This window comes from Panicum hallii, chromosome 3, assembly GCF_002211085.1.
Source record: "Panicum hallii strain FIL2 chromosome 3, PHallii_v3.1, whole genome shotgun sequence".
In the NCBI taxonomy this organism is placed as follows: Eukaryota; Viridiplantae; Streptophyta; class Magnoliopsida; order Poales; family Poaceae; genus Panicum; species Panicum hallii.
This window is the reverse complement of record NC_038044.1, coordinates 19,582,639-19,718,801: the sequence shown is the minus strand read 5'-3', so window position 1 is coordinate 19,718,801 and position 136,163 is coordinate 19,582,639. Positions and strand designations below refer to the sequence as shown.

General features: G+C 49.1%; 15 protein-coding genes across 22 annotated transcripts; 7 read left to right on the top strand and 8 right to left on the bottom strand.

The window, feature by feature from the left end:
• Window positions 1-2,272: 2,272 nt before the first annotated feature.
• LOC112885321 (glutathione S-transferase T3-like) lies at window positions 2,273-3,486 on the bottom strand. Its single transcript, XM_025950964.1, has 2 exons — window positions 2,998-3,486; window positions 2,273-2,896 (listed from the first exon to the last, which is right to left on the bottom strand). Exons 1-2 carry the CDS (start codon window positions 3,484-3,486, stop codon window positions 2,273-2,275), a joined length of 1,113 nt encoding a protein of 370 aa, XP_025806749.1.
• A 6,367-nt stretch (window positions 3,487-9,853) lies between these two features.
• Window positions 9,854-14,268, top strand: LOC112883958. The gene is made up of 3 exons (XM_025949234.1): window positions 9,854-10,104; window positions 10,340-12,518; window positions 13,654-14,268. Exons 1-3 carry the CDS (start codon window positions 9,878-9,880, stop codon window positions 14,080-14,082), a joined length of 2,835 nt encoding a protein of 944 aa, XP_025805019.1. The 5' UTR covers window positions 9,854-9,877; the 3' UTR covers window positions 14,083-14,268.
• A 20,577-nt stretch (window positions 14,269-34,845) lies between these two features.
• Window positions 34,846-37,996, bottom strand: LOC112888081. Its single transcript, XM_025954433.1, has one exon. It carries the CDS (start codon window positions 37,028-37,030, stop codon window positions 35,246-35,248), a length of 1,785 nt encoding a protein of 594 aa, XP_025810218.1. The 5' UTR covers window positions 37,031-37,996; the 3' UTR covers window positions 34,846-35,245.
• Window positions 37,997-41,441: 3,445 nt separating this feature from the next.
• LOC112885682 lies at window positions 41,442-44,269 on the bottom strand. Its single transcript, XM_025951257.1, has 2 exons — window positions 43,948-44,269; window positions 41,442-41,968 (listed from the first exon to the last, which is right to left on the bottom strand). Exons 1-2 carry the CDS (start codon window positions 44,065-44,067, stop codon window positions 41,633-41,635), a joined length of 456 nt encoding a protein of 151 aa, XP_025807042.1. The 5' UTR covers window positions 44,068-44,269; the 3' UTR covers window positions 41,442-41,632.
• Window positions 44,270-46,591: 2,322 nt separating this feature from the next.
• LOC112885680 (probable E3 ubiquitin-protein ligase LUL4) lies at window positions 46,592-50,820 on the bottom strand. Of its 4 annotated transcripts, XR_003227231.1 has the most exons (6): window positions 49,903-50,820; window positions 48,343-48,835; window positions 48,122-48,249; window positions 47,524-47,567; window positions 46,772-46,791; window positions 46,592-46,731 (listed from the first exon to the last, which is right to left on the bottom strand). XR_003227231.1 is itself a non-coding variant. In XM_025951252.1 (4 exons), the coding sequence occupies exons 1-3, from the start codon at window positions 50,334-50,336 to the stop codon at window positions 48,136-48,138; spliced, it is 1,041 nt and encodes a 346-aa protein (XP_025807037.1). In that variant the 5' UTR covers window positions 50,337-50,820; the 3' UTR covers window positions 46,592-46,791; window positions 48,122-48,135. The 4 variants fall into 4 exon arrangements, 2 of the variants coding, with proteins under 2 accessions (XP_025807037.1, XP_025807038.1); XR_003227230.1 differs by having other exon boundaries at window positions 46,592-46,791; XM_025951252.1 differs by lacking the exon at window positions 47,524-47,567 and having other exon boundaries at window positions 46,592-46,791.
• A 372-nt stretch (window positions 50,821-51,192) lies between these two features.
• Window positions 51,193-57,454, bottom strand: LOC112885679 (preprotein translocase subunit SCY2, chloroplastic). The gene is made up of 13 exons (XM_025951251.1): window positions 56,892-57,454; window positions 56,706-56,794; window positions 55,956-56,035; window positions 55,757-55,846; window positions 55,324-55,415; window positions 54,296-54,379; window positions 53,877-54,018; window positions 53,533-53,652; window positions 53,336-53,465; window positions 52,496-52,619; window positions 52,277-52,383; window positions 51,654-51,796; window positions 51,193-51,580 (listed from the first exon to the last, which is right to left on the bottom strand). The coding sequence occupies exons 1-12, from the start codon at window positions 57,355-57,357 to the stop codon at window positions 51,707-51,709; spliced, it is 1,614 nt and encodes a 537-aa protein (XP_025807036.1). The 5' UTR covers window positions 57,358-57,454; the 3' UTR covers window positions 51,193-51,580; window positions 51,654-51,706.
• A 1,748-nt stretch (window positions 57,455-59,202) lies between these two features.
• Window positions 59,203-63,031, top strand: LOC112885681. 2 transcript variants are annotated; one of them, XM_025951256.1, is made up of 7 exons: window positions 59,203-59,545; window positions 60,025-60,105; window positions 60,413-60,447; window positions 61,260-61,339; window positions 61,812-61,895; window positions 62,066-62,229; window positions 62,350-62,585. In XM_025951256.1, exons 1-7 carry the CDS (start codon window positions 59,315-59,317, stop codon window positions 62,350-62,352), a joined length of 678 nt encoding a protein of 225 aa, XP_025807041.1. In that variant the 5' UTR covers window positions 59,203-59,314; the 3' UTR covers window positions 62,353-62,585. The 2 variants fall into 2 exon arrangements, with proteins under 2 accessions (XP_025807041.1, XP_025807040.1); XM_025951255.1 differs by lacking the exon at window positions 62,350-62,585 and adding an exon at window positions 62,613-63,031 and having other exon boundaries at window positions 59,208-59,545; window positions 62,066-62,174.
• Window positions 63,032-66,663: 3,632 nt separating this feature from the next.
• Window positions 66,664-71,282, top strand: LOC112885769 (kinesin-like protein KIN-14J). Its single transcript, XM_025951409.1, has 13 exons — window positions 66,664-66,903; window positions 67,003-67,131; window positions 67,219-67,322; window positions 67,547-67,640; window positions 67,736-68,065; window positions 68,265-68,541; window positions 68,638-68,799; window positions 68,983-69,198; window positions 69,276-69,313; window positions 69,597-69,760; window positions 69,845-69,958; window positions 70,052-70,093; window positions 70,191-71,282. The coding sequence occupies exons 1-13, from the start codon at window positions 66,825-66,827 to the stop codon at window positions 70,980-70,982; spliced, it is 2,541 nt and encodes an 846-aa protein (XP_025807194.1). The 5' UTR covers window positions 66,664-66,824; the 3' UTR covers window positions 70,983-71,282.
• A 164-nt stretch (window positions 71,283-71,446) lies between these two features.
• On the bottom strand, window positions 71,447-73,964 carry LOC112885770 (cyclin-P3-1-like). The gene is made up of 3 exons (XM_025951410.1): window positions 73,745-73,964; window positions 72,467-72,891; window positions 71,447-71,949 (listed from the first exon to the last, which is right to left on the bottom strand). The coding sequence occupies exons 2-3, from the start codon at window positions 72,868-72,870 to the stop codon at window positions 71,646-71,648; spliced, it is 708 nt and encodes a 235-aa protein (XP_025807195.1). The 5' UTR covers window positions 72,871-72,891; window positions 73,745-73,964; the 3' UTR covers window positions 71,447-71,645.
• Window positions 73,965-75,094: 1,130 nt separating this feature from the next.
• Window positions 75,095-85,356, bottom strand: LOC112885727 (ARM REPEAT PROTEIN INTERACTING WITH ABF2). Of its 2 annotated transcripts, none has more exons than XM_025951357.1 (19): window positions 84,942-85,356; window positions 84,686-84,849; window positions 84,049-84,221; window positions 83,848-83,968; window positions 83,663-83,737; window positions 81,823-81,917; window positions 81,269-81,344; window positions 80,731-80,838; window positions 79,685-79,813; window positions 79,511-79,579; window positions 77,561-77,620; window positions 77,350-77,473; window positions 77,119-77,258; window positions 76,530-76,593; window positions 76,354-76,433; window positions 76,132-76,196; window positions 75,918-76,035; window positions 75,709-75,833; window positions 75,095-75,629 (listed from the first exon to the last, which is right to left on the bottom strand). In XM_025951357.1, the coding sequence occupies exons 1-19, from the start codon at window positions 85,276-85,278 to the stop codon at window positions 75,530-75,532; spliced, it is 2,223 nt and encodes a 740-aa protein (XP_025807142.1). In that variant the 5' UTR covers window positions 85,279-85,356; the 3' UTR covers window positions 75,095-75,529. The 2 variants fall into 2 exon arrangements, with proteins under 2 accessions (XP_025807142.1, XP_025807140.1); XM_025951355.1 differs by having other exon boundaries at window positions 84,680-84,849; window positions 84,942-85,355.
• A 6,616-nt stretch (window positions 85,357-91,972) lies between these two features.
• On the top strand, window positions 91,973-95,974 carry LOC112886391 (probable serine/threonine-protein kinase PBL7). Its single transcript, XM_025952286.1, has 5 exons — window positions 91,973-92,429; window positions 92,538-92,785; window positions 94,807-95,337; window positions 95,418-95,507; window positions 95,620-95,974. Exons 1-5 carry the CDS (start codon window positions 92,093-92,095, stop codon window positions 95,812-95,814), a joined length of 1,401 nt encoding a protein of 466 aa, XP_025808071.1. The 5' UTR covers window positions 91,973-92,092; the 3' UTR covers window positions 95,815-95,974.
• Window positions 95,975-98,530: 2,556 nt separating this feature from the next.
• LOC112887833 (endo-1,3;1,4-beta-D-glucanase-like) lies at window positions 98,531-101,744 on the top strand. The gene is made up of 7 exons (XM_025954102.1): window positions 98,531-98,962; window positions 99,059-99,080; window positions 99,849-99,975; window positions 100,689-100,779; window positions 100,875-100,964; window positions 101,057-101,157; window positions 101,420-101,744. The coding sequence occupies exons 1-7, from the start codon at window positions 98,812-98,814 to the stop codon at window positions 101,558-101,560; spliced, it is 723 nt and encodes a 240-aa protein (XP_025809887.1). The 5' UTR covers window positions 98,531-98,811; the 3' UTR covers window positions 101,561-101,744.
• Window positions 101,745-102,146: 402 nt separating this feature from the next.
• Window positions 102,147-105,218, top strand: LOC112888133 (endo-1,3;1,4-beta-D-glucanase-like). Its single transcript, XM_025954487.1, has 7 exons — window positions 102,147-102,459; window positions 102,609-102,630; window positions 103,271-103,397; window positions 104,058-104,148; window positions 104,231-104,320; window positions 104,425-104,525; window positions 104,734-105,218. The coding sequence occupies exons 1-7, from the start codon at window positions 102,309-102,311 to the stop codon at window positions 104,872-104,874; spliced, it is 723 nt and encodes a 240-aa protein (XP_025810272.1). The 5' UTR covers window positions 102,147-102,308; the 3' UTR covers window positions 104,875-105,218.
• A 15,482-nt stretch (window positions 105,219-120,700) lies between these two features.
• Window positions 120,701-122,412, top strand: LOC112886553 (endo-1,3;1,4-beta-D-glucanase-like). Of its 3 annotated transcripts, none has more exons than XM_025952494.1 (7): window positions 120,703-120,909; window positions 120,996-121,017; window positions 121,128-121,248; window positions 121,413-121,503; window positions 121,602-121,691; window positions 121,797-121,894; window positions 122,016-122,412. In XM_025952494.1, exons 1-7 carry the CDS (start codon window positions 120,759-120,761, stop codon window positions 122,154-122,156), a joined length of 714 nt encoding a protein of 237 aa, XP_025808279.1. In that variant the 5' UTR covers window positions 120,703-120,758; the 3' UTR covers window positions 122,157-122,412. The 3 variants fall into 3 exon arrangements, with proteins under 3 accessions (XP_025808276.1, XP_025808279.1, XP_025808278.1); XM_025952493.1 differs by having other exon boundaries at window positions 120,706-120,909; window positions 121,794-121,894; XM_025952491.1 differs by having other exon boundaries at window positions 120,701-120,909; window positions 121,602-121,894.
• An 880-nt stretch (window positions 122,413-123,292) lies between these two features.
• LOC112887900 (chitinase 2-like) lies at window positions 123,293-124,695 on the bottom strand. The gene is made up of 2 exons (XM_025954187.1): window positions 124,037-124,695; window positions 123,293-123,915 (listed from the first exon to the last, which is right to left on the bottom strand). The coding sequence occupies exons 1-2, from the start codon at window positions 124,648-124,650 to the stop codon at window positions 123,513-123,515; spliced, it is 1,017 nt and encodes a 338-aa protein (XP_025809972.1). The 5' UTR covers window positions 124,651-124,695; the 3' UTR covers window positions 123,293-123,512.
• Window positions 124,696-136,163: the final 11,468 nt, after the last annotated feature.

Below are 136,163 nucleotides of genomic sequence, written 5' to 3'. Positions count from 1 at the left end.
CTAGCCTAGTCAGCAAGATTCTTTACTCTACTCCAACTTTTCTCGCACTCCTATTCCTGTAAATGTTTCCTCCATATCCAACTACCAATTATTCTATTCATTTCCTATCAACTACCTTCATCCACTTAAAAAATAATATATGTACCCAGCATGCATGGAATCTGCATGCAGTTCGCCCGTGGGTGTGCAAAGGCTGTTGCATGGCTTCATCGTTTGGATGTCTCGTACTCCAGCATTTCGCCCGTGCCCAAAGGCCTGCATATCGGCTTGCATATCCTGTCACTTTTGGCACGTCGGCGGGAATATATTCTCTACGTGCTGCTCGTGCAATTGTGCTCCAGTACGAAGCGAATATATTCTCTGTAGGCTACTCGCGAAGTATATATTGTGCGCCAACCTCTCTTGCATGTATGCTTGTTCATAACCACAATATATCCAATGGCTGCGTACCCTGGCTCAAGCTCGTTGGCAAAGTATTGGAGGATGGAGGAGGAAGAGGAGGACGACTTCACCGCCATGGTTGATGATGACGACGAGCTTGTGCTTGAGTTGGTCTCCATAGAGGAGGCCGAAGGATCTCGTCGTAGGAATAACAGGCCCCCCAAAGAAATCCGGCCACGAGACCATGGTTCCGGGGATATGAGGATCCGCCTGGACTACTTCTGCGAGAAGCCTGTGTACAACGATTTTCAGTTTCATAGAAGGTATGGACAAAATACCAAACTTATCATTCTATATGATTCGTGAACATATGAAGATATTTTGATTTGCAGGTTCCGGATGCGACGACATGTGGTGGAGCGCCTAGTCGAAGCCGTCACGGCCGTCTACCCATACTTCATGTACAAATACAACGCACTACATCAGACACCCTTGACGGGTCTTCAGAAGGTCGTTGCATCCCTACGAATTCTTGCTTATGGCTTGCCGTCTGACGCAGTAGATGAGTATGTGCGTATTGGTGAGTCCACAGCTCGTCAAGCTCTACAGCACTTCTGTGCGGCTGTCATCAAAGTATTTGGGGATTACTACCTACGTGCTCCAAATACAAATGATGTTGCTAGGCTACTGCAGATTGGCGAGGACCGTGGGTTTCCAGGGATGTTAGGTAGCATCGATTGCATGCATTGGGAGTGGAAGAACTGCCCAATTGGATGGAGAGGGATGTTTACGGGTCGCGGTAAACATCCAACCATGATCCTAGAGGCAGTTGCTTCTAAGGATCTTCACATCTGGCATGCTTACTTTGGTATGCCAGGTAGTTGCAACGATATTAATGTGCTTCATAGGTCTCCCGTGTTCTCATCGTACGTCCAAGGCCAGGCGACTCCGGTTTCATTTGCTGTTAACGGGAACACATATAATATGGGGTACTACCTTGCCGATGGGATTTACCCAGAATGGCCAACTTTTGTTAAGACCGTTCGCCACCCTATGGAGACAAAGACCAAACACTTTGCTAAGTGCCAAGAAGGAGCCCGAAAGGACATTGAACGGGCGTTTGGTGTCCTCCAAGCAAGGTGGGGTGTGTTGCGTGGGCCAGCATACGGTTGGGATCGTGCTAATCTTAGTGACATCATGCAGGCATGTATAATAATGCACAACATGATTGTCGAAGATGAAGGGCCAGGTGCACGAAACACAAGCTTCGATCGAGTAGGACAGCTTGCCGTCCCATACCGCAACACTCAAGAAAGGAACGAGTTCATTCAGGCACAGCACAGGCTCCGGAACAGGACTGCACACCACCAACTGCAGTACGATCTCATTGAGCACCAGTGGGCAAGGTTGGGAGTCAATGCAGAGTAGCATGCGTATGCTTATTTGTATGTGTAATGAATATTTGTATTCTAAGGATGTGTACTCTCTAGCGATCATTATATGTTCGTATGTCAAGTTTGTAAGGGTTAGTTTGTATGTCCAGTTTGTAAGGTCAGTTTGTATGTCCAGTTTGTAAGGTCAGCTTGTATGGCAATTAAATAAAAATGTGTATTATCTTGTATTGCACTCACAAGAGGGCACACCAGATAAATCTCACTGTTCAAATCTAAAATAAACTGATCAAGACTTACAACAAATAAATAGTTCAAAACTTACAACAAATAAATAATTCAAGACTTACAACACACAAATAAATAAATGATAGTTCAAGACTTACAACACACAAATAAATAAATGATAGTTCAAGACTTACAAGAAATAAATAGTTCAAGACTTACAACACACAAATAAATAAATGATAGTTCAAGACTTACAACAAATAAATGATAGTTCACACTTGGCGGCTCCTCTGCCTTCTTGCTGACACCTTGTGCAGTATCTCCTCACGAAGCGCCTCGTAATACATGCGAAGCTCAGGTGCGCAAGAATCAAGGTCCACCTTAAGAATCCTCTCATCTTCTTGCTTCTCTCTTTCAAGTCTCTCCCTCTCCTTCTCTTGCATCTGCATATTGAGTTTGTCGCGCATGATCTTTATCTTCTCCTCCTCAAGCTGTAGGATGGACTTGTTGTGTTCACGCATCTCATCGAACCTCTTTTCTTCAATACTTGCAAGATGGTCAAAGCGGTTTACTTTCTTTGAATTTTCTTCTTGCCACATTGTCATCTTTTGCAATGAGAGGTCTTGCAGATTGGAAGCGTATTCCGAAGATGATGTCGATCCAGATGGACACTTCTTCTTGCAAGCTTTTGCTGCATCCCTACCAATTGGCCTCTTGCCGGTGCCTGCTGGTGATGCCTCATCCCCATCCAAGTCAATAGTGTTAGAACCAACTGTTTTCGAACTTCTCTGCTTTACGTCTTGCCATTTGGGCTCATCCTTCATCAGGTCCCAGCAATGCATGAACTGAAAATTGTATCCCTCAATAGCAGCAAAGTCGGATGCTGCTAAGGTTGTCTGCAAGTGGACATAGGAGTCACAGAACATTAACAATAAATAGAACTGAAATTACATCAACAATCGAGCACCGATCGCAGCAATCACAAACAATGGCGTACCTTATCAGCGTCCGATGTCCCACTAGCGTCATCCCGAATAGCCTTTGCCACGTACCCAGTGAACTTCGTTGCTTCTTGTTTGATCTTATCCCAGCGAGACTGGACAGACCTCAACGTCCTTTTTGGGAATGAACCCCGCCTCCCATTGTATTGTTTCATAACACGATCCCAGAAGTTGTCTCTCTTCTGGCCAGTGTTCACAATTGGGTCACAACTTATCTCTAGCCATGACCTCACAATGTTGACATCTTCCTCTACTGCAAAGTTGGCCAATTTGGTATTACTGCCCCCTCTTTTCCTACCTCCATTTGATGGACCACCAACAATTGCTACCTCCTCTACCTCGTCATCCGTTGGATTGTGCATTTCATCTACATTTGCTGAAGGCTGCAATTGTGGTGACATGTGTGGATGCATACCTCCAGCATTGGGTGGAGGCATACCTGCTGCAGTCATGGGAAACATACCTGCTGCAGTCATGGGAGGCATTCCCGGATGCATGACCTGATTGGGGTTCCAAGCACTTGGGCCGGTCTGGTACATAAACACGTACGGGTTCAAGCCGCCTTGGTACGGAGGATTGCCACCATGCCTATTTCTATCAGGCTGCTGGAATTGGGTTGGGTCCATCCTGAAAATGTGGGAACAAATCCAACTTCAAGCCTATTCAAAGAAACCTACAATCGTCCATTCATTTTCTACAGATTCGTCTTCAACTCGCAGAACTGCAATCCCGACGCCGCCTTCAACTCGTCCAAGTTACCATGCCGCCCTTCCTCCTCAGTTCCTCCTCCCCCTTCGTGTTCTTCTTCCCGGTTGCCGCCAGATCGCCGCCCCCCGCCCCGGCGTGTCGCCCCACCCCCCCCCCCGGCCCACCCCGAGCGCACGGCGCCCCCGCAGCCCGCCCCTGCCCTGCCGCCGCCCCAGGTCGCCGCCCCCCGCCCCAGGTCGCCGCCCCCGCCCCGGCGCGCCGCCCTAGGTCGCCGCCCCCGCCCCAGGTGCGCCGCCCCACCCCAGGTCGCCGCCCGCCCCAGCGCGCCGCCCCACCCCCCGCCCCGGCGCGCCGCCCCACCCCCCCCCCCCCCGCCGGCCCAAGTCGCCGCCCCCCGCCCCGGCGCCGCCCCAGGTCGCCGCCCCACCCCCCGCGCGCGGCGCCCCCGCAGCCCGCCCCTGCCCCGCCGCCGGCGCGCCGCCACCCGCCACACCTCATTTTTTGGCCATCCTCCGCCACTGGTTCCATGTCCTACCAGATCGGCATGCAACCAAATACAACGAACACACAGAGAAGGAAAAACGCACCTGCGGCTTCGTCGCCCCCGCTCTGAATGGCCGGTGGAGCTCTCGTCCGACGAGGTACGGGATCCGCCTGGATCTGGCCGCTGCCGCTTCCCAGCCTGCACGGACGGCACCGGCAACTTCTTCTCAGGCGAGCTCTCCTCTCTCGCCTTCCCTTCGTAGGCCGGGAAAGCCCCGCTCCCTCCTCCGCCGCCGCACTCCTCAGATCTACGAAGAGGACATGGCTCCTCCAGGCTTGCAGCGCCTCCCGCTGCCGTCGCCTTGCACGCCGTCTTCCTCTCCAGGGCGCCCAACCGGAGAGTCGCCAAGATTGGACCTCCTCGCCCGCGCTCCGCCTCCGCCTTCGCCCTTCCAGCCGAGCGCGCGAGATACTTGGCTGGGGGAGAGAGATGACATCGCAACAGGGGATGGACCGATGGAGGAACGAAAGGATTCCGCTGTATTTGCCGGAACCGGGAGTCTACTCCAGCGTAGTGGAGACCGTGGCGGAACCGGCTGCGTACTTTTTTTCGCTAAATCGTTCCGCCAAAGGATACCGAAACGAGATACAGGGATGGGCTGCAGATGGTCTTAGCTGGCCACGCAAATTGCAGGGGGCAGCTAAATGTTGAAATGCATAGCCAATTTGCCTGCCCGTTGTTGGAGGCAGTCTTATCGTAGCCTATTTCATTGCCTCGTAAGACTGTCTCTACACACCTTGCGCTTTGCTAAATGGGGCATCAACACATCAATCATCACCTATTTGACTGTTCTGGCTGCTGCCAGCTGCTTTACCACCTGTATCTCTCAAACTGTGATCCAGAATCGAATGGGGCACAAAAAGTAGATGCAGCGAACTCAAAACTCCATTTTTGCCTGTACGGAAGACTTGAGGTTGTTCGCCTGCCAGAACTGGAGCATCTCGAGGGGGATACTTCGGCCCCATCCCCCCCCCCCCTAATTTGGTGTCAATCCATCCCTGAAGGAATTATACCTCATATTCCTTGCCCAAGAGGATCATCATTCATCAAAGATGTGTGTCAAGTGAAGTTCTGAGTGATACTGCAAGCATACATACTGTGAAATTAGATTTCCAAGGAGAAAAGGTTAGTCCATGTACATTTTTTATGGACTGCTATCGTTATCATTTCAAGGTTCACTGTTTTTTAATTTAAATGATTTAGAACAAAGATCTATGTTTAATGTACCCAAGAGTAACTTCATCAAAATTCAGTAGATATACCATCCTTGGTCTAGCTTTTGCCTACTTTGTTTCTTCCCTAATGCTTGTTGTTTTTGCTTATTGTATCAATCACTATTTTGCATTTATAATTGCTAGGTGACCTCTGATTAATAAAAATGAACTAATGTGGTGAGTAGTGAGCATGGTTTATCGGTGTTTATGTATGACCCACAGGTATGTAGAGAGGGACTGAACAGCAAAATGATAATTGAAATGAGCTTTAGAACATTAGGTTTTTTATAATAGAATAATGGTTGTGTTGGTGTTTGTTCGTTGGGCTGTAAATTTAGCGGCAAATGCGCTAAGTAGGTCCAGTGTAAGTGGTGTTCTTGGTATTCCTCGTATCAGAATACTGGGTGCTAGCTCCTAGCGGTGGGAGTGAGCTCCGCCTTATGCCCGTGGGCTAGTCTATAATGCGTGAGAAAGAGGTGCTCGCCTCCCGAGGTCGACATCCCGGGAGAGAGATCGGCGTTGCTACACTTATCTTGTCCCGGGCCCTTCTGTCGGTCGTGCCTCGCTGTGTCCCGATGCCGGGTCCTGCTCACCAATCCCGCGACGCCGCCTGGCAAGGCTCCGGTCTTTGTCCGCCATCCCTGTGGCAGGGAGTGGCGCCGTCGTGCTTTGCGGCTCGCCCCTGTTGCGCCGGGGGCGGCCCTCCTGTCGGCGGTGAGGGCCCGGACCTCCCTTCTGAGGTCGAGGCGCCCTGCTGATCGTTACCCTACGCCTGGTAGAGGAGGGCGGCCGGTACGACCTGTCTTGCGTGATAAGCTTGGATGCTGCGACCGGCGCGGACACCGGTCCCGGCGTCATGATGGTCTAGCTGATAGGGGCGTCTCCTATGATCCTTCGGTCCGTAGGCTATCATGCGAGGGGGCGCACGCATGATTGCTTGGGGAGGGGAGAACGAACCCAGACGGAGGAGAAGAGGTTTTTTTTTGAAAAATACTAGGGGTGTTTTTATAAAATATCGGATCGCGATTCCTGTCGATGATCCGGATAAAGCAAGCGCATCCTTGATTTTTTCCTGCCTTCAGAGTTCTAGAAACGACGACGATCGAAAAGCTTAACCCAGAGACGTGAACGAGCACTAGCCATCTAGCTAGCCATACAGCAGCAGCACCACCGTGCAAAAGATCGTGAGACCGAGACTGAGAGCAGCGTCAACAACGTGCTCGCACGCGCTCGCGCTCGCTTGGAATTAACGGGAAGTAAGTAGCAGCGTTCTCGGATCGATTCGCTCTGAAGGCTGCGTGGAGAGGCTGCCGCCGGAGCCAGAGAGGTAAATTCCACGAACGCCGACGCCGGGCGCTCCGATCGGCGACCGCGAGGGGAATCAGGGAGCCGCCGCCGCCGCCGCCGCAGACTCTTACTAGTAAACCGGCTGGAGTAGACTGGATCCCGAACCGGACGAACAGAACGCCGGCCGTCACAGTCGCTTCGAGCCCGATGTGGATGTCGTAGTCCCTAGTACGCGGCTGTGACCAGCGTTGTCCCAGTAACCGACCAACAACCCTCACTGCCACGGTCACACGCACGCATGACGCACGCACGCCTAGTGCGTGCTCGCTCACCAGGGCTGGGAGCTCGGGCGCCGCGCGTCGACACGGCCGCACGGGCACGCCACCGCCGGAGCTCGTTGTGGTCGGGATCGGATCGGCACGGCCCGGGTCTGGTTGGTAAGCGCACTAGGCCACTAGCTAGTAGCGCCCTGAGCGCGGCGGGCCGCGGCACCCCACCGACCAGCAGCAGCGCCCGGCGCCGCCACTCGTTTCGTTCGTAGCTGGGCCCCGGGGGCACGCGGCGGCACCAGTGCGACGCGGCGCCCACCGGCCCGGCCGGTTTCGCGCCGCGCCGCGCCCGTGCCCGCGCCGGCCGCCACAGTGCGCTGCGCCTGCGCGCCACTCCTTTCCTATCCCCTGACGCGGCCGGCCCGTGCCTTTACGTGGCCACTGGCCACACGTCCGGCAGCGAGGGAGGGAGCGCGATGCGAGTGCCCCGCCCGCTCACGCGCGCGGGGGCTCCACCGACCACTCCCCCACGCTGCTAGCTCTCGAGTGAGCTCGCTCTGTTGGGCGCGGCGGGACCTCGCTAGGCAGAGCAGAGTTGCAGACAGCGCGCGGGCACCTTGTGTGGCGCTCGCCCACGGCGGCCCCGGCCGGCAATCCGGCACGCATATGGTTCCAGCCTTCCATGGCTACTTTCGACGACGCTGGCTATCCGCCAGGTTGCTAAAATGGTGTAGGCCTCCGGCATAGATGCAAGCTCCCTGCACCATGTGTCCGTCCATGTCCCCCCACTACTGCCAATTGCCAAAGTCAGAGTGTGGCTGCCCTCCTCATGCCCGCACATGGTCCAGGCACACGTTTCTGTCCAAGCAGCAAGCAACAGTTTCGGTTCAGGGAGGTGCCATAGACTTTTGTCCACTTTTTACATAGATTCGACGATTGAAAGTATGCAGATTTTCTATGATCGGAGCGTGCCTATGCACGTACCACCAGTGCCAATTCAAGGTAGTTTGGTGGCGCGACAAAGGAAAGAAAAAAAATCGGGTACCAATGGCGCCATTTCAGGTTCCATGAGTTGTGCTAATAAATGGGTTAACAAACATGTTGTGGTCAGCATTGAGTTCATCACCAGTCTGTTCTTTCTGCTATTCCAATAAGATTTGAGAGGAAGGTTGAGGTAGAATCAAGTTAGCATAAATTATTGGGAGCTCATGGATCTTTTTCTTCTCCATTTTCTATTGCTTTAATCTATTTACCCTCAGATTTGGGCAATGGAATCGGGCTCATGATTCTTTCAGATTCCAAATGTTCATCGACACTTTTACTTTTGTTCGACCAATAGAACACACATGAAACATTAATACATTATTTGATTGACGTAAGTGTAAGTGTGTAAGGCTGTGAAAATTTTCTGGCTAATCTGAATTAATCGTGGCACGGGTTATTTATAGGAGGGAAAACAGAGTTTAAGAGTTAGTACTATTGGCTCATTGATATACAGTGGTAAGCCTGGTTCAGCCTACATCAGTTGTGCCTGCAGCTTTCCACACTGATAGCAGCAGCATTGACTAATTTTAGATTTGATTTGGTTAGTCTATTCTCTTCTGGACTTGATGAATGCTGGTATTTTCGCTAATTCAAGGTGGGTTGTGATTGATCCAGGAAGTGTATCAGTGATGGGCTAAATTAATGTCCCTTTTGACCAAACTGTACAACTGATAAATACTAAGACCTTAGCTAAGCTATCTCTATATAATGCGGTTTATTTTTTGGTGTTTTCTCATTCATTAAGTTCAACTTCTTTATTGTTGTATATACCAAGATGAATGTCATACATGAGCTCCAAGACGTCTGTTCTAAGAGATTTACATGCGAATACCATATGCGGACCATTGACAAAAGGAACTCCAAAATCAATTCTGTCCGGATATTCTAAATTTTATTATGCCTATTTAGAATAAAATTGATGTACCACACAAGTATCTTTATGAGATATTGCTATGTTGATACATCAATCTATTGCTAAGCTGTAACTCTCTTCCTCAGCTAAAGAAGCCCGAGATACCAAGTTCAGATATGTCTACCTCTGCGATAATAATGTTTCTTGATTGCCTAGAGGAGTTTGAGTACCTGGACATGTCGGGTTATGAGACATCCGCAATCTCCAGCATTATTCTTGAAAAAGCTTCACAGCTCTTAAGGTCTTTCTCTGGAACTCCAAGTTTGAGCTCGGAGAGGTCGTGGACTGCTCTAACCCCGGAGAGCCTTGTTAGTGCATGATGGATCACAAGGTGATGGACTGGCTGGTTGGACCTGCATAGACTTTCTGAACCAAGAGCGTCTATGTGTTTTTTGTTGTTGTTAAATTATGATATTTTTCTGCTTGTAAAATATCAACCGTTTCTCATCTCTAAACAAGGTGATTCTTAGAAAATTGTACCCGAAGTTTAAGATATTTGGCATATTGGATACACTTTCTTTCCATCATCATTAATATGTATTTTGCTACTAAAATTTATGACTTAGACAAATATATCTATTATCTTCTTACCATATTTATTTAAAATTATTTTATTTTGTTCAAAAATTGTGTGCCCGCACCGCACGGGCTTTTACCTAGTTTGTAATATAATTTCGTAGGGTTGGTGGAGTGGAGTAGGCTTTTCTAAAGTGGCCTTAAGTTTAAGCCGGCCGGACGACTTGAGCCGTTGGCTGAATCCACTTAATTATTGCGTAGCAGGAGTGGTCGCATCGAATCGTCGCGACTCCTGGGTGCGAGCTGCACTTTAAGCCTCTCCCGGCCCGCGCGCCAAGCTAGCCATGGCTCCAGAGCACCGTAGGGGAGCACCACGTCGGCATGTCGGCTCACGGCGGCGGGCAGGCGGGCACGGGAGACACGCCGCCGGAGAAGCAGCTGAACGGCTTTGTCCGCGCGGTCGCGCTGATCGAGCGGCTGGGCAACGCCTTCGGCACGCTCGCCTTCACCTGGGCTACCGTCGTCCTGCTGGGGGGCTATCCCACGGTGCTCCGCCAAGACTGCGACTTTTGGTTCGCAACCACCATAGTTTTCCTAGAAGCAGCAAGGTAAGCAAATCGATCATCATGCACTACGATAGATTTCGACGATATACAAATTATACTGCTTGTAATCCTGTTGCAGATCGATCGATATAGTTATGCATGTCGTCACACCAAGTTTCTCGAAAATAATAATATGATTTACGAGCCTTTAATTTTTTATCTATATTTTTCTGCGGGTAATTTTTATCTGTATACATATACGTAGCTTCCTTCTTTAATGGCACCATATGTACTGCAGGATGTTTAGCCGCAATAACAAATTGGATTACCAATTGTTCTTTCACACAAGAGGTGCTTTAAAACCTCTTGGATGGAATGGGCTGACTGTGGTTGCAATTTTTACCGGCGTTTTCGTATTATTGGTCTCCTTGAATCTGCCAGCATGGCCTGCACTGGTGTTGCTGGTTACACCTGCAGTAGTCCGGTTGTTCCCAGAACCTGCAACGTCGTCAGTCAGAGGCGATCTGCTACGCCGTGCCATATCGTTATTGGGCCCCTTCGTTCCAATTTTATTTCTCGGCCTCATTCTGTTCCGTGCAATAACTAAGGAAGGAATTGACACCAGTCGAATGGCCGAATTGGTAGCGTCCGTACTACTATTTCTGGTTCTGCTCCTTTTGACGATCAGCAGGCTGCGGTTTCCATGCATAATCAAACTAGTTGATCATGCTCTGGGCAGCAAACAAGAGTTTTGGCATGGAATCATTTTGAATTCGTGCATGCTTACTACAGGAGTGCTGTTGCCTTTTGCTTCTCAAGACGATTTTCCTTTGGGCATTATCACAATTGAATTAATTGCTGCAGCGATAGTGTCATTGGGCAATTTACAGATTCCAGCAGCAATTGTGCGCGTGGTGCTCGCACTAATACGTCTTGTATCACAAGACTACTACGGTGATAATGTCAAGAAGATTGACAATAGTGACCCTGGGGATGGGGCCAAGATAAACCTTGCACCATCCCTAAATATATTCTACGGGATGGTGCTTGGTCAAGGAACACTATACAGTGTGGCCTGCATACTCGAGCTATTTTCTTTCATCCCTCGAAGATCCCTTGCTCGTCGTGGTGGCTTCGGAGGTCAGTGGGGACTGGAGTCTGTCAATCTTTACTATGCATATGCCTTTGAGAAATACATGCAGGGGGATGTGCTTGCTCCAAAGGAGATCAACCTCAACAACTTTGTTGTCGATTCTGTAAACTCAGAAACGCCTAAGATGCAGCGCCATGGGATTCGGATGATGCACTGTCTTCTGCAGAAGCAGCCAGCTAGGAGATGGTTCATTTTGAAACTCAACGGGTCTATGGAAACGATGGCCAGGTTAGTCAACATGCTGGACTGGAGAAGCCCACAGGATACAACTGTTAGATTGTTTGCTGCAAAAGTCACCGTTGAGCTCGCAACAAGCATCCGAGCTGTAACTGTACCTGGGATTATTCAGGTTGTATCTGCGCTTCTGGAATGCGGCAACCAACAGAAAAGAGGAAACCCACTATTGGACACCAAAGTTGGACATGAGAAAATACTTGATTCAGTTCTGAATGCCGACGATAACCAAGAGGAAAGGCTTGATGCGGCTCCAGACACTGCCATCCTAATGGAAACACAAGACCGCTCAACCCAGCAAGTTGGAACTGCCGAACAGAAGTCCAGGATATTCAGATGTTGTCAAGGGATCTCCAAGTTCTGGTCAATTCCTCAGGAGGAACCATTGACAGAGCAAGATCTTCTACCTGCACTGGCCATGTTAATTCTCGATGACCTTGCTAGCTGTGATCAAGGAAATTGTATGGAAATCAGCAGGGCAAGTGGTCTCATCCCCAAGATCATAGCATTCACAAGCTGCAGAAGAAGTGGCACCACATATACCGACGCACAACGGAAGGTCCTAGTGAAGTCATCAGCGAAGTTGTTGCACAGGCTCACCAGTGTTGAAGGGGAAATTGGCATAACGTTGCGGCATATGGTATTTAAATATCCCTTTCTCCTGAGAAACCTTGCGGAGATCCTGGGAGACGGTACGAGCAGCCAAGAAGTAAGAACGTTGGTGGAAGGAATCATCAGAAACCTTGCCATTGATGAGAACGCAAGGAAAGCGATTGGGCGCATCCAAGTGATAATTACCTTGTTGATGCAGGCATTTCTCAAACCAGACAGACCCTCCAGTACGGAGGCTGATAAGTTGCTACGGGAGGTGGCCGGGCAGGCACTGGCAATGTTGGCAATGGACAGTGTCAACAACTGTGTGGCCATGTTAGGGGAAACAGGGCATGAGTTCATTGGGGTACTCACAAGTATGATCCATATTGACAGGTACAGATGCGTGGCAGCAAGTCTGTTGCGGAATATTTGCCACCACGCTCGACCTGAGCTTAAAGAGCCGGACCTGATGGAACTATCTTACTGCTTGAGACAGGTGACTTCTACTAATCAAAGCTAAGTGGTGCAATTTACCATTAGCCTATATGTGCTCTTTTAACTCTTTTTCTTTACGTTTGTTAGCTGTGATTTTTCTTCAACTGATACTTATTAATTTTATTTGGGTGGCCTATAGTGGTGCTTGTGAATTGTGTCTATCAGTCTGGCTGAGAAAAGCTGATAAAAATATGGAAAAATTCTGATTTACACCGTCAAACTACCATAAAAGTTCAATTTTCAACATTCAAATACAAAACCGGACAACATAGGCCATCCAACTGTCGAAACCAGAAGAATTTGGCCCTTTGGATGGTTTCAAAGATAGTTTTCCATTTTATGAAAATAAAAAATATTCAAATTTAAATTAAAAATTTTTTATAAGTAATTCATCTTAAATAAAAAAATATGAAATAGGTATCAAAAGTTTTCTAAAATATAACCTATCTATTGGCACTATTCTTATCAGTTATTCGGATTCAATTTTTTCATATTCATAGTATTTGGTTGCTTATAGTTATGTCTATTATTTTTAAATAAGTAAGATTCAAATAGAGCTATGATAGATAGGTTACATTTTTAGAAAAAATTTGGTACTAGTTTCATATTTTTCTGATTTAAGATGAATTAGTTTTTATTTTTTACATCTAATTAGATTTTTATTTATTTTTTAAAAAAATCAAAATCACCTTCGAAACCACTCTAAGGGTCAAATTTGTCCGTTTCGGCAGTTGGATGGCTTATGGTATCCAGTTTTATAGTTGAAAGTTGAAAATTGAACTTTTACGATAGTTCGAGGGTGCAAACCGGACTTTACCCTAAAAATATAAACAAGTTTCTACATTAGGTGGTTATTAGTATTTAGGAAAGAGTTTAGGAAAGCATAGAGTTAGCCTTTTGTTTTTCTTTAAAGCATAGAGTTAGCTCTCAAGGGTACCATAATGATGCTGACTCATATCAAAGTTTGTAGTTGCAATACTGAGCAAATGCATGTGAAAATTTTACATTAGCAGTTAAGTGGACAGGTATAACTATAGCCTTTCAAATATGTTCGGTTGAAATTCTTAGCTAGGGGCAGATGTTTAATGATCATGAGTTAATCAAAATACGTTGCATTGATGTTCCCTTCCTTGCAGGCATTGGAAATAATATTGGTTGCAGACGAGGAGGCAGAACTAGAGATTTTCATTGGCCTTAGTTCACAGATATGCAAAGTCATTCCACGAGACTTCGCCCGGGAACTAGAAGACGGCCATCTCAAGGATATATTCGTGAAGCGGCTCGTAGACGCCCTGAACGCAAACATGGAACCCAGCACTCACTGCCCCGGGATCAGGAGGGTGATACTCGAGCAAGCCATAAACATGATGGAACATGACTCCTGCTATGCGAACTGCTTCATCGACCGCCGCATGGCGGAAGCACTGTCCATGGTGGAAGAGACAGCCTCGGAGGCCGAGAACTACAGCCTTTTCCTGGGCGATGTAGGGCTGATGGAGGCCCGCATGCCCTTGTCCTCCCTTGTGGCGACGGCCAAACAGCTGCTGGCCATCCGTCGAAGCTGACAAGCACCCCATCATCATCATGGATACAGATTGTATTGTAGTTGTGTTGTTGTGGTGTCCTTTTCTTTTACTTGAGTTGCTAGGTCCAGAGTTGTTGGAGTGAAAGCGAGTCCCGTATCCCAAATCCCATGTATTCTTATGCGCTGTGAAAGAGATTCTTATTGCTATTATAATTACTTTTGTGATTAATGGATTGTCAAATTTCCACTAGCTTGCTGTTGCATTTAGGCTGTTTGCATTTGTGCATCTGGTGGGGGCACCTGGATACTGAAAGACCTTATCGTTCCTGAGGACGATCTGGAAGAGCCGGCAGATCTTGGGAGATCATCACGCTGTTCACAGAGGGCGAGCCATTCCTGAGGAATATCGCGAGCGTGCTGGTATCTTCAGGATCTGAAGTTCCTCCCCGAATAATGGCATTGCCGAAGCTCAAGCAAAAGAAATACAGGGTGGATAGAGACCCAATCTTCACCTTACCGGATGAAGTCCTTGTACCCACTGCATTTTTGAGAGTATACATTGGCTCCAGCTATCCATGTCTGAATTGCCAGGGTGGTATCGTAACCATAGAACTTTTGAGATGGCTTCAGTTTTCCTTGTTTGAATGCCCGGTGAATGCAGCATCTCTTAGCAAACATTTTTATTCTTGGATGTCATCTTCCCTTCATTCAGATTCTGAACCTCAGATCGATGCATTACTTATACACATTCTGCATATGTTTCGTCAGATTTGGACAGACTCGAGAGTCAAACCTGTATAGTGTCGCCCCCCCTCCCACCGGCGTCGCTCCCGCGTGGGTGACCCGGGCGGGTGGAACACCGCCGCCGCCGCCCCTTCCTCCCTCCCTCCCTTTCGCCGCGCCGCCGCTCGAGCCAGCTGCCGGAAGTCCGTGCGGCTTGCAAGGACGGCGGCGGTGAGGGCCCCCTTCTCCCTCGCGTCAGGAGGGTGCGGCCACCTCGACCGACAGAGCGGGCAGCTCGTGGCGGCGCCGGCCTGGAAGGCTGGATCCAGCGCCGGCGTGCGCGGATCTGGTGTCCCCGTGGCTGGATCCACCGACGGGCGAGGCGGCTGGCTCCTCCCAGGAGCGGGGCGGGGTGCTTCACATGGACGAGGACGGTGACCTGCAGACTGTGGCCAGCAGGAGACGGGCTTGGGCGTGGTGACTCCATGAGCGCGCAGGCATGGGCGACGAGGTTGCGAGGCCCCAAGGCGTGCGTACACGGATGTGGAGGCGACCACGGTGGTGGTAGCCTGGGGCGGCGAGGCCGTCGGCCGGGGGGGCCCTGAAGACGTGCGTGGCCGCGGCAGCCGTGCCCAATGAGGCTCCTCTACTCAGCAGCTCCTCTTGAAGGCGGCGGCGTGGTGGTCCGGTTGGGGTGGCCTGTGCGAGGCGTGCCAGCGACGCCATAGTGGCGCAGCAGGGACGCCTTGCGCTGGGACACACTGGCAGCAACGAGGTGGTGGTGTGGGCGTCGTCGGGCCACCTTTCCTCGGCAAAGGAGTTGTGGAGGCGGTGGGAGGCGGCTGGGCGCCTGTGGAGGCCTGCGCGGCAAGGTGGAGGCCGTGCGATAGGGAGGAGGCTGCGCGCGTGGAAGGGGCCGGTGGTAGGTTGGTGGCAGGGGTGCTGGCAGGTTGGCGAGTCTTGTTGGTGGTAGCCATGGCGGGCATAGAGGCTTGTGGCTGCAGGTAGGGGGCGCTAGGCGAAAGCTCTGCTCGGTGCATCCGGTGGACAAGGGTGACATCTTTGGCGCCGTATTTCCTGCTGGGGACATTGCCTTGGCGCTCTCCTGGCTTCAGCACCTGGATCTTTAGTGAAAATATGGAGTATTTGGGTAATCACACATTGGATTGATCGATGGATGATTACAATCCTAAATAGCCAAGCCTCTGCCTGTTTATGGAAACAAGATGGGAGGGCGGCCGTGATTACAGGAGCCGAGAAATCCTCTGTCTAACATCCCCCGCAGTAGGAACGTCGGCGGAGCGAACGTTCATGCTGGACCGAAACTCCAAGAACACAGATGAAGGGAGGCCCTTGGTGAAGATGTCGGCGAACTGCGAGGTAGTCGGAACATGAAGAACACGCACAGCCCCAGCAGCGACACGTTCTCGGACGAAGTGAAGGTCGATCTCAACATGCTTGGTGCACTGATGTTGCACCGGGTTTGTCGAGAGGTAGACAGCACTCACATTATCACAGTAGATGACTGTAGCACGCTGTAGGGGCTGGTGGAGTTCCAGGAGGAGCTGACGGAGCCATGTCGCCTCGGCCACGCCATTGGCCATGGCGCGGTACTCGACCTCAGCATTGGAGCGAGGGATGGTATGCTGATGTTTGCTGGACCAGGAGACGAGGCAGTCACCGAGAAACACGGCATACCCCGAGGTGGAGCGACATGTGTGCGGACAGCCGGCCCAGTCAGCATCCGTGTAGACGGTCAGGGTGCTCGCGAGGGCGTACGGGCGATGAAGAGGCCAAGATCGACGGTGCCACGAAGGTAGCGCAGGATGCGCTTGACGGTGAGGAGGTGCGGTTCCCGTGGATCATGCATGTAGAGGCAGACCTGCTGCACCGCGTAGCTGATGTCGGGGCGAGTGAAGGTGAGGTACTGGAGAGCCCCAACCAAGCTGCGGTAGAACGTCGCATCCGGAACAGGAGAGCCCTCCGAGGAGAGCTTAGCCTGAGTGTCCACCGGAGTGCTGCATGATTTGCACTCAGTCATACCGGCACGCTCCAGGATGTCGAAGGTGTACTGGCGCTGCGAGAGGAGCATCCCGGCAGCAGAGCGAGTGACAGCGACCCCAAGAAAATGCTGGAGGGGGACCGAGGTCCTTCATCGGAAAGGACCCCTGGAGTGCGGCGATGAGCCGGTGAAGAAGAGCAGGTGTGGATGTAGTCAGGATGATGTCGTCGACGTACAGGAGCAGAAAGGCGGTGTCAGAACCCCGCTGAAGAATGAACAGGGAGGTGTCCGACTTGGCCTCCAGGTAGGGCTAGGCATTCGGGAGGAACCAAACCGATCGGTTCGGTTCCTCGGTTGCTACAGAACTTCGGTTCCCAGATAATTGGTACCGATCGATTATTTTTAGAGGCAGGAACCGACCAACTTCGGTTCCGGGTAGTTTGGTTCGGTTCCGGTACTTACCGAAGGAACCGAAGTTTCAAGATGCAATTGATGTAGCCGTTGTGGAGCTTGAAAAGTAGGAGGGAGCAGGCCGAGCAGGGGCGGCGCCGCGGCGGCGCGCGGGGGGACTAGGGCTGGGGGAGGTCGCGCGCGGGGGGGAGGGGGGAGGGAGACTGGGAGAGGGCCAGAGGCCAGAGGGCCAGAGGGGGCAGCGCGCGGGGGGGGGGAGGAGGGAGAGGGGGCGGCGTGCGGGGGCCCGGGGGGGGAGGGAGAGGGCCAGAGGCCAGAGGGGGCAGCGCGCGGGGGGGGGGAGGGAGAGGGGGTGGCGCGCGGGGCCGGGAGGGAGAGGGGGGCAGGGGGCGGCGCGCGGGCCGCGGGGAGGACCAGCCGGGGCGGAGGGAGAGGGCCAGGGGGCGGCGCGCCGGCGCGGGGGGACCGGGGGAGGGAGAGGGGGCGCCGGGGCGGCGGCGCGGCGCGCGTGGGGGGAGAGGGAGAGGGGGCTGGGGCTGGGGGGGGACTGGGGGTCTGGGCCTCTGGGGGAGGCCGGGAGGGAGAGGCCGAGAGCCCGAGAGGGGGCGGAACTTGGGCCGAACTTACATAAGTTACATTGGGTCTAAATGTCCAATGGGCTGAATTTCGGTACTTCGGGAGAACCGAGCCCAAGTACCGAATATCCCGAGAAACTTCGGTTTCTTAGAGCATGGAACCGAACAGGAACCGAACTTCTTCGGTTCCGGTTCCTTCGATACCGGTTCTCGGTAACTTTGGGTCGGTTCTCGGTTCTCGGGTTTTTTTGCCCAGCCCTACCTCCAGGAACCCCAGAGTCAGCAGGTGTGCGGCGAAGCAGCTGTACCAAGCACGGGGAGCCTGCTTCAGCCCGTACAATGATTTGTTGAGCCGGCAGACATGATCTGGGCGAGCCGGGTCAACAAAGCCGGAGGGCTGAGTGTAGTAGACTGTCTCGGAAAGAGTGCCATGCAGGAAGGCATTCTGGACGTCGAGCTGGTGAACTGGCCAGTCTCTGGAGAGAGCCAAGCTGAGGACGGTGCGGATGGTGGCGGGCTTCACAACTGGACTGAAAGTCTCATCGAAGTCAACACCAGGGTACTGGGTGAAGCCACGGAGAACCCAGCGCGCTTTGTACCGATCCAGGGTACCATCGGACCGCATCTTGTGCTTGAAGATCCACTTGCCGGTGACGACGTTGGCACGAGGCGGGCGAGGAACGAGAGTCCAAGTGTTGTTGTGGACGAGAGCTTGGAACTCATCGTTCATCGCCGCGCGCCAGTGTGGATCGTCCAGGGCCCGACGATAAGTCGTAGGTACTGGGGAGACGGTGGTGGCATGAAGTAGACGAGGCTGAACGAAGCAACTTTTAGCGCGAGTGCGCATTGGGTGGCTGTTGACGACAGGAGGTGCCGGGGCTGCACGTGCGGGAAGGTGCACCGGAGCGAGCGCCTGGCGCGGGACGCGCGCGGTGCGCTGACCAGCGGCCAGTGGATGGCCCCAGTGCCATGGCAGAGAGGCAGGGGAGCCAACCACGGGCGGCCCAGGCGGCGGAGGTGGCCCAGGCGGAGGCGGCCCACCAGACGACGAGGCCGGCCCAGCTAGCGTGGAAGGCCTGGTTGGCACAGGCGTGCGCCGATGAATGACCTGCATAGAGTCTGGACAGTGAAAGTCATCCAAAAAATCAAGGTCAGAGGGAGGGCGGGAGGCCGTCGGTGTTGTGTCAGCGAAGGGAAAGGAGGACTCATCAAAGATCACATGACGAGAGATGATGACACGGTTTATGGAGATGTCTAGACAGCGGTAGCCTTTTGTGATCTGATGAGTAACCAAGGAAGACACACAGGAAGGAGCGTGGGGCAAGTTTGTGGGGAGCGGTAGCAGAGGTATTGGGATAGCACTTGCAACCGAACACGCGGAGGTGGGAGTAGGATGGTGGATGCCCGTAGAGGACATGGTGGGGAGTGGAAAACTGATGTGTTTTCGAGGGGTGGCGATTGAAGAGGTAGGTGGCAGTGTGGAGGCCTTCCACCCAGTAGGGAGGGGGAAATGGGATTGGAAAAGGAGGGAGCGAATGATGTTGTTGATGGTGCGCAAAACACGCTCAGCTTTGCCATTTTGCTGCGAGGTATAGGGGCACGACATGCGGAGAACAACACCATGGGTTAGAAAGAATATGCGAGTGGAGGAGTTGTCAAACTCCTTCTAATACCCTCACAAGAGGAGTAAGTATAAAGTCCCCATACAACAACCAACAGATAGATAACACCCTCTAGGATTGCCCGGTGTCGAATATACGGAAATGCGCTCAGTGACAACATGCTGTGGGGTAATGCGTCAGCGGATGGTTGTTGGAACTGAAGATTCAATACACTAGGGTCAAGACATGGAGACCAGGAACAAACTGCAACTGCAACTGCAAATGAGCAAGTAAATTGTTACATGTCAGTTGTCTCATAGAATTTTTCATGATGTGAAGGAGAGAAAAGAGAGTACGAGATGGTTGCTTCGCGAAACAACCGCCTTATATGCTAAAATTAAAAATTATAAGACTCACCATTGTACGACTGGTTGTTATCATGCTACTTGTAATATTCGTTTTTCATTCCACAACTTAAGCAATATGGTACTGCTACAAGATAAAAAACGATAATCTATTGTAGAGATTGATTGTTCAACCATCTTATGATGACGTGTCATTAGATATGAGATTGTTTATTAGACAACTCCACTATAATTACCCTTGGAACAGGGCAACTGTCCATATATTCCGTCTGGATCGCTGTGTGGTCTTTGGGGGTTTGCTTGAACTTTCGATTGGGTAGGATATACAGTATGCAAGGATTAGGAAAACAGGAGATTGGCTGCCAAGAAATGAAACCTGCTACGACGATGACGTCAAGTTTCCTATCTTTGCTCCAACGACCGTCCGTGAAGCAAGTATATATGGAAACGAACTCGAGATGGAGGTGGCAGGTTCCGTTGCGCGGCCACCGAAAACCAACCAAGCAAAGCACGTTCCCAAACGCCGGGACGCAACGCGCTTTCCAAAAATATAGCATCGATCGATCTCCCGTCGCGTACATAAATCTACTACGACCGACGTCCGTGAGCAGTCGAGCCACCGTACCCCGGCAGACACGTCCGGCGCTCCGGCGTCGCGGCGATAGATGGCACTCCCGGAGCTGCGCGGCTGGTGCGGCCACTGCGGCGCGGTCCGGCGGCTCCGGGCGGAGGGCGAGCTCGCGTCCTGCAGCTCGTGCGGGAAGGTCCTCCTCGAGCTGCGCGGCGGTGGCGCGGCCGCGGCGGCTCCAAGGCGGCGGCGGAGGGCTGAAGGCGGCGCGGGGTGCCGGGGTCGCGGCAATGCGGGCGCAGGCGGCGGCACGGGAGGGGAAATATCAGACGCCGAGTCAGGCGTCGCTGGTGGCAGCCGACGATCGATCATCGATGGATTGGGAAGCAAGGGGATTAAGCATGCACAAGTATAGCAGATTCTGTTAATCGATAAGTTCATTGCTAATGCTATTATTATCATTATATGGGCGTAGGAAATCATCGACATAGAGACGACGTTCTAATGATTGTACACTTGTTGACGCGAGCTGCGTGCAATGAAGCAAATTAAAAGTCTGGGTGCGCGCGGCACCACGGATCTATTTCCCCCTTTTTACTCCGGTACTGCGCAGGCCTGCGCAGCATGAGTAGTCATGTGGCCGGCAGGTACGGATTTCCTTGATGCTTTTCAGGTTTGTGTTCTGGCTAGCTATGAGCGTTTAGACAGTCTTGTATATATTCAAGTAGCACCTACTGTATGCTAATGGCACTTGGTGTTTTAGTTATACAATTGGTTTCGTGTTACTGTGAAGCACGTACTGGTAATCTGGTACTGCATGTTTCCCGGTGTTTATGATGTGGTACTTTTTTGGTTTTCTGCCAGTGCCAATTTTTTTAGGGAAATCAACACTCTTTATTGATTGAAGACTCTAGGAACCGAGATACAAACGCCTTCAGCGGTGACAGCAACCACACCAATCTACCTAACTCACAATAAACTGAACTTGTAGCTAAGTTATGAGCATCAACATTAGACGCTCGATCTTCATGAACAAACTCTGCAGACACAAAGGCTCGTGCCCTGGCCCTGATCTCCTCAACAATGTGTGTATAGGCTCCCTTGCTCCCGCTCTTGATGTTCTTTACCACGCTAATGTTGTCAGAAGCGAGACTGAACTTCCTGACTGCAAGATCGCTTGCAAGATCAAGACCCTCTCTGCAAGCTAAGGCCTCCATCGATTCTGGGTCTGTCACACCCTGGATAATCAGTACTGAAGGCCCCAGGAAAAATTCCTGCTCCATCTCTCGCTATAGCTGCCGCAGCTGCTCTACCAGTGTTTTTGGAGATCGCCGCGTCAACGTTTATCTTCGTCACGCTCTCTGGTGGCGCGATCCATGCAGGTACATGCTGTTTGGGTCCTCTGGCTGCACCTTGTTCAGGTTGAATGAGGTCAAGATCAGCTATGTACCTTTCTATAAAACTGTGCGTGGACAGAGGACTCTGGAACAAATTCTCATGAAGCGTTTTCCTCTGCGCATACCGAATTGCCCATAAAGTAAACGCGCATACCGAATTGCCCATAAAGTGATAGCAACTCTGATCAGATCATTGCTCGGCAGTGTTGCCGTTGCTTCTGCCCACCAAGCACGAGCGTCCGACTCTTGGATGTTGTACAGATGCTCGACGAATTCTGCTTGCTCCAAAGCCCATACACATCTGGCAAGATTACACTCACTCAAAGAATGCTTCCAGGAATCCTGTACCCCACATATGTCGCAAGAGCTCTGCTGTGCCATGTTCCTGTGACAGAGGACATCCCCCGAAGGGAGACAGAGTGTTTTGCTAGTCTCCACAAGAAAATTCGGATTTTTGAAGGGATATTGAGCTTCCAGATTGCCGACCACTCCTTCTCTTCAGCTCGGACATCTGATCTGCCAGCTATGCTCTCCAGATATGCTGTTGCATGATGCTTATTAATCACCAGCATCCTATAAGCTGATCTAACTGAGAAAACACCAGTCTTCTCATAGTGCCACGCCCAGAAATCTTCTTGTCTTCTGGTACGCAGAGGAATGTTAAGAATTGTTTCCAGATCAGCTGGCGTAAAGTGAGTTTCTAACAACTGCATGTTCCACGTCGCCGTTGTAGAATCAATTAACTCGCTAACCAGTCTGGGGGCCGATGCAACTTGAGTACAGACTGGCCGTAGCGATCCTTCCCTTGGCAGCCAATTCATGTTCCAGATTTCTGTGGTCTCACCCGTCCCGATCCCGCGGATCAGCCCTTGTTGCAGCACCTCTCTCCCATCGAGTATTGATCGCCATATGCGAGATGGTCTTGACCCCAGCTGCGCGCTCAGAAAATCGCCTGCAGGGAAGTATGTAGCTTTCAGAATACGGGCACCCATAGAACTCCAATCCTGCTGAATTCTCCAAGCTTGTTTTGCCAAAAGAGCTAGATTAAACAGCTCGATATCCCTGAAACCAAGACCTCCGAAGAACTTTGGTTTAACCATATCATCCCAGGCAACCCAACAGGTTTTCCTCTTCCCCTCAGAGCTGCCCCACTAGAAATTCCGAAGCAAACTATTGATGTGAAGGCATAAACCTCTTGGTAATTTGAAACAAGACATCGAGTAAGTTGGAATGGCTTGAGCAACTGATTTTATTAGCACCTCCTTCCCTCCTGCCGAGAGACACTGCTCCATCCAACCCTGTACTCGCTTCCACACACGATCTTTGAGGTACTTGAAGGCACTATTCGTCGCACCCTGACATCCGAGGGCATGCCCAAATATTTCTCGCTCAAAGCTTCATTGTTAACATCCAGAATAGATTTAATTGCATCCCTTGTCACCTGTCAGCATCCTTTTGAGAAGTGAATTAAAGATTTCTCCAGGTTAATCTGTTGACCAGAAGCTCGACAATACATATGCATAACATCTTTTATCTCCATTGCATTCTCCATATTCGCTTTGAAAAGTAGCAGGCTGTCATCTGCGAAGAGAAGGTGACCGACCATCGGAGCCGTTGGCGCCACCTTAATTCCTTTAAGATCGGATGACTGAATTCTAGACTTCAATAGGCATGAGAGGCACTCTGCTGCCAAAACAAAGAGATAGGGAGAAACAGGATCACCCTGCCGGATGCCCCTGGAAGGATAAAAATTTTCAAGGCACTCACCATTGAACAGCACCGCAAAAGATACTGATGACACCAGTCGCATGATCATGTCCACCCATAGCTGATGGAAACCCAGCTTCAACATGATTACACGTAAATAACACCACTCAACTCGATCGTAGGCTTTCTTCATGTCCAATTTCAGTGTGCAGAAACGCTGGTCACTAGGCCGCTTCTGCTTCATAAAGTGCAGGCACTCGTAAGCAGCAATTATATTGTCTGTGATCAATCGCCCCGGACAAAAGCCGATTGTTCCTCAGACACAATCTCTAGCAGCAATAATTTCAGTCTGTTGGCAAGAACTTTTGATGCGATCTTGTATATAACGTTGCAAAGACTGATCGGTCTGAACTGGCCAAGCTCCACCGGATTTGTAACTTTTGGTATTAAGACAATGAAAGTGTTGTTAATACTTGCCGGATTGTCTTGGCCACGTAAAACCCTCATCACTACAGAGGTCACCTCTTCTCCACACAGATTCCAGTGCCTCTAGAAAAAATGTGCCGGGTATCCGTCTGGGCCCGGAGCTTTAGTTGGGAACATTTGAAATAAAGCATCCTTAATCTCAGACGTCTTAATCTCTGCCAACAGTTGATTGTTCATGTCCGCACTCACTTTGATTGGAACAGTACTGAGGACAGTTTCCATGTTCTCAGTTCCCTCAGACATATATAAGGTTCTGTAGAAGCTGGTCGCCAAACTTGCCATCTCCTGAGGATCTTCCGTAGTGTGTCCATCTGGCTTTCTCAGTGTGATCAGGTTTTTCCTTCTCCTCCTAGTCACTCGTAGATAAAAGAACCGCGTGTTTTTATCTCCAGCTCGTAGCCACTCGATTCTTGCCCTCTGTTTCCACATTATTTCTTCTCGATGGTGCAACTCCAACACCCTCTCTACAATCTTCAGTTCTGCATGTGAAGGGCCAGTGCGACCAGGTTCGTTCCTCAGCTTTTCTAACTCCTCTAGAGATTGAAGTTCACGTCTAACATGGCCAAAGGTGGACTTTTCCCAGCCTAGCAAGGAAGTTGACAGACGTTGCATCTTCTCCTGAAGTTCTCGCAGCGTCATCGCTTTCCCCTCACTTGTCCATGTTTGTGATAACATGTCCGAGAATTCTGCATGAGTCTCCCACATGACTTCATACCTGAACCGACCCTTCCTCCGTTGTCGTGCACGTTTCCGATGCCACTGCAACAGGATTGGTATATGGTCTGAAGCAACTGCCGATAGATGGTGCACCGACGCTGCCGGGAATCTAGCGCTCCAATCCGGTGATGCCAAAGCCCGATCAAGACGAACTCGGCAGTATGATCCACCAGCCACCCTCTTCTCAAAGGTCCAGCTGCGCCCCTCGAAGCCGAGGTCATGAAAGCCACACACATCAACCATCCCCTGAAAGCCTGCAATTTGTGAAAAACTTCTATCTTGCACTCCCACATGCTCCGATTGATGTAAAACTTCATTGAAATCATCGAGACACACCCATGGTAGATGGGACGATGTCTTGATAAATTTCAGCATATCCCATGTCTTGTGTCTTTCATTTGTCTATGCTTCACCGTACACACAGGTTAGTCTCCAGGGTCCATTAGTCCCTTCAGTAACAATGGCATCAATGTGGTATTGTGAATACGGTAACAAATCCACCTTTATATCATTGTTCCAAAAAATTCCTAGGCCGCCATTGCGACCGCTACTGCTTACAGCAAAAGAATTATCAAAACATAAACTCCGCTTCAAACCTTCCACTCGTGACTTGTGAACTTGGGTTTCAAGAACACACAACACTGATGGGGCAAACTTCTTCGCCAGCTCGCGAAGCTCTTTAACTGTCGCGGCATTGCCAAGCCCGCGACAGTTCCAACTTAGGCAACTCATTGTGCCTAGCGGCGCTCCTCCTCGGAGCCCGCCTCATTGTTCTCCGCTTGTTTTCCTTTGGCCTCCTTCCAGAAACGCTTTTGTTCCCTTGGTGAAATATACTTCGGCGGTTGCGGGGGCACACCATCGGGAGCTAGTTTCTCCTTGGGAGCCATGTCCAGTACAAGTTTCTTCTACGCTTCTGGCTTCTCTTTCCTTGCTTCAAAAGATTGCGCGGTGGGCTTGGCCGGACTAGTTGCAGTATCCCCCAGCTCATCCTCTCTCTCGGTTCCCAGCCCAGCTTCTTCGGAGTTTCTCTTGCGTGAATCCTAGCTGGTTGCCTCCTTCTCCTTCCACTGTGTGCCTCGGCCAGCATAGACATTAGGGAACCGAGAACAGCCCCTAGCGTACCGTCCAGTTGAGCGTCCACCACGCTCAAACGCCCCCTGGTCCCTTCCCCTGGGTACCTCACGATCAGCATTGGAGTATTTCTGACCCGAGGAGTTCCTGGACGCCATAATTCTTCGCCAGCTTTCATCCAGTCCCAAAACTGAAGCTCCTCCTCCAAAAATTCTCCACTGCCGCACTCAAGATGGTCGTGGCCCATCAAGCCACAATGTGCACAAAAACGAGCTATCTTCTCATACTTCACAGGGATCAATAAGCTCTCACATCCCTCTGGTGTAAGTGTTACAAATCTCACCAAAGGTCTCCCAGCCTCCAACTCCACCCTTGCTCGAAAAAAATCACCTCTATTTAAAACGGCTGCCCTCATCTCCACTGTTATCGGACCTCCCACTCTACCGGCCAATCGTTTGAGGATTGATTCAGATCGATATAGTAGCGGGACCTTGTGAAGCTGGATCCATGCAGGCACCTTGTGTGGCATCACCTTCGGCATCGTTGTCAACCCATCAAATTCCTCCAACATCAAGGCGCATCCACGCAAAAACCATGGGCCTTCCTCCATAATACGCTTCCAGTCTCCCAAACAAAAAGCATGAACAATAAACAGGTTCTTCCCTATTGAACGGAAAACCACTTCACGCGCCGCATTTCATGCCGACCGCATCGTAGATGCTAGCGAGGCTTCACTAAAATCCTTGATCGTCAACAGCTTTGCCGCCGCCATCCACTTGACTTTTGGAAAACCCTCCCTGTCTGCTTTTGCTAGGAAAACTCCCTCACGTTCTGCTTTAGTGAGCTGCAGCTTCCGGAGGAGATCATCCAAATCACCTTCATCCCTCCTTGCCTTCGAGTTTGACGATGTTGCCATCCCTGAACCCTAGATCAATCTCGACCACGTGCCCTACTGCACCGCGCCAAGGCCGGGTAACCGGGCAAAGCCAGTCCCTTTGTCAGCCCGAGCAGAGCAACAGTTAGAGGCTTAGAGCAGATCGCAACAAGATGACCAGAGGAGCCAAAGACCTTCGTCGGTGTCGATCGCCGCCGAAGTCGCCAAAGCCCTTCTGCCAATGCCAATTATTCGTCACTTGTTGCATTGTTCCTTTATCATGAGCCCATGAAGGTCCATGGTAGCGGCGGAGTCGTACGATATGGGCCGCCCAGCCGCTTCTGATCCAGCCCAGAGAAACACAGCCAAGCCCAGCGTGGGCCGCGGTTGGCCCATCCCGGCTGCTAACATGGCCTACATTCTACGGTCTGCTTTCTCACTTTTGGAGTACACCACAGGCATCCACGCGCCAAAAAAAAAAAGAATTCGATTCCACCCTTCCACGCCAGTACGCCACTGAATACCGGGCTGTGGCCTGACCTGAGGGTGCGCTGTCAGTGTCACCCCGGTACCCCAGCCCATGTACCCGTCGCCGAGACAGGCTGGGACGGAGGAGCGGAGCGCTGCGGATCAACCAAGACGGCTGCACACTCCGTGCGGCGGTGACTGGGACTCGGCTGCTCCTGCCCAGATTAATCTTGGGCTCTCGAGGTCGGTGCCATTGATGAATTCTCTCGCCGTCCGCGGATCATTAGAATATATCTGACCTTAGATCATCGCGGCACGCAGCTCGATTCGAATTTGGGAAACGAACAAAAGCATACAAGAATCCGCAGGCACACACATTGCCTGTCGATCTGGTCTTTTCACGCTCTCTCAAACGCATCACTTGGAAAAACAGAACGGAACGGGAGCGTGTGGAATAAGAAGACCTGACAAACTGGAATGTTACGCTTCACTAGTTCACTGCACAATCCGGCCTGCTGAACTTGCGTGCGCACTAAGCGTCTTCCTCGACTAGCCTTTGTTTCAGCAAAAGATTCCTGAGGTTGTTGTATTTTAGTACTTTTACAGCTTTCACTAGAGTGCATGTTGGCAACGGTTTTGAACTTGTGATCAGGAAAAAAAAACTGCATCCCACATTATAAGATCGCCACGACGGTACTAGCAGCAAAGTTTGGAAAATGCATAAGAGCTTTACGATCGTGTTTCTGATCGCGACTCGTGGCACTGGAAACCGCCTGTCCTTTTCTGCTCATTAGTTTACGATAATGATACCGGATTACAAGTGGCACGGAGCAAGATTCTGATCCAGAGAACTAGCGAACTCATGATGCAGGCGCAATGCCTCTCATGTCCCTCCGCACAAATCATGCTCGCCGACTGTAACATCTCGAATTTATTCCGGAATGTTCTAAGATACAAAAATTATGAATTTCAAAAACTTTTTATCTAAGTGTCAGAACCTAAGGATAATATAAGGATATATTTCTTGGATTTCAAATTCCTAGCAAAATAAAATCTAATATAAGTGAAGGACTAATCTGTTTGTATGAATTTATTTGGAGTTGTTGGGATTTAATTGAAGCTATCTTGTTTATTTGAATTTATTTTGAATGATTGAATTTGAGTGGAATGCAAACTCGAAGTGTACCCTTCGAATTTGAATTCAAAAGCTAACTACCCTAACTGAACCCGCTATCCTAACCCGATCCGCTGCTCAGCCCAACCCTAACCCAAGACCGAACCATGACCCTACCCTACCCTACCGAAAACCAGCCCAACCCAACTGGCCGGGTGGCTGCACGCCAAGTTTGGCCTGCTCACCGCCCGCGAAACCCGACCTGCCCGCACGGCCCACAGGCCGGCCCAGTCCCACGCCACTACCCTAGCTCAACATCAGCCGCCGCCTCCCACTCGCCCCCTTTACCCTCGGGTCACTGATAGGTGGACCCCACCTGTCAGCTTTCCTTTCTCCTACCTACAGCCGCGCCGCACCCCGCACCGGCGACGCCGCCGTGCTGGCACCCACCCCCCGTGCCTCGCCTGCTCCCGCACTAGCACCGCTCCTCGCTCGCTCACCCTGCCCTGTGCCGCTTCGCCTCCGCGTCGCGACACAGGAGCCCAACGGCCACGCCGCGCCCACCTATGTCACCCATGCGCTGCCTTGACCACCTGCACGCACGTGATCCGCGCCCGAACCATAGCCCGGGACCCCTCGGATCCACGCCACGCGTCCTCAGCTCGGACGCCGAGGATCCCCAACGTCCTCTCGCTCCCGACCGCGCCAACCCTAGCGAGCCATCCATAAAGACCCAAGGCCACCGCCCGCAAACCCTAGTACCCTCGGGGTTTCTTCCCTTTCCGTCACGCCATACCTAAGAAGAAGAGAGGGAGAAGGAAAGAGGGAAGAAGAAGAAAGGAGGGAAGAGGAGGAGTCGCCCGAGCCACCGCTGCCCCGAGTCGGTGCTGCTGCCAGTAAGCAAGACGAGGAAGAGCCCGGAGGGGAGGAGGATACCGACATCAAGGGACTTTACCACGCCATCACTTCGTGCGGCGACATCACCGTTGTCGCGCTGCCTGCATAGTCTCACCTCACCACGGCATCGCCTCATCCTTGCGCCGCCCCTTGGCTTCCCCGAGCCGCCGGTAAGCCAGCGCCGCTGCCATGCCTTAGACACCCATGCTGCCGACGAGCTCGCCGTCGTCGATGAGCCTTCCAATAGATGTTCCTAGAATCCCTTGTCCTATAACCTTCTCGTGCAGGAGCCCGACATGCCGCCATGTTTCCTGTAGACGCCGCCCCCCTCCCCCCCCCTCCCCCCCCCCCCGGCCGCTGCACCGTGCCATGGACCCGGAGCACCGGTGCCCCGCACTCGGCACAGCCACGCCGCAGTCCTAGGATACCAGGACCCGCGCGCATGCGTGTACACCCAAGCCGCTGGCCCCAAGGGCCAAGTCTTGCCCCTGCCTCGCTGTGCCACCGTCCCGCCTCAGCGCCGTGGCCCTGGAACACCAGGAGGCCGCGCGCCGCCGTGCACATCCGCCTAACTAGCCAAGGCCCCGCCTTGGGCTTTGTCGTGCCCGCCCTGCCACCATCCCCACCTCGCCGTCGTTGGCCCTGCCGTCGCGCTGCGACCCTGGGAGGCCAGGGACTCACGTGCGTACGAGATCACCGCAGCAAAGGCCGGCCTGTTTCCCATCGAGCCGTGCTTGCCTCGCCACGGCCTCGCCATGCGCGGTCACCACCTATGCGCGGCCGTGACATCGCGTTCGTGTCGCGACCAGGCCAGTGCGGCCTTTCGTCGAACACCCACGGGATGCTCCCGCACAGCCCGCACACCCGCCACACACACGCACTCACACACACGCGTAGCTACCGCACCAGATCCGGGCGCTGCAACATCGGATCCGGCGAGCCACTAACTAGTGGCCCTCGCCTGTCAGCGCGCGGCAAGAGCCGTTGCCCTACGGGCCCTTCCTATGAGAGAGAGGAGAGGAGTAAGGGAGAGAGCAGATCACGGCCTGATAGCCGAGCTGGCCCATTTGTTAGGGACATGGTGTGACTGAACAGCGGGACCCACTAACCCATGGACCCACCTGAATGTTGACCGTTGACTGTCCAATGTTGACCGGTCAACGCTGACATCAGCAGGACCCCCTGACCCATGGACCCACCTGACCGTTGACCGTTGACTGGCCAGCGTTGACCAGTCAACGCTGACGTCAGCAGGGCCCACTGCTGCCGTCAGCAAACCCGACCCACCTGCTGACGTCAGCATGCCACGGGGCACACCCTGGTGCTGACAGTGGTGCTGGCAATGTGTTTTCTTTTTTCAAAACCTTTTATTAATTTTAGAAAATGATTTAATCTTAGAAAATTCATAATTAATTAACCAGAACTTCCAAAAATTATGCAACCAGTTTCATAATTCTTCTAAAATCATGATCTGCCCGTTAAAGTAGGTTTTGTTGTGATTTGGATCTTATTTGAGTACTTTTATGCACTTTTGCACTTTGGCCCCTATACTTATACATAATTACGATTAGACCCCTGCGAGGAGGAGCTGATCGGCGTCCCGGATGACCAGAACACCACGACGATTTCCCGGATGACCAGGACTACAAGGAGGACCGAGAATACTACGAAGAGACGCTAGATTCACGCCCATCTACGATGTGAATACCTATTAGGCATTGCTTGCTAGATATGCTATGGTTTACTTTATGTTATGATGAGATGAATCTGCATAGCTTATTTTATTTACCTGAACTTCTTGCAATCCTATACACTTGCATGTGCAATGCTATACACATGAAAATTATATGAGATGCCTTGCTATGCCTTGCATGTGTAAGTGTGGGATTCCATGATAGTCTTGGCTTGAGTGGAGATACACTTTCTAGGAGTTGGTGAATAAGGGTTTTTAGCCAGAAGCGAGTGAACTTAACTCGATCTTTGGATCGAGAGCTTGGAGTGTGTATCTTGGCACACTCTACGGAGCACCTGTGGCGGGTGCACCTTTGTGAGGTTACTTATTGAGAAGTTGGTGGTACCCGTAATGGGTGCAGTTGTGGACCATTGCGGTGGATATGCATGTGAATATACTCGCTTCGGCATATGAGGTCCTGTTGGGAGTAACTATGATTAGTGGGACTTTGTTAAACGTGCACACCACTTACCCATTATAAGGGTGAGTCCGGTCTGGGACTAGCAAGTACGGTACCAAGCCGGTAAGAGGATCGAGTATCGGTGCAGGGGGAGGAGGTGCTGACCTCACGTTCTCCAAGACGCAAGGGAGGCTTCACAGTCCCGGAGCGACCTCTTGCGGGAGGATGCGCCCAAGATCTGGGAAAGCCGGATGGTACCCAGGCTACTAGTTTATATATCAGTAGACCGGTGTCTCGTCGTTAAGTTGGATCGCTCCTGGCTAGCTTCAATTCGAGTGAGCACAGGTGTACAACTCCTGCAGGGTGAAAACTATACGAATAGCCGCGTACTCGATCATGTACAACCCTACTCTTCTGTAACTCTTATTAATTAGTGTTACTCATACTTTCTACCTCCCTCTAGTGTTGACTTCCTGTTTGGGGCAGCTGAGGTGCGAGGAGTTTGAGTTCTCGCACCGACTCGGTGGTTTTGGAAGGTGTGTGTGAACCGGGAGTCCGGGATGGCAGAATGGCCTGATTTCGGAGTTTGGATGATGATATAACTTATGATGATGCTTATGCATAGGAAACTCCAGCTTTCCTCCTTGATTTTGATATACCTTTAGTATAGTCCACTTAAAGCTTGCATACGGATGGTGACGTGAACCTATTCCACACCTTGGGGATAGTTGGTAGATGCAGGATTTGACCCGAAGCGTAACACCGACTAAGAAGGATGATTCAAGGATAACTCGTGCCCCGCTCAAATTTGCCTGTGGAGGAGTGTTCTCCCAAGATGGAGGATGGCTTAGAAGGTTAGCTACCCTTTCCGTTTTCTGATTGTTTCACTCCATCCCAAGAGGCTTGTACTAGAAAACTCATAATATAATTTTTCAAATTATGTAATAATTAAATCCATATTTGAATCTATGCGATATATGACTATAATGAATCTATGCAATATATGACTATAATATCTGGCTGAGATGAGTTTTGTATGTGATAGCTACTATCACCACGATACCGAGAGTCGGGTTCTCATTTGAAAATCCGGTTCGTCACACGGACGACACGGCCCACCCCTGATGTCTGAACTTTGCACCCAACAACAGAACATCGGTTCATCTGGCCCTTCTCCAATCGTCACTGTTTCTTCACTCACGCACGAAGCACCAACTGTGGGCAAGTGTGCAAACGAAACACTTCAAGGCACTCCACCTCCAATGTGGTGTTTTTCTCCGTACTTGCTTGTTTGCAGCAGAAGCGAGACAACTGAACTCTGCAATTCCGTAGGGTGCAATCTGACCTGCTGAGGTTGTGTAGGATACAATCTAAGCAGCTGAATTTGCGTATGCATTGAGCCACTTCCTGAACCTTGTCTGAACAAAAGGTTCCCCAGCCTGGCTTGCTAGTACATTTTTTTTGGGAAGCTTGTGTTGCTATATACTGTAATTGCCAAGTACCTGATGCTATTAGCATGTTGCTAGGAGTTTCCAACTTGTGATAAGAAAAAGTCTACTTGCCAGATTAATAGACTGCAACTGCAGATTAGGGGTGGGAAGACACATAGCTGTACAATCACATTTCTGATCATCTCTCTTTGCACTCAAAGAAGCATCTGTAAAGCACCCGAACCAGTCTGCATTTATTTATAAAAGGAAAAACAGTTGGCATTTCTGACTTTCTGTACTAGCATATACCTGACAGCTGCAGACCAAACGATCACAAACAACAATGAACAGAAACCGAACGTTGCACAAGGTAGTAAAAGTAGCACCGCACAACATAACGCGGCCTACTGAATCTGTACAGGCGTACAGCATGAGCCATGAGGCCTCTTCGAACAGACGTACTGGATAGTTACATGAGCCTGATTTTCAGTCACAGGTGGCTCCGATCGAGTGATCGATCTTCCTTGCCTAGTGCCTACACGAGCAGCATCAGGCCACTAGCAAAGCTGAAAGATCAGATGTTTTGACCATATTGATGGCTGGCTTCGGCTTCAGCTAACCAACAACCCACCCCCCCCCCCCCCCTCGCTCTCTCGGAGTTGTGGGCGTCGCTGTCAAGAGTCACCCACCCCATGTTGCCTGTCGCTGTGACACATGGCTTGGTAAGCTGGGAAGAGCGCCTACCAGATTAGCAGGCTCTCGACGTCGGTGCCCCCTAGATTCTCTCCCTGACCCTGCTCATTAGTAATATATTTGATTAGATTACTAGTGACACAAAGCTCCAGGGATTTCTAGGAAACGAACAAACCGTAAAAGAATTCACGGGCACAACGCCTCTCTGGCGGTCTCCTGCTCATATTCAGGTTCACGACTGCACACAAAAACAAAACACCAACTCAGATCTTATTATTATTTTATTTTAGAGATTCTCGCTGTATTACTTTTTAGATACTAAACATCTATTGCTTTTAGCTTTGGAAGTTTTGTGAATTGTGGATCCTTTCCTCAACCCTTGCTTCACTTAAGGGAAGTGGAAAAAGGAAACGGGGCCCAAACGGGATTTGTTTTTAGGGACACCCGAAGCTAAAGCAACCACACCGGGCAGAACCTCTGTTCTTGCTTTGTTTGGAACTTGCTTGTCACACAACGAACAAATGAAACGAAGGGTGTGGATGTCACACTAGAATTCATCTGACCTGCTGAACATGGGCATCTATAGGTTAAATTGACCTACTCAGACTGCGTGTACATTAAGCCTCTGTGTCCTTGTTGGAGCAAAAGATTCCTGGACCTGTCTTGCTATATTTTTTTACAGCCATCCGAAGTTATAGCATGCCTGTTGCTAGAATGCTAAGAGGCTTGAACTTTCAGCGGGAAGGGAAATATTTGCTTTCTTCACATTATACGGTCGCCACTACGGCGCTACTGCAACATTTTCGAAATGCATAAAGCTTTACAATCACATTTCTGACGACAACTCATAGCACTCAAATTTGTTTCATCGCCTGCCCTTTTCTGCTTATCAGTTTATGAGACTAGACTCGTCTTCCACAAGAGAGAAAAGCCAGCCCTGAAGTCTGAACAGACTGAGCTGCACACAAGAAATAAAACACCACCACCAACAACAACAACTTAGCCTTTTGTCCCAAGCAAACTGGGGTAGGCTTGGAGCAAATGCAGGATGACCTGAAGGCAATCCACCACCATACCGAATGTTTACTATACTCGCTTGTTTGCAGCTGAGGTCAGACAGAGAGCAATGAAACAAACTGTAACATTACACTTACACGACCATATATTATACAATATGACCTACTCGGTTTGTGTAATGTACAATCTAGTCAACTGAATTTCCGTATGCATCGAGCGGACCTCTTCATGAACCTGTCTTTGGCAATAATATGATGCTTTTAGCATGTTGCTAAGAGTTTCGAACTTTAGATCAGAAAAGGTTACTTTCCAGATTATTAGACTGACAGCATCACAAAACTCCGAACAACACATTAGCTTTGCAATCATAATTTCTGGTCACCACTCATTGCACTCAAAAGTAATTCCACTGACTGTCCTTTTCTGCTTATCACATGCTGCTACTTTACCTAAAACACATGAAATTCGAGCACACAGGGAAACATCTGCAGCGCGCTCCAGACAGTGGCATTTCTTTACCTGATAGTAGCTAACCCGCACAATCACAAAGAAGAATGAACCGAACAGAACAGAGCATTACTAAGAAAGTAAACTAGCACTGAACAGAATCATTGAACCTACTGATTTGTACAGCATAAAGCCTCCTCGAATAGTCGTGCTATATATTTACATGTACCTGATCTTCCTCATAGGTAGCTCCGATCGATTTCTCAATCTTCCTTGCCCACTAGAGCAAGATCAGGTCAGTAGCATAGCTGAAAGATCAGATGTCTGACCATACAAATTGCTTCAGCTAAAACCCCCACTCGCCTCTCTCTTCCCACATCTGATGTACACATGAACTCTGCAACCGTGTATCTATACCTCGTCTTGGCAAATTCAGCTCCCTAACCAGCCTAACTTTAGTTTATACAATTGAGCACCAGAAACTTACAGAGCATGGAACCCGCAATTCTCATCCATTGCAGATGGCATTGAGGAGCACATGGCCCAGCATCAGGTCCACGAAATACTGGTGCCCAATCTTGCCATCCCGCCACACCAGCCTCGCCGGTGCGCGCCCGTAGTGCACACCGTCATTGCAGCGGTTGTCATAGTGCCATGGGAATGTCATGTCGAAATTGTCGATCACCCCACCAGTGAGCACCCCATGCCGCCTCATCTTCTCAACGAGCACGCCATTGAACGCCTCCATCTTGCTTGGATTGAATGCCAGGTCCCTAGCATACCCCCCAGTCGCGATCGTAGTACGGTAGAACACCCTCGGCACGGCGTGGCCACGAGCACGCACTTTAGCCATGACATCCGACCAGAACTGTGCTGCGAACTCGGCGCCCTGGGCATAGGCGCGGACGCTGGTCCAGTAGCACCCGTCGTGCAGGCCGGAGTTGAGGATCACGACATCTGGGACGCGGTCACCGGACATGAAGTAGGACCGGATTAGCTGCCGGAACCCCCTGTTCCGGAGGGAATGCAGGCCGAGGTAGTTCATGCTCATGTTCCAGTGGCCGTTGAAGATGCTCGTGATCCTCAGAGTCCCCGGCCCGCCGCTGGGGTTCGTGAACACGGCGTCGAAGCGGCGCGTCACGACGGACGTGTCCGTGACGCCGAGGACGAAGGTGAGGAGGTTCCGGATGGTGTCGACGTGGTTGGAGTCGCCCCAGAAGAAGAGCCACTTGCCATCGAGGCACCGCCACGCCGCGTCGACCGCGAAGAGCCTGAAGGAGCAGTGCGCCGAGTACACCCACCCGTTGCTCTCCAGCGCGCCAAGAGGGCCGTCGCACCACGGGGCCTCGCACGGGTGGTCCGGCTCCAGGCAACGGTACCGGCCCGCGGCGTCGACGTCCTCGCAGTCGTCGTTCTTGGCGAGCCGCGTCCACCGGCCGGACCAGGCGTCGCGCGCGAAGTCCGCGGCGCGGCACACCTCCAGTGCCGGGAGCGACACGTTGCTGTCCGGCCGGAACAGGAGTGGGATGCGGCGCAGCTCAGCGCGGTACTTGAACCTGGCGGAGGAGAACTTGAGCCCCTCGAAGCTGCGGAAGAGGAGGACGACGGTGAGGCGGAACTCCCCCGCGGCGAAGCGGGGCGCGACCTGGAGGCGGACGGAGTAGGAGCCGTCGCCGCGGTCCATGACGGGGGGCCGCGACTTCCACGCGGCCCCGGAGAGGTCCACCTCGAAGTAGTCCCCGCCGAGGCAGCGCCGCCTGCCGGCGTCGTCCAGCGCCCAGAACGTGAACTCGTGGATCTCGCCCGCGCCGAGCTCCGCCACCTCCCCCCTCGCCGCGGCGCCGTCGAGGACCGGGACGGAGATGTTGGCGGTGCGCGCGTCCCGGCACGGGGAGCCCCCCGGCGCGAGCCACCGCGCGAGGAGGTCGTCGGTGAAGTTGGTGCGGTCCGGCACGGAGAGCCACGCGGACGAGGAAGAGCCGGCGCTCCCGCCCCCACCCGCGCTGCCGACGTAGCGCAGGTACTGGCGCCGCAGGCGCCGGTGCGCTCCGGCGCCGGCGAGGGAGGCGTCCGCGGCGAGGAGGACGATGACGCCGAGGAAGGACGCGAGCGCGAGCTTGGCCGCGGAGGGCCCGGGCTTCTTGGGGCTGCTGTGGTCGCCGCCGCCGCCGCCGCCGCCGCCGAAGCAGGAGGAGGAGGTCCTCCTGCTGGGGTCGGCCCCGAGGTGCGTCTGCTTCTTGGCGTCCCCGGCGGCGAGGGATGGGCGGTGGGGCGGCGAGAGGTGCGCCGACATTGCCGGGCGCGGGGGTGGGGAGGCGCTTACCTGGGGCCGGGCGCGGTGTGGCCTCGCATGCGCCCGCCCGCGTGTGCGAGCGCGAGGGGCGAGCCTGGTCGCGCGGGGGGAGCAAGGCAGGGCAGGCAAGGGGGGCCGCGTCGGTTTGGAAGGGATTGCCGGATTGGGATTGGCGGCGAGGCGGGCGCGAGCGGGCGGCGGAGGATTTTCGCCCGGGTTTTGTTTGCTGGACTTGCTGCTCGCCAGGAAGAGGGTGGACGGCGTCGCTACGGGTCAGAGCGGACGCGATGATAAAGGCGCCCGTCGCCCGATCGCGTCGGAAATGCGGCATGTGTTTTGCCAGCCGTCTGATTGGAATTGATGGCGGGAGGGGATTGCAGTTGGAACATTCATTGGTCGCCTGCCACGTATAGAGCCTGCCCGTCCTGAAAACGGGCGTGATGGGGGCTGATGGGCAAGGACAGGGACTCATAAAAGTAGGAACAGTGACGCACATTGCCATGGTTTGTTGATGCATACTACTCCGTATTAATCCACAAGTATTTTCTAGTATGATACTTGTATTTTGTACAAGTACGTGTACATGCGAGTAGCATCGATGGTGGCATCACAAGAGAACTTGTAGAGAAGATTGGCATTCCAAGTTGGCGTAGGTTCCACGTAGACAGGGCCCAGCATCTAGGATGCGAGCTCCTCGTCTTGAGATCGTTGGGCTGGCAAAGCTACTCCTGGTCCTGGCAGCTCACCCGGTGACCACGCGCTTCTGTTGTTGCCTTCTCCCGGCAATGATCCTGGGAAATCACCCTGCCGCCGAGGCGTACTGACGAGGGAATGATGAGCCGCTGCCGCTCCTATCTGCGGCGGGGGCGCAGAGGATCCTATGCCATCACGTGGCGGGGCCCCCTTCACCGTTTCAGCCTTTCGAGGTGGTGTTGGGCCGCCTGCCCAGTCAGCCACCCGTGGGGAGCCACGCCGGGGGCCCGAGCCGGCCGACCGACCGAATGGGTTCCATTCCGCTCGCTCGCTCGCTCTCTCTCTCTCTCTCTCTCTCTCTCTCTCTCTCTCTCTCTCTCTCTCTCTCTCTCTCTCTCTCTCTCTCTCTCTCTCTCTCTCTCAAGTCTCAACCCTGACCTGACCTGGCTGGCAATCCCCTCGCGAGCCGCGACCTCGCTCCCGGCGCGGCGGCGCGTGAATGGTGCGCGGCAGGTGGCGCCGGAGCGCGCGGTGGGCTGCGGCTGTCGTCGGGCCGCCACTTCCAAGTGGGGTGGAGCAGGTTTGGTGTGGGTGGCATGACCGCACGACACGAGTAGCCGGGTTGCGAAGTGCCTCGTCGTTCTTCCTCGTTTCCATGGGAGCTCGACGAGATTGGGTAGCTTCCGCCGGTTGGTCCTCTCGCACTCATGGGGGTGGATGTGGTAGGTCTGGGGTTGGTTGGCCCGGCTGGACGCGGGCGAGTTTCGGTGGGCGTAGCCGTACGGTGACAGGCCGGTTCGTTGGCGAGCGTTCCTTGCATGCAGGGGGCATGGAAGGATTGGAGCAAGAGTTCGGCAGATCGCGGTCGGTGATCGCAGTCCGGTGGCCGGTCTTGCCTGTCTCGGCGGCCGCGGCTGTTGTTACACTAGCTTTATCGGCTGTGCACAGGTACCAGGAGTTCTTTGCACCGGAGCGTCGAGAAAGGAAAAAAAAAGGAGTTAAAAAACTTCTCGGCAAGCACAGAGCACGCTTTGTGCCTCGGGGCGCAATTCGTGTCCTTGAGCTGGCTGCAGGCCATCGTAGAAAAAGGACGCTCGTGTGTTCCGTGTTGCCAAACGGAGAATGGCATCGGCATCGAGTGCCCCATCTCAGGAAAAAAGAAGGGGGCACCGAGCACCGAGTGCCCACGCTCCCTGTCAAGTGTGAACCGAGAGACTTGGCATCGGCTCCTGATGCCCTCCCTAATCGCGTGATCACGCCAACTTGCGCGGGGGTTACGGGACAGCGTTACGCGCAGGAGCGAAAAAGGTGGCTTCTCGTCGCGAAAGAATTGCAAGGGGGGGGGGGGGGGGGGGGGGGTGACGCGATGGACGGTTGAGCACCGGTACCGTGCTCTTTATGGCGCCGTTAGTTCCGGGACCTGCTCGCCCTTTAAAAAAAAGAGGGTTTTGGGACCTGCTCTGCTCGTTGTGGACCACCGCCCGGGCTATTTTTGTTCTGAAGGGGTTGGCTTTGCCTGTGTGGTACAGTCCTCGCACGATTCCTGTTCATGATTCAACGAAAACTACGGTGCTGGCCTGGGTGGTAAATCTGCCTGCGGGGGCAGTAATGAATAACGCCGTCACCCTCCCCCATACTCGCCGAGACGAGCGAGATGGTTCCGTTGTCTCGACTCCCAACGGACCGCACGGCGTGGCGTACCATGCCAGCGTCACATGGCCGTACGAACGTACGGCGTACGCGTTGGGGATACGGTGTGCGAGTAGACGAGTACAGTAATACGGCACGCCGTACGTACGGTAGTGCTCATGTCAGCACGTCATCGTAGCGGTGACTAGCGGCGAGTCATGGCGACGAGGACTCATGTCATCACCGACTGGCCGCGGCCGGTGTCGACGTGTCGTCTTCTCCTTTTTTTTCTTTTGTTTCGTTGCTGCTGGCGCCTTTCCATTAGTACTGCGTCTCCTACAGAAAAGCCTCAGCTGGAAGCAAATGATCGATCGTGCCGCGTGAACACAACCAGGGCTCCCTGTCCGTTTTGTTGGAACGCGGCACGTGTGCGCCCGCTGCCGCTCGCCCGGGGCAAAGCCGTGCGTCGGCTGGGCTGGGCTGGTTGATTGCCCGTGGCAACCGCGGCACTACAATATCGGACTCTTCTCCAGGCCGGCTAGGCAGGCGGAGCACCGGGCGGCCTGGTCCAGAAAAGAAAAGCCGACAAAGGTTCACTTCGGCCGACACATAGACGCCGTGTGCGTCCATTGGACTGGCACTTTTGTACTTCTCCCTCACTCAACACCTAGTGGGCCAGAAAGAAGGTCGTGCTCTCTTTGGGCCTGTCACAGCCCAACTGGAGGAAGCCATGACGGATATGTGCGTCCCCAAGAACCGACGACCCAATCAGGCGGCAATCACACACGCATCACATGCCTGCTTGGGGAACCGACCCAACCGCACATCGCAAGCGCCGCGCCACGAATCTTCTTCTCGTGCAAAGCCAGAGAAAAAGCCACGTACCCACTCGCAGTCACATGAGAAAAGGTGCGGATGCATTTTTGCCGCAGAAGACATTCCCCAGCGCTCAGGGCGGTGGGTCGTAAAGGATGGTTGCTTCCGCTGCTCATCTCGCTCGCGGTTGTTTCGTTTTCCTTTGTGCCCATCCTCTCATAGAGGTCGGACGCCATTCTCTCGCATCATCGGTGGCGATCCTTGCGATCGTGACCTGATCCCCGCAGCCACGTCGTCGATCCGATCGCGCAAGACCCGCCCGTGACGATGTCCCGCCGGCCCTGACCCAGCTACCGCTACGCACGCAGGCACGCCGCCGTGCCGGCCATCCACCGCAGAAAACCCCGCCGAGGCCAAAGCGCGCGCCTCCACCTCCACGGGTCGTCGCTGCGCGCACGTAACCACGGCATGCCCCGACACCCGTTGACCTCGCTCGAATCACGAGAACCCCGCCGGGATCCCCACCGCACCGACCGACCGACGACCCACCAGCAGATCTAGTGATCTACCGTGCCCTGTCATCCAACCTACTCCCTGGATGTACTGTGCCGTGTCTTCTCGCAGCTGGATGTAGCCTGGAACTCGGCAGGCCGCCGCACGAGCTGGGGGAGCCCAGCTGCCCAGGCGAGGGACAGCAGCGGACGTCACCGCTCACCAGCCAACCCGCCGCACAGGCTTCTCCCATGTCGCAGGGGGGGCACGGGACACCCGACGCCGCCGGCAGGCTCGCGGTTCCACCTCCAGATCTGGATGCGTACACGTCCCAAGAATCCACGCACGCGCGCACGACCCGCGCGATTCCATTCCCTCCCCCCCTCGCGTCGGGCACAAAAAAAAGAGGGGGGAAAAAAAGAAGAGAAAGGGGATCACAGCGCGCGGCGCCGCGAGGCATCAAGCGGCACCAATCATTTGCTCCTCGACATTTCCACTCCCTTCCAGCACTAGCACTACTAGTACACCAATCGAATCCATTTCTTCATCATCTTACAAAAATGGTTGGAACAAAGAAATAAAAAATAATTAATAAGTCGACCGAGCCAAGATTAAAAAAAAAGAAAAGAAAAAGAAACTACGGCGCCACCAGCCACTATACACACAGATTATTTGCGCGGCGGCGCCCCCAGCCCACGTTCCTCAACACCACCCCCCCCCCCCCCCACCACCCCACCCCCCTCCTGCCCTGGGCTCACATTATACATTTTGGACCCGGGGGTGGAGCAACCGTGGCCTATTATTTACCATATAATAACGGCGGTAATAATAACTTAAATTAATAATTAATTAATTAAACAGATTAACTAATCCGGCCGGTCCGGTCCCGCTGGCACTGCATCTGGAGTTAGTTGTGCTCTTTTTTGGTTTCGCTTTTCCTGTTCGATTCATGATGGCGGTGAGGGGTTCAGATCAGGCGCGCTTCTTGGCGGGCCCGCCGGCGGCCAGGGCGTTGGCGCCGGCCTGCGCCGCCCGCGCGGCCTTGGCGGCGGCGGCGGCGCCCCTGTTCTTGCCCTTCTTCTTGGGGTGCGCGGCCCCGGGCGTGGACCGCGGGATGAACACGCCGGTGCCCTTGCTGCCGTGCTGCTGCTGCTGCCACGCCGCCGCCCTGGCGGCGCTGTCCCCGCCGTAGCTGGCGCCGTGGTGGTGCTGGTGCTGGTGGTACAACGTGTAGGGCGGTGGCGCCAGCAACGACGCGCCTCCACCCTGCTGCTGCCGCGGCGGCACATGGCCGAGCGACGCGAACCCCTGCGCGTGCAGAACCAATCAACCAATCAGTCGAGATCGTTTGTTTAGCTGGGTGGTCGTGTCGTGGTGGTGCTCGCACATGACGCGATGCGATCACGGCGAGACTTTTATCTATATAAATCTATAAAAAACGAAAATAATGGAAACGATCGGTGGCCGATAGCTGTGCAGGATCGATCGAGCAACTAGGCAGGCAGGCAGGCAGGAACATGACTCATGGCCACTTGTTGCGTGCATGCCAAGGTCTCGGCACTCATGACCGGCCGGAGAGGCTAACAATTCGCGCCGATCGCCGGTGACAGCGCGGCTGGCTAGCAACAGCCAACAGCGACGGCCGGCCGGCACGGGCCGCATGCATGGCAATGCCATGATGACGGACGGGGTGTTGTGTGCAAGCAATAATAAAAACGTCTGATCCAAGGCTCCAAGCAACGTCGATGGCTAACTCCCCGATCGCAAAAGGTTCAGGAAAGAGAGAGAGAGAGAGAGAGAGAGAGAAACAGGGGTGATTATTCTTTTCTTTTTCTGAAAGGAGCAAATGATCATTCTTGGCAATCATGCAGGGAGGAGGCAGAACAGGAGGGGTACGTGACGACCAATAGCAATTAACTTAATCGAGTGCTTGGGGCCCATGCTAATTACAATCGGGCGCCGTGTCCGTACGGGAGGGGGGAGAGGGAGCATGATTAAGCAGGGTGTTTAACTGATTAACTGGAGGTCTGGAGCCACTAAGCACGACGGGGGCGCATATGCGGCCGGAGGAGGGGATAGCCGGCGGCTACGCGGGCGGCGGGCAGCCATGCGATGCGTCGCGGCGGCGGCGGCGGCGGTGCCGTGGCGGGAAGGCGTACCTTGCAAGTTTCTAATTCAGGAACGGCTAAGGAAAGTGACACCGGCTGCTGGCTCCCAGCAAACGGCTGTGCACGTCACGGGCTGCCGCTTGGGACTGGGGCCCGGCCCGGCTAGCTAGCAAGCTCATGCCTGGGAGAAGATTAGCTGTGCCATTACGGCTGCTGTTGCTGCTGTCATGGACCCGTTGCTATCAATGATCAATCAGTGTTCAGTTTAACAACATACTGTAGACAGCTTGCTTCTGCAGTACTCAACTGGGAGAATTATGTGCTGCTACCCATGAACACGGCCGACAGAAACAGTTCCTTTTACACGGCCGACGCCAGGATTTCAAAGAAATTGGAAGATTCGCTCGAGATTCAGATGGAATTTGCACAAATTTTGCTGAAAAGAATCTCCACAGTTTCCATTTCCGGGCCCTCGAAACTCAAGAGGCTTGGCTTGTCCACCAGCAGGCAGTGCTGGTTCACTAGCAGAGTAGCAGTCTAGTAGCACTGCGGCTGACTGAAGAGGCCGGTGGCGGGCGGCCCAGCTCGGTTTGGCGGTAGCTTTTGGTAATGGTCAATTTTCACAGGAAAGGTGTTTTGTTTCCTCTCCCCAATTCGAAAGGGCGCTCGCTGACGTACTACGACCACTGCACGAAAGATACGCCTGCGCTTGTTGCGAGTAGCTCTAGCTCCGGCCTTGTGCTTATCCTCCGAAAATTCTGCGCGCATGCGCAAGTGCCCCGGAGACACTCCAGATGCACGCGGTGCTGTTCGGATGCTAATTGGTCGAGGCCGCTGGTACCACAAGTAGGCCATGATCGAGATGCCCTCTTCTTCTTCCGGCTCCGCTGCGGATTGGGTGGTGGAGGAAGACGAGCGGTCATGGCGTTTTGGTTCGGTTTGGTTTGGTGAGGTGGTGTGCGAGTGCGAGTGCAGGTGCGGGCGGGCATGTGTTGGGGGTGGTGTGTTTGTGGTCTGCACTCCGCACCAACCAACTAAATACCAAGAAGCTCCGGGAACGCAACAGAAGCTAGCTGGCCTGGCCTGGACCTGAACCGACCCCTGACGAGCTACCACACGACCACACGTGCATGCACATGCCTGCTGGGAGGAGGAGGAGGGGAAGGAGCGGGGGCTCACCGTGAGGGGCGCGGCGGCGGCGAAGTCGGCCCCCTCGTCGTCGTCGGTGATGAGCAGCGATATCCGCTTGCTGAGCTCGGCGAAGAACACGTCGTCCTCCAGCATCGCCTCCACCTCCATCGCCTTCCCCCTGATGCTGCTCGGCTTCTGTGCTGTGCCGTGCCGTGCCGTGCTGTGCTGAGGCGTCGGCGAGAATCTCGGAGAGCAGCGGAAGCAATGGAGGAGGGGCAGGAGGAGAGGAGCAGATGGAGGAGGAGCAGAGGCTTGCTGCGGCTGTCTCTCGCGGCGTCCTCTGGCGCTGCGCTCGGCCGGCGGAGGGAGGGTCGCGCTTTAATAGCGGCCGCCCTTTTCCTGGTGTCAGCTCGGGCGGGGCTGCGGGGTGGGGCCGGGCCCCGGCGGAGGAGCTGGCCAATCCCCGCCCGGAAAGTTCGTGGGCCCCACGAATGTGGGGGCGCGGCCCCTGCACATGTTCGCAATCCGCTCCGCTCGTCCAGCCAGCCAGTGCGCGCCCTCATCTCGTATCCGTATCCCCCCCGGCCACCGGACGGCGAGAGGCCGCGCGGCCCCACCTGTCAGCAGATACTATTCTTACGATCACCTTTTATTCATTTTTTTTCTTTTGCTCTCCGAATAGGCTGGGAGTGGGAGAGAGCTTATCGCCGATTCCCGAGTCGTATAAGCGGCCCGACACGGGGTTGATTGGCCGGCGGCTGCCCGGATCAGACGAGCTCGAACCGCGACCGCTCGTTTGCCGCCGCCGTGTGATCCTCTCCGGCCGGGATCGCAAGGCATGATGACCGGACCCGTCCCGTCGAGCAACCTTCGCCGGGAAGTAACACCGGACCGGACGCGTAGGACGGCGGCGGCATGAGTGCATGTGCATGGCAGTAACCACTCGCGGTCGCAGCGGATGATGTCCGCGGGGCGAAAGGGACGCCTTGCCCTGCCCCGGCATTATCCATCCCCTGCGAGGCGCGGGCAGGTCACGGGGCGGATGAGGCTGCTCCGGCGCGGAGCCGGCCACCGAAGCCCGCCCCGGCCGGGCCGCCGGCTCGTCGTGGATGGAACCCGCCGCGGTCGGGAGGGGGGCCCCGGGATCTCCGCTGCCTGCCCACATGGTGGCCCGGCGCCCGCCAGGGTGGCCGCGCGGAGGCCCCTCTCGGCGTCAGCGGCATGTTCGTGTAGGCCAGCGCGCTGGCACCATCGCCTGCCGCGGGGAGGGAAAAGGGGCGCCGTGTCACGTCCAGCGAGCAGGTGGCGGCGGCGGTAGTAGTACCAAGTACACCGCCAGGAATCGCATGCCGATGCGTGTCGCGCCCGCCCGCGGCGTCCTGATTGGCAGCCGAGGTGGTGCTCATTCTTGGCGGCGCCTGGAATCACCGGGGAGAGAGAGCACCCGAGGGAGAGAGGGCATGTGCTGCGGTGGTGAATCTTTGCTGGAAGCACCGGGATTAACCAACCAGTGGTCGCCATCGCGGACCGGGCCTCACTCGCTTGAGGCGACTGGCTCCGCCGCCAGTCGGTTGGTTCCTATCCGGAACGGAATCCTGGATCAGATGATGGGTTCGTTCGGATCGGTGGACCGTGGCGGGGGCGAGCAGAGGCCGCGCGCGCTCCACGTCGACCTGCTCCTCCGGTCCTCCCACTGGGGTCCAGGGGAGGTCAGCGTCGGAGGTGGAGCCGCAGCCGCAGCCGCAGCCGCGCGGGGGCCACCGGCCCGCTTCACCAGCCGGTGACCACTTCGGCGGGCGTGAGCACTGAGCGGTGTGTGTGGCTGCCCGCGCGCGCGCTGCCGGGGACGCTGGTTGGACAGTCGACGCGCCGGGGGCCGCTCGTTGCATACGGCGGCGGGGTGCCGACGACGGACAAGTAGCGGCCGGCGGGATGGTGCGACCTGACTGTGATCGGCGATGGGTGGACGCGAGCCCGTCAGTTCATAGCTGGCTGGCGCGAGTGGGGGGTGGGGTGGCGGCCTCCCGCGTACGTACGGATCGACGGCGTCGTCTGACAAGAAGAGCTGTCAGTGACGAGGTGACAGGGTGCGCTGCTGTGCTGAGCCACTCGCGCACGTCCCGTGCCCCGCCCCCGCGTGTGCGCTGGTGCTCCAGCTATCCACTGCGGTTCGTGGTGCTCCTCAGCGCCTCGTCGGCACATCGGCGCGGCGGTCGGCAGCGCGGAATTCCGCCCAAGAATTTTGCGATCGCAGACGGATGCGTATTTTTCTATGCGCCGTAGAGGAGTTTCGTGGGGTTGACTTGCCTGTGTGGACGGACGCCGTGTTTCCCGTACCATACCAACGCAATTTCTTTTTCGTGAGAAAGATTTTCCCACACCATTTGCAATTTAACATACTAGTACGACTTTTTTTGGTGCTTGATTATCACTAAATGGCTCTCTTAGAAGCAAAAGTACAAGGAGGATGAGATGTTGCCGACAGTCTTAAAAGCACATGTTATGGATGCTGCCATTTTTCTTAAGGTTGAAGGGTGTTTGGCCGTGTGGTGTGAGTTTGCGACTACCAGGTCTTTTGGATCTAGGAAAAATTTGGATCAGGTTCCATTATACGTGTTTCCCAAAGGGATGCAAGTTAGGTCGGTACAAGCGTACAGGCCGACGCACTGAAACTTTTTGGCTCCCAACCATATGCACAAACAAACAATCTGCACACATCAGAAAACTGTACCAGCGGCCTACGACCATGGACGGTGCTATTTACATGGTATATACAACGACGAATTTATCAATTCCTTTTTTTCCCTGAAGACAAAGGCGATACGACAATGCGTCTGTACGATGAGCCTCCCACATATACCACCATCTCAGCATCCACAACATGTCCAGCAACTGGAAAAACAGAAACCAACGGCAAAAAGGAATAAAAATGTTGGGACGATTCAAATTTACTCACATTTTGTTAATGTTAGTTATGGCCAGGCAATCTTCGGTATTCCACGTAGGCATAGGATATGCTAAAAATAACATTAATTATGCCAAAACTGCGGTGGTACTGAACTAATAAGATCTGAGTAGTTGTTATATGATTTGCAGCCTTGCAGGAGATCTATTCCAGATGCTCATCTGACTCTAGTAACTCAAACACCCAAAGTTTGAGTTTAGATTCACTGAATGATACAGATTACTCAAGGACTGAATCACCAAATGAAATGTAACAAAAAGACAAAAACCAATCTCCATTGCATTTCACAAAGAGGTAGGTAAAACTTTACGGCAGGGTAATGTAATCGAGGGTAAATATGTATGGCACATCAAATGACAACTTTGAGTGGTTTAGATCTTTCATGCTGTTTTTTCATAGCTTAAACAATATGGGTGTCTTGACTAATGGAGTAGTCCACCAATTTCATCCACGTTTTTCCAGTACGTACTAACTCTATGCCACAACCACAATCAGGGGTGGGGTGGAGCTACTTACTCCACATAAACATCAACTCAGTGTGTGGATGGTACATAGCTTTTTAAGTTCATTACAAATATGTGTATGTATGCAACAGATCACAAATGAAGGACCTTAACATATTTAAGCTAGGTTCAGGAGCACTAGTGAACTTCACTCACCTTTTCACTCCACTAATCTCAGATTCTCAGCACAGCAGAGGACCCTAAGCAGAATAGCAATGCTTTAGTTCAAACTTACCTGGAACAGAGCACACCACTTTTAACTCCCAGATTCCATATCGATGGTCTACCACGTATCATGAGTTCTACCGGGTTGATATATCATGTAGTTATGTGCACAGAACCATCGCGCAACTATTAGGATTTGCTACCAGATAGATTGGACAGAAACATCACACTAATGCTTTGCCAAAAGGAAAGATAAGGATGGTCATGGAATATGGAAAGGTATGACAAAGTCTGTGTCCAGCCAAGTATAAAGATGACAGTTGACATAACAGGGAAAGAAAGTGTCAAAATTAGCTTCATCAAGATCCAAAACTATGCCAAGGATTGGTTTCAGATGCCATGTTATAGATATACCATAACAAACAGAAAAAAACAAGAAACCAAGTGCCATGTGATGATCTTCACAATCCATCGCTAGACCACATCATCACAAGTTCACAACCATCAACAGAACTATACACTTCAAGACTCATGTTGTTTACAGGATTATGGACAATTAGATAATATAATGCAGCAGCAGCAGCCATACCAGCAAAGTCTCCTTTATGGCTCAGGACTTCTAACTTTGATCTCCATTAGTTTTTCAACAGGCTGTCTGCATATGGGGCATTTATTTGACTGAAATCGTAGAGTTTTTGCACATTCACTGCACAAACACTGGACAAGAAAGGACCAATCAGAGAAAACTTTAAGGTAATGAAATCAAGATCTACCAGAGAAAAAGTATGATACGGTAAATTATGTTCTCACCAAATGTCTACAAGGCATAACAGCAGTGTCCCTTGGTTCTGTCAAGCAGATAACACATTCCTTTCCCATGTCATCAGCATCAGCATCGGCAACATCTGCTTCTGTGGAGTTGACAAGACCGAAAATTTCCTGTAGCTCATACCTCACTCCATCAATCCACAAGATTTGCTTGATAACTTTGACTCGAAGGTCATTGTTATGCTTCTCCAAAACAGCAAGCGTAATCTGTGCACGAGTGGAGTTTACTGACGAGCCACCTTCCTCTGGAGATGGATATGCTTCTGCATAAACTACCAGAGGGTATACTTCCCCTGATGGATTTGAAAGCTCATCAAGAGAAAAGAATCCCAAGTCAACACCAGATCCAGAGGGCTGGATGAACCTTTGGGCTAACCCTTTCTGGAAGGGTATTTTTGTTAGCGTCTGTAATTCTGGGTATACTGAAGAAAAACTACAGTCTTTTCCTTCCTTGGCAAAGTAATATATAGTCACCCTGCAAAAGATAAGGATATGTTTAACTGTGGCCCCTGATCTTTAACATTAGATGGTAATTAAGCACTCATATCAAAAATATTGAGACCTTGAACTTTTCCTAGCATAATGCCATTTTTTTAATAACAATTGTAAAAAAAAAATGCCCCACCTGCATTAGTTTGAGAGGGAAATGATGCAATTTTAGTTTTGAAGAAAAGCGTTTTTCTTACTCTCCTGAACCATGGCTGGGAGCTGGTTAACGGGCAGTTACATGTCCAATTTCCAAATTTCTTTTTTTTCCTGTCAAAATTTCAACAATCTAACTGCCAACACGATCTAGCAGCAACTCTATTTTTTTATAAAAAGAACATCAAAATGGCATTTTGATGTTCTATTTACAATTCCCATCAGTAACACCAGAATTTTGAACACTGGTTGCAATAAATGTTGTACATTTAATGGGGTTGAAAATGAAATATTAAGTGATCTGTAGTACTATAACAAATAACACCTCCCATCATCAGAATATCCTTCTGGTTTAAGCATATGATAAAATTGAAGAAGAGATATTCCAAACTACTCCTGTTCTTCTCATTTAACATTACTGGCAAGTCATTAAACTTCAGGAGTAGTACTTTAGTCACGCTTAACTATTTGTTGTCTTCTTTTTCTCCCAGTGATTTGATATGAAAGTGGAGAATAAGTTACCGATCTACGAGATTGAAAGTATAGTCATATACCAAAAGTTGTAGTGTCCAAGTCTCCGATTGTAATGAAGCGCCTATAATTTTCTACAGATCCATCTTCCCATAGCTCCAGTTTTGGTGTTCTCTTTGTAAGCTGCTGGATTTCTACTCAACTACTCGTACTATTGGGCTTTCCACAAAAGGTAAGCGAAGAGTCTTGTCTAACAAAAGTATGCAGAACTTACTAAATTCTACTAATCTTTACCCTCACAAATAAACCGAACCCTACAGCTAAACTTCCCGTAAGCAGTAGCTACACAATTCAGGTTAGCCAAACAAATCCAACAGCCCCATTACAGGCTTACAGCAGGGAGCAACAGCAGCGCGACCCGAAAATCACCTGCCGTCGGTTACCGCGTCGAAGGTGAAGGCGACGAGGCGGCGGTCGGGGTCGGCGCCGTCGGGCTCGAGCCTGATGGTGTCCTTGTGCAGGTTGACGTAGTTCTTCACCTTCTGCGCCTGCTGGTGCTCCACGTACTCGGGCGGGGGCCCCGTCAGCGCGGGCGGCTGCGGCTGCTGCAGCGGCGGCGGGGGCGCGGGGGCCGGGTGCCACGGCCCGTGGTACGCGTGCGGGGGCGGCGGGTGGGGGTGGTAGTAGTACGAGGAGGCGGCCGGCGGCGGCGGCGGCGGAGGGGGCGCCCGGTGGTGCGGCGGTGGAGGAGGCGGGTGGTGGTGGTGGTGGTGGTGCGGCGGGGGAGGCGGGGGCGGGTAGGAGTAGTGGGGCGGCGGCGGGTAGTAGTCGTCCCGGCGGCGGCGGCTCGACGACGCGCCCATGGTGCAGCGCGAGCGAGGCGCGCGGAGGAGTAACCGAGCAGGAGGCAGCGCGGCGGATTCGAGCGACGCGTCCGGGGAAGGGAGGGAGAGGAGGGGGGAGGTTACTTAGCCGCGTCGCGGGGGCGGGCGGAGCGCGTCGTCGTCGGGGTCCGTGCGGGCGGTGGAGTCTTCAGACGCGACGGGGGAGCGGAAGGGGAAGGGGAGGGGAGGACGAGCAGGACTCGGATTGACTTTTCACGGGTGTTCCCGGGAGCGTTTCCCCCAAGGTTGCGCGTCGCGCGCTGCGCCCTGACGGTGCCCGCGAGGACCCGCGGCGCAGTGGTGGGTGAACGAAACGAGAGCGGCTCTGCTCTGCGCCCAAGCCCGGCGCACGCGCACGGCAACGGCGACCCGCCGGACGGTGGAAACCTTGTCGTCGCTGTTGCTGTTGGTGCGTCGCCGATGGCGACGGCTGAAGGCGCAGGCAGGAGGGGGTGCCCGGAGGATTGGTTGAGAGCTGTCGGACAGGTGCTGTGGAACGACGGGGCTGACAACGTCGTAGTCCACGGGCCTGATAATGTAGCAGCCAGCCAGCCACGGTGACGTGCGTTGGTTATTCGTTCAGCACGGTTTGCCAGAAATGTACCAACCACACGGCTGCGCGTTTTCAGCTCAGCGAACCTATTTTCGCACGCAAATTGGTATCGCATCCGATGTTTATTCTGACTCGGTGGAGACAGGATAGCTTTGCATTGTGCTGGCAATACTAGACACAAGTTTGTGTTCATGTCTACAAGAAACTAACTTCAGTCTTACAGGGATGCTCATTCTGCCTGCCCCCAAACATTTCTACCGTGGAGGAACTACAAATCCAAACTTCCAGTGAACAGATTAGCATTTAGCAACGTGATCCGCTGAAATTTATACAACATGGCGAACAGGAAATTAAGATTTCTTTCACTTACAGCAATGGCTCCGACTGTGGTGCACAAATACACAAACAGCCACGGTTCACATTTGCTGCACTTGAAACAACAGCTGGACATACTTGTTGCTTCGTCACTACACTTTGTCAATGAAGCCCAATGTAAGACCATGGTCCTTACGTTCCAAGAGACCAACCAATGAATGAGTAAGTGTCTAACAGAAGCTGTGTAAACTTATCATCATAGTGTGCTACTCCTAAGTGTTGGCATTTTGCACCATTCGACATTGCAGCAGCACAAGCTGTAAACCAGGAGACTTTCCAATTCATGCTCTTCTTTCTATAAGACCAAGAGCAGATGCTATAGTTAGCTTAAATATTGATAAACCTTGGCAGCAAAATAAAAGAAGTACCTAGTGGTCTAGTGGATGGCTCCATCATCACCAACATATGTGCTTACATACGCTTAAGCACCATATCTCCTCAAAACTTTGCTTAGTGCTGGCATCACATTGTATGCTTGATATGACCTTCTGAGCTCAATAATTGAGCCCACCTGAAATCGCCATTTATCATATAATTTCATTATCCTAAGTGCATGTCAATCATGTTAATAATTACCAAATTCAAACTCATTCCTAAATGTCAAAGTGGATCCATTCCGGTTTTCCACTGCTAATGCGGCAGTTGCTAGAAATGATCTCCTCTGTTTTCCTCTCCAAGGGATGCTGTCCAATTTGGCACATTTTGCATGATTCTAGGATGTTAAGCTTCATATTAATATTATGAAACAAAGATATGCAAAGCATGGATCTCAAATTCTCCTGTAAAGACGTAGTTAGAATTGAAGCCACATGATCAGGTATTGTATCATTCAGAATTTTAGAGTTAGTTGCCAAGATCTGATCCAGGACCATGGCATCTAAAAGGTCAACATTAGGCAAAATGGCTGATGAAGACCACATAAAAGCTGCAGTTCAACAACTAAGTTTCATGCTAACAAGTTACATGAAGAGTGTGCTTGAGATGTACTCACAATAATCAAGACTGATGTGAATCCTATAGAAAACCCCTCATTTATTTGCCTGAGATATCGATCAAGCAATAAAGAGGAAGTTGCCAGCAAGCTCAGCAGTAGGCCTCCTGGAATATAAGAGATGATTTTTTTCCCACTTAGAAAAAAAGCATAAAGGTGCAGAAGGACAGATCATAACAAAATTTGACAATATGATGAGCTTTCTTCAAGGACACCTACCCCAGAAACGCGTTGATGTTTGTATCTTTGTAAGATAATCTACTGTTGCTCTTCCAGGCTTTATCCTTGGTACCCTCGCACTCATCTTATTCAGGTAGTCAGATATCTCTTTGGGTAAGTTGGCCTGGAACGAATATTTGCAGGTAATATATGTGTAAATAACCATGCCTCCGAATAAAAATGAACAACTTGAAAAACATTAGCAACGTGAGTTCAACTATGAAATTATAGACTACAATCATTATAAGTTAGGGCCTATAAGTAACTTCTACGTGCGTTGTCCTGCAGTGTTTCACATGTCAGTGTTGTACTTTATTGTGCAATTACACCAGTAATACTGATAACAAGCAATCATAAATGGTAAACAGCACCATCACAAGATAATATAAGGTACGTTGTGTTTATCTGATAAAGAAAATGTCCGAGCATTAAATATGTATGTTCGATCTTTGTGCATTTCCTTAAGCATGTTGATATTGCCTATGGAAAACTAAAGAAAATATCTGGAAGTATGTAGCCATTAGATACAAAACAGAATGTAGAGAATCAATGGCACTAAGGAATGTTCAAAAATTTAAATCTCAAACAAGAATACCATAAGAGTAATTTGCTGTCTGATGCTATTGAAATATACGAGATCATCAAAAAACAGGTTGATAAATAAGATGTAAAGTTTGTAAACCATGAGCGAAGAGGAGATTTAGAAGTGAGAAGAAATTTTGTTTATAATAATATGATTTCGAGTCGTAAGCACATTATTGGATTCAATAGAACCTGCACAAGGAACAAACTTATTCCTATTGGCTGAAACACAGTTATTAAGATGAGACATAGACTTACAATGTCAAAAATGTTGAAGACAAAGACAAGAAAAGCATATGTCAAATAATAAACCCAGGGACTACCACCAGATGAAGTCCTTGGATTCAAAATTTCCTTCAAGTTTTCCCAAAAGCGCGAGCCAAAAATGCTGCAGACATTCCATAATAGAATGTTAGGGAAGTGAAAGATAATAAAAGAAATAGATAATGGTTTACCTGGCCATGATGCTTGGAAAAGCTAGTAGGTATGAAGTTGTAAGCAAGGGCTGCATTCCAGTCGGATTGATGTTGAAGGGGATATATGGCTCAACCTCTGTAACTGGGGTGCTCTCACTCCTACAAAAAAAAATGGTGAAATGGATGGGTCGAATATTTAATTTTATCTAAACAAAATACAGTACAAGGCGTAAAAAATAGCTTAACATTAAATTATTTATAAGTTGTGTGAAATACGAATAATGTTCTACTACTAATAGAAATTACTTTGCAAATTCGTGCAGATAACATATAGAAATAAATCACAAAAGAAAAGAGAATGCAGAATTTATATGTTCTATTACCCTGCACCGGAAGCCAATTTAAATCCATAGTACTGAAGCTTTATCTTCCTGCATCCTTCAGTCACCAGCACAGCCCCCATGGTGAGCATCATAAAAATTCCAGCTACTCCCAAGATGTATGGCCAACACTTGGAAAAATTCCCTGTTTCAAAAAACAAGCTGGATTAAGAGAAAATAACACAAACTAACTCTCAGTGTGCAGATAAAGAAGGTATATTCAAGAGATTAGTATACAAAAATATGGTTTGAGGATAGCACCTTGAAAACATGTTCCACAATACTTCCAGAAGGAAGGAAGACAAATGAACAACAATCTAAGTTATAGTAAAAACAATTACTGAAATGCATTCATTTGAATGACGCATAAAGAAGCAATTGATGAGTTCTTGGTTGGCAAGCTCAAGTTTAGAGAAGATAACCTGAAAACTGAGTTATCATCTTGTGTAGTGTATCTGTGTAACCAGTCAAAATTCCCACACAGATAATCAAAGATGAGCCATGCCCTGGACGCGAAAAATATAAAAGAAACTATAAGCATGATAGTGCTAACCAAGTATAAGATAGACATATTGATAATAATAAACACTAAATATGCCTTACGGCATGGTCATTATTTCTAAGAACACATTTACATAGATGAATCATGCCGTGCACATTTGTCATGTTGAATAGCTGGAACTAGAACCCATCAATCAAGCCAGTGAAAGCTCCAAGCTCAAATAACATAACTTTTCTTAAGAGCCCCAGTACCAGCAGAAACAGTAGTTGGAATAACAGAGACCGGCTAGCAAAAAGAACAAAGTGAGGGATGAGTTTATTTATTCATTTATTTACCTATTTGTTTTTTTATTTATTTCAGCCTATCAGGTATAAGCAACTCTCTTGAACAGACACTAAAGCCTTGATGAGCCCTTCCACAATATAAACATGCAAACAACATTTGTCACCCCCCACCCCCCACCCCCCCCCCCCCATCCCCACCAAATAGATTGCTCAAATGAATAATCAGCTAATGCAGCCCAGTTTTCGCGAAGAAATTTCAGTTTACTTGGTACCAAATGAATGACCAAGACAAATGTTTCAACAAATAAACTAGTCAAACAAATAGACAAATGAGCCCATCAGAAGGCTGATTTTGGATTGGATTGAGAATTTAAACCTATATTTTTTTCGTTCTCTTTCAGTCTGTACAGTGTTTTTCTTCTTTTTTTTGTTGGGCTCCCACCCACGTACAGCCTTTCCTTCTTTTTATTATTTTTAATATAATACACCTACCCCACTGTTTCTGCTAAAAACGTGAAATACAATATATAGGCATATATTGGTCAGAACAAGGTTTTTCAGAACAATTAATTAAGCACAACATCTACAGATGACGGAATGTGTGTCAAAGTTCATACAACAAACATTCAGAGCATGTGCAGATAAGCATGAGGTGAAATATTACCGAATCCGGATTCTGATATGGTGTCACAAATCCATGTCATCGACATTGCACCAAGAACAAGCAAAAGACTTGTTATAATTATATGCTTAACCCTGTAACGAATGAAATAAAAATAAATAGATATATCTGTAACAAATACTGAATGAGCATTCGTCCCATTCAAACAAACTGGGACTGGTAACAACTTTGGTCCCTAGAATTCTTTTTTTTTTCCTCCCGTTTTCAAGATGGCTCAATTAGTGATCACACAGATAAAAATCAAATACATAGAGCAGTATGAAATTCCAACTGAATCTAAACCTGAAGCATCCATTCAATTACAGCTGATAAGGCATTGGAGTGGAAAACAAAGGAACAGGAATGGTGTGCCAGCATGTCCATGGGGGAAAGTGTATTTCAAAGAATAGAAATCTTGCAGCGAAAGGTAGTTTACCTGTAACTTGCAGCGTATACTGAATACTGCAGGGAATAGCATGACACAGTAAAAGCAGCAACAGTTGCAAAACCCAAAGATAGCCACCATCTGAACACAAATAAAGGGATTCAAACTAGATGAAATGATATGTCAAAAGCCAATAATTTCCAAGAAAACAAAATCGGTCTCACTGTTCAAGATAGACAACTAGACACACATATAGCCTTTTAGCTTCTCATGCCCGTCTAATCCTTCCTTGCGGAGCTTTTCAAGTGATGGAAGTACATGGCAGAGAACCTAAAACAGATACCTTTGTTATGTCTTTTTCAATAATAGGAGATCAATTTCCATTGCAACAATGGCATCAAAATAACAGGTTGCACTTTCTTATGGAAACCACGCGCCAAAAGAAAGATACTTAGACTTGTGGTATTCCAATTAGGTCTAAGTGAACATGTTGGTGTAAATTTACATGAGTAAATCCAGTCTATTGCCCATTATGCATAATGATGTCCTTAAACTTACACTTATTAGCCTAAGTGAGACTGTAAAATATATAGTAAAGTTTGGGACCTAAATGTTTCTTGAAACTTGAGCTTGTGGAGGCATGGACAGAGCTCACGGATCTAAATAGATAGCTAAAAGGTTAAACGAGTTATGGTACAATTTTCTCAAAGATTTACATGCAAGTGATTTTCCAATCTTGAAATCGTAATTTCAGAGTCTGAATGCTGCGAAAAACAAACTTCGCTCCCAAAGTTCCAGCTCTATTCTAAAATAAAATGAGCTAGTTGGCCATCTACGACAATCGAACAACAATTTACTCATGTGTAGAGCCAGCACATGACAATGAGGTTATGGAAGTGGAGATTAAAAAAAGAACAGAAGAATTAACTCCAAAACACGCAATTGTTGCCATTTGGAAACAAAAGCAAATTATTGACCCAAGGGATAGGAGTTAAAGAACCTGCATGACAATGGATGCTGAAATTTGATGGCTGATCCCAAGCTGGAACAGTGACAGTTTCAGTTCGGAGGAGAAATCGCCAAGGTCATCTGCACGAAAGAATGTGGCATTACGAACTAGTATATTCTCAACAACATTCCCTGCACTCGCCAACGAGAAATCAGAGAGGGGGATGACGAGAGGGACCTGCAGGGAGCGGGGCGAAGCTGAGGTAGGAGTCGGGGATGAGGCGGCGGTCGAACCCCGGGAGCGGGATGAAGTAGCCCACGCGGCTGAGCACGATGAGTGCGGCGGTGACGGCAAGCCGCCGACGGATCTCGCTGCGGAAGAAGGCCTCCGCCGCGCCCTCCACCACCGCCCCCAGCCGCGCCAGGTCCAGGAACCGGTTCCGGTACCCCGCGCCCTTCCGCCCAGCCACCGAGACGCCATCTCCATCTCCCCACGCCGGTTCCGCGGCGGACGCCGAGATCCTAGCGGCGAAAGCGAGGCGGCGAGGCGTGAGGAGCTGCCGCGGCGGCGTGCAGGCGTTAAGGCGGCAGTGGGCGCGGAGGGGTGGGTGGTTTGGGGCGAGACGGCGAGGCAGCGGGACGAGCAGCGCACCGCGAGGCTGGAGCAGGAGTGAGGAGTGTGCTAGCGCGAGAGAGGAGAGCATGGCGGCGCCGCCGCCGTCGTGCCGTCGCGCGCGGCGGGGAAAAGTGGGGATGGGATTGGAATTTGGGTAGAATCCTTCCTCCGGCGGCAACGTCGGGGAAAAGGTCGGCTTTCGCTCGCGGGTGACTTGCTCGATCAGAAGCGTCAGTTCCATGGGGACCCTCGATCGCACGGTCGCGATCATAACCGTCACTCGCGTTCGTCTTATTTTACAAACTTTTGATTGACGAATTTCAGAACTTTCCGATTAACATGAAAAACTTTGGTCAATGCAATTATGTTAAATACTTCGACAAACATAAGAGTTAACCAATTGGTTATCTTTTTGGTACATGATAGTTGTGGTGATATGCTACCTCCAACTCTAGATGACATTGCTTATATCATATTTGTCATTAAACTTTTACCAAAAGTTTAATTAGAAATGAAGAAATGATGACGATGACGACTAGAAACCATCAATTTTATACAACTATTCTACATCCTTTGCCATAATCAATGAAAGTTTTTTGACAAGAATCTCGTTAGGATAACTTGTTTGGTAGAAAACCTTCTAATCTATGTATATAGATACTTATGCACATAAGTATTAACTTGCTCGGTTTCTCCAACAAAACTTGTTGAAAATAAGTTTTCAAAGAAACTCGTTCAACTAAGTTTTTTGGGAAAAAAAAGGTTATTTAGAATTACATGATGAATTAATCTTTGTACAAAAAATGGTTAAACTAAGGGTAAAATATAGAAAAACTTTTAGAAATAAGAAAAGCAGAGGTTAAATGCATGTCCATATAATCTATTTTTAGCAAGCACGACAGCGACAAATTATATGATAAAGAGAAAGATATAATGGAAATAAAAAAGAAAAAATAAAATAAATAAAGAGAAAAGGAGGAAAAAACAAAACAAGAACAACAACATCATCCGCTTTAGACCTTTCTAATGGTCGATGACTAAATTAGATGCCTAAACATATGTCTAAGAATATCGCTTTAGCAGTTGGATATTTCATTTATAACTCCACAAAATTATTTTCGAGGGATTTTGTGCTTGTAAGATGTTGGTTCTATTACACTCACTCATGTTCCAATGAAAATCGTAATATAGACCACAAGATTTGGATATTTGAATTTTGAAAACAGGATAAAGGTATGACCTAATAAGGAAATTGATTTGAACACATCAGCAAGCTGACAATTAAAATACATAGGTTAATAAATAAAAAGGAAGAAACATGCATCATATTTGAGCTTGTAAAAGTACAAGAAAAAGGTACGGAGGCTAACCAAGTTTTGAGATTCTTGAATTTCAACTTAACATTTTTCCATTTTGAATTATTCTTAAAATCATACATATGTATATTGTATATGTTACTGTAGAAATATTTTAAAGATATTAGAATTCAGGTGACGTTGTCTTTTAATTATGTTGACCTGAGTTGACAGATTTCATTCATTTTTTCATAACTTGGATCATCTTTTTCTTTCGCTCAATTTGATTTGTTATTATCCTTATGTAACATGATATAATATATCATTGTACTGCTAGCCTAGCCACCACTTGTTCGTGCAATTATTCTTACTATCTTCATTGCATTAAACCATTTTCTCATTTTTTCCACCAATAGTCTATCCTTCCTCTATGTGTAGGCCATAGATGATGAAGCTTCGCGGTATGCCATCACATGAGAAAAATAACATATAAAATCGTATATGATTTCTTAGATAACTACGGTACATGATCCCTATAAAATATTTTTACAAGGTATATGATATTGTAGGACTTATCCAAATTTACAAATATCCAGCTAACAAATTAAGTGACCATATAATCCAGGTCACAAGCTCGATCCACGACGACGCAGTCACGCAGCAGGCCAGCAGGCGGCAGCGACGAGCGCCACACAGCCACGAGAGCCGCGAAGCTGCGGGAGCCTCTCACTCTCAGCTAAGAACAATGCGATGATGTCCGCCGCCGCACCGTCCTCCCCTTTCGGCTCGAGGGCACTGCCGCCGCCGTCTCGGCGGCGCGGCCCGACTCTCCGGCGGGCGCGCGTCTCGGCGCTCGGTGGGGGCGGCGAGGGAGAGGCGGGGAGGATACTGGACCCGCGCGCCACGCCCTTCCAGATCCTTGGCCTGGACGCTACCGCCTGCTACTCTGCCGCCCAGCTCAAGGCCGCCTTCCGCGCCCGGGTAGTGTTGCCTCTTCCGCTTCCTCCGTCGCCTACGCGCTGCGGCAGCCTTTTTAGCCCCGGAGCCAAACGCTCACTGTTCCATGGGATGCTGCTGCACAACTTAGCTCTTGAGGCATCCTAGAAATCACAGAGTAGTCGACTGTTAGTGTGTCCAAAGAACTTGGCGGCGTACCTCCATGATCTCCTTGAACTATTAATCTTGTGCTTGGAACCACCGTTTTTTGAGGGTTGATTACTTTGTGATTAGGGAGAAGAAGGCAGCGAATGGCAAAGCATAAAAACAACTCACAGATTCCATTTGCATTATGAAATCTTTTCATTATTTTTTTAGAAGAAACAGTACCTTAAGAATTAGTAGCATTTCTTTATCTTGTAAATTATGGGTGCAAGGAGTGCTTTTGCTAAGCTAAAGCTTCGAAGTACTATTTTCCGGTCTAACCACCATGCCACGACATAACATTGGGAGCTCTGTTACAGGTGAAGGAATTCCATCCTGATGTTTGCAAGGACCCAGAAAACGCAGATTTAATAATCAGACGAGTGATTGAGGCCTATCAGGTAATTCTGTGTACTATCCCTGTGTTCAGTACATGTACTTATGGATGCTATCATAGTAACTGCAATCAAACATCATCAAACAATTACAATTCAAAGTGCAAGTTTGGCCTCAAGGGTTTCAGAATCATGAAAGGAGCTTTTGAGAATCTAAAGTTCAATAGAAATTAGAAACATCTATATATAGCTAAAATTTTAGAAATCAGCCTCGATAGGTTGGTTGGTTTTACTGGAGAGAATGTTTCGTTAATTTTTTTTCACCTTCTGGTTACATATCCCCGTTAGTTACACTGTTTTGTTTCACACACAGATGTTATCTGGCAACCAAGAAATGATGGTTGAAAGGTAGAGAATACATCCATCAGCTTGTATTCTGGAGATATCATGGATGCTGACCAGAACATCCTTTTATATACACTTTTTTCTGGTAGCTAACACGAATAATAGCAGGGCTCCTCTCCTTTCATGAGTTTTCAGTGTAGATGATAGATCAGGTTGTAACAGCCATTTGTCATGGCAATCTTGAATATGTTTTGATCATAATGAGTTAAAGAGCTGTGATGATTCCTAGTAAACTTATAATAACTACCAATACATTGAAATTCTGAAACATGTGTAGTTCAAAACATAGTTGGACAAATTGGTCAAAGAGCAGGATAATTCTGTGCTAGCAATGGGTCGCCTGAGGATAATTTATGAGAAAAATCGGAAAAAGAATAAGAATCACTTGACTTCAGAATTTGCCTATGGTACCTAATGAAAGGTTGATTATCATTATTCGGATTATATGAGTTACCATGGTTATTTCCTGTATAAGAAGAGGGTAAGATAAAACCTAGCATGCATTACATTAAGGACTTTTGTTGCTCATTCTGAAAAAAAAATTGAGTTTGATCCACTCAACAATCCGGTAATTAATCCCTGGGCTTAATTACCAATTCCTCTCTCAATCATTTCCAAAATCCAAACCCACTAAGGATTTATGTTCTTTGTCCCTTTTCAATTTCTTATGACACTGTAGTTTCTGCATTTGTTAATGCTTTTATAGTTTTATTGTAAGGTCTGATAGGTCCATCTAAAAATACAATAGGGCTCTTTGTTTCAGTACAGTCTCAATAAAAATCCAACTTATGTGCTTCTGTTACAATATTGTGCAGGAACAATGTTGACCCATTTGATGAACCTGAGTGTGAAGCCCGTGACTTATTTGTCAATGAACTTCTATGCATTGGCACCGGTACTTGTTGCACTTGTATTGCCTCAGTGATTAAATATGAGGGTTTTGGGCAGGGCACCAGTCTTTTTGTCAACCATAGTTTTGTTAAGAATGAGGTTTGCTGCCAAACTTCAATTAGATATTAGTGTTAGAATTGACACCAGAAGACTAAGTTTCACACAATTTTGTCATTACTCTGATATCCTTAACTATAAGAGATTAATCACCATGTTGTGCTACTTTAATTGCTGGCACCAGGCATCATTTTTTATTTGGGCAATGCTGTAGTCCTTATTTTAGAATCAGAAAACATTATGCATACGGTTGTGTTCCTTCTGTTGATGCAACCGAACTACTCCACTTTCCTAGGTTTTACAGAGTTATAGCATATACATAGGATGTAGGTCTTTCATGTAGTTGTTCAATATCAATCGTCTGGACATGTTTTGTCAACTTTATCTGACAAATTACAACTGTTGATGTATATGTGCAGGATGCCCATATTCTTGTGTTAAAAGGGCACCTCATGTATTTTCATTTTCAGATGATACTGTTACTGCTCGTGCAATATCTCAAGGTAAGTCCAGCACAGACACTTAGGCTTAATTTTGTATGAACCCACATAATAGTTCTATTAAGCAGTATATGGTATGTACACACCTTTATTTTTTTTCTAAAAAAGGTCCAATACTTGCTGTTAGTGACAAATGTGTTATCTTTGAAATTAATGCAACCTTTTATTTGCAGGTAATGGTGAAGATGACCTTGTTCAGCTTGCTGTTGGGCAGTGTCCAAGAAAGTGCATATACTATGTTACGCCATGCCAACGCATAATTTTAGAGGATGTTCTTGCTAGGTACATATACATTGCCAAGACTCAAGATCTACTCTTTTTGTCAGTTAGCAAGAGGGTAAAGAGCTGATTTAGCTTACCTACAATACATGTCGCACTAAATTGAAGCAGTAAAAGAGATCACATTCAAATTTTCACACATTTAAATCTTACATGGGAGCAATACAATTCTGAGCAGTAGGAACTTGCTGGATCCAACTGTTGATGAGTATGATTTAGAAGCAAACTGAGGTTGAGGGAGTTCAGGCCCTATATCCTGATTAGGTTCAACAAATAATAAATGTAAGGGCTATACGGGATACATTTATAGTAGTAGCAAGTATTTTTCTCACCATAAAAAATAGGACAGTATTATCCATGTATTATTGCCTTCTGATCTAGCATTGGCTATCCTGATCTTTAATTTCATTATCCTCACATATGTGGATATCATGCCTGCAGTGTGTTGATGGCACCTTACGATCTTGCTGAAGCAGCAGTTCTGGATTCCCTCCTTACGAAAGCAAAGTTTGAGAATAACAGGTACACGAAGCCCAAACGAGGAGCAAAATCATCATCTGATTATGTTGATTGGATGTGATCTGACCCTGAAGCACCAAGGGGTGCCAGTCTCAGCCTGGTAGTTCAGTAGATTTTTGCTGTCTTTCTCTGTGGTCCTTGGGAGACTTGTCCCCACTTGCCAGTGGAATAGCATGATACACAGATGCATTGTAGTGTACAGAAATACTCCTGTTTGCAGGCCATATTCTGTGTGGCTCCGTCTGCTAGATAATTGTCTGTATGTCACTCCTGAATTTGTAGGTGTACAAAATGGAACAGGTTATCTTTGTCTATTCACTGCTGAACATCTAGTTTTTTCATCCTGACAAGAGAATTTTGAATCGGACACGGGCGCCTGAGAGCTTGCCCAATTTTGAAAAACAAAATATCTAGTAGCTCTTTATAGAATACAAATTTATCTTCAGTAAATACAAACGTTCCCCCCGTTCTCGTTCACAAACCAAAACGGTAAGGCCTTGTTCGGCAAAGATGTTTTGATTCCAGTCTTGTTTTGATTCCAGGCTAGGAATGAGTGGATCCTGATCTGTCACTCATTCATGGTCATCAGCCGTTCCAGGTCAGGATCAAAACCAGTGCATATATTCGATTGTGCAGCATGCCCAGAGCTGAAATAAAAGAAAACAACTCAGACCAACAGATCAACTCAGAACAATTCTTCTATTTTGCTAACACGCAGATAACACTCTGAGCTGAAACAACCATCAACCAACATGCAAAAAAAAAACTATGTCAACTCAGCAGCTGGTTCAGCACAGTAAAGCCATTGTCACAGCTATGTCAATATCCAAAACACTGACATGATTCACTCATGAAATTACAATCTTTTCTCACACAAATAGGCACAAAGTGCACAAATTCAAAGCTTAATTTAGTATCCGAAACCAGTTGATAACTCGCCTAAGCCTACTCAAGTGTCCGCGCACTTTGTCCAATCCAATATTTCTTGATCATTGCCTCATATGCCTCCCTGAAAATGTCATCAAGCTTTTTTTAAAAAAAATATTGAATGAGTGAATGAAAATGACTCACAATGCACACAGATTGAAGTTTTTTTCAACTAGAAATACATTTTTCTGCACATAACACTGAACACACCAACCTTGGTGCCTAATCTGCACACAACTTCATAATCTCTTACAGGCAAACAATGTTGCAAACCTATGGCTTCAGAAATGTATCATCATTTAAACTAGGTCCACAAAGAACTGAACTAAACTAGGTCCACAAAGTTCAAGAGATCCTAGGTCAACCAAATCAAGAAATCTGCAATATATACACTTCTAGGCAGAATTGTAACAGAACAGTAACCTGCAGTTGGTTCTACAAGAACAGTAGCCTGCACATAACAACCTGCAGTTTGGGCTGTAATATCATACATACCTGCTAAGCCATCTCACTTCTGAGCCAAATCAAGGCCGATTTTTGATCTACTTCACAAGCACATATGAAAGCCTCTCTATTTTCTTTGCTCTTGATGAAGAATGCGTATGCTTTTGCCTTTTCTTCTTTCGTCACTTCCATTATGTTCAGAACTGAGATGCACCTTTTGATCGAGAAATCAAAAGCTTGAGCAGCATCCTTTTCTCTTGCCTCCCTTTCTCTTATCTCCCTTTCTCTTTCCTCCATTTCTTTTGCATGATCTGCAGTTTCAGCTTCTGCTTGCTTGGTCCTCATTTCTAGATAGGCTCCCATCATGCCTACTATGTTTTCATTCTTCCTAGGCCTCTTTAGTTCCTTTTCTTGTTTGTTTCTTGATGCAGCAGGCCTTTGTTGTCCACTTCTTTCAATAGCTGGAGCTTCATTTTTTTCATCTCGTGACAGAGTATCAGCCATTCCTTGAAAGCCCCTCTTCATTTTTTTCAGTACCATCACCACCTTCATCATTTACCTCATAAACCACATTGTCATCAAAGCCTTGTGGCTCATCTTCAGCATCCTGAAGTTGCTCAGGGGGTTCTTTCTCTTGCGGTGTCCCAAGAGAAGTGACATTGTAAATCTCTTCAGCCAAGTGCCCTACACAATAACAGTGAAATATGAGGTCATGACAGCAAGCAGGTCACAAGGCATCTATTATGGCAGAAAAGTTACCATCATAAAACTCTCCCAAAGCATCAAAGAGTGGAAAGGTTGACTTGTTGTTGTTAAACTTCTTAATTTTAGGGAATGTCTGCACAATTAAAAAAATATTGATCAAATACGAGGTCATCACTATGAGGTTATCTACATTGATAAAAGAATTCAACTCCAAGAAATCAACTCACCACCATGAGATTTGTCCACATAGCTGGTGGTCCTTCAATCATATTCCTTTTCTTGTTCCAGCTCGACCCGCTCTGTTGCTTTGCCGCTTTGAGCATCTTGTAGTCTCTCTTCAACTGACCTTCTTTCTCTTGAATCTGAGCCTTTGTTTAGGAAACATACTTGTTCCTCAGATGGAACTCCTTGACCATATTATTCCACCCTTCAGAGTTCCATCCATTGTCACCTCTATAGCCACTATCTTTATACTTATGGAGAATGTCAACAAGGGACCTCTCTAGGGCTAGATTCCAATCCGCTCTTTGTTTCACTATGTAAAACAATGGTCAGGCATCAATAATAGAAATTTCATAGCATCAATAATAGAAAACTTACAAGAAAGCGTGAAAAAATATTAAACACCATACCTTTTGGAGAACCTCCACTCTTTTTTGCCCCACTGCATTTAGGAGATCGATCCTTGTACATTATATTTTTTAGAATTAGAGCAGTACTAGCTATAGAAGATCGATCGATGCTCCATCAGACAATGCATGCGTGGCCAAGCTGGTGATGATCGAGCCTGCTGCATGATTGCATGCGGTACTGTAGTTACTAGCTAGTACACTACAGGCACAGAAAAAACGCAAGAAATTCATGCTGTCCCAGCGCCCAGCGGCGGGGGCCATGGGTTCCAGTTCGTTCCCGCTGTCCCAGCGCCTCTAATCCTCTGCCCTTTCCAATTTCTCTGCACAATATGGCATGGCCTCGGAGAATTGTAGCCATGGCCGTGGCTTGCTTCCACCTCCTACGATCTCGCGGATCTTGGCGCGGTCAGGCAGAACAAGATCCGCGCAAGAACCCTAGCATCGGGGAGAGAAGAGGGCAAGAAAGACGAGGGACGACGATGCGTTACCGGTGAGAAGGCGACGGAGAGCGTGGATGATGGACGGGAGCGGTTGCCGTCGCCTCCCCTTGCGCCGCGCCGCGCCGTCGTCCCACCAGCCGTCGCACGCGAGAGCTCCAGCTCTCCCCTGCATGTTGGATTGTTTCCAGAGGGAAGGGGGTGGGGATTCATTCCGGGCCAGAAAGGGTTGGGGGAGACAAAACCGAGCCAGACTTCTTTCCAGGCCGGGCCAAAACGAATAGACCTTCCAAAGTTGGCCTGGATTAAAAATGGATGGGAGCAAAACACCTTGAATGGGCCAGCGGAACGGCCGTTCCGGCCTAAGGCCGCGTTCGGCAGCAACATAACCGTTCCAGACCAGGAACGGTTTCAGGGCAGGAATCAGTGAATTCTGTCCCTTCACTTGATCCTGGCCTGGATCCGAGCCGGAGGGTCAGACTAGTGGCTGCGTTCCGGACCATGGAGAGGGTGGAAAGTTCGTTCCAGTCCAGTTTCCGTTACGGGCCGGACCAAAACGAACGGTGATTTCATCGTAGGTCTGGTTTCAAAATGGACCGCTCCAAACTACCCGAAATGAGCCCGGAACGGCCCGTTCCGAGGAAACCGAATGGGGCCTAAAGCAGAACCAAATCCAGGTCACCACCCATCGCAGAGCAGGATCCCAGCAACGCGGCCATCCACCCGGCAGGCGAATGTTGCAAAAAAAATAAAAATAAATAAATAGGCGCGGCCTCCCAGTCCCAAACGGTCATCCCTCGCACCCCCCCCCCCCCCCCCCCCCCAGCCAAAGCCTCCTCCCCACGGATCCGTCCAATTCAAAAATCGAATCCCCCGCTGCTCCGCTTCTCCCCCAACCCCAAGCCCATTCCCAAGCCGCTCGTCTCCTCCTCGCGACCCCCCGGATCCCCTCCTCGGCTCCTCCTCCCCCGACCCCCCAGATCGCAGCGATGGAGCCGGATCCTGTCGCCGTGGGGGCACCCTCCTCGCCGCCGGCCGTGTCTCCGCCGCGGCAGCTGCCACCGCAAGGTACGGTTTCTTACTTCCGAGGCGAGGAGTAGGGTTTCTCGTGGGTGGGTTCCCGTGGTGTGCGTGCTCGTCTCACGCGGTCCGATGTTTGCTTGCCAGATGACGACGAGCGCGGCGCGGTGGAGTGCGCGGATCCCGCGAGCCCAGATCGACGCGCGGCCGGAGGAGACCCGAACAACGCGCCGCCGCCATCGCCCGCGCTGCAGCCGGCGCCTCAGCAGCCCACAGGTTAGGCCTCTTGGTCTCGTAGCAAGTGTCAGCTGGAACGTAGGGTTCTGTCGTGGTCCGTCCCACGGTGGGAAACTTGCTTGTCAGGTGAGGACGCGGCGGCGAGCTGCGACGTGGAGAAGGAGAAGGAGCAGGAGAAGGAGAAGGAGGTGGTCCCCGGAGCAGGGGAGGCTCTCCGCATCTTCATGGAGGTGAGGATCTTGGTTGCCAATCCGTACAATTCTGTAGATTTCTGCTCGTGCTATCCTTGATGGGGAAATTTGACAGTTCGGGGAATCGAATTAGAAAACTAGCACATGAAAGGGAACGGCAAAATGCGGGTTGTCCCCTTATTGATTACCAACTATTGTTGAATTTTATTTCAAGGGAACGGCAAAATCCGTTCGCTTCTGATTTCGTCGCGTCTTTTCTTCAGGAGTTTGGAGATCAAGAAGAGAACACCCTTATCCTGTCACCGCTGCTTAAGGAGATTACCACTCCTGACGGTGCTGCTGCCCTCCGCTTCCTTGGTACACAAACAATCATGCACATGCCTTGCTTAAGCATTTGAAGCATTTTGGCTCCTATAATTAATGGTTTTTGGCCATTGTTTGCTTGTTTGTAGGAGAAAAGTATAGCAGCCTCTTGGAGAGGTATAAACAGCAGGTGGCCAAGTGTGCTGATGAGTGCGGGCCTAGATATGATGGCCTGAAGAAGAAGTACACAGATGAGTGCGCTGAGAGGAAGCGTCTATACAATGAACTTATTGAGCTGAGGGGGAACATAAGGGTGTTCTGCAGATGCAGGCCTCTGAGCTCTGATGAGGTCACCCGTGGGTGCTCGTCTGTGGTTGAGATCGACTCATCACAAGAGACTGAGCTGCAGTTCGTCCCCTCTGAAAAAGAAAGAAAAGCCTTCAAGTTTGATCATGTCTTTGGCCCAGAGGATGATCAAGGTATATTTGTGAATAGTTACATACCAGCTGACTTGTCCTGTATGCTATAGTTTGCAACTAGTATGCAAGTAGCTTGAGTTGTCCTGTATGCTAGTGGTATGCAAGTAGTATTCCAGTAGCTGAGTTGTCCCATATGCTAGTAGTAGACATGTTTAAAGATGCTGAACTTAACCGGTTGTATTCCAATCCTTTTCTTCAGAGACCGTATTTTCAGAGACCGTGCCTGTTGTTAGGTCAGTGATGGACGGCTTCAATGTATGCATATTTGCTTACGGACAAACAGGAACCGGGAAAACCTTCACGATGGAAGGGGTTCCAGAAAATAGGGGTGTAAATTATAGGGCTTTGGAAGAATTGTTCAGAATGTCAGAGGAGAGGAGTACGTCTGTTGCATACACCTTCTCAGTAAGCATATTGGAAGTCTATAATGAAAAAATCAGAGATCTGCTTGATGAGAGCAATGATCAATCAAAAAGGTACATTCCATTTCTTTCTCCTTTTGATTTTGATTTTGATTTTTTTATTTTTATTTTTATTTTTTGCTGAAGCATGGTTTCTTGTTGCATTCCAAGGTTGGATGTTAAGAAAAGTGCTGATGGGACACAAGAAGTGCCTGGTTTGGTTGAGGCTCCAGTTTATAACATAGATGGTGTGTGGGAGAAACTCAAATTTGGCGCCCGAAACAGATCTGTTGGATCAACCAATGCTAATGAACTCAGTAGCCGCTCCCACTGGTGAGGGCTGTGGCCTCATGTTATGTCATTAATTAATTGTTGACGTCATAATCTAGAATATGCTTCCATTTTCAAAAATAGATTCAGTTTGTCAGCTTGGCATAGGACTGTCATTACTACTACAGCAATGAGATAAAACATTCTGTCTCATGTTATGTACCCGAATTTGTGTTCTATTTGCAGTTTGGTTAGGGTTACTGTTAGGAGCGAGCATTTGGTGACGGGTCAGAGGAGCAGAAGCCACATGTGGTTGGTTGACCTTGCTGGAAGTGAGAGAGTAGGTAAAACTGGAGTAGAAGGAGATAGGCTGAAGGAGTCACAGTTCATCAACAAATCACTTTCTGCCTTGGGTGATGTCATATCTGCCCTTGCATCAAAAAATTCTCATATCCCATACAGGTTAGTCCTATTCATACAACCTTGCTTAGCTGCTTAAATTATCTTGTTCTAACCACCTCTTTTTTGCTGTCAAACAGGAACTCCAAGTTGACTCATTTGCTCCAAAGCTCATTAGGTAAGTTTTCTCCTAGTATTACTTGTGTAGCAATTACACCGGTTTTAAGCTAAATGGTTGGGGTTTCATGTTTTGTTTCCTTCTACTGATTTGCATTGATGCACTAGAATATCGAAACAAAAAAAACTTATTCATTCGACTTTTAGTGAGATACAACCTTACTGTGCTGGTTTTAGCTAAATGATGGAGTTTCATTTACCTCTACCGATTTTCACTTGTGTACTAGAATGTCCAAACAAATGAAAAAAACAGGGAGACAACCTTATTCGTTCAACTTTTACAGGTGGAGATTGCAAGACACTAATGTTCATACAGATAAGTCCAAGCTCTACAGATTCAGGAGAAACTCTCTGTTCCCTCAATTTTGCTAGTAGAGTCCGGGCTGTAGAACATGGCCCTGCTCGTAAGCAAGCTGATCCAGCTGAAAGTTTGAAGTTCAAACAGATGGTATTTTGACTCTTCTATCACACTGAAAGTTATAACATGATCTAAACTGTTATATTACGTTCTTAACTATAAAATCCATTCCAGTCTGAGAAACTTCGGCATGAGGAAAAAGAAAACGCACAGCTGAATCAAAGCTTGCAGTTGATGCAGCTCAAGTATGCTTCTCGTGAGAATGTATTCAGGACATTAAATGAAAAGGTATCACCTCGAATCTCATTGTATTAATTTTTATCCTATTAGATACCTACTGTCCTGGAATTACATGTTAAAGCAAAAATTATTTTGCGACAGGTGAAGGATGCCGAGCAAGCATGCAAAAATTATCAGCAGCGGGTGAGTAGGGGAACCGGCTCTTTCTAATTCCTAAAAGACCAAGCCTTCTGTGTATTCTAACCCATGCTCATGAAATGTACTTTTTTCATCTGCACAGATTAGAGAGCTGGAAAATGAATTAGGTAATGAGAAGAAGGCTGCTAGGGATTCTGCTAGATCTTCAAGGCCACCGCTAGTTCCTATGAGGCAGAGACAACCTCAGGGAAGGAATAACAACTATGCACCACCTTCAGGCCCTTCTAGATCAAGGTTCAGTAAAGCACCGACAATTCAAAACAAAGAGAACATTCCTGTGATGATGAACAAAGCACAAACTGGGGCTGATCCTAATAAGGCTGTTGGCAGAGCAAGGCGTGTATCTCTGACTCCGGTGATCCGGCAAATCCCTATCCAGCCTAAGAGGCGTTCCTCAATGGCGATATTACCATCTGTGAGCGAGCAGCTGTCTGTGCTCAATGAAAAGCGAGCAGCATCTCGACTTTCTCATGCCCACGTGCCTAGAAGATCAGTCGCAGCATTTGGATCAATTCCAGCAACACCCCTTCCCGGACATGGGACAGTTGATGCAACCCCAGATGGAGCAAAGTTGAGGAGAATTGATTTTGGCAGCAGCAGCAAGTTCACAAGCCCTCCTCCAATGCCAGGCCTGTGGAACAAAATAGTGACACCGCAGCAGAAGCTGGGAATGGCACCGGGAGGTCCTGGGAACACAAGCAGGCTTTGTTTCAGCATTCAGAAAAGAGTTGTGGTTTCACCTGTTCGGGTGAAACCCAGTGTGCCCTCTGGTATGAGCATCTTCAACCCAGCTCTGCGTGAGCAGATGGTGGTGGGGAGAACAGGAAATGCGATGCGGGTGCTCAACACCAAGAGAAGGCAATCTGTTATTTAACCCTGGTGTTCTGGAAGCAAAAGATACAGTGAATGTTTGGACGTTCAAACGGAGCTGTGAAACTGTGGAATGCTGATAGCCTGATAGTGGGTGACAATAATGCTCATGCCTGGGAGTGAGCTTGTTGATAAGGAAACTGTGTTAGGACTTAAGATGTTCTTTTCATTATCATTATATGGATTGTGCTTAGTTATTACTAGTTGATAAGAAAACCGTGTTAGCATTTTTCATGGAAATCTGTGATTGTATTAATTCGTTACCAAAGAAGCGCTTGCCTGGATTTCAACTCTCGTCTGTTCATTTCATGATGTATTTGCCTTGATTCTACTGCCGATAGAATATTTCATAGATTTAGCTCAAAATAAAAAGGAATATTTTTCAGTGGATCGCAGGTTTAGCAATCAGGCATCCATCCCTGACGATTTCCAAATAATCTGCAAGGTTGGATTTGGATAGCATGACCGGACTGAAATGCACCCAGACTTCAGGAATGACGTTTTCAGCGTGGCTCAAGAATTACAGTGTTCTAGAAAAAGTAAAAGTAAAATAACTGCCTCACTAACTAAAATGAGGACCAATTGCAAGTCATCTGAATGCATATAGTCAAATAAAAGAATTATCAGTGCTCAGACCCCCACATTTTGTAGATCCGATAGATCCGATTTACCAGCTACATCCTTGGAGAGCCTGGCTGCTGTACCTTTCACGCACGAGCTCATGCTTGCAAGTCTCATCAACACTGCTGTTACAAATCAAGGGTTTAGTCCCGTTGGTGGCTTGGACCTGGATCGGTCTCTCTAGAACGAGAGTTAGTGATTCTTTCTCCAACTGCAAGCAGTAGCTTCTGAAAGTCTCTAAATTGACTTTGAGCCTGAAGTCCAGACTGAACAACAAATCCAGTTCAAGCCTGTTCATCTCTCTTGTGCTAATTCCTCCAACTCTTCCGTAGTATGCATTGTTGAAAAACCTGCAAAAATGCATTGCAAAAGTTACTGGAAAACCTTTCTTCTGTTTGTCTTATTTTTGGAATAAACAAAAACATTGGTTAATATCTCTTAACCTTTCCTCACCCTTAATATTACTAATCTTGAATTCCTATTGCCTTTTACAACTGATTGATTAATGAATTCCTATTAACTGGCGGTTTAAATGGGCAGATAATCATGGAAAAGGTTATTCAGAGATAAAGATGCTTCTTATGATACAAAGAAGGCATAATTGCCTCCATACCAATATGATATAAAGAAGGTAGCTGACCACAAAACATGTAAAGCTATTCCACATGGTAAAAGATCATATGTGGGCATGCTAGTTTGAGTTAGCTAAAGTTGAGTTTGCATCTCTGTTCCATATCACAGTGAAGACCTAATATCAATCTAAGGCTCACAGACTCAAAAGTATGTGAACAGTATGTAAGAGCATAGCTACAAACAAAGTAGATATGTGAAAAATGTAACTGAAAAGCTGTTATGGTGGGTTCTTACGAATCATCTATGAATTTGGCAGCAACAACAACACTTGTAATCAGCAAGCGATGAACACTAAATGACGTCATGTAAATGTTTGGTTGCTGTAGATATCTCTCCATGTAGATGAGTCCCAACACAAAGCAAGATGGGCTGCACTGTGCATACTTGAAGATGCGTTCTGCATAGAGCTTTATGCTAAGTTCTGGCACCCTCTGACCATGAAAGATAGTTGTTGACTCCTTTATTTCACTGGAATCAAGTAGCTCTTCATTCTCCTTAACTATCTTGTCAAGATATGCTGACAGAAGCAAAAGAACCTTTGGAAATTTAGCATTGTCTTTCTGTGAGTATGGTACTGTCAAACCCAAGGATGAGTAGCTCTCCAGTTCATCACCAGCATCAGTTGTAGGTGGATCCATTGCCACAGGCTGACATTAGTGCTGTAAAGACAAAGCAATTTTTATTCAACAAACATTCTGAAGGAAAGGGCAACATAAGTACAAAACTCAGATACTGACGAAACTACAACCACCTAATTGGGATGAACAACTTCAACATCCATGCAGAAGCTAGTCTTTCTAGTTGCACAAAAACTTAGGTTCCTTGCTTCCCGATGCAGAATCAAACCCCTGGTTTTTGCAATAACATGCTCCTAAATGTTGCTGTGAGAAGGAGCATGGGTGTCTGCAAGTTTGTTCCCTTTATATTTGATCAGCTTTTAATGCCATTCTAAAGTCCAAGTGTTCTGTTTGAACGCATGTGAACACTACAAAGACCAATAACAACATGAGGTTGCTCCAGAACTGCCCATGCCTATAGCACGCATGGTTCTGTACACTGGTGAGCTGAAGAACGGTTGTTCTTCCTTTGTATGAAACAAGAAACAAAAAGGCAAAAGGTTCCAAATATGCACAAACCCTACTCCTGTTTTGGCATCTTCTACCGTCCTGAGGAATGTTTACTACAGCTAGAAAATCTTCCATGAGGAAAAAGAAAACAAATTAATCAGATCACCAAAATGCAGTTGAGCTGCACAAATCTACACCATTCCCCCCCAGGAGCTGAGGGCGCGACGAGCCTCGAATCCAGAGTCCGAGTAAATCTCGATCTTTCCGCGGCACCTAAATTTGGTCGAAATCGACAGCACGTGCACCAAACTTGCTCGAAACCAGTCGGTGCCAGATTAACCCCCGAACACCGCACGAATCGAGCAAGTGCAAGCACCCGCCAGCCGCCGCTAGTAGCATAGCACGTTCTATAGCCAGAGATCTAGAGCGAGAGAGGTTTTCTTACCTCTTGCTCCAGCTGTAGCTCGGGAGGAGGCATCCGGGCTCGAGGGTCCAGCTCCTCGCCGGCCGCCGTCGCCGGTGCCCTTCGCCCCCGGAGTAGCAGGCGAGTAGCAGCCGCCGCTCCGCAGATGCTGCTGAAGCGAAGGCAAAGAAGCGCAGCGCTACACAGTTCACACCTAGAGAGAGAGAGAGACGGTTAAGAGAGAGAACGGCCGGTCACTGTGCACTCGGAGTGGATATGATTATGATAGCATGAGACATGTCATTATCGTATGACAATTTTTTTCAAAAAAAAAAATCATCGCGTGACAAGACTCTCAATAATGTGGCTTTAGCAGCTTGTCTCTTACGGCCAACAAAAGCCACCTCAATTAGGCCGCACGCAGTAGTAATTAGGATTGGCGGTAACGAGTACTAGTAGTATTATTAGAGAAACGATTCAAGTGGCAGCAATCGGATCCATGTCACCATGTGACGAGGCACGCTCGGCAGCTTCATGGCTTCAGCGTCAGCGCGGCCGCTTCCGTCTCGCCGGGTTCTTCCTTATCCGCGGCCGCAAAGTATTCGTGCCGGTGCCAAGAATCGGGACGCGAGAGAGAGACAAAAGGCAAAAGCATATAGGCGATATTTTTTTTAAAAAAAAAGAAAGCAGAGAGAGCATATAGGCGAGTCGAAGATGGCCAGCAGCAGAAGCCTGGAACCGGAGTCGGACACTGGCAGCTTGGGCCCTCTCTGGCTCTCTCGCCCCAAAAGTCCCGAATCCGAATCCTCGATCCGACACGCTTGCTGGAGTACGGACGGAGCACACAGCAAGCTGGCGTGAGTTGCGGGTTTGCGTTAATGAGCATATTTATAGTAGTGAAATTGATCGGATAGGTGCAACGGCTAAGTTTGTACGCTCAGAAACGCCGTTTGCTCTGAGACTGTCGTGTGGGTCCCAGCCAGGTAGCTTTTACTTTAGAACAAACTTATCAGTATATTTTCGAAAACAAAAGGACCCCAGCTACTACTTTCAAAGAAAAAATAAGAACCCCAGTTGCTGCGGCCCATGGTCAGTTTATCTTGGCTGTTACTGATACGAGCACCGAGTAACATTCAGAGTACAGACGAGGCTCGCCTACACGAATCCTTGTCGTGTTTCCATCATGCCAGTTGCCAGCGCGTGGCACAAAGATGACAGCTCCACCGCCACTTGCGTGTCATCCTGATGATCTGATCCCCAGCGGCCCATCACAGTCGAACCATGCCCCGCTGGAGCATTGGAACAAGAATCCAACCTGACTACTACAACTAGTCTACTACATCCGCGGCATGCCATTTGTTTTGCTACCCGCATCAGCATTACTGTCTTCAATAGTGCCAGAAAACAACAACCGGGCATGGATGTAAAAAGGCTCAAATGTTCAACACGACAAAGAACACCATAGAGGACTATTACACCGCTTCGACGGACGCGGGGAATAACACTGAACTGGAAACGACCCTAAACTCGGGAAACCAAGCCGAGACCAACAAATTTCGGTCAGGACTCAGGACCGTCCAACTAACCCTATCTCCCAGCAAGAGCTGGTTAACACATGACTAGAGGCACAGGTTCTCTTTAGCCATACCCTCTGTTAAATGAACAGAAGTCTGTTACATTATCGATGTTAATTTTAAAGACCCAGCCACCATGTACCCACAATAGATACCATCGAACGCTCAGCGCCAGAAACTTTAGCTGTACAGGATCTCCAGCTGCATCGGTCAGATGACGGTAGCGATGTCAATGAATGTGAACCAACTCAAATCATGTCTGCGCAGTGTTGTCACTTGGACTCCTTGAACTCAGCGCCTTGGTTAGGAAATTGCGGAGCTCCGGGATAACACGCTGGATAAGCTGAGCCGAACTGCGTGGCAAGATTGCATGTCAAGGTTCGAGCTAGTTGTGGTGGTGTCAGATCAAGGGTTATTAGCGAGAGGAAGTACCCGGCTCTGGTGCAGATCTTGTTAAAATGCTCCAGAATGTACAAGATGCATGTATGTCTCAGTGACACGGCATGGAAAGCTTCGGACAAGTCATACATGTCGGAGACGTTATCTAGATTCACATCCTGCAAGACAGCAAGAATATATTTAGTCAAATTATATATAATCAGTTGTTTAAACACAAAACTAAGAATAGATTTCCCAATCACCTTTGCAATAGTATATTCACATAGGCGTTTGAGGCCTTCTAAGAGATACTGATCAGCGGCTCTAAGAACGTCCTGAGCAATTTCGCTGGTTACCTGCACAGACCCTGTATAGATAAATCTGCATAAACCAAATAGGATGATTTCAGACATTAAGCGAGAAGACACTGACCCAAATAAGAAAACAGAAAGAAAAGGAGGCCAACAACTTACTAACCTCATCATGAGTTCAAAAACATCCCATCTGATATTGGGAATTTCAATATCTCTTGCATCCTTTTCCTGGTTAAGAAAACAGCCTTTTAATTAGACATATGAGATTCAATGTTTGTCCAAAAGCAACATACTATTTACAACAGCCGTAAGTCAACTAGGAAAAGAGATACACATATTCCAACCAGAAAAAGCACATAATGTTGTGCCAAGCCTCAAAACTCACCCTGTAGCCACCATCAAACATTGCACGAAATGCATCTGAAGAAGCAAGCAAAGCAATTCTGTGTGCATAGAAGCGCTTTCCTGTACAAGAAAGGATTAAGATTTTTAGGGACACAACAAAAAAGGGATTATTTAAAATAACTGTTGATGACATCAGAGTACTGAAATAGTACCAACCTTCCACCAAGAAAGTAACGTCTGAAAGTGTTGAACTATTCACGTATTGCTCGCCAAGGTAAACCTGAATGAAATGTATATTCAGTGACAGTGGCCAGTGCCTTAGCCGTTACCAGAGTTATGGATGGAAAATCCCTCAATGACATCGTCATTTTATTCAAGATTGCAAAAGAGCAAGGACTATTTGGAAACATTGCTACAGAAAAAAAATTAAAGGGTAGGGACTGATAAATTCTGGCCACAACTGCAAACAGACTGCCAAGCAATCTAAAATAATCAACATAGTATTTGGCTATTTGCCTCCAGCAGGTTGTACAGGCTAAAAGCAACCAGGTTGGACTAAAAGAGAAACACGTTTGGGCCTACCTTCTTTACCCAACATCCCTTCCCACAATGTTTTCATCAAACAAAATTCATGTGCATTCAAGAAAAACCACACTGAAAATTGTGCCATTGTGATACTAGTTTTAATCATCACATTCAGCTCATTAAGTCACTGCTACTCAACTTGTGCATATAATACAAGGTAAAGTTGAATTATATTAACTTTTTTTGGAAACTGTTGAATTATATTAACTCCTTCACCTACCTGTGGTGTTGGAGATGGAGGGGCAGCATCCATGGGAGAAAGTGCTGCAGCTTTGTTGGCTAATTTGTACAATGCTGCTGAACCATCTTGTTGATGTTTCGAGCTCATGGAAATCAGAAGATCAAGAAGCAAGTCGAGACCTGGATTAAAGCAAAATTTAATCAATGCAGAACATCAAAACATAGAATGAGAATGAAAGGATAAGTTTTCAGTGGGCGAAATTGTTTATACCGTTATTATCAATGAAAATTGTTCTTTGATCTTCAGGAGCACAAAGGTGTGCCAGAGCCAGAGCAACACGTCTCTGCACAGATTTCTCTCCTACCCGCATCATGTAAAGCAAGTGTTTCAGCACCTGTAAACCATCACATGGGAAGCAGTGGTATAAATACTAGTCTAATGCACTGCAAACAAATATATAAACCTTGTGAGCAAAGCTTACTCGCCCATTTATCTTCTCCTCTAACCTCTTCAATGTTTTTGCCACACAGTCCTTTGTTGCCTGAAAGTAAACATAATTTAATCTCCTCCCAAAAAAACATAACTTAATCAAAAATAGTCACAAAAAAGTGAACAATTTATGTTAGTACAAATCTGAGACTTGTTATCTCCAGTTGGTGCTGATTGGGTGAAGAAAGCAAGGGTGCAAACATTAAAGAGTGAGTTTGAGGCTCAACGACAAAGGAAATGAGTAGTTTATGAGTTTACTGGAAACATTAGGCCGTGTTTGGCTCCTGGGCTAGCTTGCCTTGCCTTGCCTTGCCAGGCGAGCCAAAATCGCTATCCTGCAAAAGCAAGCAAAAAGCTTGCCAGCGCACAACGAGGAGAGCTCGCCTGGAAACTAAATGTGAGCGCTCGGCAAGGCCAGGCGAGCGCTCACCGAGCAACCAAACATGCCCTTAGGAGCCTGGCAAGCAAATTTGAAGCTCTAGGGGCTGCCTTTGAGGGGGGGCATCCTTGTCATGAAGTTGGTTGACTTCACTCCTAACAAATATTTGCAGTTGCAGGCGGTCACTGCAACTGAGGAGTTCTCTGACTTGGATGACATGCCATTTGAGGAGGCAATACGCCGACTAAAGGAATAAAAAGAGAGCGTGTGGATCTCAGGCACAGGTGCGGATATCAGCTCCTTCTCCCATGCAGACTGCCAGGCGTGTATGAAGCCAGAGGCTCATTGTCTAGCAGCAGTCAATAGAAGTCTAGCGACAGCTGGGGTGGCAGAGAGTCCCACGGCTATAGACATGAATGCGGCAAAGGTGGCCGCAGCGGCCAGAAAGATGATGGGGGTCGCAATTCCAGCACAAGCCGTGACAAGAGAAAGATCAAGAGTTACAAGTATGGGAATTCTGGGCACTATCAGTCGTCGTTCCAGTACAAGACAGGACAAAACAAAAGTCAAGTGTTTTAAGAGAGGGGATTTTGACTGCTATCAATCTGGTTGTCATAGTAAACACCGCGATGAGGAGGTGCACCTCAAGCATTCACATGAAGAGGAACCAGCCTTGAGTATGGCTGTTGCATATGAGGGAAAAAGAAACAGAGCTCATGCTCAAAGAGGAATCTATGAAGCCTAACCCTCGTGGAGATGCGGAACTGCAGTTCATTACTGACGTGTTGTACCTTGATGGTGCTAGCAATCACATGATAGGGGTTTGCTACGTGCTCTCAGAAACAAAAGGCTGTAGCACTATCTTCAAGTGAAGCAGAATTTATGTCGACAACAGCTGTTGCTTGTCAAGCATTGTGGCTGAGGAGTTTGCTAAGTGCAGTGACTGGTTCTGAGCCCAATCAGTCAAGTTGTTTGTTGATAATAAAGCAGCCATAGCATTGATGAAGAATCTCGTGTTCCATGGCCGAAACAAGCACATTGGCACTCATTTCATTTGTGAGTGTGTTGAGAAGAGGGCAGAATGGCAGATTAAGGTTCATTATGTATGCACTGGTGAGCAGCAGCAGACATTCTTATCAAGTTTCTTGCAAATATCAAATCTGCTGAGATGCGGCATTTACTTGGTACAAAAGACATTTGGCCAAGTATAGATTAATAGATTATAGGGGAGAATGTTAGTAATAATCTGAGAATTGTTATTTGGTTAGATGTCAGTCAGAGTCCAAATGCATGTGAGCATGATATTTTATGAGGCCAAAAGGTAGGGTCTATTAATTGCATAAGTAGTACAAGGAGTCCATATGAACTCGTCGAGTTCTGCTGACCATGCGAATATGAATCGAAAGGCACCAGGTTAAATACCCATATATACACAAGTCTATGTAAGTTGTTATTGAATTGAGAAGAAAGAATACAGTGTGTATTCATCTCCTGCATGTTGTGTTGCCATGCTTAGATCTTGAGCTCAAAAACCAACAACTTATACTACAACCGTCAACGTACCTGGACGATAAATTCCCCATCTTGCAACTTTTGGACACCGCCAACTTTAATGAAGTCAGAGACATAGTCCTAAATTAAGTAGAATGAGAAATAGAAGAGAAACATGCTCCCTCCCTCCTAACAAGCTTTTCCGAAATATGGACACCCTTCTTTTGAAAGAAAATCATGAATTACCTCATTGTCCGCAACTCCATAAAGGGCAAATGCAGCATTATGTTGCAGAGATCCATTTTTTGAATCAAGAAGTTTTAACAAAGGCAACAAACCACCATTATATGCAATACCTGCTTGGTTATGTGTGTCCTGGAAAAAAAATCTCGAGATCAAATTACAAGTAACAACGAAACTAAAAAACAAACTAACAACTCCAGTAACACATAAGTAAAAGGGAAATGTGTATGCAGATTATTATCCCTTTATTATATAAAACTAGGCAAACAATCTCACAAGGAAGTTATGTGCTATGGCCTATGAGGTCTGGTTTGACACATTTTTGCATGGCTTACTTCAACATGCATGCAGAAAGCACAAATGATATCTACCACTGACAAATTGGGTCTTTCCCAGTGCTCCACTTGGCGCTAGATGGGCGGTAGAGCAGGTCCTAGCACCTAATCCGCAATTAGGCGGGTCAAGGGAGGATAAATCAGCTAGGCATCTAGGCAGGACAGTGTGACCTAGGACCTAGCACCAAGCCATCCAATGAGTACACTGATCTACCCATTCAAACCACATTTAGGCCTTACACCGGTTCAAATGTTCTGCTAAGATACGTAGCATTAGTTATCAGAGCATATGGAGCGAAGACCAAAAGACAGTATTCTGTGCAGCCAACATTCAGGTTCTTGAAGCTCTGCCATTTGTGGACACGAGCTGCATAACTTCAGTTTTCCAAGGTGCACTACACCTAACCCGCAGTCAAACTCATGTTGATTCTTTCAACAACGAACACACTGGCTACAATTTGGCCTAAATATATCATGATATTTGCATCCCCACAAGTTGTTTCAATCAACACAAAGGAGCAAGGCAACAAATTTGGCAAAGTTATGCGGTTTTTATGAGAGAGCAACAAAAATTGTCTGCATTGTTTTACTTTCACTGCTACACAGATTCTCCAGAATAGATAACAGTAAACTAACTGACAAACATAAAAAAAATGCGTTCGAGAAAAAAACTGACAAACATAAAAACATGTTAACTTAAATTGAAAATTAAACCTGGGCAAGCCTCCCAAGTGCAAAAGCAGACATCTCTCTTAGTTGGACATCAGCCGACTGTAGCATTTCAATTAGTGGTCGGACCGCACCCCTTTGCACAATATGGACCTGTAAACAAATATGCCTATAAAGTTAAGAAAAGAACCAACTAAAAACCATCCTAATTCTGTTTAAGTCCTGGCCATTCCTTAAGATATATTATTCCGGATTTCCTTATACTATAAAAGATTCAATTCGTTAGTTCTTTATTTTTTTAATATTTTGATCCCTCAAAGAAAATATGATCACAATCTGCAGTTTATCAAAAAATTCATTTCTATCACAATCTGTAATTTACATAAATTAAGCTAAGTATGCAAAATGGCGTTGTTTCGACAAACCACCAGTAGTTTTCCGCTGAAAATTTTATCTCCACCACAATTTTCCATTCTCCCACTCAAAAAAAATGCCATTTTTACCTCACAGACATGTAATTGCCAATAGTGTTGATTAACGACCAGTAGATTTGTAAACAATGGGTGAAGCATTTGTCAAGCACCTTGCAATCAGAGTCGGCAGAAGCAAATTGCCCTAGCAACAAAGCAGCCTCTCGTTGGCTTTCTGTACAACAAGAACTGAAAAAAGAAGTTTTCATCCATCAACCAGACATTCTTGAGATGAGTTGGACCGGCATAGATTCCAAACTACAGCTATCATAGTAATACCCTTCAGAAACTTAAAGAATAATGAAGGAAACCTTCTCAGTTGAATAAGATGATGTTCTAGACTATGAACGATAGGATATGGAACAGGAGAAGACTAGGAATGTCCAATCTTACAATTAAGGTTTTTTAAGAGAACGTATAATAATTAGCATTTTTAGCTGGCTTAAATAAGTAGAGTTCATTAGAATTCAGAAAAATCATGTACACTGGTGTCCTCACAGTAATTAACAATCTGTAAGGTATATTCAACTGAGCAATTAGTCTATCTATATTATAATAATTCAAAAGTTTCGTGCACAACCAAAAAATCAATCATGTTAACAGAACCCAACCAATATGGTAAAATGTTTCTGTGTCATAAAGGTGCACCTTCGTATCATGACCATACCTTAATAATCCAATCACAGGTTGCAGTGCTCCGGCATTAAGAACCTCCTTCTTGATGTTTGGTGACGAATGAACCAAATTTCCAATGACACCAACCTAACATTTGAGCAGAGAGTATTTAATAGAGTGCATCGCAATAAAGAGATCATGAATAGAATAGTTCCAAGACTATGGTCATACTCCATGTAAGATTGTCAACCATAAATTCTGGATTATTAAAAGGTTCGTATTTGCAAGTAATCTTGCACTGTGTAGAAGTATAAAAGTGCATGGAAGTGACCTTATGGGTAAATGAGCCTAGAATATCATATTTGAAATTTAAGCAGATAACTCTGACCTGTTTCATGCAACTTATTGTTTTGCACAAACTCAGAGGTGCAGATTGATATTTCTAAACATAATCCATCTAGCTGGTGCCGAATGGTGTTTGGCTTTTTGCTATTCCATGAAACAAGTAAATAGTTTCATCCTCTAGTGTCATATGTAGCAATCCACACCCCATCAAATTAGTATCATGTTAGCACATAGCAGTGGTATTGTTGGCTTGGTGTGGTGGTTTGCTACTACCTTGGAAGTTTAGGTAGGTGAGGGACATATTATCAACTTTGGTGCTCCAAACTAGCACCTCTGGGTTAACCCTTTTACACAAAGCAAGAAGTGCTACGCAGATGCATGAGCCCACCCCACGTGGGGGTTGGGCAGTAAGCGAATTTTGGACACAGCACTGCTCATCAAGAATTAAATGCATTCAACAAATCATTAATTTTTCAAGTAATCCATGTATGTGCACCATGACAAATACTAGCCTGCACCAGAGGTCCCCAAATTACTTAGTTGTGTTGCTTAGGCTCCTACTCTTCAATTTTAGCTTCAGAGGTCTCTGAACCACTCCCTCCGTCCCAAAAAGAATGCAACTCTCTCTTCCAAAGGAGTCAAACAATTTCAAGTTTGATCAAATTTATACAAAATAGTATAAACATTTGTATTACAAAATAAGTATCATTAGATTAATCGTGTAATATATTTTCATACTAAATCCCTAAATCTATTTGGAGACATAAATGCTAGTAATTATTTGTATAAATTTGGTCAAATTTCAAATTGTTTGACTCCTCGGGAAGCGAGAGTTGCACAAATTTGAAATTGTTTGACTCCTCAGGAAGCAAGAGTTGCATTCTTTTTGGAACGGAGGGAGTAGCTTGATTCAGCCACTAAGGCCTAATGGCCTATCACAATTTGACATAAAACTGGCATGGCAGACCATGGAAGGGACCTCAAAGATGCTTAACTCTGTCGATCAATAAGCTCTACTAGTTTGGCTAAAGGTGGCTCTATGTTATATATCAATATCAGTGCATGAACCAAATTAACATAACATCATGGTGATGATCAGAGAAATATTAATCAAATGGCACCTTATACATGACAAGAAACTCTTAATAAAGTATGCAATGTCCCTGGTGAAAATCTGTTGTTAGCAACATACAATCTGGAAGGACAACAGACAACTAAATTAAGTTTCATTCAGACTTCAGAAATACACCTAGAGATTTTCCATGAAACCAAGGATGGAGTCCAGCATGAAATTTTTCTAAATAGCACAATGCTGTGGTCCAGTATTAAGCTCTCAGTATGGTTCGTAAAAATTTACATTCCACGAGGCCTTAAAATAAATGTTGAATAAGGATTGTACAAAACTGAAGAAATAGCACCGGACAAAAGCATATGTTCATTTCCCCATAACAACCTAACTCTAATATACAGATAAAATCTCAATGGTATAAAAAGCACTCTGTTAGAGAAGTGGAGTTCACAATAAATCAGAGTATTCAGTTCCTTACTGCTTCATAGTGAATTGCAGCATCCTCTGATCGCAGCATTAAAATCAAAGTTGGCAAAGCGTTGCATTGAACAATCTGCATAACAGGGAAATTTTACCACGATATATATATGTATAAAAGCATGTGCAAGTTCAGATGTAAAAATCTAACATAAATACTGGCTTCATTTATTTTTTATGTCCCACCTGAGCTTTGTTCTCATCATTTTTAAAAGCTAGAGTTCGCAAGGCCCCTGCAGCTGCTCTCTGCACCTTAAGATCCTGTGATTCTAGCAATTCAACAAGTGGCGGTATTCCACCTTCCATTCTGCAGTGAAACAAAACCATCAGCAACAAGTGAAAACTTTCCAAGGAGCGTCGAAGATCAAAGAGGCATAGAACAAAAACCTGACGCTAGTTTTGATGTTGCTATTTTCATGAGCGAGATTGGTAATTGCATCAGCTGCTCTCTTGATGACACTGTTTACTACCCTCGAGTTTGTAGTATTTTTCTGCCTTCTCAAGAGGTTCACAAGCGGAGGTAGAGCACCAGCATCAACAATAAGTTGTTGATGTTCAGGCTGTTGCAGCGAGACACCAAGTAAATAAATGACTAAATTGCTCAAAGTAACTTGATGACAGCTGTAACAGTAAAGCATACACACTCAAAGCAGAATTATTCAAGTGTATAGGGTACTGGAGAGTAGGACATGATTTTCCTGCGTTCCTAAGTATCTATGCAAAGGGTACTAGAGATGACTAGCTGATATACCTAGTAAGAAACACTCTAAGTTGCTAGGTTGGATCTTAGTACAGTTTTACAAGAAAAATGGGCACATAAGGATGCGAGTTAGGAGGTTCAGGATTAGTGTATATGTGGCAGTGAAAAATCCTAACTTACTATGCCACAGGAAACGTTAACTTAAATTACTTAAATTCACAGCCCTATGTAGAACACAAATTTGACAGTAATACAAGCAATTGCAGTAAAGGGAGCAGAATTTCGACTAGAACTCAATTAGGAAATCAATGATGGAACCTTTACAGCTAGGAGACCCAGAGCGAAGGCAGCGCCCTTCTCGACCTCATGCTCGAACGGCCGCAGCTGCTGATCCTCCTGCCCCGCCGCAGCAGCAGAAGCAGGCTCCTCCAGGTGGCGCACCAAGGCCGGCACAGCGCCGCCCTCTACGATCGCGTTGACAACCTCCTCTGCGCAATTGACAACCACCAGATCCGCCTCAGTAAGGGTGCGGTCGCACGGATCGGCGCGGCCGGCGTGCGGTTGGGCGAAGGGAGGTTACCGTTTTTTGCGAGCTCGGCGAGGACGTGGGTAGCGCGCTTAGCGGCGGCGCGGTCGGCATGGCGCCATGAGGAGGCGCAGCGGAGGAGGACGTCGACCTGCGTGCGGACCTCGCGGGCAAGCGCCGCGTGCGAGTGGCGGCAGCAGATCTCGGGGGGCGCCGCCGAGCCGGCGTCCTCCTCCTCGTTGTCGTCGTCGGCGCCCGCGCTGCCAAGCGAGGACGCCGCCGCCGCTGCCGCCGCGGCGATGGCTGCGGCGGCCGCCTCGTCCTCCAACTTCCGCTTCTGCCCCTTGCGGCGTGGGCGCTGGGGCTGCTGCTTCTGCTGCTCCGCCTCCATTCGAGAGGTCGACGGCGGCGGGGAGAGCGTGTCGGAGGTTGAGGAGGAAAAGGCGGAAGGAAAGAGTATGCGGCCCGCGCGATAGGGATTTATTTCTTGTTCGGTAGAAAACTAGAAATGAACCTTTGGTTTTCCCTTTTTGCTAAACCGTACCCGAGCGTTTTATTTGCCCTATACCTGAATCTTTTTCGCTTTCTTCTTCCTAATAGCATGCATAGAAGAAAGGAAACAAAATTCAAGTGTTAAATAACCGTAGCACTTAAATTTCCAATTACAATCAATTTATACTAGCTTTACAATTATTTGAAGGTACAATTTGTTTGGTGTAGAATTTATGTTGATTTGATGTAAATAAAAATTTGGATGTGGAGCTCCTTAAAATACTTGAATGTTGCAACCCTTTTAATCTAGGTGCTAGACACTTGAAAAAATCTAATTTTTATAAAATAAAGGTGCATGCATGCAATAAATTTGGGTGTGACTAAGCTATTACCTAGGTGTGTTATAAACATCCCCGTGCTCCGTTTATTCGACCGTACGTATGCATTATTCAAGTTTCTTCTAGAGGTGTTATGTGTATATATGTATATTGAATTTAGATGTAAAGGGCATATAGTGCGTGATTGAGTAAGTTATATATATGGTTCCTAAACTATTTTGATGTTTTAATCCAAATATCCATTTAACTCTCTAATATATGTAAGTGGATCATCCATATCCAAATTAGCTACAGCACGGAATCGAATCCAATGTAGCAATGTAGCACGTTCACCTCAGATTTCAGATCTTAAGATGAATTTTTGTTTCAATAAACTCCTCCTTCCTCTCCCAATCTGTTTTACCACTCTTCCTCCATCATTGCGCCTCAGCTCTCACTTAAAACCCTAGCCTCCAAATTCGCCAGCACAATCCTCGATCCTCCCTTGCCAACCCATGAATTTCGTTTTGCACAATAAGCTCTTAATCTGGCCTAGTCACTTCTAAGCACCAAGATAGCAATTCTATTCCTGAAACTATATTCTTTGATTGTTTTCCTCAAGAGCTCAAGTGTAACTATTTTAAATATTTGACCTGCTCTGAATGTATTATTCTGCAAGACATCTTGTCTAAAATATTTGAATCTCTTACTAAGTAGATCTTGCATTATTCGAATATGGAAGTTGCATCCCTCATCTATAGAAAATTCATCCCCGTTTCTCGATATTGTCTGACTAGCAACTTACTGCTTGAGCTTAGCACTAGATGGTTTCTTGTGCCTGCAAATTTTTTGCCTTCTGCAGCACCTTCACCAATAGCTTTTTTCCACATTGTCTACATATAGGTCATCATTTCCATCTTCAATATCATAGTCAGTTTCTACAAAGTCATAATCATCATTGGTGACCTTTGTATGTATTTTTTTTAAAAAAAAGAGTGTGAAAGCAAACCAGAGAGTGTATGAATTGAAAACTCACAAAACTAAGGAGTTGGAAGCATGAGATTTGACCTCATACTAGAACTCTACAATTTACATAAAATTTTACTATGCTCTAAAATATGTGTGTTGTCATCCTACAATATAAACAACATCTGTAGAGATTTTCCTTTTTATTGAATTTATCTATTTTTCTATAAAAATTTTTTACTCCAAAATAAGCTGTTAGCCAAGTGGGCACCTTCATATTTCATAAACGACATGTTCTTGTTTCCTCGAAGGATACTGTTTCGATAAGCTCGCATAGCAAGAGCTGTGTTTGGTAGGATAACTTTTTTCTCGCTTTGCCCAAGAAAGCGTGTAAAAATTTCCTTGCTCATGATGCGTACACTCCCAAGACAGCAATACTTATTCACGGAGCCCTCCATGAGGCAACTACCGTGGACCTCCACGAGCACTACTCCATCCATGAAGAAGACAAGAAGGATAAACCTCGAGGAAATTGACATGTGCCAAGTGTAGGAGTTGCACTCTGCTATCTCAACTTGGCCGTCGGAACCCAAGGAGATGGTTGACATCCATTAAAATGCAATGGAGAGAGTGAAAGTACATCTAGACTCGTGTGGGTTTTGATGATTAATGATAATAGTCTTAAGGGACTAACACGTATGAATGAGAGTACTTTCAAATGATAGATCACAGCTGAAAAAGCTTGGAAGCATGGAGTCCCTCAAAAATGGAAAGAAAGATGGCATGAAGACCCTCATGTACTTATCTTGGAAAAAATTATTTCTTGAGTTTTAGGGCATGCCGTATAAAAATTTTTGATGAAAGATTCTCAATGCTTAAAACTCCTTGTGAGACACACTTGAGCCTACATGAACACTTAGAGTGAATTTTATTGACATGTTCGTCTTCTGTTAGAAATTCCCGGTTCCCAACGAAAATTTCCAGCTCGGGCGACGAAAATATCCGGTGGCTCACTGGAGATTTCCGATCTCTCAGCCGGAGGTGAGTTCCACCAGAAATCTCCGGTAGATGTTGGAAATTTCCGGTCCTACAATAAAAATTTCGGGCGTTGTACTAAAAATTTCCGCCAAAAGCTGAGTAACTATCATATTTAACCCGTGACCCTGTATATACCCCCTCACTCGTCCTCTTTACTATTGTTGCATCCCTCTCACCAATCTCAAGACAAAAACTCTCTTGCATTCATTCCTCTCCCACTTTCTTCACTCCTGAACATTCATTGCAAGATTTGGTAGTGAAGTTTGTGAGAGATTGAGTGAGAGAGCATGTGTGAGATCCGTAGCCACGACTTGAGCACTAGAAGTCTTCATTGATTGGTTTATTGTGTTTGTTACTCTTGAAATCTCTTGAAATCTCAATTACTAGACGGCTAGGCGTCGCCGTTGAGCACTCAACTCGTGTGGGTAGCCCCTTGTATCCCTCATCCTCGTGGAGGATTATAGCAAGTAATTCAATCTTGATCTTTGTGGTCGATTAAGGGAGGAAAGGATAAGAACCTGGCTCTTTGTATGCTGCTCAACGGAGACGTAGCTTACTTTGTGGAGTGGACTTTAGAAATCAAATCCTTGTTAATCAGGATATCACCATGTTGGATACATCCGAGATTTGGTCTTCTATGATTACAAGTCATCACCAACTTGGTTTTCACGTTTGAGATTTAGTACTGTTCACCACCAGCACCTGCGCACCAACTCCGTCCGTCGACATCATCATCCGTACCTCTTCGTCACCTGCTTACAACTACTTCCTCAACTAGTACGACTACTCGGTGCCTTGATCGATTACTTTCTGAAGCTCAATCGACTACTTCAACAACTCATTTGACTACTTCCGACTACTTCAACAACTCATACGACTACTTCCTACGACTTCAACAACTCGTACAACTACTTCCGACTACTTCAACAACTCGTACGACTACTTCTTGTGTGACCATGATAAGGTACTGTGTCACCTATTTTGGGCCCAAGTCAGCCTTGTATCATGTCGGGCCTTAACCCCAAGTTGAGGATGCCCCCACCTGGTTGCCCTCAACCCTAGGGCGTTCCCCCCTCAGTATAAACTCAGTAGCAACCGCCATATTAGGGTTTGGATTTTGTTTAGTTCTAGTTTTTCATAGAGAAACAGATCTTTTTCATTGTAACCGTGATGTCAAGTCCTTTTATTGTGGATCAGGCCTCCCATTTTTGTTGTACACCACTGTGGTGATTAGTCCTTTTGTGATCAGAGCTTGAACCTCTTCTTGTTCTTTTCTTCATATACATCTGCAATTTCAGATTGCGAGTTTACCCTTTCTTACTTGTGTTCTTCGATTCGCTTGCAGGGAATGCCTTCTTGATGAGGTTAATTAAGTTGTGCTTAGTTGATAATCAACAGAGCAGCGGTGTAACGGTTGCAGGGGTTCGAATCGTGACTGATTAGAAATCTGGATCACCAACGTCGTGACTCCACAAATCGAATTTGCCATACCTATTGGAAGATCGGGTCAGTGCTACATCACTTATCTCCCATGTGCTTGTTCGTGTTCTTATTTCTTCCATATTACTTGTTGTGCCTTGATCCACTTGTGTGTAGTTTGAGCTGCAGGAATTAGATAAACCTTTTGTTCTACATCTTAAGTAACGTATCTAACCTAGAAACTCTCAATTCTTTCTTGTTATTGAGATTGGATCTTGTCTTAAAGTTGGTTACCGGAAATTTCCGACTGATACTGGAAATTTTCGATAACTCTGCACCAAAAATTTCCAGTCTGGACTAATTTGTTCCAAGTTTTTCAAATTATTTTGCAGAAATGCTATTTACCCCCTCTAGACGATATCAGGATCTTTCACACAGGATGGGGAGGCACGAGAGAGCATATCAGCAAGGTGACCAAACAAGGAGGCCGACCTACCATTTGGTTAGCCTCCTACATGAAGCGAACCAGGTGGTTTCTGTTTTGTCATGGTAAAATAAGATGTGAAACTAACTGTAATCTGTCTCATTGATTTAATAGTAACTTCCCAAAGAAAATTACAGAGGTGAAGTGGTTGTTACAAATAAAATAATATTGTAAGTTAAGTAAACAAGTAATTTTTTAAAAAAAAAGCTTTCCGAAGAGAATTACACATGATAGCGACACAAATGTCATATCATTTTGTTGTCTAAGGGCCCGTTTGGTAGAGCTCCCAGCTCCTGATTCTCCCCGAGAATCCGAGGAGCTCTACCAAACGGGTATTTCTGTGGAGCGATTCTCGCGTGGAGCAGAGGAATCGATTCCTCATTTTACGAAGGGATCGGAGAATCGGAAAAAACCAGCTCCTCCCGCACCCAAAACAGCTTCTCAACCAACCAAAAAATAGACCTCCCCATAGAGTTGGTAGAAAATTACCCGCAATTGCCACTGAACAAAACTCCCAGGCCCGTTCCCTCCCCCTGGCGCCCACCCTCCCAGATCGAGCGCTCCCCTTCGAGCGCCCCTTCCCCAGCACGAGCGCACAGGAGAATGGAGGGCGCCGCCTAGGGTTTCGCCGTCCAGCCCCCGCCGTCCGCCATCTTCCGTCCAGCCCTCCAGATCCGAGCCGCCGGCGAGCTCCCTAAGGTAGTATGAGACCTTGCTCCTCCACTAATCACGATAGTATGTGACCATCCTTAATTTCAAGACATAAACTCGATCATAGGTGAATAAGTAACACTGTCAAAAAGAAATCCTAGTCCACCAGGCTATGCCTATTTCATCTAAATTTATTCACTATTTTTGTTGTGAGCTGAAATTATATCTTATCACGATGTTAGAGGCGTCATAGTGGTTTCAAAAAGGAAAATCGTAGCAGTGAGAAAACACTACGCATTAAAAATGGATGTACATGGGTAAGGTCCTGGTGGTTTTATATCAGGCAGACCAGCCCTCTAGATTTTTTTATAGTTCATGGCTTGGCAATGCGGAGGTGTGTGTAATGCGTGTACATACCTGCATTGCTCGTAGGTACTCTATCCGTTTCAAAATGTAGATCGTTTTAGCATTTTAAATTTATAGTATTTTTTATATATCTAGATATATTTTATATCTAAGTGGATAGTAAAATCTATAAATTTAGAAAAGTAAAAAGGATCTGCATTTTAAAATGGAGGGAGTACCCCAATTAACTGCCCAGCACCATTTATTTCTCCGTAACCCTTCCACGCAGATCCATCTACCAGACGCGACAACCAAGCACAAACAGAGCTCAAAAGCGCTTGCATGCCTGCACGCCTTTGCCCTTTAGCCCTTTATTTGAGAACCATTTCACGTACGAGCATCGTACGTACTCGGAGTGCCACTGCGTATGCCTAACAGTCTAACACCCACCGAAGAGATGTGTCCTTGGAACCGCGACGCAGGGCTTTAAGATTCTGCGTGCAGAATTCACTCTGGTCCCAGGACCGAGCCGATGGAGCGCGCAACGCAGCTGCCAAGTCCAGCCGGTAGCCCCGTGCACCGTGTACTCGCTGCGAGCCTGTACAAAATTCCCACCTGGCTACGGGAATCTGCAGAGAATACCAACCAGGACGCCCCTCTCTGGCCTCTACCCTCCTCCTGGACCAGCGGTGTTTTCTTCGCGCAAGCGCAAGCAGACGAAGCTCGCGAGTCACGAGCCGGAGAGCGGGGGCCGCATGTGATCTCGGCCGTTTTGGCGCCTCTCCCCGCCGGATTTGAGAATTTCCCCACCGGTTGACTTGTCCCTCGCAGTAGCTCTCGCCGAGTCGCCGTGTCGCGGAGGCTGCTGGCTCTGGCTGCATTGTAGAAGCCATCACGCACCGTAACAACAAACATGGCCGCGCATCTACTGTCAGAAGATGAACACCCCCAAGCTAGTTTTACCTGCCAGTTTTGGCACTGGGCGTCAGCTTACATCTTCGTGGTCCATCTCGACGACGACGGCAGAAGAAACGTCCGGGAGCGCGATCCTTGCCCGCGGACAGCGCAGCCCATGGCGTTAAACCCAGCAGGAACCTACGGAAATTCCAGAGCGAGTTCTACTTCTACCGGCCGGTCACGGTCACATCGACGGCGGCACGGCGGTGACCGGTGACTCTGTCCGACGCTGTTCCATTGTTACATTCCTCTGCGTGCACTGCAGCCTGCAGGCGCAGGGGGGTGCAGGTTCAGGCCTGAGTAAACCGGACAGCAGCTACGGTCCACAGTAGATTCAGAGGATTCCTTCAGAAAAAAAACAGTAGATTCAGAGAGCTGCTTCTACTCCACGCTAGTAGTTCCCACCCCAGCTAGTAGTAGTATATCTGTACGCTCGTTGCCTTCCCTTATCTCCCCCGTGCACGCGCGCGCCGTCTCCCACGACCCCGTCCGTCCCGGCTGGCTACGTACCCGGCGGCCCGTCCTCGAGGGCCGGGATGGCGGACGCGTCCTCCCCGCCGGCGCCGGCGCCCCTCGGCGCGGAGGACCTCGCGGACGCGCGCCTCGCGCCGTGGCCAGCCTCCCCGTGGCCGGCGCCCCGCCGGGACGGCGGCGGTGGGCGGATGAACCCCCTGTTCACCATACTTCCCGTCTCTGCGCTGGCGATAGGCCTCGTGCTGCTCGTCGCCGTGGCCGTCATCCTGGTGGCGACCCGCCGGGCGAGGCCGCGGAAGGTGGACGCCGGCGGCAGCTGCAACGGCGACGGCAAGCCGGGCGCGCCCACGTCCAGCTGCAGCAGCCACAACACCAGGTGCGGCTACGCCGCCGCCGCCGGTAAGTAGCCCTAGTAGCATGCAACCATGTCCGGCCGTCGCATTGGTTTCTGAATCCTGACGGCTCGATCGTTTTCGTTCCGGTTCTCTCCGCCGCGGCGGCGCGCAGGCGTCGGGTGCATCTACGCCGGCCGGCTGGGGTTCTCGGCGCCGCCGCCACCGCGGAGCCGGGGCGCGCAGGTGTTCACGTACCGGGAGCTGGAGCGCGCGACGGACGGGTTCAGCGAGGGCAACGTGGTGGGGCGGGGCGCCTCCGGCGCCGTCTTCCGCGGCCGGCTCGCCGACGGCACCCCCGCCGCCATCAAGCGGCTGCGGCTAGACCACCGGCGGCAGGGCGAGCGCGAGTTCCGCATCGAGGTACGCCCAAGCAACCACACCACACACACGCGCGCACACGTCGCCGTCGCCTCACGCCACTGTCCATGTGCACCCGTGCACGTCCACGTACGTCGCACTCCGCTCCGCGTACGGCGCACCAAACCTTACCTGTTCGAGAGGCAGAGCAGCGGGGTGGTTCGAGCTCCTGATCCTGCGGTTGGTGCCTGCCGTGCCCGCCTGGGCGCGGCCGTTGGAGCGAACTGGCGCCGGGACGTAACCTGGAAGGCAAAGAACCAGTGCGTGCTGACTGCGAGCCGCCTTCCGTGGCAGACTGTTCCATTTGGCTGTAGCCGGGTGGATGGCTGGCCGGAGCCAGCCAAGAGAGAGACACGCCGAGGCGTCGTGACGCGGCGCGCGCTTGCGTCTCGTGGTGGGTGAGCCCGAGCCTGGCTCCGGTTGGCTGCGGCCGTTTGGCGGGCGGGCGGGAGGCGCGTGAGCCACGCCGACCCGATCCTGTCGGCTGTGCCGGCCGCCGCTTGCCTGCGCCCGCACGCCGTTCCGGTACAGCCAGCGCGTGCGGCGATTGGTTGGGTCCGTCCCGGCCCGTGTGGTCTTCCGGCCGGTTGGGCGCGGTCACGCGCGGCGTGTGCGCTAACGAACAGTGCCCGTTGCGTTGCGTTGCGTTGCTTTGCGTCCCGGCTCTAACATTGTGGTGGGCACGGGACAAACGTCACGAGCGTAACCTAGTTTTGTGATATTGGGTCTAGGATCTTGGGAGCTAGCGTGCACGGGGCAATGATTGGTGCGTGTCATGGGCCGGCCTTCCTTTGGCATCGCGTTTCCGATCCCGAACGAGCCGGCAGACGCTATCACGTCCACTGTTAAAGTCCATGCACTGTAAGAGCCTAGTATAGCAGTATGGCAGCTTACTTTACTGTGTTCCTGTCTGCTTGTGTCTCCGATGGCGTAAGCTCCTTGGGCCCCGTTTGGTTCCGGACTATATAGCTCCCGTCACGTAAAAAAAATCTTGCCATCTATTAGTATTAAATAAAATTTACAAATTTGCGAGATGAATTTAAAAAACCTGATTAATTCATAATTTACAACTGTGATGTTACAGTAACCATCTGCTAATTATAAATTAACGTATTTCGTTGGATTCGTATCGCGAATTAGCTCAGGAATTTTACAATTAGTTTTATAATTATACTTTATTTAATACTTCTAAATATTCTTTTTATATGATATGGCTAAAGTCACTTTTCCCGAGTAGACTTCGCTCGGATAGACGTGGGCGCAGCGACGTGGTCAAACAGAGACGTTCTGTACCCTGCAATGCTGCTGCTGCTAGGGCGAGCGTGTGACTGGGTCTGATCTCTGCAGGCAATGCATTTGCACCTGCAGGGTGGCCGTGGACCGCGCTGCTGCCGGCCCCTGCCCGGCCCGGCCAAGTCATTTTTGACCCAAACATCTCGTCTGGCAGATCCGGTCGGATCCGCATCCGCCACTCCGAGCCGTGCTCGCGAGCCCGACACCTGCACGGCCGCGATGCTCGCATCGATCTGTCCGCGGCTTGATTGCCTGACACGGCCTGGTCCCGTTCCCCGATGGCCCCCGATCAGGCGATCACCATTCACCGCGCTGCGCCGGCAATAAAGCCCGGTGGTGGCCGCACGGACGGTGGCCACTGTGCCGGCACGTAACGGGGTACGGTGCTCCAGTGCTCCTCGCTAGCTACGTGGGTGGGTGCCGGTGCACGCAAAGCTGAAGTTGTACGCTGGTGTCTAGCTGAGGATCGTGCACCGTACCGTACCGGCTGCTTTGAGATCCGGGTGATCGATCGAGCCGGTGAATTGTGATCGAGTCGGATCGCCGGGTCGGAGTTAAACCGTGCATGTGCTCTGTGGGTCTGCGTGTCGACGGCTTTTGCTTAGCTTTCACTCACATCTCCCGGATCGGATGGAGTACAGTACTTGCGTACCCTGCAAACTGAACTTGACTTTGGCGATGGCCTTGCTGGTTGGTTGGTTGCAGCAGTAACTGATGAGATGCAAATGCAGGTGGACCTGCTGAGCCGGATGGACTCGCCGTACCTGGTGGGGCTGCTGGGCTACTGCGCCGATCAGAGCCACCGGCTGCTGGTGTTCGAGTTCATGCCCAACGGCAGCCTCAGGAGCCACCTCCACCCCTCGGCCTCCGGCGGCGGCGGCGCGCGGCAGCCGCTGGACTGGGCGACGCGGCTGGGCATCGCGCTGGACTGCGCGCGCGCGCTCGAGTTCCTGCACGAGCACAGCAGCCCCGCCGTGATCCACCGCGACTTCAACTGCAGCAACGTCCTGCTCGACCGCAACCTCCGCGCCCGCGTCTCCGACTTCGGCATGGCCAAGCTCGGCTCCAACAAGGCCGACGGCCAGGTCGTCACCCGCGTGCTCGGCACCACCGGCTACCTCGCGCCGGAGTACGCGTCCACGGGGAAGCTGACGACCAAGTCGGACGTGTACAGCTACGGGGTCGTGCTCCTGGAGCTGCTCACCGGCCGGGTGCCGGTCGACACGCGGCGCCCGCCCGGGCAGCACGTCCTCGTCTCATGGGTCAGTACCGTCGCTTGCAGCTGTCTGGTCCGGTCCTTCAGTCAATCCTGCCTCACTTTGATTGGCTCTTGAATTGGCAGGCACTTCCACGGCTCACGAACCGGCAGAAGCTCGTGCAGATGGTGGACCCTGCCCTGCAAGGCCAGTTCGCCCTCAAGGATCTCGTCCAGGTCTCCTTGCCCGCCCCCCCCCCCCCCCCCCCCCCTTTGTTTCTAACTTCCCTCCCTTCGTCTCTGCCAACTCAAATGCATCTGCGCAACAAAAACTTAAATGGTCGAGCAGGTGGCCGCCATCGCCGCGATGTGCGTCCAGACGAAGGCGGAGTACCGGCCGCTGATGACGGACGTGGTGCAGTCGCTGATCCCCATCGCCAAGCCCACCCCGGCCATGTCCTGCTCCTCCACGCCGATCAGGGCGGCCCTGGAGCACGTCATCTTCATGGGCTCATCCCACTGCGGCAGCAAGACCTCCTCCTAGTCCTGGCTGGCTGGTATAGTGGCATACATTCACGGCTGTGGTCGGCCGTCGACGAAGCGCGGTACAGGGTCCTCGTTCCTTGATTGATGACTTGATGTATAGAGCTCTCTCCTCTTCTTCAGGTGGAAGCGTCAGGGTGTATTGTTTTTCGTACGAGCTACTTTACAAGATAAGATGAAAATAGAAATAATCTTCCCCTTTTCCTCTCATGAGCTCTCGGGGCACAAAAAATGGTTATCTACTGAAAAATCTGCGAGTGTTGTTGCACGAGAGGGAACCAAAGATACCGTGCGGCAGATAGTTACTCGTTCTCCACCAATGTAGTCAGGTCGATCGCTACCCGGCCTATCATATGTATTCCTTTGCATTTTCCTTTTGAAGAGACCATTCCTGTGCATTGTCTCTAGTCTCCACTACAGGTCCAACAGCGTTTCTCTAGTCAATCAAAGTGAGCAAGCTTCTCCTAAAAGAATCGAAGTGAGCATGATTGACTGAAAAACAAACAGCTAGCAACTTAGCAAGGCGAGTCCAATGGAAGAGCTGAAAAGCCCATAGCCCACAGATAGTCCATGTGGACTCTTCATCGCCAGCAGCCCAACACCCAACAAGTTTACAAAAACGGAGGCATTTCGGAACAAGTGGGCAGGAGCCGGGCCGCTGGCGAAGAGGAGGATTGGGCTGCGATGCAAATGAGTGAGGTAGGGGCGGGCCCAATACGCGGGAAGTGGGGGAATGGGCTGCTGCCGAGTGAGCCGCCGCTGCGGAGACGTACGACGTTTTTCTCCTATTTCCGCAAGCCCAACAAACACGTGCACCGTGCACACTGCACACATCGTTGCACACGTCGCGTATTCGCATCGGCCCTGGTCCCTTGGATCACCACCATTGGGAAGCAAAAAGCGGGAATAATAGGAGTCACGTGCGGTTGCGAGCGGACTCGTCGCAGAAGCCGCCCATCAGTCACTGCAGGTGGCCCCATGCTGTTCTTCTTCCACTCGCGATATCCACTGGATTCGGAGTGGGAGGCTGCTGGAGGTGGTGAGAAATCCATCACCGTTGGATATAGGAGGTCGGAGTGGGTAGGGAGGTCCAACAGCGATGGCGGGTCAAGGGGCTGCGCAACGAGGCAGCTGCCGGTGGTAAAGAAGATAACCGATGGCAAGACACCGGACGAGGGAGCGTGAGAAGCTGTTGGAGGCGGTTACTCGGCGGGGCGGCCGGCAGGGGCGAGCCGCAATCTGGAGGCAGGGCATAGGTGGATCTTTTGCAATGATCCGTTCGCAGTTGCACCTGCGATCCTAGTAGCCCCCGGAAAAAGGATAATTATGCCTCCACTGGAATTCAGGAGTTGTTTGGTTCCTGAGGCTAAACTTTAGCCCTGTCATGTCAAAAAATCTTATTATTTATTAGTATTAAATAAAGTCTAATTACAAAACTAATTGCAGAACTCCTGGGCTAATTCGCGAGACGAATCTAATGAGGTATATTAATCCATGATCAGCGGATAGCTACTGTAGCATCACTGTTGTAAATTATGGATTAGTTATGTTCATTAAATTCATCTCGCGAATTAGCATCCATCCGTGAAAAATATTCTCTAAATGGATATTATTTAATACTTCTAATAGCAAGATTCTCGTTGATCGGGCTGGGCATTCGGGAGGAGCCGAACCGATCGGTTCGGTTCCTCAGTTCCTATAGAAATTCGGTTCCTAAATAATAGGTACCGATCGGTTGTTTTTAGAGGCAGGAACCGAGCAACTTCGGTTTCGGGTAGTTCGGTTCGGTTCCGGTACTTACCAAAGGAACCGAAGTTTCAAGATACATAAAACAGCTCATTCAATAGCAAATTTTGACAGCACCTCCTCTAATTTTAGCACCGATCCAAATATCAATTCAAACAAGTAGCGATAGCATTATAGTAGCAGCATTACATCAATTCAAACAAGCAACGGTAGTATTATAGTAGCAGCAAGCATTACAGTACAACACATAGATGTTTTTGTTGTCTCAAATTCAAATGACCAACTCAGTAGCAAGCAATCAAGCATTACATATAATTCAAGTCTCCAACTCAGTAGCTCAGCAGTCAGCACCAAGACCAACAGGCAACAGCAAGCACCAGCATCTTCAAGACTTCACTTCAGTAGTTCAGTCCTTCACAATCACAAGCTGAATTTCGGTTCTTCGGGAGAACCGAGCCCAAGTACCGAATATTCCGAGAAACTTCGGTTCCTTAGATCGTGGAACCGAACATGAACCAAACTTTTTCGGTTCCGGTTCCTTTGGTATCAGTTCTCGGTAAATTCGGTTCGGTTGTCAGTTCTCGGATTTTTTTCCCAGCCCGACTCGTTGAGGTGACGGGTCAAAGTTTACGCTTGGGAAATTGATTACCGTGGCCCGGAGAAGATCACCGCAGCAGGTCAACCGGGATGGATCAGCAGTGATGTCACCGTGCCGTTGCCCCCTGCCCCCATCGGAATCACTGCGCCCGTCAGCAATTACCGTGCCCTGAGAGAGATCACCGCAGCAGGTCAACCGGGGGTGTGATCAGAAGTGATGTCACCGTGCCGTTGCCTCTGGAGTCCCCCCATCGGCGCAGGACCTGGCCACGTCTTCCTGCAGACCCCTGAGGCCTGAGCTCGGGTCACGACTGGTCACGAGCCAACTGCACGTCTGCACGGACCCTCCAGCCGGCAGCCCCGGTCTCGAACCTTCCCCTTTCCCGGCCGGCCGCCGGCCGCGGGCCGTCCCCCTCCGCTCGTTCTCCACGCAGTTTGGAATCCCGAACCGCCGCTCGCCGTCGCTATCGCTCGATTGAAAACCCCACGCGACCACGGGCACTACTCGCTGTCTGGTCTCAGTGTCCCCCCATTTATACCCGTCCTCCGTCCGTTGCTGCCGTCTCGTGTCTCGCCCCTTCTGCGCGCATCTAGCCTCCTCAGCCGCCAACCGCAACCACCGCAGCCCGGGAGAGAGAGCAGAGCACGGGGACGGATGGCGAGCTCCCAGTGCTGCGAGAACCCGCCGACGCTGAACCCGGCCGGTGGGGCGGGCAAGGTCGTGGACAGCTTCGGCGGGCTCAAGGCCTACGTCGCCGGCCCCGAGGACTCCAAGGCCGCCGTCGTTCTCGTCGCCGACGTCTTCGGTATTTCCTTTTTCCCCACTTCAAATCTGGCTCGCTCCCCGGATCGTTTGATTGGGCGGTGACAATTAACGAGTGCTGGTCCTTCTCCTCTTGCAGGGTTCGAAGCGCCGAATCTGAGGTATGAATCATCGTGACAAGTGATACTGGATTTCCCTTTGTGCTCTTTATTTTCTGATTTTCTTTTGGCAAAAATCCGTGAATCGATAGTTCTGTAGAATCACTAGGTTGGTGGAGACGAATCGTGTGGGGGAGTTCTATAGGGGATGTGTGATATCATGATGGGTGATTATGTGCTACTGGGGTGGTAGAGTGCCACTGCCAGTAAATCGTGATGGCGAAACTTGTATCCTCTTGCTCAGTTGCTGCCTTCATGCTGGTCGTTATTTATTTAGGATTCAGGTTTTATGCCAGTGGGTGCTCAGTCTGTCAGTCATCATCTCCTGCTCGTTCCGTGTGGAAATTCGTTGCCACGAGATGGAAGAAGATCCTGTAAATCACAGTAACCATACTTATTCCTACAGACTACTTAGTAGTAAACAACATACTTATATAAGCTAAATTGCTTATAATATATTACTCCCTTCCTTTGTTGAACTTTCCAACGTCATATATAAAAAGGAGAAGGGAGTATTAGAAAAGTGTGCATTTTTCCTGTGTATTTTGAAAAATGGATCATTGGAATCTTATTAACAAACTTTGGGACTGCACGGCTGCTTTGAGTGTGTTAGTGTGTTGGGATTTTAACGTTGTTCCCAAATGCCAGCACTAAAGTTTAATGATGGCCTCTGCTTGTGACCTCTTTTAACTACTACCAAAGTTTTATATAATCGCCGAGTATCACCTATAAAGAGATGTCTGATAGTAATGCTTATCTTATCTCATGAAGGAAGATAGCCGACAAGGTTGCTCGGTCAGGATACTTTGTTGTGGTACCGGATTTCTTTCATGGAGATCCTTACGTACCTGAGAATGCTGAGAGGCCCATTCCTGAGTGGCTAAAGTTGCATACTCCGGTTCGTTGTCACCAGCTCCTTTTCTAAACTATTTCAGTGAATATTTGGGTGTACCTTATTTCTAATTATGCTGATTCAAATGAGAAATCAAATTAAGACAATAATGAAAAAGGTAATTGATAGTCAAAGAATGTTTCTAACTCCTAAGAGTATTTGAGTAAATATCTATGTTGAACTGTATATAAGATGACTTTCTAACAACATGCATTATTATTGACAGTTATACTCTTTGCGATTTCTTTTAGCGAAGCTTTCTCTGAACCTTGAATTTGCTGTCTCTAATGTTATTGCCTACCAATATATGTGCTGAGGATGCCTCTTTTGATACAAAAAGTGACTAAAACTAAGATTGCACACATGCATACTAACTGTTCATTGCAAATTGACAATAGTCTTTCTGGTGTTATGAGATTTTCATCTCTGGTTCAAAACCTCTAGGTTGACTGACTATTGCCTGCTTTGGAATTTTCTGTATATAAAAATGTTTATGTGGTGATAGGAGTAAAAGACAAATTATATTATAATAGTTAGGAGGAAAGATATGTCAGTTGTCAGTATTGTCTAAATCACCTCTGTGCTTTGGTATCACGTTCTCTTAACCTATTTCTTGCAAAAGCATGGATCCGGTTGGAACTGTTACACATTGGTTTCTTTGCTTGCCTTTTCTTTTTGCTGCACAAATTTCATCAACAAAGAAGGTTTTTCTTTGCTAGGAAAAAGGGTTTGAAGATGCAAAACCAGTTATTGCTGCTCTGAAGGAGAAGGGAGTGTCTGCTGTTGGAGCTGCAGGTTATTGCTGGGGTGGTAAGTATCATTTTCAATGTACCTGTGGTTCCGTAATAGTCTTATTAAAATCTGAAGTTTTGACCTGCTGAGTATTCTCTCTCTCACACATTCAGCGAAGGTTGTTGTGGAGTTGGCAAAAGCTAAGGAGATCCAGGCTGCTGTACTGTTGCACCCTTCGTTTGTCTCCGTTGACGATATCAAAGGTAAATATTCTTTCTTGTGAATTCTGGAGATGCACAAATATTGTTCTATTGCAAACGTTTCATTTTTTTTAACTCTGTAATATTTTCTTCAGAGGTCAAATGCCCGATTTCTGTACTGGGAGCTGAGATTGACAAAATGTCCCCTCCAGAATTAGTCAAGCAATTCGAGCAAGTCCTTTCTGCCAATTCAGGGGTAAGCAATTCATCTGCAAGCTAAACCATTTATTTGCTCGAGTTACAGGATTGGCCAAAATAGAATTATTCTAGTGCCAAACAGTCTCATTCGTGTATATGCACTAGTACCTTCACAGACACTTTACAAATCATGCTGGACACATCCTTGTCAATTTTCATGGAATAAGGGCATATCCAATGATTCTTTTCTGATGCCGGCATGCTGTTATGTTTCTGTGGAGCTTCTGGTCTTGAATTGTTTTTCTCCTTCTGGTCTGCAGGTTGGTCACTTCGTCAAGATTTTCCCTGGTGTGTCTCATGGATGGAGCGTGAGGTACAGCGAGGATGATGCGGCTGCCGTGAAGAGTGCTGAGGAAGCCCTGGCGGACATGATCGACTGGTTCAACAAGCGCCTGAAATGAACTCTGCAGTTGCATCCTGCCTTGTAATAAAGCACATCCTAGTTGGAGTATTGTGGGATTATCAGCTGTCTTAGGGCCTGCTTCGTCAGGTCATTGTAGTTCTCACGGTCTATGTGCTTGTACACTTTCGCCGTAGACTGGTTGTGCTCAATCCGTAATAAAAGGAGGTAAATTACGACGACAATACGTGTCCATCACAATTTTTTTTGGATTTTTGTTGAAAAATATATTCCATGCTTGAGAGCAGAATATATGTCGCGTACTCGCGTAAAATGAATAATGACGCTGAGGCACCAGCCCAATTGCACCAAAATGATCTATAATTTTAGATGTAGGGAGTGACCGGGAACAAATATATTAAAAATATCTCAATATTCTTCCAGTTTATTTGAAGTCTTCAATTTTCTAATTAGAACCAGGCGCTGCTGCAGCTCGGCGTGGGTTGGGATTTGGGACTCGGGACTTGGATCCTGTTTGTTTCCGCTTATTTTAAATTTTAAAGACTCGATTTTAAAAAATCTAAAAGTCGGATGACTCTCGTAACTCGATTCTATGAGTAATCCGACTTTTGCATTTAGGCCCTAGTCGGCCGACCGATCCGCAGCAGCGAATCTTCAGGCCCAGCCTACGAGCTCACGGGTGGAATGTTGCTGTTTGTTGGGTTTGCCGGCGGTTTGAACATTCAGCACATTGGTAGCCTTGAAAAAGGAGAGCGTGCGCAACTGCGAAAGCGACAGAGAGACAGAGAATGGCGAGCTCGCAGTGCTGCGATAACCCTCCGGCGCTGAACCCCGCCGGCGGGGAGGGCAAGGTCGTCGACAGCTTCGGCGGGCTCAAGGCCTACCTCGCGGGCTCCGACGAGTCCAAGGCCGCCGTCATCCTCATCTCCGACATCTTCGGTAATTGCTGCTCTCTTTTTTAGATAATGGGTAACTGCTGCTCTCCGTTCCCCCACTCCAAAATCTATCAATCGCCAGCTCTCTGCCCCCGCAACTCTTTTGCTCGGGATAGGAACAAGTGGCAAGTGACAGCCCTTCTCCTTTTGCAGGGTTCGAATCGCCGAATCTGAGGTATGTATCTCTGTGCCAAACGACAGTTGACTTTTTTTTTCTTGGTCATAATTTGTGGTTTGTAAAGGTCCTCCCCACTGGAGATATGTAAAATCGCTAGGATAGTTGGAAATAATTTCACTATGATTTCCAACGATATGTTTGAGTGATGTTTGCTACTGAGTACTGAATAGTACTGATGTTACTTGTATCACGTTGCTGCGTTCCAGTTGGACAGTAAATGTTTATAGTTTAGGCCAGTGGGTGATCATTCACCGTGTTCTGCTAGTTAACTGTGGAAATTCATCACGGTGACTGCTACATATTCGGATAATCAGCTAGTCCTCGTTCTCTACTTTTGTGAACCAACCATTTATACAACACAATCTATTTTTTTAGGGAAAATATACAACACAATCTATTGATTGCTCCCCTTCACTTTGGATAAATAATGTTTCATCTGAATGTTTTCACAGACTGGGACTTGATGCCACATATTTTGTTACTGTCTTAGAACTGAATCTGGTTATTAAATCTGGTTGCAAAGTCTATTGGTACTTCCATGTTTGTTCTATGCACTAATAAGTGTCGGTGATAAATGGATTCTGATAGTAATCTAATCGGTTATCTCATGACTAATCGAACCACTTATCTCCTGAAGGAAAATAGCCGACAAGGTTGCTTTGTCTGGTTACTTTGTTGTGGTACCAGATTTCCTACATGGGGATCCTTACACACCTAATAATGCTGAGAGGCCTCTACCTGTGTGGATAAAATCACATTCTCCGGTTCGTTCTCCCCTGGCCATTTTGTGAACTTTTATCTGTAAATATTTGGGACCACCTTTTTCGTTTTTTGTTGCTAACCTAAGTATTTTAACTTCTTATGCAAGTGAGAAACCAAGTTGAGAGAATAATAAATAAAAGAGTGAAAAGGATAGCAAAGAATGATCTACCTCATGTATGTAGACATCTAGATGGCAACACAGTGGCTGATGACTTTCCAATAAAATGTACTGTAGGGGATAGTTCGGTCCTATCTGTTATTTCCTACTCACAATAATCTGCTTAGGATGCTTCTTATTGACTAAAAGTTTCCTTAATTGCATATACGCAAATGGTTTAGTGAGAAATATAAAATTTTCATACCATATTCAAAATCAATTGGGTACTAAAGTTCACTAATTCTAGTTCTAGCATGCTTTGGAAATTTTAGACTTAGGTAGGCATGTATAAGAGTTATAGGACACATAATCTTGAATTCTTGATTACGATGTTTGAGATAGCTAGATGTACACATATCTTACTCTGCTGCCCTTGTATCATCTTAAACTTCACACACAACATGAATTGTGGGGAATTATTTTGCAGTGGTTTCTTCGCGCCTCTTTTTTTGTTAAAATTATTTTATGAAATAAATTCATGAAAAAAATATGTATCTTTTGTTAGAAAAAAGGGTTTGAAGAGGCAAAACCAGTTATTGCTGCTCTAAAGGAGAAGGGAGTGTCGTATGTTGGGGCTGCAGGTTACTGCTGGGGTGGTAAATACCATCTTTTGTACCATGCTTTAGTTGTCAACTTAAAATATTGCCTGCTGAGCATTGTGTCTTCTCTCACATTTAGGAGTTGTCATTGTGGAGTTGGCAAAAGCTCATGAGATCCAGGCTGCTGTAGTATTGCACCCTGGGCCTATTACAGTTGATGATATCAAAGGCCAATCTTCTTTCTCTTTATTTTTGGAGGCGCTCTAACACTTCTCTATGATTCTATTGCAAATGATTCAAAACCTAACAATAGCACCTGCTACTTAACATCAGAGGTCAAGTGCCCGATTTCGATACTTGGAGCTGAGATTGATCATATCTCTCCACCAGAATTAATCAAGCAATTCGAGCAGGTCCTTTCAGCAAACTCAGGAGTAAGTTTTCACTTTTCAGCAGCTTAATCCACAAGCTAGACCATTTCCTAGAGTTACAGAATCAGCCAAAATTGAATTACTTAGTGCTAAACTGTGTCACAAGCTCCATCCAAATCATGGCAGCCATGCCTTTGATTCTTTTCTAGCTATTGGTATTGCTTCTGTGCAGCTTCTGATCCTGGATCGATTTCGCTCTTTCGATCTGCAGGTTGCTCACTTCGTAAAGATTTTCCCTGGTGTGGCACATGGGTGGAGCGTGAGATACAGCCATGATGACGTGGCTGCCGTGGAGAGTGCTGAGGAAGCGATGGGGGACACAATCGACTGGTTCAACAAGAACCTGAAATGAACTCTGAAGTTGCAGCTTTAATTGCAATATGTTGTTCCTCTCATCGCTGCAAATATTCTGGGTTTTCTTCTGCTGTCTAGGGCCTGCATCTTCAGTTGATTTGGTGTCTCGCGCTGTTTTCTGGTTGTATACTTTTTAGCACAGGCTGGTTCAGCTGAATGCCTGAATCTGTAATAGAACTAGCAAGTTAGTATACTACAAGTATACGCATATGTAACGAATGGGCTCTATGTTTCGGTCCAATCAGTGAATCTAGGTTGATTTAAGTTGAGGGATCAGAAAAATGTATTTGGATGAATATGAAGTAAAAATATATTGAAGTTATGGTGAAAATTGAGCTGGGACGTGGGAAAGTTTAGGAGCCAAAGATTGATGTAACTAGGTTGGCAGAAATTGTTCATAACTGTCAAGCTACTGGAATTGCTGTCAGAGATGGACTTGCAGAACTGAAAGAAAAGTAGCATTTAGCAAAGCATAATGCATCATGTATTCATGTGCTTTCGGCACAAGTTTAACCACAACTTCAATTTGTACTGGCATTGGAGTGCCGTGAATCCTCAATTTATAAAGTTCAGGCGAATTCATCAGGTTTTCTCATTGGAGTGCCCTGAATCCTCAATTTATGAAGTTCAGGCGAATTCATCAGGTTTTCTCTTTGAGTAAGTAAGCTGCCTTAGAGCATCTCCAGCAGATTATTCATCTCTCTTTCCAATACTAAAAAACTATCATTTTGGTAATAGAATATGCTCAAGCAGATTACCTATTCCATCGCCAATAAAAAAAATTTGACGGTCGCCAAAATAAACCTCCCCTCTTGCTCAAATGTAAAGGATTCCTCCCTCCACCCTACCTATCCGTTGAGTAATCTGCTAAAGCACTGGTTACCAAAATTAAAAAAATATTAGTGATGATAAAGAGAGAAAATATATAGAGCATAAGATAAGTAGTTTGCTGGAGATGCTCTGAAACTTACTTTCCAGATTCAGAGTCCCGGACAGAATGTAGCCCTTGCTTTTCGAGTTGACGTGCGTGCAATTGCTCTGACGCGCCCTGCATTTGCAAGGACGCTGCTGTGCTCCATGCCTCTATCCGATTGGAAAATGGTAACTTTACTCTTGTTTATTTCACCAGTTAACACACACCATTAAATAATAATCACAACGACGTGGTTCATTCCCGTGGAACCTTTTTGTGCACTTTTCTCATCCTGGTCTGGATTAGCCTGTCTGTTAATTTTTCAGTTGCCGTGGTGGTTAATTTTTCAGGTGATTAGCACCGGCAAGCTTCTTCGAGTGCGAAATCGTGGCGCGATCGGATTCGGACCCAGCGCCACCATCGGCAACAGACACGCGCGTCCTGCCGCTGCCAGCTGAACTCGACTCGAAGTCGGAGCCGGAGACCCATATCGCCGCCGTAAATATGGCCTCCGTCAAATTCTCCAATCTCGTTGATCCATCCGTTCCCTTCTCCCCTCCTTCCCTCCGCCGATCCGAGCAGGCTTGGCCTCCGTCCCAGTCTTCAATCTCGTCGTCGATCCATCTATTCCATTCTCCCCCTCCTTCCCACCGCCGATCCGAGCAGCGCTTGCTCGTGGCGCCGTGGGGGACAGCCTCGCTCGCTCCTTGCGCCGCTGTCTGCTTCGACAGCACTGCGTTCCTCGACAGGCGGCGCGGCAGTCGCATGGCTTGCGGCGTGATGGCAGGGGAGCCCGCGCGCACCCAGAAGCGCGCCCGCGACAGCTTGGACGGCAAGACCTGCCTCCGGGACAGCTTTGCCGCCGGCAAGGCGTCCGTCGTCCCTGCGCCGGGGCAGCAGCGTCTCCAGGAGAGGATGAAGGCGGAGCTCGAAGCTGTCCGCGAACTCCACAAGAAGGCCGTGCTCTTGTGCCGCGGCGCCGGCAGAAGCGGCGCGGCCCCCGCCGCCAAGGGCGACGCGCGGTTCTCGACCGCTGGGCCACGACGGGAGGCATCGTTGGAGGCGGCAGCGAAGCGAAGGAAGATGGAGGTGGCGCATCAGATCAAGAAACCAGTGAAGCAGCAGCCCCGGGTCCAACGCGCCACGGCGCCGCGGCTGCAGGAGCGTAAGACCAAGAAGACCGACGAGGAGGTTCAGAGGACTCGGCGGATGGAGGAGATTGCACGCGCGAGAGAGGAGTGTCGCCGGCAGGTGCTTGAGATGGAGATGGCGGCGCTTCCGGACGAGACCATATACCCGCAAGACTTGGAGGAGCTCGGTATCGCCGACGAGTACGTCGTGACGCGGACGAGGAGCCAGGCACTGTCGCAGGACAGGATCTTGGTTGGAGTAGCCTAGGATTGTAGTTGTAGTCAACGTTGATTGATCATCGATGCATGGAGCATGGTGTTGGTTTTTGATGCACCCTGTTTCCTGCAAAACTAACTGTTTGTATTCTGTCGTGAGACACTAATCTTGTATGGTTGCCGATTAACACTGGCTGTACGTTGAATCTAGATACGAATTGCAATTATTGAATCTACATGTGAATTGTGAATTTTGGATCTACATTGTTTTGCAACTGAGTGGTTTTGCAAAATCTTACATTCGATTCGAAGAATTGTTTGAATAGATCCCTTTTAAGTGTGAAAAGGATGAATTCGTGGAAATTTGAAAGTGAAACAGAAAATCCATATCTAATAGCTACTCAAAACAAAAATTAGCAATAATTAACACTAGCACGTAAAGTTTACTTAGTAAAATATTGTGCCTAATATATTTGTAATCAGTATCATATATCTGATGGCTTGTTGCACATTTGAATTCTGCACAATAGCAATTTCGCTAAAAATCTTATTATCATATTTCTTTTCTTAGAAAACAAGCGTGAAAAGAACTTCTAGCGACTCTTTTGAATAGCACACGCATCTAGCTGGTCTACCATAGAGTCCAAATATTATTTTATAGCGGAAAAAAATATGGTTTAAAAGAGGAAGAAAATCATGCACTAGACAAGCGACAAGGTCTGCCGAACAGTACGCTTTTCCCTTATTGAAATATTTCAAATTAATAGAAATGGAGCGGCAAGACTGGTTAGACTTAGATCGATGAACCCGGCAAAAATTTCAAAACCTCATGACTTTCCTTTCTGTGTACACTAAATCCGAATGAAATTCACTCTCCAAATGAACAGCAGAACTAGCAAGCTTCACTCCCCCACCAGATCCGCCTGATTCCCCTTTATGTTGCTCTAGAGCTTTTGATTTGAGTTACTTTTGTCGTCCTTGTGGCTTATAGGTAGGACACACAGATTTTCCGAGAACAGTAAAAAAAAAGAGTGACCTTTACACGATGCTTGGCTGGGTAAATTTCTGAATTGAGGTTAATATATGAACTGAAATGGCTACCACTATGATCGAAAGGAGGCAAACGTAGTACTAGAACAAAAATGCATTATGCCCGTAACTGAAGAAAATCCGACAACATCCGGTTGCCGACCAAGCATTAGTTCTCGGCTCCTCGCCTTCTGCTCCGATCCAGTGCACCAACCCGGACGCATTCACCGAGTTGTCATCTCCGGAAGTCTGAATACCTGGCTGTTCCTTTCGCACCACTGCTTACAAAGTGGTGAGAATGACCAATGGGCGATGGATCAAAGCATCTCCTGATCTTTTGACGACTTGCATTGCCGGCAGCTGAGCCACCAATCCGCCCCACGCCAACGACGCATCGGGGCTCGGCAAAATTACCGTCCACGCCGATCGGCTGCAAGAACTCTGAGCCATAATTCTGTGCTGGAATCCAGTAACAGAACTGTCTGCAGACCTTCGGAACTGCATGACCAATCGGAGGACCGAGAGGCCTCTAATGGCTGGGTCACATTCACATTGACAGTCACAGCGGCTGCAATTACAGTGCAAGAAGAAAGCACTGCAACGAATCCGTTAATGGTCAGAATACTTTGAACAGAGGTCCAACTTTTGTGCTGAAATAGGGGTATGCTAAAAACAATAATACTTTGAACAAATTACAAAGATTTTTTTAAAGAATAAAACCTCTCAGTCAGACAGAATACAAAGTTGAGTTGCAGGAAACAGCGTACATCCGAAAAGGCCATGCTTCACTTTCAGAGCACGTCGCCTACAATCCTCCTAGCTAGGCGGAGGCGGCTACTCCTACCAACTCGATCCATGCCTTCACCGCCGCCAAATCATCTGCGCGTTGCTGCGGAAAGATCCTGCGCCAGCGCCTGGCTCCTCGTCCGGGTCACGGCGTACTCGAACGCGATGCCGAGCTCCGCCAGCTCGTGCGGGTACACCGTCTCGTCGGGCAGCGCCGTCCTCTCCGCCTCCAGCACCTGCTGGCGGCACTCCTCCCTCGCGCGCGCGATCTCGTCGTCCACCCGCCGCCTCTTCCGAACATCTTCCTTGGCGGCGCTCGGCGGGGCGGCGGCGCGCTGCACCGGGGCCTGCGGCTGCTTCACTGATTCCTTCTGATGCGCCGCCTCCGTCGTCGCTGATTTCGACGGGCACGTTTCGCTCCTCTTCGCTGCCGCCTCCCGTCCTGATCCGGCGGCCGAGAACCTTGCGCCGCCGCCGCTTCTGCCAGCAGCGCCACGGCACAAGAGCACCGCCTTCCGGTGGAGAGCGCGGACGGCATCGAGCTCCGCCCTCATCCGCTCCTGGAGGCGCTGCTGCCCCGGCGCAGGGACGACGGGCACCTCGCCGGCGGCGAAGCCCTCCCCGGCCCTGGTCTTCCCGTCCGAGCCGTCGCGAGCGCGCTTCTGGGCGCGCGCGGAGGACGCCTCGGCGCCGACGCGGCGGGCCGGTACCCTTGCCATCCCGCCGTAACCCGCGGGCGCGGCTGCGGCGACGCCGAGCCGCCTGTCGGGGAACGCGGTGGCGTGGAAGCTGAGACCGGCGGGGGGAGCGAGGCTGCACATGGTTCGCCGGGAGCAAGCGCGCAACAGCTGCTAGGTTTTGCCGGAGAAGCTAGCGGATCGGCGGAGAGGGAGAACTGGGGAAGGGATGGATGGATCAGCGAGTTTGGAGATGGCGACGGAGGGAGGCCATATTTATGGCGGTTTGGCGAGACGGGCGGCTCCGACTCCGACTTGAGTTCGAATCGGTGTCAACTGGCAGCGGCAGAGCGCGGGTTGGTTGCCCGATGCTTGCTGCTCCGATCGGGGAGGGGCCGAGTCCGACTTAGCGGCCATTTGTTTCCTGGGGTACCCAGAGCGTCGTATCAAAGAGAATCTTATCATTTAGAAGTATTAAATAAAATCTAATTACAAAACTAATTGCAGAACTCTAGGGCTAATTCGCGAGACGAATCTAATGAGATATATTAGTCCATAATTAGCGGATGATTACTGTAGCATCACTGTGGCAAATTATGGATTAATTAGGCTCATTAAATTTTTCTCGCGAATTAGCACCCATCTGTGCAAAAAGTTTTGTAATTAGATTTTATTTAATACTTCTAAATTATAAGATTCTATTTGATGTGATGGATCTAAAATTTAGAGGGTAGAAAACGAACAGGGCCTTAGAGTAGTGGCTTGCTAAACAGCTGGGAAGTATTTCCTCCCGTCAAAATTATAGTTTATTTTATTGTTTTTAGATATATAATTTTTTACTATGTATTAGATATAGATGCATAGAAAAAACTATATATTTAAAAAAATTAGAATAATTTATAATTCAGAATAGAGACAGTAATAATCACCATATAGATTTAAAGCGGTCTTGTGTCACAACACGGCGCCTCTGGATCCTTGATTTTGCCAAATCCCAACCCAATTTCAAACCAGATCAAACATACCACACGAGCACAAGCGGAATTGTTGTAAACTTTAGGTTTAGAATAACTAACAAGGTGATACGAGCTAGCCGCTCACAAGGGACTGCTAGTGAGATACTGGAGGAAGGTGGGGATGACGTCAAGTCCGTATGGCCCTTATAGGCTGGGCCACACACGTGCTTGACAATAATGGGAAGCAAGGCTGTAAGGCCTTAAGAGTAAAATGCTAGGAAAAACCAGACGAATCGAAGTTATCTTCCGATTGACTATCCGCCTAGTCAAGTGCAAAAAACACAGTGGAATTTCTGGCTAGCTAGCTTAATATTTTTTAGGCTAATATAATGGTCAGGTGTTTTATTTAGCAAAAATTATGCATGAACGTTTTCATATGTCTTTAGTGTAGATAAAATCATCTAAGAAATCTTAATAAACTTAATTTTAGTTGGACTTGTGGTCCCACCTCCTTTTTCATTGGACAGATGCAATCTGCTCTTTCCAAATAGGTCACAAATAAATTTATTTTTTAAAAAATGATTCTTATAATTGTGTGGCTAGAAATTAACGTTCAATAAATGCATGAACATGACATAATTTCTTGGTGCAGCGCGAGTTGAAGTCGCGTCGAAAACAGATGTCGTCTCGATATTCCCAACATGGTCAGGGAGCAGCAACTCATCGAGACTGTTGATAAACTTATCGAGGTCGCTGCATCGAGTTGGTGTAGAGACCTCCGGCTTCCTGAAGTCGGCTAGGTGGCTGTTGAAGCTACCCGAGCTGTTTGCAACGTATATCCACGAGCTAAAGATGAAAATTGTAGCCTCATCGAGCACGGTGCTGATGAAGCAGAAAGATGCCATCGAGTTCTCCGGTGGATGCTCGATGAACACTCCTACCTGGCGCGCTAGCTGTCGGTGTTTTACCGCCACGCCCACCCAATTTAACATCATTTTAAGCGAAACCGTCAGTCCTTATCATGAAGGTGAGAGTTAACACGCACTCGCACCAATGGCGCGCCACGGGTTAACCCACATCTAAACTACCAAGGACCAACTTAACTTTCGCTGAAAATAATGTTAAATCCGGTAGTCCCGGTATGTGCTCCAACATATGCCCAAGATCATGCACATGCACATACCGTCACAAGCTCATACATCACCAATGATCCACAAAGAGCAAGTTTTAATACAAAGTTAAGCGACTAACCATTACAACATTAATTTAAGGAAAGGTTCCAATCTGAAATTTAAGGTTCAAAAGAGGGATACAAGCCTCGGGCTCACAAATAACATAGAAGAGATAAAAACTATAGTGTTTAATGTTTAACATGATGATCCCAGGTACGATACGCAGCGGAAATTATATCGATAAATAATAATGGCGTCTTGCTCAAGGATACCATTGACCATATTGGCCTATTCCTCGCCCGCGCCGGGTTCAGCGGGGTAGAAATGGCCAAACACCACTTCCAGCTCACCTGCAACTTAGTATAACAAAGCAACATGAGTACAAAGGTACTCGCAAGGCTTACGTGAATAATTAAATCAAGGAATATGCACATGAAGGCTCACAAAAAGGCTTTAGGGCTAAGTAATATTAAATAAGCATGAGCTCCCTAATTCCACCATCTAGCCTCCTAGCATTTTAATTAACTTACCCAACCCACCTTAAATTTTAGTTAATTAGATAACTCCATTTCTAAGTATCAACAAGAGGTAATATGAAACCAAACACTTGACCAAAACTTCTACGGAGATTTCGTAGGATAAAGAGCTTGCTCATAATCGAGAGCGCGGCAATTCGAATTGATTCATTAACCTTGCAAGGGTGTACAACTTTACCCACACGACACAAGGACCATGCGACTCACCCAACCGATCACGTGGGGTGAGGGGGTACTCGCATCAACCTTTTCCGACAAGTTGTAATCGTTGAACATCACGCCTAGCTTGCGCGGAGAGTTACCTAGGTCCACCGGGGACACCCCTAAACCTCTCTACAAAGCCCTATGGCCACGCATCTATGACCGTGCATCAATGATTAGAACTAGAGGGTAATCGGTTTATCCACCCCATGAATGGATATGTGGTAGTACGGTAAGTGCTCAATTTCCGAGGTCATCCACGGACGGTCCTTAACCAATTCGAGCGGACTATGCCTCTGGAACTCCTTTCCCTAGGCACTACCTTCCGCTCGAATTAAGACATAACCATCACGCCAACCCCTTTTTCTGAACTTCCGACAACAATGGATAAGCACAAATATACTAAAAGTGGTGTAGTGAGCCAAGTGATCCTTATTCCGATGTTTCTTGCAACTAAAGACCAAGTCTAAGCATGATTAAGCCTTTGATAGGTTATTTAGTTGCTTACTACACGTGACAAGGACATGGAAGTAAAATCAAGAAAGGTCATAACTTGAAAGTAGGATCAACAATGCAATAGATAAACATATAGCATATACTTGTATACCCCATTGAAATAACTAACTAATCAAGTTAAAAAGGGTCAAGGGATCATGCTTAGCTGCTTGCCTTGGTTTTCTTTTTGTTCAACAACACACTCGGCTCCCGGCTCGGTCTCAACGATCTCGGTGGGCTCAACGGGTGCGTCCTCCGGCGTCTCTGTCACTATAATACATGAATGAGATGTGTGCATTAGAATGATGCCGATGACATGAAATGAGATGGCAAGATATGAAATGGAAATGAAGTACCACTCAACACGAGGAGGCACGCAAGCAATATACACGAAGCTCGATCAATAAATTAAATCCTAAGCCTGAAGGCGAATTTGCTCACACAACAAATAGCAAGAATGGATCATGATTTTATTTCTGCACACAGGGGATCTCAAGAGGAAATCATGAGAGTTGAATTTGCAGCCCAATTAGTTTTGTGGAGTCACTTATGTTATTTACAATTTTGAGCTACTAGAATCAAGTTAAATATTAAAAGCTATGCACAATATTTTCAAAAATCATAAGAAAATTACCAGGGTTACAAGACTTGATAAAAAAGATAACAGAAGTGGTTTTGGCATTTTATCATTTTTCAAACAAAGGTTATTCATTTTACAAGCTTGCAGGCAGCAAAACCAAAAATGCATTAAAACCCTATCAAACAGCCTAGGAGCATTTACACAAGCTGCACCATGAGATAAAGCATTTCGCCAGAAATCTAACAAGATTTAGTTTAGCATTTTTAAAGCATCACACAACAAGTTTAACAATTAACTTGGTTTAGCAAGAATAACCTATAACTCAAGGTACAAGACTCTAACATGCTCAACAATAATTTTTCCCGGTAGATCTATCATAGAGGAGACAAACAAAATAAGTTTCACATTTTTTGGGGATCTACAACAATTTCTATGCAATTTACAAGTTCATACATGAAATGACAAAAGGGAAACGAGGCGGCAGCGCTAGATCCACCCGGGCCGGCACCCAACAGGCGCCGACAGGTGGGCCCGGGGAGGGGAACGGGGCCGAGTCAAGGCCAGCAACGGCCTTGACTCGCCACGGACGCAGCCAGGGCGCGCCGTGGCTCGGCCCGCACGCGAACGCGCGCACGCGACGTCGCGGCGGCCGGCACGGGGCCGCAGCCCAAGGGCGCGAACGCGCACAAGCGGAGCGCGCGTGGGCAACACAGCGCGGAGGGGGCGCTCACCCGCAGCACGGACGAGCGAGGCAGGGCGGTGGAGAGCGGGACGGCGGAGAGTGGTGGCAGCGGACGGGGGCGCGTGTCGGGAGGCTCGGGCGGCGAAGGGGGAATGCCGGGGAGAGCTTGAATCGGGCGAGGGGATGGAGGAGGTGCTTCGCGCGCAGGGAATCAGGCGGAGGTGGAGCGACGGCGGTGGATTGCGGCAGCGAGCGGCTCGGAGCGGAGGGAGCGGCGGCTAGGGTTTTGGGCCGAGGAAGGAGAAGGGGCGGCGGTTCGAATGGGGAGCGGGGGAGGGAGAGGCGAAGCGGCGTGGGAGGTGAAGCGCCGGGCGGCCACGCTGGACAAGCCAGCGGCCGCCGGCGTGCCCCACCGCGCGGGTGCCCAACGGGCGGGCGCGGAAGGCCGGGGGATGCGGAGGGGGCGGCGGCTGACGCGCGGGCCCAGGTGCGCGGGAGAGAGAGGGGAGGGTGACAGGTGGGGCCGGGAGGAAAGAAAAAACCCGAAAAGGAAAAGCCCAACTTCAAAAACCTAAAAATGGTACTTCTTGGGCTCCAAAATTCACCAAATTTTTACTGGAGCAATATTAGACCATCAAGAACACAATGCAACCACTAGAGCTCAAAAATCTATTATGGATTGTTCATAAAAATTCAAACAATATTGCAGTTTTCAATGTTTTCAAGAATTTTATAGCTCGGGTTAAACATCCAAAAATTGAATAAAAATCTCTACAAATCACCCCCGAGGTGGTGAGTTTGTAGCTAGGGTATCGCCAAGATCAGGAATCCGAAGGTGCAAGGAACATAAAGTTTAGATAGATTCGGATCGCTGAGAGCATAATACCCTACGTTCTGTGTGTGGTTTGTATTGTCTTAGGTGTTGATCAGGATGATCTTGGTTGGAGGGGTCCCTACCTGCCCTTATATAGTTTGGAGGGACAGGGTTACATAGAAATCCTAGCCGGATACGAGCTCAGGAGTATTCGGGTAGTTTCCTTCTATTCCGACTAGTTCTACTACGGTACAAGTAGTTACAACTGGTGTAGGGTATGGGCCATGTCCCACCCCTTATCCTATAGAATGTACGCTATGTGTACAGTCCCGTGGGTCCGAGTATGACATATTTCCTCACTAAAAAATATGTATGTACCACTAAAACTTGTAGATTTATCTTCTTGTACAATGATGAAACAAATAATTTTTACCGGTAATATTATAAGATTTGAAGAAAGAAACAACTTGAATACTGACAATAATTATATTAATGGACAAACAATCAAATTTTATTAGATGACTACTCACATCAGACCTGATCAAGGTTGAATTGAAGTAGAATAAGATTTTCACCAAAGGGATGTCTGATGATGAAGCGTCAAGATGAATCTAGTTTCTAACTTATTAGCCGGCTGGGTAACAAAATCTTCATGATATAATTAAGGAAAGCATGTACTTCTAAAGGACGCATTTCATAATGAGTTTGAATTTTAATCCGACCATGTTATTAAAATTGTGCAACTCTCTAATCGTTTAAACTACCTGACCAGTACTAACATCACTTATAAAAAAACTTTGGTTATATGTTTGATCGTACATCTCAGCATTGTGATAATAGACATAGTTGTCGCTTTCTCCTTCATCATAGCTTTGTTCAATCCTTCCTCTTTCTGAAAACCAAATTCATCTTTCGACTCTTCTTATTGTACTTATTTTGGTCTCGGACGGAGGAAATTAATTTTCCTGCCTGTACATAGGAATTGAAACCCCAAGTGAAAAATGCATAAAGGGGCCCTAAAATATGAAAAATACAGTACAAGACCAAGGGTCTAACTAGCAAGCTTCACTCACAATTCAGTAGATCCACCTGATTCCCCTTTCTGTTGCTCTAGAGCTTTTGATTTGAGTTACTTTTTTGTCGTCCTTGCGGCCTACAGGCAGGAAGCGTAGATTTTCCGAGAACAGTAAAAAAAAGAGCTCAAACTTTACACGATGCATGGTTGGCTAAATTTCTGAACTGATGTTATTATATGAACTGAAATGACCACCAATATAAGCAAAGGAAGGCAAGGTAGCACTAGAATAAAAATGCATTGTGCAGGTAACTGAAGAAAATCCGACAACACCCGGTTGCCCGCCAAGCACTAGGTCTCGTCTTCTGCTCCTATCTGGTGCACCAACCGAGACACATTCACCAAGTTGGTATCTCTTAGGGTGTCATGCACACGTCCGACATCTGTTCCGGAATTGGCCGGCAGCTATACCAACTCGAAGTGTGTATCGTATATCATGATCGGAGGTGGCCTAACGCACAATAACTCAAGATTTATACTGGTTTAGACAATCGTGCCCTATGTCTAGTCAGGAGGTTAGTCGATTGTATTGCTTGAGACTATATGCTCGTGAGAGTTTGAGGAGTTACAAGCTTGCGAGTGGATGATGTGGTATGATCGAGATCTGTCGAGGTGCCTTTCCTAGACGGATGACCCTCCCTTTTATAGTCCAAAGGGGGTCTCCGTTACAAGGGAACCAAAGGTAGAAGGAGTGAGGTAGAAAGAGAGAGTGTTTCTTACTTCGCCGGTCAGAGTCGCTAGCTATGTCAGTCGGGACTGCCAACTCTGTCAATGGGGGCCTTTTGATGACCACCGCCCAAGTCCTACATCGTGGGATGGCCGTCTTATCTTGTCCTTGTGCATCCTGCTTCATCGGTCGGGGGGCGAGCGTGCGATGATAATTACAGTAAGGTAGCCGCGCTTCGTCCCTGGTGCTACATCTCATCACTTCATTGTGATGGAGGCGTGCCTGCCGCATCGTGATGATGCTGCATCCCGTCCCTTCGCGAGAACAGGCAAGTGGAATAGTGTCCCCCCCCACTGTGGCAACAAAGGGGACCGTTGGCCTCTACAGCAAGTTGACTTCGACGTCTCCGTCCTTACCCTCAACACCTGGCACCGGGGACAGTCAGTGCGCGAGGTCCGGCCAGTCCCCGACCTCGACAGTCGGGGAAAGTGACACGTGCGTGATGGAGTTTGGTTGACATCTTAGGTCGGGACCATAGTACGGATCTAGGCCTTGGTCATCCCCTCGATTGGGGATGCAGACCAAGGCTCCAGCCGACCGGCCGGTCGGGACCGTGGGCTTGGACGGTCCGGAGAAAGTCACAGCCTAGGAGAGCGCCCTTTTGATCCACACGTGGTCTTAGGCCATCCAGACTGCCAACAGAAAGTGGGCCTACTAAGGATCCCAGGTCTCTAGACCCGTCAGAGGCCCCCGAGCGGCTTTGTGATTTGTTTAATCGCGAAGGCGCTATTCTCACCGCGCCATTTTTTAGCTTTGAGTGAGTAGTCGCATCGTGCTATCCAAGTCGCAGGGAGGCACAACGTGTGACAGGTTACCCTTCATGATCGTGGGTCAATCGGGGTTGCTCTTGTCTGTCCGCAAAATGAAGACGCTGCAGCGGCAGCGGCCGTCTGCTTTCAACGCAGAATCGCGAGGCCTCCTTGAGGCGGTGTGGCTATTCGGTCGGCGGTAGATGGACTGCTTGTCGTCGTCCCCTGCCAAGGCCTCCTTGAGGATGGGGGTGCAAGAAGAAGACTTGCATGGAAGATGTTCCTCCCAGTCTTCCCGTACTTGGAGCAGCCCTCCCAAGGTTACCAGTGTTACCACCCTGGTGGTGGAGGGTGGTAACGTATTTTTCGTACCTTGTAACGGCCATGTGCTGACTATATTTTGTAATACTTATTCGCCAGGAATAAAGCGCGTTTATCCCGGGGTGTATTGTATTTGCCGCGTCTGTCCGTGAGTCCGGTCGGGGGCTGGAATTTTGTCATCTTTTCATCTTTTCCGAGTGGAAATACGGTGCCCCGACTCTCCGCACCTTTGCTACGAAGGAGGGCGGTCGGGTTGACAGCGTTGTATGCGTATATGCGTGGAGGTGGCCCCGTCCACGGTCTCTGGGCTGGAGTTGTTGAACTGGCTTCACTTGCCTCGATGGCTCGAGTGACGGGCTCGGTGAGCTCCTAACGGGTGTGCCCGCGTAAAATTTCTGGCGTCCGAGTGGAATCCGGATCTGTCGTTCGTGACAGGATCGGCATAGCCTGCAGGTGGCATTCCATTGCTCCGCATCCACCTCCCGGCAGATGCCCGAGTTGTCTGACCGACTCAGGTGGCCCGTTGGCCTGTCCTCGGTGGAGATTCTGTGGGCATAGCTCGAGCTTCGGATCGGACGAGAAGGTTGAGATGACCCGAATCGCTACCTGAGCAGGTCGGGCGAGGGCCACTGGGGCTCATCTGTGTTTTCTCCCCTGGCTCCATTTGACGCGAGGCGGCCTTGTGTCCTTCTCGGTCCGGCCTTTGAACCTCGATCGGTTGGGTTCCCAAATCAGGATCCATTAGCACACTTTTATCCGCTGACCATTTTTGTTTTGGCAGTTTTAATGTTTTTCATGAATCGAATGATTAAATGCTATTATTGACTAGGGATGTAGCACATTGAGACTTACCTGGGAAGTCGGTGCGTTGCCCCATTTTTCGTGCCCGCGTCGCGGTCGTGGTGGGCCACCGACCAGCTCCGCGTACTTGGAGAGAGCTTGGTGCCGATCGCGTCGGCGATTGCGGAGGCAACCACCGCGGAGTGGGTGAAGGTAGCTCGCCGCACGGAGAGGAAGACGGCCCTAGGCAGCAGTGGCGTCCAAGCAACAGAAGCCAGGTCGAGCGCCGTCCCGACTACGTTGGCCCCTAGCCAGGGGGCTCCTCAGGTTGACCCTGCACGCGGCTCCTCCCGTCCACGTCGTCGGCCAACGCGGATGGGTCCTTGCAGATTGGTCTGTAGTCCAGAAGCTTCTCTGAATGCTTGCAGAATATTTTTTGTGAGCTGAAGATCTTGACCATTTGAGCTGATAAATAGAGCAACATCATCTGCATAAAGAGAGAGTCTCTGCCCGGTGGATAAGAGAGTTGAAAGCAGCCCGTCCGAATCAACCTTGACAAACAGACTATTTAGCACATCCATGACCAGGATAAATAACATTGGGGAGAGTGGATCTCTCTGACGCATCCCACTTTGATGAGAAATGGGTTCACCTGGCTCCCCATTGAGGATGATTTGAGTGGAAGCTGACTGCAATAAGTTGGAGACGATAGATCACCATGTGGGGCCAAAACCCAGATGTGATAGAAACTCGAGAAGGAAGGACCAGTCCACTGAATCAAACGCTTTACAGCTATCTAGTTTCAAGAACAGACTCGAGATCTTTTGTTGGTGAAGAACTTTGATTGTTTGCTGCACCAACATGAAGTTGTCATGAATGCACCTGCCTCTGGTGAAAGCGCTCTGATTAGTTGCGACCAAGGTGTTCAGCTGCGGAGCCAGGCGATTTGCCAGAATCTTGGTCACAAGATTTGCGAAGCTATGAACCAAACGATAATCTTTTGCCTCCAGCGCTTCAGACTTTTTGAGAATTAATGTTAAATAGGCTGAGTTCATCAATTCCAAGATCCTCTTATCTCCTTGATGAAGGAACACCAACGCTGCCATGAGATCAACTTTAATAATAGGCCAACAAGATTTGTAGAAGCGCCCCGTGAAACCATCAGGTCCTGGCGCGCGATCAGCTGGCAGTGCTTTTATAGTCGCCCATACTTCTTCCTCAGTGAATGGCGCATCGAGAACTGAGAGATCAATTCCATCCCTATGGAAGGCGGTCAAATCCGGAGAAGCCGTTCTTACTCTTGCCCTGCCCAAAACTCCATTGAAGTAGTCGAAGAGGACTTGTGAACTGTGAACCTGTCTTGCGGTCTTCAGACAAAGTTGTAACTCCCAACAAATGAACTTATGTTCATAGGTTTGTAAACTGATCCAAGGGAACTTCAGACTTCAGAGTATGATCAGTTAAATATCTGATTTTTTTAATATCAAAATTTGAAGGAAAACCATGGCAAAATTGTTTGCTTATCATAGTGTCATATACTAGAACTGGAATAGAAGTCCATTGACACTCACCTAACACTCTGGAGTCTCTACGGTGGAGCAGCTAGTACTTTCTCCATTATTAAATATTTTAGCTTATCATAAATATCATATATTTAAGAACGGAGGTCGCACTACTGAATACTGAGACTCAACCACTACTGAATCAAATCGTCAATCTGGAAGCTGATTGTTCAGTGTTCTGAACTGAGTCTTCTTCGTGCCGTGCAAGTACAATGGATAACTTATTTACTCATTTATTCCAGAGACAATGCTGCACCTGTTTGCATCATTTGGCTTCCAAGGAATAGGTCCAAAGGTGTTTCCATCAGGACTGAGGTCACGCACCTGCACCACTCCAATCTTTTGACGAAAAATATGTCTTCAATGTCGCCAGCTTCACTGGATTGGAACTAGTGCTCCCGATCCAAGTATATATGCCTAGGAAAAGCCGAAGAGGGGACAACGAAGAAGCTCGAGTCAAAGCAAAGACAGAAAGAAAGAAATGGCGAGCTCGCACTGCTTTGAGAACCCGCCGGCGCTGGACCCGGCATGCGGAGGGGGCGAGGTCGTCGACGACTTCGGCGGGCAGAAGGCTTACGTCGCCGGGTCCGCCGAGGCCAAGGCCGCCGTCGTTCTCGTTTCCGACGCCTTCGGTAACTGATCGACAGGAAAGGATCAAAATTTCTGCTTCTTGCCTTCCCCTGATGATGACTGCCAGTGACCGTTTCCCTATTTGCAGGATTTGAAGCGCCGAAGCTGAGGTACTTGTATGCGCTCTTTGAAGTTTGAAGCCCATTAGTTTGTTGCTAGTGCTAACCTTCGTATATGATTATGAATTGGTACTGACCCTAAACATATTTGTCTGGTGAAGGGAGATAGCAGATAAAGTTGCTTTGGACGGTTACTTCGTTGTGGTGCCAGATTTCCTGCATGGGGATCCATACGAACCCAACAATCCCAATCCTTTACAGTGGTTACAATCACATGATCCGGTTCGTTGTACCCTGTAACTTTGCTGATACCTTTTGATTTGAGGTGTCCATTAAGACAACTTGTTTCAACTCCAGTGACATCTATATGCCACCATAAGATGACTTTCCTACGCTACCACAGCTCAAGTTTTTTAACAGATTTACATTAAAAAAATATTTTATAGGAAAAAGCATTTGAGGAGGCAAAACCAGTTATTGCTGCTCTAAAGGAGAAGGGAATGTCTACTATTGGGGCTGCAGGTTATTGCTGGGGTGGTGAGTGCCATTTGTTCCTTTTACTGGGTTTCTGCAATCTGACCTCATATTCTGGAGTTTTGGCCTGCTGAGCATTGTGTTCCTTCTATCACATTCAGCAAAGGTAGTCGCCGAGTTGGCTAAAGCTCCTGAGATCCAGGCTGCGGTGATGTCGCACCCTTCGTTAGTTACTGTTGATGATATCAAAGGTTTAAGTTCTGTTCTTCAGAGTCTTGGACAGGCAATGCTATTTCTCTGTTGTTCTATTACAAGTGTTCCTTACTGTGTAATATTTATATATATAATGTCAGAAGTCAGATGCCCGATCAGTGTACTTGGAGCCGAGATTGACCAATTCTCCCCACCAGAGTTAGTCAAGCAGTTCGAGCAGGTTCTGTCCGCAAACTCTGCGGTAAGTATCATTTTCGGCAACTTGATCTATGATCCTCGGGTAGATAAATTCTGAGCTGCCGTTGTCGTCTCCATGGAGGTTTAAATCCAGAAATGCTTTTGCATGCCCTTGGGGTTCACAGGTTGCTCACTTTGTCAAGATTTTTCCTGGCGTCACGCATGGGTGGGCGGTGAGATACAGTGACGATGATGAGGCCGCTGTTAAGAGCGCTGAGGAAGCCTTTGCTGACATGACCGGCTGGTTTGATAAACACCTGAAATGAAGTGAAACATGAACTGGCTATAGTAGCTCTCCACACAATAAGCTCCTGACAGGACATGCTATATCTTCATACTTCAGTTAGGAATCAGTGTGACTTTCGTCGGTGCTTGAACTTGTTTTCATATATGTGCTGGCTATTATTACTACTAAGACTGAATTATGTTTATCTACAGTCTAGTTGTGATTGCTTTTTTTTAGCAGCCTACTTTTGTGGTACTTCTACTCTTTTGATATATGCTTATCTGCCATTGAACTGATCTTTCAGTTGAATTAATTGACTGTTCCGTTTAGAAACCATTCATATTTTTAACTTTATCTATTTATTTCGCGCAAACATATAGATCATTCACCTAGTGTGGTAGAATATGGAGACTGACCTACTACAGAAGCAAATCGTCAAACTTGAAAGGCAGCATTCTTTACTGAATCTTTTCCGGTTCCGTGCAAGCATAGTTGGTTAGTGTTTGTTTATACTCACTATAAAATAATAAAGCCACACGCATCTGTTTGAATCCTTAGGCTGTCTCCAGCGATATCCTTCAAATTCCATCCTCTACATCCTTCATTTACAGAATTCTCTACAAAATTCTCTCCTCTATATCTCATTTCTCTCCAACAACGTTCTCTAAATCTCGTTCTCTATACATTAAACCCTATATTAGAAACGTATTTTGTTCCAAATTTTTGTACGTACGTATTTATCATACCTCAAACGCTATGGACATATTTTATTTTTATTTAATTCAATGTTTGAAACGTAAAGAAAAATAGAGAAGTGGAGAGAGAATCTCTATATATAGAGGAAACCTGTAGCGTTCTCTATTTTAGAGGATCATTTAGAGAACGCTGCTGGAGCAATAGAGAACGGAATCTTCCTCTATATATAGAGTACAGAACGCTTTACAGTTCCCCGCTGGAGACAGTCTTAGCGGCCCTTGCAGTACAGTTTTTCTCTATAATAAGCATTATTTTAGCAGTTCTGATCTCTGCACATGGAGTAGGTTCACATCAATATCCAACGAAAATATCTGTGGTTGAACTATCAAAATATTAGTCAATGGAATCAATGATTGATGCGGCTGCTACTTGCCTACCTCTGAGAGACTGAAACCTTTCCACAGAAGAGTTGGTGAGACCTTTCATCCAGAACAAGTACTTTATTTTCGGAATCCAGCACAAATTTTTACATGAACTTTATTCAAACTCAGGCATCCGTGCCTTTATTTGCAGATCGGTGTAAAAAGTAAAAACACGCCCACACCGGCACGGAGCAAGTCCTCGATTTTATCGGGTGATCACACTGACGATCTTGCACGAGTAGCAGTCCCCTCGCCGATCGAGGGCCGGGGCAACGCACTCACTGCGCCGCCAGGCCGGCCGCCACCGCGGCGTTGAACGGCCTCTGGCCGCCGCAGTCGAGGTCGCTCCCGTAGGTGATGCGGAAGACGTCGCAGTAGCGCTTGTAGAACCCGATCCGGTCGGCGACCCGCGGGTCCGGGCCGTGCCCGCACTCGAGCCCGCCGTTGATGACGTTGGTGATCACGCCGTAGCCGGGCGCGCCCCGGCCGGCCGCCCTGTCCGCGGCCGTGGGCGCCCACTGCCCCGTGATCACGGCGTGGCACGACGGCTTGTTGCCCCGCGCGGTCATCCAGAACCACAGCGCCGTCTTGAAGGAGACCACGGGGTCCGTCGCCACGAGGTCCGGGTTGTTGAGGAGGTCCACGCCGATGGCTCGTCCCGCCGGCCCGTAGTTGTAGTTGCTGACGGAGCATCAGTTCGACACCGAGATCGAGAGCGAGCTCGTCAGAATTTCACATGCATGGAACAGCTCGATCTCCACAGTGATCGAGGGAGAAGAGAACATGATGCATAGTTGCTTACAAGGAGAGCTGGATGGGGCCGCGGCCGAAGTACTTCTTGCCGGGCGCGCACGGCCACTCCGGCCGCGGCTCGCAGTAGTTGGACTTCGGGGTCCGCTCCTGCTTGAAGCAGTAGCCCCACGAGAAGGGCCCGTCGGGCGCGGCCGCCCACCCGCCGGTGGTCTCGTGGGAGGTCTGGCCCAGGAACGCGGCGACCTCCCGCTTCCGCTGCTCGTTGCTTCCCGTCGTGCCGAAGGCCGGGAAGGCGGCCGCGGCGGCGATGAACGCGTCGTAGGTGTAGAACCCGCGCGCGAGGCACGCGGCGTCGTTGCGGTGGAGGAGGAGCCGCTCGAAGAGGTCCCTCGGCAGCACGGACGCCACGCCGGTGCCGCCGGGGCCGGGAGGGGCGCCGCCGCAGCCGGTGCACTGGCTCTGGCAGCCGGCGCCGCAGTACGCGTCGGTGGAGCCGCAGAAGCCGAAGCGGCTGCAGCAGAGGCAGTCGCGGCACAACGCGCCGCCGGCCTGCGACCCGCACTGCTGGGCGCGCGCGGCCGGCAACGCCGCGGCGGCGACCAGGACGACGCACAGGACAGCCGTCGCTGTCGCGGCCGGGTTCGGGGCACCCGATGTCGACATGCTTTTGATCCTTGCTGCCGGGTGTGGCGCAAACTGCCAGCTTCTTATCTTATATACACGGATTCTGGGGTCGATGGAGCAAAGTCGTTGCACGGTCCGCCTGGAAATGAGCCGTGAGGACTGAACAAGAGACTCGGCACGTTCCTCCAACATGGAACATCTCTGCCTAGGATCCCTGTGCCCAGGCATGTTCCGTGTGAGGTTGGAGGGATCATGGACCAATTTACCTATCGCATTCCAAAATTCCTAGTAATAAGAGTGTAGCAAAAAAAACTTATGAATTACACCTAGATTTGTGCATCAAAAATTTATTAAAAAATATGAATGGATAGAGCACGTAAGCATCTACCATCATGCAAAGTTTGAGATTGAACAAAAACTTATGCAAGAAGAAACAAAAAAAAAGAAACTTGCACTTGGACAGTGCGGGTCAACTGTTCATGGATGATCCGCAACCCGTACTGTTCATGTGCAAGTTTCTTTTTTTTCCTTCTTGCACAAAATTTTTTCAACCTTAAACTTTGCATGATGGTAGATTCTTAAGTGCTCTATCCATTCATATTTTTGGATAAATTTTTGATGCACAAATCTAGATGTAATTAAATTTAAAGGGACAGTAACACCAGATATGTTCTTTAGCCATTGCAGCTACCGATGCTCAGATAAAAATTTCCGGCACCAATGCATGTACAGGCCTCGAGACTTGGGGAATAAAACTGTGTTTAGATTAGGCTGGATTTTGAGAATCCAGAAGGTAGAAACTGAACTGCTTCCAGATGGATCAGATTCTGTTAAGATTTTAGAAACTAGATTTGAGCATTCTAAAAATCCTAGCTTCCAGCAGCTGCTGGATGACCATTCATCCCATGCGCAACACAAAATATTAGTAAGGGCACAAAAAGAATATATACACCAAATATACATGAAATTAGCTTCTGGATCTAGATTTTACCCAGAATCCAGCTTTTGAAAATTCATCCAAAATCTAACTTTAAAATTCACAATCTGATCCAAATGGTACATAAACAAACGAGGAAATGGCAGGTCATGAGAGAGAACTAGAGACTAGGAAGAGAATGATTCCTGCTGAAGAGAGAAAGAGAAAGAAGGTACTTGATTTTCGTTCTTGATATGTCATGGGCCTTAGCTAAACATGCTCCCTCACTGCAACACAAACTCAAAATGAAGCATAGTCAGTGATTTGACATTTGAAGTATCGAAATCAAGAAAACACACAATGGGTGCTCTTACGAAGACCATTGTAGTACAAACTTTTCACCGCAAAAACAACAGCAAATCACAAGACTACAAGAGATGCTACCTATTCTTGATTTATGAAATGTCAAGATCTCGAGATGCACGTGAACATGTTTTCTTATTGTTCCTTTGCTTTATGCGTTTAAACGCACATGGGATGTGCGGACTTGGTACAAACCCGAATGATTCATTCATTTTTGAATGGGTTGTGCGCACATAATAAACCTGTAATGGAAAAAAAATGAGACATTCATTTTTTAACGATCTTGTGCAGTTTTTAGAGGTTTACATAAAGGATCCATAAATGATTCATTTATACATGTGAATTCTCTTGATCTCTTCTTGGGAAAGCTAGGTGTCATGATGCATACAGAATGGGAACCGTGATGAGAAACATGTCCCAAGTTTTTGGATAATACATTGATAATTCTTTATGATCTCCGAATTCATTATGATATTTTCAAGACCGGTATAGTAGACTGGCACATAGTGCACCCAAAATTTTAGAGGCCCCTACTAATGGGCTTCGAATGCATTTGATCCGTCGAATGCATTTGATCCGTTCTTCAAAACCTTTTACCACTAATGCTAGACTCAACCAGGAGTCACACATTTGTCGTAGAATATAGCTACATTTAGGTTTGTTCTAAATCAATTTTTTAAAAATTTAATTATGGATAGTAAAAAGTTATTAAGATTGACAACATAAAAAAATAAGTAGACGGAATATAAATTATTTTGTATGTAATAGAGTGTCGGAGGAAATCTCCAGCCGGTGGCGGAATGCACCTGCCTAATCCTAGTTTAGGAAGAGTTTGGGGGAGACATAGGAACGCTTGATCAATGGGTGGACGAACACGGGAAAGACGCAAAGATTTAGAGTGGTTCGGGCCGCCGGAGCATAATACCCTACGTCCACTTGAGTGTTGTGTTGCTTGAGAAAGCTTGAGGAATTGTTGGGCCTTATGAACCTTATGGACCTGTTGACTTTTTCTTCTAACGAGTGCACTCTCCCTTTTATAGACTCAAGGGGAGTGCGTACACTATGCGGGGCCCCGACAGATGGGCCCGGCGACTGAAGACTGTAATACGAGAGATATGGAGATCTTCCTCTCCAGCTCTTCCCTGTAGTCCTCTCGATCGAGAAGTTAATGTGCGTATCTGCAACCAAGATGTGGTCATGTGCCGCCTTACCGGCACAGTACCTGTTGTCAGTGCTACGCACAGTGAAAGACGTGCTGTCACTGTTGGACTAGTACCCTCTAACAGGTGAAGAGGCTGCGCTGACCCACCGCTCCGTCGCCTCCGCGCATGCTGTGGCAGCGCACGCCTCAGCTCTCCTGCAGCAGACCATCATCACCCCTTGCTCACGCGCGCAGCGCTGTGAGTTGACCACACGCCTCCTGCCCGTGCGTAGTGCACAGTGATGCGACGCGCCATCTTGGAAACAGGAGGGCTTACCGTGGTGTCAGCATACCTGCCTAGTGTGTCAGTGGGCAGGCCATGTCCTGCCTTGGGTGCACGCAGCCCACCTACCCATATTTAATGCGGTAGTTGGGCTGGCGTCCCGCGGAGGGCCGTCTGCCACGGGCACGTGGCAGGGCCGGCCCTGCGGTCACCTCCTTGACGGCACGTGGCGGTACCGGACCCCTTCCCGGGGGGAAGGGGAGGTCCGGGCCCCCGAGGCTAGTCCGGATGGACAGGCCCAGACGGGTCTGGCTCCCACACATGGCGGCACCGGACCCCCTGGGGGTCCGGGCCTGTGGAGGCCATTCCCGAGCACCCTGTTCTTGTGGGCACGTGGAGGCGCCGGACCTATATGAGCATGGAGGGGGGAGGTCCGGAGACCATGATCCCAGCTGCCCGGGCCGTACGCCCCGTCACCCATAGGACAAGGGCGAGGTCACGGATAACCTTGCGCCCATCTGGTTTGGAGACCCTGTCAGACGACTTACTGACAGACGGGGCCCTCAGAGAGGCAGATCTCCTCGCAGCGGGCTACGACGACCTTCTGGTTGTTGAGCAGCTCCTTGGCGATAATGGAGGATAGGCCGCCGAGCATGTGGTGGCGCGCATCCACCACGATGCGCACACGCCGGAACCGGACACCATCGCGCCCTTACCTGTGAGGCGACAGCGACGCGCTAAGGGTCTGTACACCCTAGCAGGAGGTGTCCGTATGTACCGACAGAGTCCCCCGGGCCCACCTCGGGTGAGAAATGAACCCACAGGTGGAGCCATACCCCAGCGTTGCGCCGGGTGGACGGTTTGCGCCCGTCGAGAAGGGGCAGGAAAGGCCTTTCCCCCTAGGTGGGATCCGCGAGGGGCCCGCCCTCCGCCCGCGCTCCGCGGGCCAGACGGTTCAGATTCTTGTCTTACTCGAGCCCATCCCGCGGCTCTGGCGGTTCGGATTCTGCCTTCCCCCCCTCCCCCTGCCTCTAGCGATCGCTCCTTTGACCGGCGGGTCAGGGCCCACCGATCATAGAGGGTGAGAGACGGGGATCTGGTGTAGGCAGCCCTTCGGCTTCTCCTCGGTCGCCGTGGAGTTCAAAAAGGTTAGTAGCTTTGCTTAAAAGCAGGCGCCGCAGAGATCGGCTACCTTTACGCTCTTGCCTTCTCTAGACGCCGTAGTGCCCCTTCGTCTCCATACGCACATTTGCAATCTGCTTCCTGTGCTCGCCATTTCTTCCTCCTTCGCCTCCTTTCGATCCGAGTCACCGCAAAGCAGCAGCCACCACCATGTCTCTGCTTCGCCACCCCCGCCGCTTCCAGCGCGAGAGCCAGCTTGACTCGGTGCGCCGCCTTCTGGGGTGGACCTCGCCGAAGCTCGTAGGGAGGATCCGAGCAGGCTCGATTCCCCTCAACGACCTGACCGCGGGGGAGTTCGTCCTCTTCAACTCGTACACCATGTGCGGGCTGGTGCCGCCGATCTCCTCCTTCTTCCTCCTACTCCTGTAGGAGTTCGGCTTTCAGCTTCAGTACCTCACCCCCCACTCCGTCCTCCTCGTGGCCTTCTTCGCCCACTTCATGGAGATGTTCGTGGGGGTGCGGCCCTGCGTCGCCATCTTCAGACATTTTTATGCCCTGGTCGGGTCAAGGAGGAGCAAGAGCGAGATCGGCGCCTACTACTTCCAGCTCCGGTAAGGGATATCCAGCTCCTACATCAGTGCCTTCTCCAGCGCCAAGTCGGAGGACTGGCGCGACGGCTGGGTCATCGCCATGACCGATGCCAATGACCGCCTAGAGCTGCCGAAGGGAGGGCCACTCAACGACCGGAGCACCTGGAAGGTCAAGCCATCGCTGCCGGAGGAGCTCATCCTGGTACTGAACCGGGTCAAAACTCTAGCGAGGGGCGGCCTGACGTCCATGATGGTGCTGGATGACTTCCTGAGGCGTTGCATCGCCCCCCTGCAGCAGCGGTCCAGGATGGCCTGCATGTACACGGGGCCAAACGACTGCTGCAGGATCGTGCGCGGGCCCAGCACCGATCTGATCCGCGCAGAGCTAGAGGCAGCAATCCTGGCGGTGACAGGCGAGGCGTATTCCCTGGAGTCGCTGGTCCTCCCGAGAGGGATCAAGGCCCTGTGCGAGGACCAGGCGACGCGGTCGCCAGTCCTGGCGTCAATGCCGACCCTCGACGAGGGCGGCCTGGCAGTCCGGCAGGTGGGAGGTGACCCCAATCGTGGGATCCAGATCCCCGGCACCTCGTCCGACCGCTAGCAGCGTGCCGACCAGGGTCCCAGTGGGTCCAACCATGGAGGTCCGGCCCCTGCCGGGAAGGGGAAAGGAAAGGAGCCGCAGCCGAAGCTGCGGCACAAGCACAGCATGGGCTCCACCCCGGCCCGGAAGGATGACAAAGCCCAGGGAGCGGCCAGGCGGAGGATTCCAGGTCATGGAGGCTCCAGCGTGGCGATGGGTCCTTCATGGGGGAGTCGGCCCCCAAGCGCCAGAGGACAGCGGCGCCGGAGGGGCAGGGTAGCAGCCAGGCTCCACCACCACCATCGCAGCCAACAACGCAGCAGCAGGCAGCTCCGTCACCACCTCCGCCACAGCTAGGGCCGCAGGCCCCACCCTCGCCGCCTAGTGCGCCGCCGAGTGCGCCCTCGGCGGGAGGGCCCCACCAGACGACCGGGGAGTCTTCCACGGAAAAGGAGGATCCCCCGATCATCCAGGGCGGTTGGGTGTGGCGTGACTTCGTGTAAGCAGTTTACCCATGCTTTTCTTTGTTCCGTTCAATTTCTAGGTCCTAACCATGTTGGTGCGTGCCAGGCCCCTTTTTGTAGACACGCCCACCGCACCTGCTGGTGATTCGCCGACCGGGGGTCCGGCCCCCAGCCAGCTCCATCTTCTACTGCTAGGAAGTCGGTGACAGTACCAGCAAGGTCTCCGTCCCCGCTAGCACCAGTAAGGTCCGGACCCGGAGGTCCGGAGCCCAAGGTCGCACCTCGAGAAGCCGAAGCCGCACCCCGGGAGGAGGCAGCCCGACCTGCTGCGATGGCGCCAGGCGCCAGGGTAGAGGCCCCTTCTGCAGAGCCGGCTGCAGAGGAGGTTGTGGCGACGGTGGAGGCCCCGGAGGTCGAGGAGGTTCCGAGCTCCGACCGGCAGCCCGCACAGGGGGACGCGCCGGAACTGGTGTACGGGAGACACCTTCTTCCGAGCCCGGTGGAGATCCCTCTTCCCCGCCTCCTAGTCAAGGCCCAGCGGGCGATGGAGGAGGCAGAGACGGGCTTCCGACGGGAGTGGGAGAGGCTGGAGGCGGAGCACCTCCGGCTCTCCGACTAGGAGCCCCGCCTGGGGCACCGCATCAAGATGGTCATCTCCCGCCACGCCGAGAGCGAGCCCAGCTCGAGGAGGAGCGCGACGCCCTGCAGGTGCAGTTGCAGAGGGTCCTCGAACGAGAGGCGGCGGCTGCCCGACGGGAGAAAGCGGTCGTCCGCCGAGAGAATATGGTGATCGAGTGGGAGCTCGCGATGGAGAAGAGGACGAAGATTGCTCTCGAGCTGACCAACCACGCCAAGGCGGCATTGCAGTTGATCAAAGAGCAGCGCGCTGCCCTCCTGGAACGGGAGACAGGCCTCCAGGAGAGAGGGACGCCGCTCCAGGAGAGGCAGGTGACGCTCCAGGAAAGGGAGGCCAAGGTGGAGGAGCTCCTGGCAGAGCGGAGCGCCGGCATCGACCGGGTTGTGAGATGGGTCAGTGAAGTGAACCCCTCCCTTGATGCTCTCGGGCTGAGTCCCATCCAGGTCGCTGAGGCCCCTCCTTCACTTGGGGCTGTTCTCCCGGTGCTGGACTCCACCGCCGAGCGACTGCGGCACATGGAGTCCGCCGTCCTCGACCGCCTGGAGACTGAAGGGCGAGCAGTTGCCCGGGCGATGGCGGAGTACCTTCTTACCTGCTACCGGAGCCACGACCCCTCCATTCCACTGACTCCAGTCCTGGTTGGCCCCATTCGAGCAACGGCGACCGCTGCCCAGGAAGGTGTGCAGGAGGCGGCGGACACCGTGGCGTCCCGTATCCAGCGCCGTCCCGAACCTGCAAGGAGAGAGGATCCCTCCGGACCACCAAGACAATAGGAGTAGCTCCCCCCTTTTTTATGTAATGTAATGTAGTATTTTGTGAAACTTGTAATATTTTGAGCACAATAAGACTTGTCTGTTTTGTAAGAAAACTTAGCCTTGTCTGTTTTGTAAGATAACTTAGCTGTTTTTCCGATTGTGGATTCTGTCATGTCCTTTTAGGTCTGCCGAGGTCCCTTGGCCCCTGGGAGGTAGTTGCGATGGATAGGGACTAGCTACCATTAAACCGAGGTCCTGCGCATGACTTAGAATCGTTGCTTAGCAGTCTTTCCCACGGGGTCCCGGATCTTGCCAACGAGGGTCCTTTGAGTTGCGTAGCGGATCAGAGCACCAGGACCTGGGTTCAAGAGTTGAAGGGGTCCGGGCTCTTGGGTAAGTGGTTCGAGGTACTACGATGCTTATCCTAGGGAGGTAGAGTGTGTAGGCTTAGGGTACGGAACCAGGCTAAGCGGTTACAGCACTCTGGACCCCAGCAAAGGATAAGCACGTTTCCCTGAAGCCAGTCCCCAGAAAGCCGGACCCTTCCCCCTGTGAAGCAGAGGTCCTAGAGCAGAAACGCAAAGTAGTAAATCAAAGCAGGCCTCGAGCACGGCATGGGAATAAGGGACCACGTGGGGGTTAGCGAAGCAAGAAACATGGGAAAAACATAATCGCATAAGCCTTAAGAACATACTGAGAATAAATTTTTCCTTAATAAGCTAGTACAGACAGAGTGTGCGATGGATGATAGGGGCCGGGTTTACGAGGACGGACCTCCACCGCCCTGGTCCGCACAGAGATGCTACCATTTACAAAGGAAAAATTTCCTCTCAGCTAGGCCCCTAAGGGTAGAAGTTACGGAGGTGCTCAATATTCCATGGGTTGGGTAGTTGCATGCCTTCCTCCGTAGCCAAGCGAACAGATCCGGATCGGCATACTTTTGTCACCTTGAAGGGACCCTCCCAGCAGGGGGAGAGTTTGTGTAGCTCTTCTCGGTTCAGGATTCGCCTTAGGACTAGGTCCCCGACCCGGAGCTCCCTACTATGCACGAACCGTTGATGGTAACGCTGGAGCGCTTGGTTGTACCGTGCATTTCGGACTGCCGCTCGCCATCTTCGCTCGTCGACGAGGTCTACGTCTTGGCGAAGCTGCCATTCCTGCAAGTCCTCATCGAAAGCCTGGACTCTTAGTGAGCCCATGATGATCTCCGGGGGAAGGCACGCTTCGGCCCCGTAGACCAGAAAGAAAGGGGTCTCCCCAGTCGCCCGGCTGGGCGTGGTCCGGATTCCCCACAGTACACTCGGAAGCTGATCAACCCATTTTGCGCCATGTTTCTCAAGATCGCTGTAATTTCCGATCTTGAGCCCTCTAAGGATCTCAGCATTAGCCCGCTCGACTTGGCCATTGCTCCTGGGATGCGCCACAGAGGCGAAACAGAGCTGGATACCAATATCTTCGCAGTACTCTTGGAAGTATTGGCTCGTGAACTGAGTCCCATTGTCAGTGATGATCCGGTTCGGGACTCCGAACCAACACACAATCGACTTGAGAAAGGTAGTTGCTGACGCCTTGGTAATGTTGACTACTGGGGTTGCTTCCGGCCACTTGGTGAACTTGTCGATGGTGACGTAGAGGTACCGGTACCCGCCGACGGCCCTAGGGAAAGGTCACAAGATATCCAACCCTCATACAGCGAAGGGCCAGGAGGGTGGAATCATCTGCAGTGCCTGAGCTGGAGTGTGTATCTGCTTTATATGGAACTGGCATGCCTTGCAGGACCTTACCAGCTCAGCTGCGTCTTGGAGCGCTGTCGGCCAGTAAAAGCCATGCCGGAAGGCCTTACCGACCAGCATGCGGGATGAAGAATGACTTCCGCACTCGCCTCCATAGATCTCTGCGAGCAAGTCGCAACCCTCTTCCCGGGTGATGCATCGCATGAGGATGCCGTTGGCGCCATGACGGTAGAGATCCCCTTCTACCACTGTGTAACGCTTAGCCATCCGGACTATGCGCTCGACAGATGTGTGGTCTTCAGAAAGTAAATTGTCTTTCAGATAGTCCCGGATCTTGGAGATCCATGCATCGGGACCTTCCTGAGAAGTTGGGTGCGGCTCCCTGAGGTCTTCGGGACCCTCTAGGGTGCACACAACCCTTGGTGGGCTCCACGGATGGAGCGCCGCCGGGACCACTAGCTTCGAGGTGCTAGTCCGAACCCCTTCGCTCAGACCGGCAGGCTGGGCGGAAGGCTTCAGCAGACGTCTTTGGAAAACGCCTTCTGGCACGGGTGCCTGAGTCGATGCCTTCGCGGAGAGTGCATCAGCCGCTGAGTTGCCTTCGCGTGGAACGTGTTGCAGTTCTAGCACATCGAAGTCCTTCTCCAGCTTCCTCACATGGATGAGGTATGCTGCGAGCTGGGGATTGTTGCAACAACATTGCCCTCGGACCTGCCTAATGACGAGTTGGGAGTCTCCTTTGACCAGGAGCTGCCGGACCCCAGGGACAGGGCCACTGTGAGTCCAAAGATTAAGGCCTCATACTCCGCTATGTTGTTGGTGGCCTCAAAGTCGAGGAGCACCATGTACTTCACTTGCTCGCCGTTTGGGTCAATGAGGACCACGCCAGCCCCAGCCTTCTTGCTGCGTGCGGACCCGTCAAAGAAGAGTGTCCAGTGGGGTCCGGTAAACATCGGAGCCCTGGCTTCTGGAGGAAGGTCCTGTCGGTGTTTAACCGCCTGCCCACCGAGGGATGTACCCAAGGTGGTAAGTTTTGGGTGAGGAGACGCCGAGATCAGGAACTCGAAGGTATAAGGAACACAGAACTTAGACAGGTTCGGGCCGCAAGATGCGTAACACCCTACGTTCTTTATGGTGGTTTGTATTGCCTTTTGTGTAGAATGACCTAATGATCTTCTGTTTTGAGAGGGGTCCCTGACCTCCCTTATATATCCGAGAGGCCAGGGTTACAAAGATACCAACCAATACCAGCTAAGGAATTGTACCAAAACATATCCCTAGTAGATTCCTCCTGTATCGGTTAGCCTTATCTCCTATTTAAACGGAATAAATAAGAGATAAATAAGATGAATAAGAGATAAGACGGACTTAATCTCTTAGACCTCTTTAAACTACGTTATGTGCCCAGCCCGGTGGCCCCGGGTCTGACAGGTCCGACCCTTGGTCCAGACCTCCTGAGATGCTTGGCATTGGAGTCCATTCTGCAACAAAGTTCGCAAGGACTTGGCTCTTGATAGCGTGACGTGGCTGGAAATCAAGTTAAAATCCAGCAAGCTCTGCTGCCCACTTAGCGATATTGCCCGTGGCGTTGGAATTGTGGAGTATGGCCCTCAAAGGATAGGAGGTCACCACCACAATCTTGTGAGCCTGGAAATAATGACGGAGCTTCCGGGACGCAATAAGTATAGCATAAATGAGCTTATGCATCTTAGGATACCTGGCATTTGCCTCACAAAGGACCTCGCTGACGTAGTAGACCGGCTTCTGAACAGTCTTGACTTTACCAGCAAGACCTGGTCCTTCCTCTTGAGCTGGGGACTCGCTGGACCTCAGGCCACCTAATTCTTCCCCGGGTTGGGACCCGGCCGGATCCTCTGAAGCAGGGTCGGTTGTCACACCGGTGGAGGCCGGACCTCCACCTCCTGTAGGGGGAACCACGGGGGCTCCCTGCAGAAGCTGCTCGGACCTCTCAGCGACCAGCACCATGCTGATCACTTCAGTCGTCACTGCAAGATAAAGAAACAGCGTCTCACCTAGGTCCGGAGCTACCAGGACCGGCAGGGAGGTGAGGTACTGCTTCATCTCCTGGAAGGCTTGTTCTGCCTCTTTAGTCCATGCGAATGGACCGGACCCCCTCATCAGCTTGAAGAAGGGAAGGGCCCTCTCTGCCAGCCTCGAGATGAAGCGGCTGAGGGCTGCAAGGGACCCCGTCAACCTCTGCACATCCTTGAGACGCGCAGGGGGTCTCATTACCTCGATCGCTCGGATCTTATCCGAGTTCGCCTCGATTCCCTGGTGTGACACCAGGAATCCGAGGAGCTTACCCGCCGAAATGCCAAAGACGTATTTCTCCGGGTTAAGCTTTGTAGAGGTCGCGCGTAGCTTGTCGAAGACTTGAGCTAAATTTTTCTAGAAGGGAATTCGATTCTCTAGTCATGACAACGATGTCATCAACATACACCTCTACTATATCTCTAACCAAATCACCTAAAGTGATGTTCATTGCACGAGCAAAGGTGGGTAGAGCATTAAGCAGTCCATATGGCATTACTATATAACAATAAAGACCATCCACTGTTATAAAAGCAGTATGCTTCCTATCATCTTTAGCCATTTTGATTTGATCAAAATCAGAATAAACATCTATGAAGGATAACAGGTCACACCCGGAGGTGGAATCTACAATTTGATCTATTCGAGGAAGTGGGTAAGAGTCTTTTAGACATGCCTTATTGAGATTGGTGTAGTCGATGCACATGCGAAGCTTCCCGTTAGCCTTTGGGACAATGACTGGATTGGCCAACCACACTGGGTGGTAGACCTCTTCGATGAAGCCAGCCTGCAGCAGCTTGCGGACCTCTTCACAGATGAAGTTCTGCCGCTCGATGGACTGCTTCCGTGGCTTTTGCCGGACCGGCCTAGCATCAGGGTGGATCTTCAGATGGTGCTCAATCACTTCCCTAGGGAT

Bases quoted from the DNA above. Each gene is read 5' to 3' on its own strand.
- LOC112885321 (XM_025950964.1), bottom strand. From the start codon at position 3,486: ATGCCTCCCATGACTGCAGCAGGTATGTTTCCCATGACTGCAGCAGGT. The intron at 2,897-2,997 runs GTACGCCATTGT...GTCCACTTGCAG, and splicing joins GGACATCGGACGCTGATAAG to ACAACCTTAGCAGCATCCGA.
- LOC112883958 (XM_025949234.1), top strand. From the start codon at position 9,878: ATGTCGGCTCACGGCGGCGGGCAGGCGGGCACGGGAGACACGCCGCCG. The intron at 10,105-10,339 runs GTAAGCAAATCG...TATGTACTGCAG, and splicing joins GTTTTCCTAGAAGCAGCAAG to GATGTTTAGCCGCAATAACA. The intron at 12,519-13,653 runs GTGACTTCTACT...CCTTCCTTGCAG, and splicing joins TATCTTACTGCTTGAGACAG to GCATTGGAAATAATATTGGT.
- LOC112888081 (XM_025954433.1), bottom strand. From the start codon at position 37,030: ATGTCGGCGCACCTCTCGCCGCCCCACCGCCCATCCCTCGCCGCCGGG.
- LOC112885682 (XM_025951257.1), bottom strand. From the start codon at position 44,067: ATGGAGGTGGAGGCGATGCTGGAGGACGACGTGTTCTTCGCCGAGCTC. The intron at 41,969-43,947 runs GTGAGCCCCCGC...CTGCACGCGCAG, and splicing joins CCGCCGCCGCGCCCCTCACG to GGGTTCGCGTCGCTCGGCCA.
- LOC112885680 (XM_025951252.1), bottom strand. From the start codon at position 50,336: ATGGGCGCGTCGTCGAGCCGCCGCCGCCGGGACGACTACTACCCGCCG. The intron at 48,836-49,902 runs GTGATTTTCGGG...TATCTTTTGCAG, and splicing joins GACGCGGTAACCGACGGCAG to GGTGACTATATATTACTTTG. The intron at 48,250-48,342 runs GTGAGAACATAA...TTTCTTGTCCAG, and splicing joins TTATGCCTTGTAGACATTTG to TGTTTGTGCAGTGAATGTGC.
- LOC112885679 (XM_025951251.1), bottom strand. From the start codon at position 57,357: ATGCTCTCCTCTCTCGCGCTAGCACACTCCTCACTCCTGCTCCAGCCT. The intron at 54,019-54,295 runs GTTATCTTCTCT...TTTTTGAAACAG, and splicing joins GATGATAACTCAGTTTTCAG to GGAATTTTTCCAAGTGTTGG. The intron at 53,466-53,532 runs GTAAACCATTAT...GAATGTCTGCAG, and splicing joins TTTCCAAGCATCATGGCCAG to CATTTTTGGCTCGCGCTTTT.
- LOC112885681 (XM_025951255.1), top strand. From the start codon at position 59,315: ATGATGTCCGCCGCCGCACCGTCCTCCCCTTTCGGCTCGAGGGCACTG. The intron at 60,106-60,412 runs GTAATTCTGTGT...TTTCACACACAG, and splicing joins GAGTGATTGAGGCCTATCAG to ATGTTATCTGGCAACCAAGA. The intron at 60,448-61,259 runs GTAGAGAATACA...AATATTGTGCAG, and splicing joins CAAGAAATGATGGTTGAAAG to GAACAATGTTGACCCATTTG.
- LOC112885769 (XM_025951409.1), top strand. From the start codon at position 66,825: ATGGAGCCGGATCCTGTCGCCGTGGGGGCACCCTCCTCGCCGCCGGCC. The intron at 66,904-67,002 runs GTACGGTTTCTT...TTTGCTTGCCAG, and splicing joins GCGGCAGCTGCCACCGCAAG to ATGACGACGAGCGCGGCGCG. The intron at 69,959-70,051 runs GTATCACCTCGA...ATTTTGCGACAG, and splicing joins TCAGGACATTAAATGAAAAG to GTGAAGGATGCCGAGCAAGC.
- LOC112885770 (XM_025951410.1), bottom strand. From the start codon at position 72,870: ATGGATCCACCTACAACTGATGCTGGTGATGAACTGGAGAGCTACTCA. The intron at 71,950-72,466 runs GTAAGAACCCAC...GCATTTTTGCAG, and splicing joins GCCAAATTCATAGATGATTC to GTTTTTCAACAATGCATACT.
- LOC112885727 (XM_025951355.1), bottom strand. From the start codon at position 85,278: ATGGAGGCGGAGCAGCAGAAGCAGCAGCCCCAGCGCCCACGCCGCAAG. The intron at 80,839-81,268 runs GTGCTTGACAAA...ATTTGTTTACAG, and splicing joins CTGCCGACTCTGATTGCAAG to GTCCATATTGTGCAAAGGGG. The intron at 79,580-79,684 runs GTAATTCATGAT...TACTTAATTTAG, and splicing joins ATGGAGTTGCGGACAATGAG to GACTATGTCTCTGACTTCAT.
- LOC112886391 (XM_025952286.1), top strand. From the start codon at position 92,093: ATGGCGGACGCGTCCTCCCCGCCGGCGCCGGCGCCCCTCGGCGCGGAG. The intron at 92,786-94,806 runs GTACGCCCAAGC...ATGCAAATGCAG, and splicing joins AGCGCGAGTTCCGCATCGAG to GTGGACCTGCTGAGCCGGAT. The intron at 95,508-95,619 runs GTCTCCTTGCCC...ATGGTCGAGCAG, and splicing joins CCCTCAAGGATCTCGTCCAG to GTGGCCGCCATCGCCGCGAT.
- LOC112887833 (XM_025954102.1), top strand. From the start codon at position 98,812: ATGGCGAGCTCCCAGTGCTGCGAGAACCCGCCGACGCTGAACCCGGCC. The intron at 100,780-100,874 runs GTAAGTATCATT...TCACACATTCAG, and splicing joins TGCAGGTTATTGCTGGGGTG to CGAAGGTTGTTGTGGAGTTG. The intron at 101,158-101,419 runs GTAAGCAATTCA...TCTGGTCTGCAG, and splicing joins TCCTTTCTGCCAATTCAGGG to GTTGGTCACTTCGTCAAGAT.
- LOC112888133 (XM_025954487.1), top strand. From the start codon at position 102,309: ATGGCGAGCTCGCAGTGCTGCGATAACCCTCCGGCGCTGAACCCCGCC. The intron at 104,149-104,230 runs GTAAATACCATC...TCTCACATTTAG, and splicing joins TGCAGGTTACTGCTGGGGTG to GAGTTGTCATTGTGGAGTTG. The intron at 104,321-104,424 runs GCCAATCTTCTT...ACTTAACATCAG, and splicing joins TACAGTTGATGATATCAAAG to AGGTCAAGTGCCCGATTTCG.
- LOC112886553 (XM_025952491.1), top strand. From the start codon at position 120,759: ATGGCGAGCTCGCACTGCTTTGAGAACCCGCCGGCGCTGGACCCGGCA. The intron at 121,018-121,127 runs GTACTTGTATGC...TGTCTGGTGAAG, and splicing joins TTTGAAGCGCCGAAGCTGAG to GGAGATAGCAGATAAAGTTG. The intron at 121,249-121,412 runs GTTCGTTGTACC...AATATTTTATAG, and splicing joins GGTTACAATCACATGATCCG to GAAAAAGCATTTGAGGAGGC.
- LOC112887900 (XM_025954187.1), bottom strand. From the start codon at position 124,650: ATGTCGACATCGGGTGCCCCGAACCCGGCCGCGACAGCGACGGCTGTC. The intron at 123,916-124,036 runs GTAAGCAACTAT...ATGCTCCGTCAG, and splicing joins GGCCCCATCCAGCTCTCCTT to CAACTACAACTACGGGCCGG.